The sequence below is a fragment of the Patella vulgata genome, chromosome 3, assembly GCF_932274485.2.
Source record: "Patella vulgata chromosome 3, xgPatVulg1.2, whole genome shotgun sequence".
Lineage (NCBI taxonomy): Eukaryota > Metazoa > Mollusca > Gastropoda > Patellidae > Patella > Patella vulgata.
In genome coordinates, this window is record NC_065881.2 from 57,185,400 (window position 1) to 57,329,578 (window position 144,179).

The window sequence follows — 144,179 nt, forward strand, 5'->3', positions numbered from 1 at the left end:
GTTATTTGATAATAATTCTATCATTTTGAAACCAAGTGTCGAGTATCAAAATGATATCACACGGTAGGGTCCGTGATTCTCTATCGTACCCCATGTGTAATTCACAAGCGTAGATATATAGAAAACAAGCATTTTGATGGGTCAACAACAATTTTCCTCTGAATTGCACCAGAACCCTCTTGGGAGCCCTTGCTTCAACTCACAAAGCAGCTGATAATGAAGTTCGGTAATGTAGTTCTTCTAGTAAATTTAATATGACAGATGATATCTATTTGTAGATTTTGCACTGAACGGATACTGTAGCAAAATCGAAAAAAAAAAAAAAAGACTAGCTAGTAATCATTTTTGATGAAAATACCCATGTTTGAATTACAGTCAATCTGATTAAAACACAGATCCTATTTCGTTTCGTTCTTTTTATAGTTCAAAATTTCGGTTTACTTGTCTTTACTAATCAGATTGAATTACAGCCAGAGGCCCAATGGAACCTTAATTTCACCCGTTCCAATATTATTACCAGCTAGAAGGGGTAATGATAACGAAATAAATGGACCTAAAAGGAGGTAAACGGCAATCTGTGTCTCAGAATCATTTCAATAACTCAGGAACGCAAGGTCATGGAGCTCATAAATCTATAGCGTTCGTCCTCTCGTGATCGCAATGCTTCGCACCAAATTTGAAATGAAAAAAGAAAGAAAGGAAAAAAAGAAATAGGTTTGAAATTGTCGGCTATTTGTCGCGTTAACGAGCCAATTGTTGACGGACGGACGGACGGGCATGGGTTACAAGATAAATATGCCCAACCTGAAATGTGGGCGTACAAAAATAAGAAGTGTTAAGGTCAACCTCCAAAATAATTTAAAAATTAAACGAGCCTACCTTCATGGATGTGGGAGGTCGGGTGTTCGATCCCTGCATTGGCCGAGAAAGTTCATCCAGATTTTCCGGCGTGGTTCCCCCTGTCTAGTCCTTCGGATGAGACGAAAAACCGAGGTCCCGTGTATACATTGGAATGCACGTAAAAGATCCCTTGGCAGTTGGAATTCGATATAAGAGTAGGCGATAGTGCCGCTGCCCGGGCAAAATTTCCCTCATAGCACACTGTATGGCGTATGCCCGTCTTCATTAGCCCAGGTTAGGAGCAGAACAGTAGGACGTTAAACCCCATTTCATTTCATTTCATTTCATGGATGTGATGTTTGATTGTAATTCTACGAGTCATAGTTCAATAAAACCATCAATATTATTGACCCAATATATTTACTCGATATATTGACTCAATAATATTGACGGAAATTGCCCAACACACGATTCAATATTTCCATCAATAATTTCATCATGTTCTGGTCATTTTTCAAAATGGATGCAGCGTTCACTGTTGCGCTACTCATGGCAGTTGACGAAGAAGAACCGCGAAAAAAAGCGATGGAATGAAAATACTGACGCAATTAAGACAGATTCTCCACACACGATCAATATTGTCATTCAATAAATTGACCGTCCGTCAATATATTGACGCAATGATGGTTATTGACAATATTTTACATCAATATAGCCCACATACGTTCAATATTATTGAGTCAATAATATTGACGGAATTATTGAAAGTATGGTCCCCTTAAGGAACGGAGAAATCATGTGAAAAGGCGTGGACATACAGTTTCATTCTTTAAAGCAGACGATATTTCAAAACAGGCTGACAGGAACAAGAAATAGCAGAAAAAGTGTGGGTGCCAAATCGATCAAACTGGGAGGGAACATGATTTCTCCGTTCCTTACTATGACTCGTGGAATTACAATCGAACTTCACTTCCCTGAAGGTAAGCTCGTTTAAAGATACATTATGGGAGATTAGATAAAGAGCTGGCAGTTCTCACTATAATAGTTAAAAACTAGATAATGTAAAGGGAATTTACTGAAAATTTCAGTCAAATTGATCCACTCTGAACTGAGATTTTAGCAATGTAAAGGGAATTTACTGAAAATTTCAGTCAAATTGATCCACTCTTAACTGAGATTTTGGCGATTGAATTTCGGCCTAGCCTCGATCATCATTACTAATGTCTGTACGATAAAAAAAAAACATGAATGGAAGTCGAACAGCAAATCGGAACCTAATCCAATAAGCATCGCAGGCTAGCGATACCATCGAGAGTTGATTATGGTCTGGATAAGTTAATTAATGTCTAATTAATAATTTAGAGAGAGAGAAATGGGGTTTAACGTCCTACTGTTCTGCTCCGAACTGGGCTAATGAAGACGGGCATACGCCATACAGTGTGCTATGAGGGAAATTTTGCCCGGACAGCGGCAATCACGGCCTACTCTTATATCGAATTCCAACTGTCAGGGATCTTTTACGTGCACGCCGATGTGTACACGGGACTTCGGTTTTTCGTCCCATCCGAACGATTAAACAGCTGCCCTTGTCAGGTCCTCCGTCCTGCATCACTGACAAGGGGGAACCACGCAAATTGAACATTTATGATTATTATAGAAATGCTACAAAAAAACAAATAAGCAAAGATAGAGAGCATGAATTGGCCATGTAACTATGCCTCTGAGAGTCTAAGGGTTTTTTGGGATTTTTTTAACGAGGTTTCAAACAATTGAGAACCAAACTTGCTAGGTTTTAAAAGTCTCCAAAGTAAAATTTCTGAAAGGTGGTAGATGTACTCCATCCAGCAGTATTCATAATTAAGTCAACAGGAATATCTGATATTTTCGCTTTTGAGGTTACTGCAGACCGGGTACTGTAGCTCCAAATGTAGATGTATCAATACCAGCATCGGTAAGAGTTTGTTTAATCCATCTCGATATAGTGTCTACTGAAACTGTTCTGTGAAGATGTAAATAACTATGGAATAAGTTTTCTTAACCAAGTTGTGCGTTGAATAGGGGCCTATATTCATTAAGAACTGTAACGATACACACATTTTTATCCTCCTTAAATTCTAATGGTTTCACATGATAATTAAGTCTAGTTTGTTCCATTGATTCCATAACATAGAAAACATACTGGTCACCACAAATGTCAACATAATTTAAATTCATTGATTTCAAAGATTGACACCATTGTGCACTAAGAATAGCTAATAATGTGCTAATAATTTTAAAGTTAGATTTTTAAGAGTCAGCTGTTCCCCAGGGGGCTGAGTTTGGAAAAATTGCACAACCACATTAAGATCCCAGATTTTATGGTAACGTGGTAGACTTGGTTTAACATTAAATATTCCCGTCAAGAATCTGCACACAAGCGGGTGACTCCCAAACGTTTTGCTATGACATAAAGGATTTATTGTTGACAGGGCACTACGCGTTGTATTGATTGTGCTGTAACTTTGTTTTTCATCGTAGAATGTTGCTAAAAAGATCATACCATTTGTTAAAGTTCCATTATTGGGATTAATCACTGGGGTATTGCAATATTATCCCCACTTTGCCAAGTACGTTTTGTACTCCCTGTGGTATTGCAATATTTCTCCCACTCTGCCAAGTAGGTTTTGTACTGTTTAGTTGTGCTTTTCCCCTAGGATTGCGTAATTGTTGTAGCTGTGTTTGTTAATCCTGGACTTTCATGGGAATTCCTGAGATATAGTATATCAGATGTTGCAGATGTTTGTGTTAAGGATGAGTTAGATTTAGAGTTATTGGAAATATCAGTAGTTGTCTCCCTTGACATAAAAGAATGGGAATCTGGATGGACGTTCTCATTAATCTTGGAAACCATGTTTGTGTTTTTCAGTAAGGTACAACAAGAATAACGGTATCTTGGTCTTCTTGTATCTTCTGTAGACAAGAATTACGCTGAAAGGTGGAAATGCATAGAATATAAAATCAGTGCAGAGAATAGAAAAGAGATTCACTGCACTATAGATTATGGATCACACATATATGATACATAAGGTTTAAACTGATAATTCCATCTTGACGCGAAAATATCCATATCAGGATTAACATCTAGACCTTTCATTGATTTTTGAAAAAGGTTTTGTTTATTAACATCCATTCTTTGTCCCTCGGAGATTTCTTAGATTCAAAATCTACTTTATTGCCAGTACTTAGATTATAGTCTGTCGTTAACCAAATATTATGTTTTTTCGCAAAAAGACATATTTCACGAGCTAAATAGTTACATTTATCAGAAAGGCTGGTTCCCATATGTGTGATAGAGGAAATGGCAGTAGCATTATGAATCCATAATTTAATATGACTATTCACTATTCTGGGGACAAAACTCTTCAATGCCAAATAAACAGCATACGTTTCTAGAAAATGTGAATATCCACAAAAACTGCGCCAAATCCAGATTGGGAAGCGTCTGTAAAAATTGTAAAGGCCACTGAAGGATGTCTAAGATGTATCAATATTAGCTATCCACCAGACCGGGTCATCTTTCGATTTCTGAGAAATTGCCATGGAAGAATCAAAGTTGCCATTATTATTTTCCAGATATTTGTTTTTGTCATTGTCTAAAAAAAATAAGGGGCCAATGTTTTCTTCAATATGTCATCAGTCATTCTTTCAGCAAACAGACTGTTTACCGAAGAGGCTAATTTAGATGACATTTTGGGTCCTGCATTTTCAGAACCAAGAAATTGTTTATCAATTGTATCTAGCAATGTATCTGCTCCCTTGGCCACTACAGGTACAGTACACACTTGGGATTGTCTGCTTCTATAAAATTCATCAGAATGAGAACCAGTAAGACTCAGAGAACGACCGGTATCTGAACTTGAACTGGTGTGACGAAGGACATTTCTTCTCTTTCGAGGAGGTTATCTATGAGCAGAGACTCTGGGAATTCGTTTAAGTGATTCCGTATGCGGACGTTTTCTGATTCTTCTACTTCTAGATGATCTTGAGCCCGTCTCTGTTAATTCAGAAATAAGCCGACGGTGACCGCCAGATTTTTTAGCTAATTTGCAAATAGACTGCCTGTCCCATAGTCTCAAGATGCTGCGACACAAGATTTATAGTATCTTGAACTGATAATAACACACCAGCTTGTTTAGTTTGTTTTCCAAGCGAGTCACTGGAAATAGGGGTACCCCCACTTGGTATATTATCTTTTACAAGAGCTCTTTTTTCGTCGGTGACAACATTCGACGCCATATTAAATATGGCGAAACAGGATAAGGCGTAGCAAACAACGAAAAACAGCAGGTGTGTCAAATACAAAATAGTAGAACGAAACAGTAGAACTCAAACAACGAGAGTGTCTTATCTATCAAGAAGCAATTATACCCAGAAAAAGGCACACGAAGTTTTGGAGTGACGTAACTCTAATCATGTAGAATTTAGTTATTAACACAGGGCTTGGCCAATTTATGGAAAACAACAAAAAATACAAGTTATTAAATTTCAACACACCATTGCGTCTGTCCAAATTTAACACAAGTTTGTGTTGGTAGATATCCTATTTTTGTTGAAACAACCCAGAAATTTCTGTTGTATCAACACAAAACGTTTTTGTGTGATATGATAATATCATGATGAGCTTATTGATCATAACTTGTCAATTCCAATTTAGACTAGCTGTATTCTGAGTTGATACACTGTACGGATGATAGAGACACGAGATGAATGACGAGAATGCTATGGCGATGCCCCAGAAAGTATGTACATTTTTTATACGATTTATTTGCTTAAAATTCCAGAAATAATATACATGTACGCTAGCATTAAAAATATAATTAAAAATTCCAGTTTCCGGAACATTGTGTTTAATTTCTAATAATAATGCCAATGTTTCCGATTACTGCCTTTCAATGGTCATATACTAGATTTCAATTGTCGGGTTTCAGCGACAATCGTCTTTCTGTGACCATATCCCATAAAGGGACGAAAATCGTCTTAGGGGTGACATTTATACTACGATTCGTCTTCTTTTTGCCACATAAATATATATACAAAAAAAAGATACAAACCTCAACCACACATTAAATCATAAACTATATATGTCTGCCCTTAATAGAGCGGCTTCAGGTGTATATACTACAAGGAGATGAAAATCGTATTTCTGCGAACATCAACTGGCTTTTCGGAGACGACGATCGTCTTTTTACGAGGTTCTACTAAATCATTAACGTTTTACATGTTTCAAATTATGTCACTAAGAATTCACATAAGCAAATGATCAATATGTCAACCGACTTGCAATATATTATGTGCCTTTTCCACCAAGAAATGGAATTTCGTATTACTTTTAAGCATATTTCTGCCCATTCGCACAACGCCCGGGGTAGATTTTTAATATGGAATATAAACAAAAGATTAGTGGCTGCACCAGTGTAACAATACACGTCGGTCGGATCTGTAAAACGGTGCCATCAAATCGTTTGATATATTCTCTTGCTACACATCTGATTAACCTGTGATCGTCTATATTTTTCTCTGGCGTAACATACATTTCAATTCTCTACTCTAGGACTTCACTTTAACGTTGTGAATTTACAGGAATAACTGTACAACAGTTTCGTTTCTACATTTTATGTCAAGCTCGGGATACATAAAAGTCATTCTCTCAACCCAATGAACTCGCAAGGCGAGTTACGAACGGATTCCCCTACATCATGGCTTGCCTACTGAATCCAATGCGGGACAGATATGTAAAGAATCTACATGATATCTAAAAGTACAGCCCACTTCCAGCGCTTTATATATATCCAAATTTCCGCTATTAATTAAGTGATTGGTTATTTATGCCTCATGCCGTTGAGAACCCGAACCACCTTTATATGGACATTGGTCTCGACAGAATACTCGGTCAATGTTCTTTACTAGCATTTTCTCGTAATATCATAAATAAACAGACACCAAATGTTATTATGCATTAGGATAGCATAATTCACCCAATAATATTACACCAGTCTCGAGGTCTGAATCATATGGATACGTAATTTGTAAGGTTGATACAAGATGCACGGGCAAATTGGTCAGAAATAAGCTTGATTTCTGGGTGGAAAGTGCAAGATGGTTGACATATTGACTATATGTTTATATGGACACAGCTCACCAAATATTTCTACGCCGTCTCGTTATTTTTAGTCTTTCGCGCCCTTTCCCTTTTCCTCACTTTTGCATGGCGATTTCTGTTGCAATTTTTTTATGTAGAATCGAAGAAAGGGGTTTGAAAATACATTTTCTGCCAGGTTTTGGTGAATATTCATGATTTTGAGGCGGAAGAATACAAGAGTTGAGATGTTGGTTGGTTTGAAATGTAAGGCCGAAAATTGCATGTTTACTTGTCTCTAATTCCAGCTTGTGTATCTCAAGTTTTTCATGGTGAACCTCATACATGGTTTTGGGCAAGAGTTTGCCACATGTTGCTCCATTTGTTACAGAAAGCGTTCTACCCAACGAAAATTTGGGAAAAAGTTAGAGCCGGTCTAAGAGACGAGAATTAACATTAGAGTCAATGGGGAAATCATTAATGATTTGTGGCCATTTAAACGGAGTCGCGTCTGATGTGTGGTCTCAGTCCCGCAAAACATGAATGGACATTCTTTTTTAAAACCTATGTTAACACAATTTGAGCGACGGACCTGCAGTTTGTAGTGAAATTGTCAAATATCCATATTGTGCGACATGGAAAATAGTGCTCCTACGACTAGTCGGATAGCCGTAAACGGTTAGAACTGGACGGTTAATCGGTTTGAATTCAACGGTACGGTTATTCGGAGATGTCCCCCATTACACAGAGTTGTGTCTGATTATCTTCCTCTTTATAACAAAACTTGCCCGTTGTAATTTTGTATTTGATGTTTGAAAATTTTAGAATGTAACAGTCGTCCAACGATGTCGACTGCTAAACAATGATACTATTAATAGCACTCGTCGTAGTCATACGGCAAAGTCAACGGACCTTGTTCGACTTTTGCTATTGTTAATCCAATCTAAATACTTCTCGGCATTTCTAACTATATTCTACCTTGTTTATTATTTACTTCAAAACGTAACCACCATTCAAAATATAATCATAAAGGCTAGAAAATGACATTATACTAGATTCGTTACGGCATTGAACACGTTTCATATCTCGTAATTTCTCGAATGAATTCTACTTTGGTTTTCAGTTAAATTAACCAATCATAAAAATTCTACTTGCAAGCGAGGAATTATTTCTTTATTGTCCAATCAATAGACGCCTGCTAATTTACTTTATTCTATTCTTAGTAACATTGTGTAATCGTAATATTATCGCCGTCTGTCACGTACGAAGGGAAATTGAGTATTGTTTTGTATATTATCGTTATATTGAATTAAAAAAATGTTTCAAATGAACCAAGTTAACCAGGTAAATAAATAGCTACGGCCTTAGATAGTTTAAATTTTCATTAAAGAATTGTACATGTCTGAAAAAATTCCTGAAATTTTTGCGCGTGTAATGCCTTTTATAACGCGAGTATAGCGTGCGCACGAGTAATGACTCGTAGCTCCTGACAAGCTCTGTTTTATGTTTAAAATTGATACCATACGGTTAACGGTTACTAACCGGTTAATAGCTACGGCTATTCGAATAACAAAAAGTCCTAACCGTAGGAGCACTAATGGAAAATGCTTATCAGTAATTAATTTAGAAATTTATAAAGAGAGATAATGTTATCTGTTTCACATTCAGAATAAATATAAATATGATTTTATTTATTTATCAGCCAGTATTAATATCACCTCTAACATCTTATCTGGAATATAATTAAATATACACAAAATAAAATAATACAGTACAATGATTGATTATGCGAACATTCAAATTAAATGTTAAAATGAATTTAGTTATTAAATATTTAGAGGATATTGAATTTATTATTCATAATTCCAATGAAATTTCAATATCATATCTGGTTTTTTTGAGCCACAGTATAATCAAATATACACAAATAATAAACGACAAATTATACGAACGTTCACATTGAAGCCCTGATAATATAATCACAGAAAACGAATGACAAATAGAAAACAGGAAAGGTTGACCTTGTTTGAAATCCAGATTACTATTAAAAAAATGCCATTTTGTTTTCATTTAAATACCGAGGTCACATGGTTCCCGAGCAGTAATATATTTTTCCAAATTGAGATGTGACGACACCGCCTTTTTATTGGCGTCACACGACGTAGGTATATTTTGGACATCTAGGGCGTCGATTATATGCGCTTTGCCCACCTGTAGAGGCAGGCACAATAGGAGGCAGTTCTTCACCTGGAAGTATTTTGTGCTACTGACATTATAACCTATTCGAGGTCACAAAGGTGAAGCTGCAAACAGAAAAGAAAAACCGCCGATAAGATCATTTAAATGCGAAATGGATTAAAATGGGGTTTAACACGGGAATCAAGGAACTTTCTCGACCAACACAATGATCGAATTTGAACCATCCCAATACTCACTGATTCGCACTGGCTCTATATTTAAGTCGAATGTTACATTTTACTATACGAACTACAAAAATGCATTTCTCACAGCCTCAAACGCCGCAATTCTTTCGAATGGTGCTTCGCTGTGGTTTGAGCGGCGGAGATTTTATGTGAACAAGTTCGTGCTGTGTGCTACCATCTGGTGACTCGTGTCATAAATGAGGTTAGAATATGCTTATTCGTTTCAGAACATCTGGTGGCACGTCATGCTGTTTATTGTTTCTTTATTTTGTCGTATTCAACTATCAACAGGTAGGAGAGGTGACAAAACCAATGGTACCCGAAGGAACTGTTGAAGAGTTATTAGAAAGAGTTTATGGTTTGAAAGTTGTAAAGGTGAAATCATTAAATAGCTATGACGATTGTAATTACGCTATTACTGTTGATGAGAATTACGACAACAAATATATCAAACAACTATGGCCACATGGTTATCTCTTGAAGATCGTTAATACCATGGATTCAAAACGACCAAAAATGCACGGTAAGATGTGAGAGGGTGGGAGCATTTCCATTACTCGATGTGTAAAACAAACCATTTAAAAAAAGTAGATAAAAGATGTATTATGTAAGAGCTAAATCTAACTATTGTAGTTTTCCTGACTTCAACAAATATTATATAAAGTATTATTTAAACATTTATCATTTATTCACATATTAAGACCATACTCAACTCTCTAGATTATCGAATGTCTGGGATATTAAGTGGATTAGATAATATACTAAACAGCAAAAAACAAAAAAAAAAAACAAAAAAAAAAAAAAACGTCAGTACGATGTCAAAATCAGAGAGGCACTTCAATCAAATCATTCTAAAAAAAGACTTACTAAATGGATCAAAGCAATTTTTTGTGAACAGTATGTTAACACATTAGTGATTAATTCATCACAATTCCAAGGCATTACGAGAAGGTTTAGAGTCTGTACACCGTTTATACGTCAGTATCTGGTGTGTCCACCGCGAGTGTCAATAAAAGGAGCACAGCGTCTGTACATGGAGTAGAACAGACGATTGATGAACGCCATTGGCACCTGCAACCACACTCTCAGAATAGTCTGGCGCAATCCATCGGCTGTGTTTGGTCTCGGTACGACGTTATTAAGTCTCCTCTGAATTTCATCCCAAAGATGTTCAATCGGGTTTAAGTCCGGACTAAGGGCTGGCCAGTGCATAACGTTGACACCGTGGTGTGGGTACGGGCGTTGTCATGCTGGAAAACGTTGTTTCAATGACGGGCGAAATGTGGTATGACGTGGGGTCTGAGAGCTTGATCGATGTAGCGCACTGCTGTGAAGCCTCCTCCTCTCCCTGGACCAAGATTTTGAAACACCACAGGATCCCACCCCAAACCACTATGCTTGGAACTCCACATGAGTCTCGTTCCATGACACGTCGACGCCATATTCTGGTCCTGCCATTTGCAGTTGATACGCAATACTGACTCATCTGTGAACAGAACAGTTTTCCATTGCCTGTGTCGATGGCGAGGGGTGAGGATCGGTCCACAGTAAGGTCTACGGCAATGGATGTTCTCTCTGGTGAGACGTCGGCGCACTTTATCGGTACTGATGGGTCTTCCGTGTGTTCCCACTGTCTGACGTGCTGTCTCAGATGTCTATGTGAAAGGATTCTGCACGTACTGTCGCACAACATAGCGGTCTTGTCGCCTTGTGGTAACCCTTGGTGTACCAGTTCTGGGGCGATCATCCGTGGTGTTGATGGCCTGAAAGCGTTGCTGAAGACTGTAGATGTTCCGAACATTGACTTAGAAGTGATTGGCAACGGCTTGGGCAGTGTGGCCAGCGTCGAGTCTTCCAAGCGCCTGGTTCCTCTGAGCTGTTGTAAGTTGTGACATGCTGCTGAAGTTGTAGTGTGAATGATTCAACCAGTGTGTATGGGTGTGTGCGGGTGTGTGTGTGTGTGTGTGTGTGTGTGGAGTAGAAGTTTTACGTCCGCATCCACCTAAGTGATATCGCAGGTATTGGGGTGCATTTTTATAGGGCTGGTCCCGGTGAACAGCACGTGCAGCATGAATTGCATAAAAATCACAGAGAACACATTACCATCTCAGAAGTCAGGTTGCGTTTTTGAGAACATTTCCGGGGTTCAATTCTGTGTTTGGGGAGGAGCCTTATTGCTCAGGTAAAGATGGAGATGTGGTCACAAATATACAATAAAAATATTTTGCAAGTTTTATACAATGCGTCTATTCAGAGTAACATACCAACCTAGCGTTTCTTTTGCTGCTTAGTATATTTGTTAAACGTTAAAATGGAGGTCGCTCACGGAGTCTGCCGATTGAAGGACTGAAAATAGAGACTTCTCTTATTATCGTGGCACTGCCAAACTTGACAATCGTGACTATTCGGGCTATTTCTTGTCAAAACTTCTAACATTTTATAATTTCGTTCAGAATACATTTTCATTATCTTTTTTAAAACTATTATAGCAAACAATAAGAACGGTCAAGTCTGTATTTAAATCTTACATAATGCATCTCTAATTAAAGATTAGGACATTGACGCATAAAACTTGATTTTATTTGGACGTATAATATTTCTAATAATCAGGAACGACCATATTTAAATTTTCACAATACAGAAGCTCTGAATTTGGTTATGGATTATGTGAGAAAGAGAGATGTGCCGACTCAAGAACCTATACCGGGGAAAAATGGAGAAGTTATAAGTTACCAGAAAATCTATAACAAGAAAGGGCATCATGGTAATCCATGTAATTATTTTAATATTTCCATGGTATTGTTAGTACGAAATACGACATTTATAACAAGGTATCCTAATGTATATAGCAACACGCTACTTGGAGCATTGGCCGCTGTTCTGAATTTATTATTGCGGGTCAATGAGCAACTAATTGATAATGATGGGCTTGTTTTTAGGTATAGTCGTAATAAGACTAATTCTTTTAAAATAAATATATGGGATTTAGAAATGGCTATACGCGTACACTGTCAATTGTCATTTGCTACATCAAAATTGATAACTTAATACCATTTGGACAAAAAGGAATTGGGGTTTAACGTCCCTCTTTTCTGAAACCGACTGGGATAATGAAGGTGTGCTGTGGGTGAAATTTTGCCCGGACAGCAGCGCTACGCCATACTATTATTTTAAATTCCATCTGTCCAGGAGTTCTTTCACGCGCACGCCAATGTGTACACCGGTCATCGGTTTTTGTCACATCGCCATCCAAACATCCTGCACCACTGACATGGGCAAACCACGTCGGAAAATCCTGAAGAACTTTCTCTGCCAACACCTGGGGCGAACACGAGACCTTCTGGTTAGCGAGCCAGCGTCTTACTCACTGGGTCACAGCGACTCCAATGTTTGGAACAATTTTATTATTATATTGATGGTAAATGTTTGGTTAATACCAAATTTTAGTAGTAGGGGTAAGGCTTAACGTCCGCTTGTACCTAGGTTCATATCGCCGACAGATGTTTCCCTGGAAACTTGCGCTAGGAGCCAATTGTATGAGGCTCGCCCCGTATAACAATATTTTATTTTATTTTTTTATTTTTATTTATTTTTTTTTTTTTTTGACTATTCAAGATTTTGAACAAGATACAGAACAAGCTCTTGATAGATTATTTTTTGGGCAACTTGGGTCTGATTGCGCCCCAAAGAGAATCCCAGTCGACATTCAAATTTATGAAATCTTGTGACCCACTGCAGAATGGAATATTTTAACCCCAGTAAGATTTCTCATTGGATAAGAAGAATCCCCTCAAATTTCAAATATTTGTTAATTATAAAGTTCAAAGAGTTATTTCTACATTCACGTTTTATTTGTTTGGTTTGTGAACAGAAATATAGAACGCTAAATTATTTGAAATAATACGAAACACAACTTTAATGCATAATAATCACTAGCAACTTTAATAGATATATCAATCACTCGAAGCAACTTTAATAGATATCAGTCACTCGTAGCAACTTTATTTATAGGTAACGATCACTAGCAACTTCAAAGATGCGACGTTTTAACAAGTATTTTTTTTTTAAACTCTATATAAAGCAAATAAAAACTATAGCGAGTTTTGCCACTGGTTGACGAAATAAAGGGTGGTGGACTTTGATCCCGTTTCGTCGTCAGTGTATTTCTCACCTTTGTATATTAAAGTTGTAAGTGATTGTAAGCCATAAAGTTGTGTTTTAAATTATTTCAAATAATTTTGAAATTGATTTTAGCAATGGCGATTTTGCTGCTGGTGGGCGTATTAGTAGGGTCTTCAAATATGTTTGTTTCTATTTCCAGGAGATTATATTCAACATATTGTTAGGTTATTTACATATTTACCTGGCGATGTATTGTTAAATTATCCATTTACTCACAGTCTTCTACTTAAAACTGGAAGATTCGTCGCCCAAGTGACCAACGCCCTCCAGGTATCTCTTTCGAATATTGCAAATTATTACCAAAGTTTTGTTTCGCTGGTTCTTTCTTTTTGTTTTTCAAGCCTGGATCCCGCTTGGCATTGGTAGCTCTGTTGGCTGATAAGTTAATTATTCCTAGTCATTCGGATGGGACGAAACATGACGTGTATTCATTGGCGCTCATAAAAGAGCCCTAGCCAGTTGGTAACTTCGCCACCAAATCAATGTACGATTTTTATACTGACCAAATAATCAATTTTGGTATTCACTATCCCATTGCAATTATGCCAGTGGTCACCAGCAGGTAGACGTCTCTTTTAGTGCTAAATTTTTCCTGGTAATTGTCATTGACCAAAACTGGTAAATTTCTTAGAACCCTTATTCTTAAATCCCTCGGGCAGGGGTGTGGGCTTTTTAAAAGATTTACCTAATGCGTAGGTGTGTGTTGAAGCAACGAGAGTTTTGTGTAGCCTAGGCGCATAAGAAATTTGGTGGCGAGAGTTAATTAATAGGTTAACATACTCAAATGAATTACATCTGTAAGCTTATCTGCGGATGGCCCCGCCCATATCTTTGGTTCTAAAGCATTTTGACCTATATCGTTGTAGGGATTTCAACACGACTTCTTTACAAACTATGATATCAAATGGTGTCTTGGAAACGTGCCTTTACTAAAAGATTATGTGTTCGTATTAAAACCTGTGGACCAAAAAATTGTGAATGATGTAATAGAGGCTTTTGAAAGTCAAATTAATCCAGCAAATTTCTCTAAAAGTAAGCAAATAACATATTAATGTTTTCTATTATAATAACCAAAACATTCGATAATTCAATAGGTAGTCCTGTGGTTGAAGGTGGGGGGGGGGGGGGGCATGCGAGCTGTTTATTTATGATGAGTTTAACTTATGAATTATGAATATGTTCCGACTGCTGCAAGAGTTGAAAGCTATCGAGGTCAATTTTGTGCCGTATTTGTTTAGCATCGTGTTATGGCGCTACCGTAGTACGTCGCCGTTTGTAGTAGATGATCTTCTGATGGCTGCTTGTAGAATCCTGCCCCATTCTTGGGAACCCTAGGTGGTGTTTGAGAGATCAGGGCAGAGGGCTGGCTATTCGAGCACTAACGATGTAGACAGTCCTTGAGGGTAAAAAATAAAACAAAACAAAAAACATTTTACCTCAGCTTCATGGAATGGTGTTTAACGTCTTCCTTTTCTGCACCGGCTAATGGAGACAGGCACACACCTATGGGACCTCGTTTTTTTCTTCCATACGAACGACTAGATGCCGTTCCCTGCTAGGCTTTCTCAGCCAGCATCGGGGTCGAACACTATTCTTCCTGGCTAGTGAGTCAGCTTGTTCCTCAAAGTGCCCCCGTGCTTCCCCATTGATTTGATTTAAGTTATACAAGGAGATATGAATGGGTTAAATATACACATAGTATTAAATATTTCTTATAGGATGTATTCATGGTGATATGAATGAGATAAATATATTTCTTATATTTTATAATATCATGGTGATATGAATGAGATAAATATATTTCTTATATTTTATATACATGGTTATATGAATGAGTTAAATATATGTTTTATAGGTTATAGATATGGTGATATGAATGAGTTAATATCTGTTTCATAGTTTGTGTAGAAGGTGATATGAAGTAGTTAAATATATGTTTTATAGTTTGTATACGTGGTGATATGAATGAGTTAAATATATGTTTAATAGGTTGTATACATAATGATATAAATGAGTTAAATGTATGTTTTAAAGGTCGTATACATGGGGAAATGAATGAGTTAAATATATGTTTAAAAGTTTGTATACGTGGTGATATGAATGGGTTAAATATATGTCATAGGTAACATGCATGGTGATATAGATGAATTAAATATACAATTTTATAGGTTGTATACATGGTGATATGAATGAGTCAAATATATTGGCAGCACCAGAAGATGGACAGGGTGATATGCCGATGGAGTGTAAATTAACTGGTTTGATAGATTTCCAAGATACAACTTATTCTTGTACCATCTATGATTTAGCTATTAATATGACGCACCTGATGATTTTTACCAATCTTATTAATCAGCTAGATGTACCTGGTCATATTTTAGCTGGATATTTAAGTCTTCGTCAAATTACAGAGGAAGAATTCAGCTCTTTGAAAGTTTTGTTGGCTGGACGATTGTGTCAGTCGTTGGTATATGGCGCCCATTCCTATTATTTAGATCCCACCAATGACTACGTTCTACAATCAGCGGAAAGAGGATGGCCTTTGCTTTACAAATTTTGGGCAGAACCGAAAGAAAAATTAGAAATTAGATGGAAAAGTATAATTGGAAGTTATCAGCCGAGTAAGGGTTGCTTCACAAAGTTTGGGAAGAACAAACGAAAAAGTTAGAAGTTGGATGGAAAAGCATAATTGGAATTATCAGCCTCACAAATAAACTATAGTCGAAGGACAAGTTTTAAGTAAAAACTATCTTTTGATTTAGTACTCCTATAATTAGTATATACTTTAGTTCTGCATGTATCAGCAATGGGAAGATCTCTATTTTAAACACACATAAATGACATGGTGAATTTTATAAACAGTGAAGCTGTAGTCCCCCGCTGCAATCCTAAAATAAATAGATGACACATATTAATTAATTGTACATTTATCTTTTTGAAAAGTATTGGACAATCAAACTGATTATTTATACTTAGTTATACTTAGTCTAAGCAGAAAATGTTCACGATCGAACTCAGTCATTGTTTTGAAGGACCTGGTAGTGAAACTCTACACTAAGTTTGATCACTCTCCATAAGTTAGAATTAATGTCATTTTGTCCTAAAGCGTCGACCAATGAAATTGCTTAGTTCGGCTTAGCTTTAATGTAAAATGTTAATCATTGAACACAGTCAAGACATTCACCTAATGAACATCTATGCCAATTTTAAACATTCCAATTTATGTTCCAAAGACTTGACCAATCAAATTGCTTATAGCTACTTCGTCTAAGCAGAAAGTTTTCATCATCAAACTTAGTCAGGGTATTGATATAATGAATCTGAACTCTGAGTTTCATCACTCTCACAAATTAGTACCAAAATTATCGCGTTCCAAAGTCCCAACCAATCAAATTGATTATCTGTGCATAGCCTTAGTGGAAATATGCAGGATCGAACACTGTCAAGGCATTCGCCTATTAGACACCTACACCAAGTTTGAACATTCTACCCCAAGTTCCAAAGTCTCGACTAATCAGTCTGAAGTCTCTAATTAGCCTAAGCAGAAAAATCTCACCATCGAACTTAGTCTAGGTATTGGTGAAATGAAACTACAAGTATATACAAAGTTTCATCACTCTCGCCTAATTAGATCCAAACTTATCGTGTCCCAAAGCATCAACCAATCAAATTGCTAATCCCTGCTTAGCCTAAGCAGAAAAAAGCTCATTATCGACCTTAGTCAAGGTATTGGTGTAATGAAACTCTACACCAAGTTTCGTCACTCTCGCTTACTTAGAACTAAAGTTATCGTGTGCCAAAGCATCAACCAATCAAATTGATTATCTATGATTAACCTAAGCAGAAAATGCTCATCTTTGAACTTCATCAAGGCATTCGCCTAATATACACCTACACTAAGTTTAAACACTCTAAATCAATCTGAAGGAGAGTTATTGTGTCCCAAAAAGTGGGACAGGCAGACAGACGGATGGATGGACGGACGGAGGTAGTGACACATCATTTATTTGGCTGCCGTGACGAAGGATAATGACAAAGATGGTCGCAGTGTCACATTTTGTATTTAGTTGCCGTACCATATCAGTCTTAGACGGCTTGGTTAAAAAGGATATACCGACTTTTGTGAATAATAAAGGCATGTTTGATTGTCGCGGTAGCCGCGGCTACTCGAGGAATAAGGCACCGAGACATTCCATAACCCGCAGGTCCCGGTTCCTATCCCATTTTTTACCAAGAAAATTCTTCAGAATTTTTGGGCATTAGCTTTCCCTTGCCAGTTAATATTCATATTTTATTGTCCCCTGCCTTTCGAAGAAAGCAGGGGACTTAAAATTGGTCTATCCGCCCGTCCATCCAGACCTTCCTATGTGACACTGTCTTCAAAAGATTAATGTGAGACTTTCTTGCGATTATTAGTTTCTTCTTACTAGAACTCCGATATATATTTTGACTTCACTATGAACTCCACGTCGTATAGTTCTAAATATTTGTTTATACATGAAATAATGTAATACAAAAGCCAGAAACAACTTTAATATTACAAATATATCCATAAGTCTAAACATCAGCAAAAACGCTAAATAATGTCTCCTCACAGCCGCTTGCCCGAGCCGAAAGGTGTGGGGAGCAACTCTTAGATCCCACCCCCAACCCTCACCCATTGTGTCACAATGATGCCTGGGGACATTTTACTAGATTGGTCATTTTCGAAGTTCGGCGTAATAATATGGAAACGACCTGCTTATTTTTCGTAACTAATGTGGATTGCCAAATATTTTGACGTCAATAACACTGTTTCCAGGTAACCCAATAAACCATGTTCCTGAAGCAACAACGACCGCGAGTTTTACAACATCTAGACGTTGCTAGAATAATCTGCAATTCCCGAACTTATAGCTACGTTATCTCCCTTTAACGTAGACACGTGACCAATAGCGTCTAATCAGAGGTTGTGACACAAACACATTCAAATCAAACATGGCGACCTCCACGGAAAAATCGACATTAAACGAACCTTGAACTTTGCAACTCGATTATCAAAGGCAGACATTTTAGCTGGAAAGCGCGAGACTTGGTATTGGTGATGATCGGAGAATCCGATAGGCCCTCAGCTGGGTCGGTAGCCAATCGAGATTAGTGCCGAAATATGCAGGGTATTGCGTGAAGGGCTTGATAAGATGTAGGGAGTTAAAGCGAGATCAAACCTTCTATTGAAATGCCAATCAATCAACAATATTATTTTCAATAATATAAGTCCATCCAGACCTCCTATATGCATGTAGGCAATTGTTTTAAATAATTATAATATTCTATGTGTGTATAGTATCACAATACTAACTTCAACCTTATAGGAATGCGACTTTTCCATTGATTGAAAGCTAACGCTAAAATTTGTAGTAAAATCTCAATTCTGAGCCAATGAAAATGATGAATTATTAGAATACCATTGAAAAGATCGTGGTCCTGACAATTCAGATTGAAGGGACTTTTAAACTTACATTCTTCTTAATTAGCACCCATGAATTTTATAAAAGCAAGAAACATACATATCATTATTTATCAATCACAAACAGACAGTTCTAAAAATAAGAACACATTTTTCCATGGCTTGTACAAGCCCCCCCCCCCCCCAACAGGACATAAAAGCAACAAATGACTTAAGGTAACACGAACCTGTTTGCCTTCTTTCAACAACCATATTGTGACAATTTATTTCACGCTATTCTCATCAAAATTCGAATGTTTGATTTTAAACAAGACATTCACTCAGCACTAGCTTATCCGAAAGGAATATGTGAATAAAGATCCTTTCTGCCTTCATGAAATCTGATCTCTATTGCGAGATGTATCGCTGCCTGTCTATCCTTGGGTTGGTTGTTTGAAAAGCAGAGCCAGGCACAATGATATATACCGGGGCGCGGAACAGTCAGAACTGTTATGTGTTTAAACATACTGTTACATACTATTCCATTAAAAATTATCCGTGGACAGCTTAATTGACCAAGTTGAAATTTGCAGATAAGCTACCAAGTTGAAATTTCAAATTACAAAGTTGAAATTTCCAGATATCAAGCGTAAATATCTAGATTTAACATGCTCCTATTTAGATTAAGTAAAATGTCGAGTCGACAAACAGTAAGTTTTACTCTATTGACCGGGCTTGTTTAATCGAGGCTGAATATAAGTGGTAGCGTTATCAGCAGGGCAGTTTAGGTACGACAGCTGTAACCAGAGTTTAGGTTCAATATCCCCTTTACGTATATTATTTACGACGTTGACCTTTGATTCAAACCAAACATGTAGTTGTGCTTCGTGAGAATACCATGAGTCTGTTGACCAAATTAAATTAACGAGTGAACAATTTACTCGAGCTACATTCCACGTCGGAAAGGTGTGAAAAACAAACAGAATGGAGAGCAAGGACAACGAAGGGATGACCCAGAAAGTATGTAGTGTTTTATAGATTTATGTTTGCTTTTACACGACTATGTGATCAATTGCTGCTGGAAACTATATATGGAAAGAAATAAACTTCTGTTTACCAGATGTCAAATAATTAACATTAGCCTACATATACACATCTAGAGTATAACTCATTGAATTCTGGATGAATTGTTCGGCATTTGATACGAGTTTCAATGTTTTCACTTATCTGAGGAACCACAGTGGTTCAGTGAGTAAGACGCTGGCTAGCTAACCAGAATATCTCTGGTTCGATCGCTCCCGTTGTTTCCCGTAAAAGAGCCTTGGATTTTCCGACGCGGTTTCATTTCCCCCTTGTCGGTGGTGTAGGACGGGTGTCTAGTCGTTCAGGTGGTACGAAAAACTGGGGTCCTATGTACACATTGTCATGCACGTAAAAGAACCTTTGACAGTTGTAATTCGAAATAAGTGTAGGCCGTCGCGTCGCTCTCCGGGCAAAATTTCCCCGATAGCACATACAGGTAAATAAATTACGGGTTAATATATAGTTTAATTAATGTCTTACAATAACATACACAGGCCCGTAGCCAGAGGGAGGCAAGGGGGGGGGGGGGCATTCCCGAAAAAATGTTTTGCCCCCCTGAAAAAAAATTGCCGACCATAGCTCTAAAATACCTACTGTAGACTGTGCCAGGTGTGCCCCCCCCCCCCCTAAAAACTCCACTGCCCCTCCAAAGCTAGCAAGCTGGCTACGGGCCTGAACATACACCTTCCCAGGCAGAATACAGCAATGATGAAGCAAAACCCGAAATATAAGCAGTGTCTATATAATAAAACTATGTTTCCATTATTCCCTGACATGGGTGTATTGCAAATGATGCAAAGTATATGAAGAAAAACACCAACAGCATGTCGTAGGCACCCGTCGGGTTACATAGTCTAGGGCTTCTTTTCAGGTTTAAATGCGACTGAATGAAATTCAATGATGACCTTATGTATAATTGTTGCTTGTGTTGTCGTATTTAACTCTCAATAGGTAGGAGAGGTGATAAAACCAATCGTACCTGAAGGAACTGTTGAAGAGTTATTAGAAAGAGTTTATGGTTTGAAAGTTGTAAAGGTGAAATCATTAAATAGCTATGACGATTGCAATTACGCTATTACTGTTGATGAAAATTACGACAACAAATATATCAAACAACTATGGCCACATGGTTATCTCTTGAAGATCATTAATACCATGGATTCCAAACGACCAAAGATGCATGGTAAGAATTTAGATAGGCGAAAAGGGTAGGAATGGAATTAAAACAGGTTCTACTTCATCGGTATTAACCCTATTAAAGTCTCTCCCTGGTCGTCATTTAAGGTGTGTTTAATCCCCTGCAAACTGTAATATTGAAAAATGTTGGGTCTCTAAAAGTAATATCGGCCCAACAATGATTCAATTTGGTCCAGCATTTACAAAGATATGATCGGCACCCTCTGCAGTGGCGCCTGCAATCTTCTCAAATATTTATGGGCTACTTTTCAAGCCGATTGAATTCAATCGGAGAGATTACGTATCGTTGATGTTAATCAATACGAGTATGATTTATCGTGGATTAATCGCCCTTGTTTAACTTTGTTAAACCTCGTGGACGCTCGATTGACGAAAGTTATCATACGATATGTATGAAATTTATATGCATCATTCAAATTAGTAAGGGGGTTTGATGGCCGAATGGTTAAGCACGTGCGTGCCTGTCATTGAGTGAACTGGCGTGGTTTCGAATCCCCGGTTGTACGTGACAAGGAGTAGGGTCGCCCTACTCCCAACGAATTATTGAAATAAAATCAAACCATATGTTAGTCCCGAAATGACCTAGTTTGTGTAGAGTGGACGTTAAACCCCATTTCTCTCTCTCTCTCTCTCTCTCTCTTAAATTTTTAAAATGAATTTCAGCCAATTACTTCTAAGAGTTATGGCCCTTATTTTACTTTGAACCCTATGAACGTTTGAATGACAAATGTTATCATCCGATCTGTATAAAAATTTTTATGCATTATTTAAATTAGAAAAAGTCTGTCGAATTTCAACAATTTCCGTAAATTACTTCAAGAGTTAAGCCCTTTGTTTCAGTTTGTAGAGCTTTGTGAACCCTCAAACGAATCTGATCTATAAGAAATTGCCTTGTAATGCCTTCCAATTACTGACAAAATGTGCGAAAACCCTTTTCGCCCGCTCGGAAGATTTAGCTGCTGTGGGCGTACGTTTCGTTACCTGACAACATCCCTTAACACATTATAATAGTACATGTACTTAAATAATTAACATAAAAATATATGAAAATATTGAGTTGTTATAGCTAATGACTAAGAATTGAACATAACTATTATTAAAAAAGTAAAAATATTTATGATCATAGTGTCACAGGATGGTCGGGCGTGACCGTTTTGGGGAATGAACAAGACTAAATACAAAACTAAGAATTCGGTTTATATAATACAAGATTACAATACAAGAATTCTTTTTAAGTACGCGCACTGGATAAATTATGGAGTTGCTGCCGTTAAGGTCCAGTAATCGGCAATACCATATATCGATACCATTCATCAACAATACCATACATCGACGATACCAGTTACCGCCGACAACTCATAGACGATACCATGTATAGAACCAGCGGCTGCCAGGCAGGATACGCTCACATTTTGCAAGAGATGGATAGAGAACAAGCTAAATAGTAAAAACAAACAGGATTTTTTGTACAATCTGGGGCAATAATCCAGAAAGTTATGGTCTGAAATGCGCAAATGTCAAAAGGGACTGAGATCTTTGGGATATAAAGATATGTTTTAAGTTTCATCTAAATCGGATAAAAATTGTGACCTCTAGAGGGTCCACAACCTTCGTATTACATACTTCTACACAAGAGATGGATAGAGAACAAGCTAAATACAAAAACGATTTTTTGTACAATCAGAGACCATAATCCAGAAAGTTATGGTCTAAAATATCAAAAGGGACTGAAGATATGTCTTAAGTTTCATCATAACCTTTGTATTACATACTTATACTTCATTTCGATTTTCCCGAAATTCATTCGAATTCAACCTTCATTATGGTGGAATGGTGATATATCTAAACGGTTTTTAAAATCGAAAAACAAAATTGTGACCTCAAGAGAATCCACGACCAGTCAGGGGGCCATAATCCAGGAAGTTACGTTCGGATATGTGTGATTATCAAAAGGAACCAAGATCTTTATGATAAAAACATATATTTAAAGTTTCATCCAAATCGGATCCACAACCTTGATATACCATATTTTTACAATATTTACGACCATTATGTCCGTCAGTTTTTGTCCGATTTTCACGAAATCATTAGTGTATAACTGTGATATATTCACACTTTTTTTTATAAATCGGATAAAAATTGTGCCACTTTAGTGACCACAAGCTCAAAACGCGATTTTTCGTACAATCAAGGGCCATAATTCAGGAAGTTACGATCCGATATGCGTGAATATCGACATTCGAACTCAACCATCATTAGTGTATAACTGTGAAATATTCACACGTTTTTTTTTTTTAAATCGGATAGGGACACAAGCTCAAAACGCGATTTTTCGTACAATCAACCTTGATATACCAGATGTTCACACTATTTACGTACAAGGGGCGGCCATTATGTCCGTCAGTTTTTGTCCGATTTTCACGAAATTCGAACTCAACCATCATTAGCGTATAACTGATATATTCACACGTTGTTTTTTTTTTAAATCAGATAGGGACACAAACTAAATACGCGATCAGACCCTCTGATGACGTCACAACAGGTTTAAGGACTCTACAAAGAAAAAGGACAAATTCGTTCTGTTAACATTTTATTCACTTATTGTACAATGTTGTCAAACGATTCGGACGACGCGCTTTGTCAAGCCCAGATTACTTAGTTTCTTCATCTGACCATCAAGAACTTGTCTGAAACTCAAATTCTGGATTGTGTAGTATATCCACATCAGCATCAATTTTATTCGTAATCCATAAATGTGAAACTGTTCCCATAACTAAATACGGAATTCGGTGGGTAATATTCATTATTTTATTTTGCTTACTTCCAAGACGAATCTAGACTCGAATTTTGTCTAATGGTTTGGATTGTTCGTACTTAGTTTTATTTTATTTATATCTTATATACTCATATCTTCCAGCGCACACAGGATTTTTCGCGCCACTATCGTGTTTATTATTCCGCCACACTTACCAACTGTTAAAAATGTTCACAGCCCACTGATTTTTGCGCAGGCATTGTTGGCACATTCACTGACATCTTGTCACTCGAAATTGAAAAGCGTGTATCATTTGTATCTTCCTCACAATCCGAAATATCGGAGTTTATTTTATGATCAGTAGTGGAATACCGCGCTTTATCAGTGAAATAAAAGTGTTATTCCACTGGCTAGCAGTAGTCCATGTTGTTTTTACCTAAAATGGTTGTAAAATCATAAAATAAATAGAACATTTGTCGTTTTGTCGTGAATAACATATTTTATTTCATCTCTAAGCAAGAAAACGTTTATATTTTCACTCATGCTACGCATTCGTGAAAATATAAGTTTTCTTGCTTCTCGATGAAATAAAATATGTTATTCACTCTAAAACGACAAATATCCTCTATACATTAAATCCGTGTTAAATATTTTCTGCATAAATTCTGCACTTGTCAGAATCTACGTTTTCTTTTTCATCCATATTTCATCCATACTGACTTGCGCCCATCAGTCATTGCACAAAATGAATGTCTGTTTGTGAACACGTGGTTACTAAAATGACGTCGGTGTGTAAGACAAATATTACCCTAATACCCGCGGTTGATATGTGAAATAAGCCACGGCCTCCGGCCTTGGGTTATTGCACATATCAACCCTCGGTTAGGTCATATTTATCTCGTATGCACGCGCATTGAAGGGTAGACAGTTTGGACAAGCCTGAATATATTACAGGTAAATAGTTTGGGCGACTTACGCAACAAAGTTTGGGCCACCGATAATTATGACTAAAATGAAATACGACCGTGGCAGATAAATGAAATGAAATGAAATGGAGTTTAACGTCCTACTGTTCTGCTCCTAACCTGGGCTAATGAAGACGGGCATACGCCATACAGTGTGCTATGAGGGAAATTTTGCCCGGACAGCGGCACTGCGGCCTACTCTTATATCGAATTCCAACTGCCAAGCATTCAGTCTCGCATATTCTTAATGCTTTAGTTATTTGTTTAAAGACTTTTTGAAACCTAATTTAAATTAATATAACTTGTAATGGACTACCATTAGACTTTAAGAAGAACTGAACCATGTAAAAGTATGTAAATTAACAATTGGTACCAGTCGGCTGATACACCATGGTAATGATTGAAAGTAGCATTAATATACACCGTCTATTGAGTTATAAAACGTTGTTGATGTTACAATCTGAAAATGTAAATATAGAATTAAGTTATGCAAGTATGGTACAATGGTATTTTTTTAAGGATGTCTACTAAACGTAGTAGAAATTCAGTTATGAACAGCATAAATATGTAGTGTGTAGTAAATAAAAGAGGTTTTGTCAAGGCATGTTTGAACTGTGTGCAAAATTTAATCATATTCAAAAACAAATTCTGATAACAGCTTCACTATATAACTAAATGCATACCATATCATTTCCAAGCAGATATTACAGGTAAAATATATCACCCAATTTGTCTGTGTGGTATATTTATTGTGAAAATAAATATGAATGTACATGTATAAAAATATCGCTTTTTATGTGGGTCTTAAAGATAACAGGCTTCTCAAAATACAATTGGATAATTCAGCTTCCACAATCGAGTAAATGACCCTTGAACAAAGGATATGTGCTGGTTATGAAACTTTCTCGATTTATACCATTGGCCCTATATATTTCATTTGTATACGCCCACATAGAAATGTGGTCGTATATTGCCGTCGCCCCCGTCCGTACGTCCGTCGTCAACACTTTCTTGCGAACTCTCTACAGACTACATTTATCATCTGATTGTTTTCAAACTAATTATATGTTGTTTACATCAGTGAGATGAAGAATCCTACTTAATGTCAATAATTTACGTTAATTTCTTCTGGAGTTATGGCCCTTGTTTAATTTGTTGAAAAAATTGTGAACGCTCTAACGACAAAAGTTATGATCCGATCTGCATGAAATTGATATGCGTCATTAACAAAAAGAATCTTACTGAATTTCAGCAATTTCCGATTCATTTTGTAAATTAGTAAATGGAAAAAGCCTGTGCAGAGTTAAGTTCTTGTTCCAGTTGGTAGAACCTCGTGAACCCTCAAACGACGAAAATTATAATAGTATTTGCATGAAATTATCTTTATGGAATTGTAAAATCATGAAGTATTAAAAGATGCTTGCTTTCACGTACTTTCATTGGATGAAGCAATGTTTCTTTATGTCAACCATTTGAAAATTTATATTTTTCTATGTAGAAGCTCACAATTTGGTGATGGATCATCTAAGAAATGGGGGAGTGCCTACACAAGAATCTGTACCAGATAAAAATGGAGAAGTGATGAGTTACCAGAAGATCTATAAAAGCAAAGAACAAAATAGTAATATCTTCGTATTTGTAGTTATTTTAATATCTGACTGGCTTGCAGAAAAGAATATTTATCCAGAGGTGGATACCTATGCACTGGCAACCATAAACTATTCATTCTAAACTATTTAATAATGCGAAAAGGCCCAATGAAATAATCTGTGATCTTTTCCTCGGAATGTCCTATACTGTACTCAACTGATCGATGCAACTACGCTCACAGTATAATTTATATTGTATTTAACATTCACTTTAGCCATTAACATGTTTATATCGCGACCTTTGAAAACTGTACTCGCCGAAGGATTATGAGGTACATACGCACGCCTGGTGTTTATATTGGATAGTTCTGCATTAAAAGTGTACTTAAAAAATTATCGGTGTTGAAAATAAAGTGTACTCACGTGAATACACTGCGCAATCGGCGTTTCGTACATGGATCGTCCTAATAAATACAATTCGTCAATACATAAATAATTGTCATTAAATAAAAAAAAGTGCACACTGCGTAATCGGCGTTACGCACATGGATCGTCCTAATAAATACAATTTGTCAATACATATTGTCATTAAATAAAAATAATAAGACTTAAAATTGTTCATTAAATAATAAGTTTTAAAAAATGCCCCCACCCACCCCCAAAACACATAGGCTAGATACCATCTTGGCCTCGATGTTCATCGATAGAAATTGGTTATCCTTCAGATATCAACAGTCGAAAACAAAATCTCTTGATTCAATAGACGGGAAATCAACACGATCTTAAGTGAGCTTAATCGATTTTAATTATTTTTGAACCGGTGTTTTTTTTATTGTGTATTGTTTGGAAAACGTATGAGCGTCTAATGTTTTGTTTTTGTTTTCCAGGTGATTACATTCAACATATTGTTAGATTATTAACCTATTTACCAGGAGATGTATTGTTAAATTATCCATTTACTTCCAATCTTCTATATGAAAATGGAAAATTTGTTGCGCAAATAGCCAACGCCTTTAAGGTATCACTTTCTAATACCGCTTGCTCCTAATTTTGTCAAGCTAATTTCGTTTTGGCGTTTGTAAACATTAAGTTTGCATTGGCTAGTTAATCAATTTCGATTTTAAAATGATATATTATATTCGCGAAACTTGAGCATCTCAATAATTATCCCTTAGGTAAAATGTCCTTTTTATGCACCAAAACCGAAATGTGTTCCTATGTGTTGTCATGAACTGTCTGAAGACGTTTTATAGGCTAAAGTTGTCATCCTATGGAGTAAATTTGTTCCGGACAGCGATTTTTCCGCCATCTCTTTGTCGAATCCAAACTGTCAGTGGTTATTTTACGTGCACACAATCTGATTAAAATACAAATCTATATTTCGTTTCTTTTTATAATTTCGATGGCCTACACTACATGAAGATCTGGCCAGTTGTACTGGGAGGTCCCGTCAGCGTTGACGTTTCTAGGGGTTTACCCACAGTTCCGCAGAATACGCCAAGAACTCGCCGTAACAGTCCGTTTCATTGGCTAATTCCTCTCATCAACTAGACGCCTATTATATAACAACTCTTCCAGATCCTTGTGTAGTAAAGACAAGTAAAACGATATTTTGAACTACAAAAAAAACAAACTAAATAGGATCTGTGTTTTAATCTTGATTAACGTGCACACAACGTGCCATCAGAACGACTAGACACTGTTCCAAGTCAGGTCCGCGTCCTTCACTTCTGTTCTTTAAATGCCATGCCTGTTACATCTTACCATATTAATATATTTTATTTTGCAGGGATTCCAACACGATTTCTTTAAGAATTTTGATAGCAAGTGGAATCTGGGAAATATACCGATGTTAAAAGAATATGTGTTCGTTTTAAAGCCTGAAGATCGGAAGGTTGTAAATGAAGTAATTGAAGCATTTGAAAATGAAATAAATCCAGCAAATCTCACTAAAAGTAAGAACATAGCATGTTCAACACCACCATAACAAATTATATTTAAAGGCCTGCGTACACAAATGAATATATAGTGTAGGTTACAAGTTGATATGAGTAAAGTTTATCTACATAATATCGGATTAAATTTTGTAGTTAAATTTATTTGTCATAGATTATCCACATGATGATATCGGTGTATCGAGTTGAATATATTTGATGTGGGTTACAAATATGTGCTAATTTGAATGCGTAACGATATTTCATTTCATTTGTAGGTGTTGGTGTGAATGAGTTAAATATATTGGTCATGGGTTACATACATACTGATATAAATAAGTTTAATATATTTCTTATAGGTTACATACGACGTACATAGTGTATGAAAGCGCTAAATATATTTCTTAATAGGTTTTTTTATACATAAATATAAATGAGTTAAATACATTTCTTATAGGTTATAATATGCATGGTGATATGAATGATTCTTTCAGTTTATATACATGGTGATATGAATGAGTTAGATAAAATCTTATAGTTTATATACATGGTGATATGAATGGCTTAAATATAATTTTATAGATTTATATACATAGTGATATGAATGACTTAAATGTATTTCTTATAGTTATATGTATAATGAGATGAATGAGTTAAATATAATTTTATAGGTTGTATACATGGTGATCTGAATGAGTTAAATATATTGGCAGCACCAGCAGATGGACAGGGTGATATACCGATGGAATGTAAGCGTTACAAATTTACTGGTTTGATAGATTTCCAAGATACAACTTATTCTTGTGCCATCTATGACTTAGCTATTAATGTGGCCTACCTGATGATATTTACCAATCTTATTAATCAGCTAGATGTACCTGGTCATATTTTAGCTGGATATTTAAGTCTTCAACAACTTACAGAGGAAGAATTCAGCTCTTTGAAAGTTTTGTTGGCTGGACGATTGTGTCAGTCGCTGGTATATGGCGCTCACACTTATTACTTAGATCCCACCAATGACTACGTTTTACACACAGCCAAAACAGGGTGGACTTTGCTTCACAAATTTTGGGCGGAACCGAAAGATAAATTAGAAAGTAGATGGAAAAGTATAACTGAAAGTTATCAGCTTCAAAAATAATCTTATGTCTGTTGATGGTCTTAAAGACATGTTCCTCGAGGTAAATTAGATCACGCATTCGACACCCTAAAACTTATTTTATTTAAAATTATGATGTTACTACGGCCAGGAAAATGAACCCATAGACCTGGAATGTTTATTGAGTCTGCGGTAATAGAATAATAATAATATTTCAACGAGCAATTTCAAAACAGCGCCAAGATCGGTAATAGGTCGTGTCGGCTATATGACTTTGTATCGTAAACATGTGTAAAATGGTGCAATACCAATTGTAATATGAATTCTAAAAAAAAAACCCGAATGACGTATTTGCCGCTTGTTTTTAATGTGTTTTATATATTCATTGTCTTTATTTTGTTCTCAAATTGATAGTGCCTCTTTAACTTACTTCTCTCCATTCCGAATTTATGAAAGCCCGTGTGGGATACTACATATAAATATAACTTTGTTACATACCAAACATGTTTATCTATCAAATACAACGTTATTGTAAATTCCTATAAGTATACATTTGTGCATAGAAACTGAGATGGGCTATGAACGAGCCCTCGAGGTGGTTAATGTTCTCAATAGTTTGCGTCCCTTTTGTTTGAGGGCCCTAGTGGGTCGTAAAGTTTTTTCGTTTTTGATGGAATTTGTAAGATTGTCACGCGCTATGCCCCCCCCCCCCCACCAACCAATAGTAGAAAATGTATAGCTCAAGTTTTACGAGCATGATTTTGCAATCTTTGCATTAATGGTCTGTGACAGATTGGTTTAGTTGGGATTTTTCTCTTTTTTTCGAAAACCATAATGGGCTCAGGATTATCCTAATCATATGTGGTCAACATCCAAGTTTCCTTTCAAATAAGCTAATGTCAGACATAGCTGCAGTGTGAGTGCATTTATGGTGTGTAGAATTTGCATATCTATACAACATCCGTCAATTTTGCGAAACTTGGGTGCTATAAAACAATGGTCTTGCCAGTGATTAGTAAAAAACCTGTTCAATGGTATCAAAATTCTTAATGGAATGTTTAAAAATTTAAAAGAAAGAACCATATTGAATTTCAATATTTTCGGATTGGATAACTCATCACATACTCTTGAGATTGACTGTTAAAGCCTGAGAACTCATTCAAAACAAATTTTTGATGGAATTTTTTTTCTAAAATTGGTGATATTTTTCAATTGAAACTTTAGAAGAATCTTATCGATAAATTTGTACTATTAATAATGAGTAATTCAAGGTTCTCCCAGCAAGCTGATTAAAAATTGTTCACAGCTAAAATACTTAGGGCACTGTTAAAAAAAAAACCCATCTGCCAATTCATTCCAGAAACTTGTGACCAATCAGGACACAATTTAGAAATAAAAAAAAAGTTTATGTTAAACAATACGTTTAATTTATACAAGAGATATAAACATATTTTGAACGACACACAAACATTTACATTGGTATGTGAAAATTTGGCATTCTGTGCATTATAGGTCTACATTATAAACAACTTCAGTCTACAAAAATTCCATTAAAGGAAATAGTAAGCTATCTGACATAACCCTTTATCTTTGGACAAGACAATATGAATAATAAATACTTCATAAATAAATTAATATATGGATATTATATGTATATATATATATACAAGAAATATACAATATATCACAGTTTAATAATAATAGTAGAGATTTAACATTCATAACAAAAATATAATGCAGTGGTTAAATACAAGAATGAAGATGAATATATATATATGGGTATGTATGGATGGTTTAAAACAGTATAAAAAGTAACAAAACTAACTTAAAACAACAGCTAAAAAATTCAATAATTTAAACTTATTAATTCTTGAAGAATGTCGAATACTTTATAAAATGATGTAACTATCTCTTTTATTAGCCCAAATGTATTTTTTTTTATCAACTTAAAGGAGCTAAATCTCTAAATCAATATTTAAAATTAAAAACATGAAATAGAATTCAGTATTGGTCCATTTAAATCAATATATCTTGCCTGAAAATATGAGATCCAAATATCCAATATTTAAGACACATTGAACATTTTATAACCAGTACAAAAGTCGTGTATTCTATGGTTTTGTGTGTCATTAGTAAGCAACGAAACACATTCCACAAGACAATGCAGAAGTAATTAGTATTGGTGGAATCACAAAATGACAAAAGAATATAGAATGGACTAAGTAGGCATAAACGACTGCCGTTCAATTTGGACTGTAACTTCACTAAAAATAATTGATTAGAAATTACAATAACAATGTAACAAATTGAATATAAATCATTTTATATATATTCATATTACATTAATGTGCTTTTAGTCCCATTTTCATCTATATAAGGTTATAAAGAATAGAGCCATACACCCTTTAATATAACTTATTGGGAATTTTTATAAAAAAAAACAAACAAAATTAAGGACACAAATATCTTTTATCTTAATGACACTTTGAGAAGACTTTTCAAATGCTATTGTAATGGCAATAAAATTTGGCATAAATTTTTATAACAAAATATCACAATGTGAAGATCAGCACAAACAATTATCACATTATTACTTTGGACCTGGAATACTAACTATAACTAATTTTCATCAGATGGAAAACTTCAGATGACACCATGAGTTGTTATATTTTGTAATCGTGCACATACATCTGGATCAAACTGGAAGGACTAAAACAAAAAAAAGAGCAATTATCATGTTATAATTAACAGGTTTTTATACGCCCACATTTTCATCTGGACATTGTCGTCGCCACTGTCCGTCCATCCACAATTGTTCGTGGACACTATACAGGTCACAATTTTTATCCGATTTTGACGAAACTTGAAATATAGGTTTATCTCCCCAAGATCTTGGTTCCTTTCGATATTGTCATGTATCGGACTGTAACTTCATGGATTATGGACCCTGATTGTATGATAAATAGCATTTTTAGCTTGTGGACCCTATAGAGGTCACAATTGTTATCTGATTTTGTTGAAACTTTAAATGTAAGTTTATAACCCAAAGATCTTGGTTCCTTTCGATATTCGCCCATATCGAAGACCGTAACTTCCTGAATTATGGCCCCTGATTGTTTCAATATATCACTGTTACACCCTAAGGATTGTTGAGTTAGAATTTCGTGAAAATCAGCCCAAAACTGACAGACAAAATGGCTGCCCCTTGTACTCAAATAACAAGGTTGTAGACTGTCTACAAACAAATTGTGGACGGACGGACGGACAGAGGCGACGACAATATACGTTCACATGAAAATGTGGACGTATAAAAATTGTAACCTGTAGAGTGTCCACAAACAAATTGTGGACAGACGGTCAGGGACAACGGCATAATACATCCACATGAAAATAAGGGCGTATAAAAACGAAACAAAATAGGATCTGTGTTTTAATCAGTGTGCATTTTTGCCAGGGTAGTGGCATTACATTCAACAATTTATATACATGTATATGAACTTTTGAAACTTACCCTGGAATAATACACTTTGGCTTCTTCTTCACTTTGTTGGATCCCAAGGCCAGATGAAAAGGACCTGGCTAAATAGAAACAGGCTGTAGATATGCCTTTAGAGATAAATGCAGGTAAACATTCTGTTTCTGTGGCAAGAAGTTTTATATCCTGAGATTTTAACTGTGCTACTCTGAACAAAAAAAAAATAGAAGAAGAAAATCTGTAATAGATTGACACAATATGCTTCAAAGAAAAGGTCTGGAAAAACATTAAAATGAAAATAAAATGGGGTTTAACGTCCTACTTTCTGCTCCGAGTGGGCTAATACAGACGGGCATACGGCATACAGTGTGCTATGATGAGGGAAATTTTGCCCGGGCAGCAGCACTTTGGCTTCCTCTTATATCAAATCCCAATGTATACACAGGACCTCGGTTTTCCATCCCTATCAAGCCCTCCGTCCTGTACCACTGACATGGGGAAACCATGTCGGAAAATATTAATGAACTTTCTCGGCCAATGCAGGGATAGAACGTGCGACCTCCAGGCTAGCGAGCCAGCGTCTTACACACCACAGAAAAATATTGAGGAGGTAGGTGTGTGGTGCATACAGAAAATAGATTGGTAAATTAAATAACCATGTGCAAAATGTAGTATTTTCAAACATTATTGTTAATAGGTCACAATATATTTATTACAGTAGTAAGTTTTTCAAATTAATCATACTTATTTATACTACTTATTTGTATTGTACAATAAACTTGTGTATTTACCGTAAGGCTAAAGCAGATGCTTTAGTGAAAAGTTTTCTTCTATAATAATGTGCTACAAGATTTCCCATAGCATATACATTTCCTCGATCAGAAGCTTCTTTTAAACAAATATAAGCTGAATCACTGTTATGTTTAACACCTATACCATATTCATACATTACACCTAAAGCTCCTAAATAAACAATAATATATTTAAACTATGATCATCATTTGAGGGATTTATAATCCCTTGCAAACCACCATAACGTGCACGTTGAATCTCTAACAGGATTATCAGTCCAAACCCACCCAATACACATAATTTGGTTAAATATTTGGGTATCAATCCAATCTGCTTACAACAAAGATCTTATTTTGTTTCGTTTTTTATAGTTCCAAATTTGTTTTGCTTGTCTTCATTACACTAGAATCTGGAAGAGTTGTTAAATAACCCATGTTCTGGTTTATGTGAGGGGTTAGCCAATCAAATGGTGTATTGAGTCAAGTTCTTATCGTTTTGAAAGTGGATATGTTGAAACACTGATGCTGATTGGTTAATCGAATGACTGACGTGTATGACCCCTGACGGAATCTCCTGTGGAGGGAAAGAAAAAAAAAAAAAAAAAAAAAGGTCCATACATGTATTTTAATCAGATTGGGTATCAATCCTTCTTGTTACTGTATTGAGATGGATAAATCTCACCTTGTGATTCTAAACTGCCATTACCACAAGCCTCTGAATGCCAGAAGAAAGCTTTTTTTAAATCTAAACATTCTTCCCTAGAATAAAACATGCCTAATGAACTCTGTGCTTTAACACTAGCTTTAGGATTACCATCATCAGCTGCTAATAGCCACCACCTTTAATATACAAACAACATTCTAACCTGTAGTGATAGGTGACACGCACAAGGCAGAGTAGGCATACACTTTTCAGAACACCTGATACATGAACTACTTCTCACATAAATATTACTAACAATTAATATATCTGATTGTCTGAAAATGAAACACTATATAAAGTTATGTTTATTAGGCTAATCTATTTAACTCACAAAATTTGTTGTGGAAGTATGCAAAATATAATGATTGGACGTAGGGGTCTTTAGTAGTGGGAGGAAACCGGGGGGACCCTGACAAAATCCATGAAGTAGGACAGGTGACCCTAGTCCTAGTCACATACAACGCAGGAATCGAAACCATGCCATTTGATTCAATGACAGACCTTACGATACAATGCACACACGCTAACCATTCGCCCACCCATCCCTCCTCCACAAGCCTACAATGAATTAAATAAGTAATTAAATTGTAATTGTCAACTAGGACACCTGTGGTATTTGTCACAGGCCTCATAAATTGAAAAGTGATTCCAATGTTCCCACGTCTATCTTTCATTTTACGTGAATTGATTGAAATATCTTCTAAAAATCATAACAATTTATATTGATCATTCTATCATTTGAATAACGTAAGATAAACCCACCAAAGGTAAGGTAATGTCAACGCCCTGGCCCCTGGGAGAATTCCCAAATACCACCCACTACTTGAACCTCAGAAATTACTAACAAAATGTTGAGTGTTGTATTATGGGGCAACATTCTTGGCTCCAACTAATTAGATAATTATTGTTCTGCATGATGTGCCCAGGGAGGCATAATGAAGGGAATTGAAGTTTCTACACAATCCTCCAGATTATCTGTGTATTTTGGGTCTGTAAAACAAATCTCTCTAAAAATCAATTCAAGAAAAAGACGTTTTATAGCAGTAATAAGTAGTCGATTAACATTACATAAATATTAACTGACTACCTGTACCTCAACGGTATCATGTACTGGTAGCTAGAATAAGGGTTTCTAATTCGACACAGAATTATCCAGTTTTATCTAATGTACCAAGCTAGGTTTCTCCTTTATCATGCACAACATTGCTCATCATGCTGTAAAACATACAGAAAACATACAGAAAACATACACCATACCTTTCTGCTTCTATATCTGATTGTCGATTGACACCAAACCCTTGAAAATATGCTCTACCAATATTATACTGTAAAGCAGACATTAAATGTTTAGTATAGTTAGACGGGTTCTGTGCTACTTGTAATAAACATTCTACACCTTTCACCTAAAAAAACAAAACCCAACATAAATAATGGTAAGAAAACTATAAAACATTAAACTGTATAATATTATCTAAAATTCTTACATCAGATTTTGGAATGGAATAATTAAAGACGATATGTGATTATTCAGAGCTGAAGCTAATTTATTAAATATTGAAAATCAATCATCTGCGATATTTTGAGCCCTGCCTCTAATGGCCTGATTATATGAAAATTTTATTTTGATCTAAAATGTATGATAACAAACCGTATTCTGTTCACAGCCAATACCATCATATAACATGACACCATACTGATACATAGACTGACTGTCAAAATCTTTAGACTTTTCAAAACAAGAATAAGCTTTTTCATACAGTTCCTGTAAAACAACAATAGATTCTAATTCTAAGTCATGAAAAATCATTTAACAATATGTGTTCAGTTTGCAGATAAATTGTGGTACTACACACAAGAGCAAATAAAAATTCCCAATAATGGTTAATAAAAAATTGAAATAAGGTTATACAGTATCGGTATATACTTTTTAAAAATTTCTAAACTTAAAAACAATTCGAAGCCAAGAGCTATTCAGAAGAGTACCGGTAATTGAGTAATTTCCAAACATAAAATAATTTCAAGCCATGACAAGAGCTTTTGAGGATTTGAGTAATCAACTATCTTTTAATAATTATTGTTTTTTCTCCCCACAAAATATGTAGCAACATTTAAATAAACGATCTCGAAGAACTTAAATTAAAATATATGCTTACCTGTTCTATATAGAATAATCCTAACTGGAAAAAGGCTGTTTTTTCACCATTTATTATTTTTTCATTTAAAACAGTTTCTATTCTTTCTAGTAATTCATCTTCCGTTAAGGTTTTCAATTCCGAATCACAACTTGTCTCTTGTGCAATGTCATTTAAAATTTTACTGTCTTTAGAAAAATGTACTTTTTCAGCAGTGATTTCTTTTGGAAGCTCCATAATTCTTGAAATATGGAAAAAAAACCAGCAATACTATATACCAGAAACACCGAAAACAACCGGAAAACACCAGAAAACTACCAGAAAACACCATGTTATACTGAATACCGGAAAACACTAAATACCGGAAAACACCCTCAATCGGTAACCCAGAGCCTGGGTGTTTTCCGGTATATAGTATAGTCCAAAAAAAAACCAACAAAAGAATTGTACCAGAAAAAACAAGTGTACATCCAAATTATATAATTAGTGTGTCTAAATAGTTAATACATTATCATTTTCTAAAGTCAAAGTAGGTCTCGTCGTTGAGAAATCGAAAGTAAAAGCCAATTAAGCAGATAAAGTATAGATAGACTCTTGTGGAATGACTGGTCTTCTAAACTTGGTCCAAGTGGTCTTACATCTCGGCCCACGTATTAAAACAAACACAGCTATTGTGGGATGAGTCTTGGTCCGAGTGGTCTTCTATCCGAGTGGTCTTTGGGATGAGTTGTCTGGTTACCAAAATTTGTTAACATGGCACCTTTTCTTTTTTGCCGAAATCAAACTGGCATAACAAATTAAGTCGTCATACAAATTGCAATAAGTCGGACATCCCAAACCCCTGATAATCTTTCAAGTTTGGATCATATTTCTAGCTAGATAACGCTTTAGAATCAATGTTGGTGTTGTTGTTTATTACAAATTTAGGGCGCCATCCAAAACAAAACCCCAATGAATTTCAACAAAATACTGGTTATTACTCAAACATTCCATTAAAACAGGGATCGTATTGCCTATCATTTTCCTAAAGCAACGACTGCGAGTTTTAGAAATTCTAGCCTTTGAAAAAAAAAATTTTTTAGCTGCAAAACTCACCAAAAATTAAAGAATAACAACATTGCATTATGGGAGAACAGAACATTCAGAAATCAATTTCCTGGCACTTGACGTCATTGTTGATATGAACAGAAAGTTAATAAATGGGATAGAATCTCGGGATAAGCGTAAATATGATAGTGATGAAAAAAAAAAAAAGACTGCAAAGTACTAAGTAGTGGAAGAATATAGAATTAAGGAATCAAGCGCCGTAGGTGCGAAACAATTTCAGATAGCGACATAAAGCCTATAGGCCCCTGGCCCTAGTAGTAGTATAATTTTCATTATAAAAACCGGGCTATTGTAGCCTAAAGGAAAGGAGACTTTAATTATTGGGGACAGGGCCTGAAAATTTGAGTCAATTTCCTGGCATTTTAGTTCATTGATGGGAGCAAATTCTTGTGAACATGAGGATTAAAACGGGAATGGATCTTGAGATAACCGTGTCCGTGAATATGACGGTGTTGACAATTAAGACCGCAGCTCAGGAGGGGAAGAGTGATGACAAAATCAATGGAATCGAGCGCCGTACGTAGGACTGCTGATAATTAATGACAAATTTCAAAATATTATATCAAAATAAAAGAACAAGTAAATACAGCATTTACCGAAAGAAGCTGTGGAAGTCACCAATTATAATTTACCAAAAAGAATAAAACGCCAAACACGTAAACACTCGTTTACACAGTCAGTTCATTATAAATATAAAATTAAAGTTCTTGATTTTGACAGAGTTCTTCCCCTTCGGTAAATCATGACGTTGTCAATAGCAACTAGGAATGAATTTACGATCTTTTGGGAAACATTTTGGCTAAATAATTATTTATTCGATTTGTAGTACATCTTAGATTAAATCGATTTATACACGGAATTTAATATTAATGTATTAAAGCAGAACTGTTTTTAGGGATCCAAAACAAGATGTTTTCTTCTCTACTGCTATACCGGAAACGGAAGTTGTCTACCTAAGAAATTGAGAAATTGTGTTGGCAGAAAAAAAATCGAGTAGTGAAAATGGGAATGCCATTATTTGTCACCATTTTGCACTCAAATATTTATTAAATATCAGCAATTATGATTGTTGTTTTTAATTTAAAGGACAGGTAATTAAACATGTGGTGTTTCATCTATTAGCAGAACCACATGCACTGACAGTTGTCACCTAAGTAATGTCAGTACTTGAGTTGAAAGTTGAACTTCGTCACAATTAATATGTAACAGGCATTGCCTGAGTAGAGCGAAGCTGATTATTGTCAAATATAAAACCTTCATAAAATGTTAATTCATTTAGTTTTTCAAAATTGATTTTTATTTAGATCTAAATTTTATACATTAATTTTGTTTTTAAAAAAAGAACAAAAAAGTGTGAGAATTATTTTCATTGACGTAAAAAATATGTGACGTCATTGATTAGACGCGTCATAGAAATAGTTCTATGAGGCGCGTAATCTCGCTTGGGCGAGATTTGGTGTGTAGAATTATTTTTGTTAGTTACGTGATCTCGCTTGGGCGAGATTTGGTAAGTTCACATGTGCATTGCCTGTTTTGCCCAGTGTATCCGGTTCCGGTCTGAATTTTTTTTTAATCAACAGTCTGTGGGTGACATTTTTAATTACGCTCCTGTGTTACCGGAAAAGAGCTTTGCTCAAGCACCGCGCTTTGCACGGTGCTTTAGAGCTTCGTACTACTAATTATAATACATTCATAACATTGCCCAAGTCCGGAGTTAGTAGAGTGAAGTTGATGTGGTTGTTGTTAAATATGAAACCTTTGAAAATAAGTTTCTCAAGTGATAAAAAAAATGTTAAATAATTTCATTTTTCTAATTGATTTAATTTAGATCTAAATTGTATGATTATTTTTTTAAAAAAAAAAGAAACAAAAATGTATGAGAATTATTTTCATTGACGTCAAAAATATGTGACGTCATTGATTAGACACGCCATAGAAATATTTCTATGAGACGTGGTAAGTACATGTAGTAGTAGTAGTAATATGATTCATAAAGATTAAGCATATTGTTAAAGCTGAAAACAAAATAATGTGAAAGAAAATAACATTCGTTAAGAAGGATGTGAACAAATAATAAAATCGCTAAAAATAAACAGTACCGGTAGGGGTGTGCTGCCTTACTTTATTATTATCACAGGGATGGAATGTGAAAATTCTAATGTAATGCGCAAGAGGTTGGTTATCCCGTTAAAGTGTGCAGAAATAATGTTCAATCTGATTAAAATACAGATCTGTACTTTGTTTCGTTTTTTTATACTTTCGATGGCCTACACTACATGAAGATCTGACCGACCAGTGGTACTTGGAGGTCACTTCAAGGGTCGTATGAGCAGCTTTTGACCCTATGCCATCAGACATTGATTAATCAATCAGCGTTGACATTTCTAGGGGTTTACCCACAGTTCGTGCAGAGAATGCCAAGAACTCGCCATAATAGCCCGTTTCATTGGCTAATTCCTCACATCAACTAGAACGCCTGTTTTATAACAACTCTTCCAGATCCTAGTGTTGTGAAGACAAGTAAAACAAAATATTGAACTATAAAAAACAAAACGAAATAGGATCTGAGTCAGATTGGATGATGTATTTATTTATATCTACAGTTATTTAGGCAGATCAATGTACATCATTAAAGCAAACTTACAACCCAGATTTCTAACCCAATGTTTGCATGTGTCCTACATTTACCATATACTTTTTAAATTGTTAATTTCAATTTTCTCCGTAATTGAGCAAGGAACAATTTTAAAGCTGTGTCACCTTTCCGCTTTTGTGGACTAGTTTCAGTATTATACATGATGGCTCAGTTTTTGAATTGTATTGATCAAGCTGAATCGTCCCAGTTTATCCCCCATCACATCTGGCTTTGTTTTTTATTTCAGATAAAATAATACAGACCAGTCCATGTTATTTTAAGTATTAGATTGAAAATCATTAATAAGCAAAATGAGTAACGAGGCGAGCGGTGGTATTAAAGAGAAAACACATGTTATCTTGTTGAGGAAGGGGTCAAACAGTAGAATGGCCTTAAAAGAAAAGATAGTTCAAATATATGAAGCATTTTTTCAGGTATAACAGTTGCATGGATTAATATCAACTTAGTCAGTTGATACAAGTTTTCTACTAATACTATAGTCCATGATACATATATCATGTGTATATTTCGTAGATGTACAGTATATGATAAAATTAAAGTTCTGGAAAGAGGCATTACCACTTTCAACAAAAAAAAAAAAAAATATTTTATATGATTATTGATATATGAAAAATAACCATATACCGATGCTGAAAATCCAAACACTAGCAGATTTAGAGCTAACACTTTGCACTAATAGCATTCAGTGAAGTGCTTTTATGAGATCCAAACTCATGGCATTTTTGAATGGACAACCGTATCCCAATATTGAATCGTCACACTCACATCTGTCTCAAATATCACATGCTCCAAAAACCTGCGATTTCAAATCACTACAAACTATTTATGGAATAAAAATTACTGCTTTATTAGCATTTGTAATATGTCAAGTGTGATGATTTATGAACATTCTACATATGTAAATGTTAAATACAATCATTCAAGCTTGTTAAAAATGGCTTAGAGTAAGGGATAATATGGTCATCATTGTGATTAAATAACAAACCATTTATAATCTTTGAACTGTCTACATTATTATACTTTACTTCATATATAGGGAGAAGATCCTTCCAGAGGAAATGCTAATTTCTGGGATGAACTATTTTTACTCAAGGTAAACTTTTTGTTACGGTCACATGGACAATAGAGTTCAATAGTTCTTTCAAAATCTTTTAATTTGTCATGTGTCCATGTGAGCTATAGTAGACTGGGGACCACATACATGTGCTTGCTTGAATGTTATTTATATAGATTGTGTCAACCAAGAGAGAATAGAAAAGATATTTGGTCTGCACGTTATAAAAGACATTAATTATTAAGGATGGTTATCACCAGCAAGTAAACAGTTTATGTTTGGGTGCTATAATTAGTTATCTTAGGTAAAATATTTATAGTCATATCATTTATATAGGTAAATACCCAGTTTATTGAGGCTGAGATAGAGAAGTTAAGTGGCGAAGGTTTACTCAATTTGAAGGTATGTTATTGTCATTGCTCAATATTTAAGATTTGTAGTTCTACTCTCGATAGTAAAGCTGTAAACTATGAGCAAAATTTGGTTATTACTGAATGGTTATTGAATTACCAGATGTTCCACAATCCACACATAGTTTAAAGTGTACACATTTATGAATTTACTACTGGAATGTGGTGACTCGTTTTTATCTTTCTTGGCACTTGACGTAAAATTAGGCATGCAGCTTTCAGTAATTGATTGTCTATGGGACTATACTAAGTTATTATGCTTTGATTATTATTTTAGTAGGAAGCCCTTTTATCCACTACAATCTAATAGATATCTTTTTTTCCCCTCTTGTCCTAAACTATTTATTCTCTTCTTTTGGAGCAAAGTTAACTGTTAAACCCAGTGTGAATCATGTTGTATGTAGTATTTGTCTTTTTTATTTCAGGAGAATTTCAACTTATTGTTTTATAAAGCTGTAGAAAGTTTAAATCAAGAAAATCCGATCAGAATTATTAATGCTCTACAGGTTTGTATACAGCTGATTCTTGATAATGAATGAATGAAATGGGGTCTATCATCTTCTTTTCATGCACCAACTAAGCTAATGAAGACAGATTCTTGATAAATGAAACATAATCACAGTAATGAATGCAGGCCACAAAATTTCTATGCTTTGCGTAACCATTTTCTTTGGTTATGCCAGATGACCATTGCGTAACCATTTGGTTACATAAAATGGTTACACTATTTTCATGTTTTATCCAGATTTAAATGGTGCTATTATTCATTTCCACTTGCAGTGAATGTATTTTTAAAAGAAATAACTTGACTAATTTATATTCTTTTATATTTAATATTATATTTTAAGGTTAAGTGTTTAAGACTTTAATCCCACGGTGTCCCCATTTAAACATTAGAAAAATTTGTTCCACTTCACTAAATCCCTATATTTTAATAATTGTGTTATCAATCGGCTTTTTCAAACATCAAGCGGCTGAAGCCGACTATAATCAGCCGATTAAGATCCCTGATGTATGTAAATGACTACTCAGTTAACTCGTCATGGTTTGGTTGCAGAGGTGAATTAGTTCCAAAAATGGATTTTCGTTTCTATATCATACCTGACCTTTAAAAACCAGAAATGGTAGCTACCACATTGTTTTCAGTCACTGAAGACTACATACATACTTCATATTACACTTGTCATTTGTAATCATTCTTCCAAGCACGTAGCATGAGATAGCCTCACTCATAGGTAGTGACTGATTGACAAACAGTATTTATTAACCTCGGTACTCTATAAACAAGGTCTCAAAAGGAAACAGAATAGTTTGATGTGATGAAATAATATTAAAATAGACAGGACAGTAAAATCATTTATATTAGCAGTCAAGTGATGCCATGTACTGGGTGGGGGTCAAAGTTGACGATATACATACGGGTCATTGGTACTACCGTACAGCATGGCTATAGAAATGAACACGTAGTAAATTCTTTGGAAATATAGCTGACATCTTAAATAGTCAAACTCATTTCTCATTTTGTATTTGAAAATCAAAAGGTATGCTTTCAGATATTTATGACATAACTAATCATTTAAAGAATTAGGGGTGGGGGCAATTTTAAATGAACCTGCTTGCAACTGGCAATACCTGATGTCAAAATATGTGATCTGTCAAAGTACTGGTAGTAAGATGAAGAAATGAAATGCCAAGAATGAATGAAAGGAGTTTGTTCTATAATACAAATAATTTAGACCTGTGTCACAAAGTCAACCTGTATAAAAATTGATGAATTGTGAATAAATTTGTTAATGAAATTTGTTAACGTAACCGATATTTCAATTTGCGTAACCAGGAAATCTGTCGCGTAATTTTGAAGTGGCGCGACCGCACGTAACCGATTGGTATCTTTCGTGTGAATTTTCGTGGCCTGTGAGTGTGGAAATATCATTTTAAGTTAATTAAATTGATAGTTTAACATGTAGAAATATATACTAATGTGTTGATGTGTTTTGTTCCAGACGTTGTGTGCTTTAATTCGAGGTATATTTAGAAAGAGTACTGGTAATTATGGTTTTGATATTATTAATCTCCTAATTGGTTTTGATGCAGCTGATTCAGTAATGCAGGTACATATTATTAGTACATTTTCATTCTATTTTTAAAAAGGAATTAGAATAAAAATTAGAATATAGACAACGCTAATTACTGAAAATTCAAGACCTGACCTGCTTAGGTGAAAGCATTGATCATAAAGGTTTCGATATTTGTGTATTTCAGATCATAACTTTCTGGATTATGGCCCTTAATTGTACGAAAAATCACTATTGTTTTTAGCTTGTTCTCTATCCATCTCTTGCAAAATGTGGGCATATCTTGCCTGGCAACTGCTGGTTATATTCCTGAAGTAAATAGCTAACTGTTTTCTATTGTTCATGTATTTGAGTATTGAAATACATATTGTGTTCAATTAAATATAAATGCTAAAACTAAATTAATGCTTTGTTCTCTGCTCATAATGATAACTGACTTGTGGATTTTGGACGCATGTTTAATTTAATGGATTTCTTTTCTTTTTGCTTTCAGAATTTAGTGGAGAGTATCAATCATTTTTTAACTGGAGATTTTCCATGCAGTTTGAAACAGTTTTCACTCAAGTTTCTTTTGGTTCTTATAACAGTAAGTTTTATATTATATATCAGATTTTCACAAATTATGATTTGTTTATTACCATAATTGCTCCAGGAATTGTACGTTCATTGCATGGTATGTATTTTTCAGGCGACAGATAATATCAGTCAGAATACTATGTTAGAATATATTATGAATAATAGTGTTTTCGAGTCCCTTATCCTGGTAAGTTATTGATATTGGATGTAGATATATTCTATTCTTTTCTTATTGATTGGTTGATTTGTCCTAATAGTAGTATGTTGAAAACTCAATCAAAATGCAGACATTAGAATGTAAATACAAACATAAACAATTGTTCAGTTTTTAAAGCTACTCTTGAATTAGCAGAGATGCCTTTCGATAAACAAATTTAGAAAATACAATTTAAAGGTATCTGTGAAACATTTACATAAAATATTTTTGATGTAGTCATTCAATATAAATGTCTGCTAAAAGTAATATAGAGTATTTATATAACAATATGCAATATAATTTCAGAATTTAGGAAATCAGTTGTTTCGGTTACAGTTAGGTCATGATGCTGTATCGGTTCTCACTATGTTAGTTCAATACAGAAAATATGAGGTAAGAACTAAATACAGATTATAGTGCATGGCTAATAACAGCAGTATTATATTTCTATAATAACATATATCCCCCTTTTTAATACTGAAATCAAGTGTGGGGATTTAGAAGTTATTGTTTGGTACAAATTATTCAGAATTATAATTATATTATTAAATCTTTTATTTCAGTCAGCTAATCCATATATTGTGAAGTTATCTATTTTAGATGATGAACTGGCTCTTACTGTAAGTATATATAATTGCTTTTATCTTGTATACTAATCTAAACAATTCCAGTAGTGATACACAAATGTATATTGCTTATCTGATTGGTCAATATAAAAGTGAGACAGTTTTTGACTGTTACCATAAGTCATACAATCACTGAAATAATTTCCTAATACTATAATTTACATTTGGTTATTGAATTAATTAAGTGGTAGTACCTGTTAGATAGCTAGAGTTTGTACCCCACAGAGACAGTCCTTGTTACAGTAACATGATTGTGTAGTTGTGACATTAATTTTCTTCTACTAGAAAACAATAACGTACTTTGTAAACATGGTACTGTTTTAAGGAATTTATTATTCAATCATATAATAATCTTAACAATAACTTGGGAAGATATATAGACTAGGATATCAAGGCCAGGTGCTAACATAGGATGGAATTCGGGGAGTTATGACTAAACTCACATGGAAACAGAAAGTCTGTATTTATTCAAATCTAACTATATAGATTGCACATGAGATGGTTAAGGTTTTCAAAAGTTGTTAACCCAAAATAAACAAGTTTTTTTTATAAAAGACATATCTGGGACTTTTTCAAATTTTGATAAAAATAGATGTTTATAATGATTATCACAGTATCACATGATGATGATCAATAGATATATTATTATTATTATTGTTTTATTTATCTTACAGGGTTATGCTCAAGTTGTATCACTTCTCTTATCAGATTTTAATAGGTAAATAACCACAATTTAGTTTATATTATTCAATGTTATTACTGTTGATGTTGAAAGAATAATCACAGGCTTGGACAGAGCAATCAAACTGTAATGATATGGATGACTATCTGATGTTACATATATAAATATTCTTATGTTTATATCTATAGAGATTATGAGACCTATAATATATTGTTTATATTGATAGAGTTATTAAAGATTAATGTTATATATATATTGTATATATTGATCGAGTGTATTAAAGATTAATGTTATATATTGTTTATATTGATAGAGATTATTAAAGATTAGTGTTATATATATTGTTTATATTGATAGAGATTATTAAAGATCAAATATTGTTTATATCGATAGATTATTAAAATTAATGTTATATAATATATTGTTTATAGAGATTATCAGACACAGACCAATGAACAACAAACTGGCTGGTTCTCATCATTAGCAAATATGGTTGGAAATATGTTCGTGCCCGAAGAAAAGAAAATTGAATCTGTAAAGTAAGACCATATTCCTTGTGAAATGGGGAGACTTGCCCTCCAACAACCAGTGTACACATCTTTTCAAACCTTCAATGGATAATATCTTCGATCAGAATAAAGTAATTTGAATGAAATTTTCAATATATTTATTTTGCTTTATCTATTTTTGAACTATTATAGCAAGAATGGTCAGCTCTTTATCTAAATCTTACATAATGTATCTTTAATACTTGTATATTTATTATTTCTAGAGCCAACGATTTAATTCTATTATCTCTTTATGAAGCAATACATCTTAATCGAAATTTTATAACAGCTTTAACTCATGTAAGTCTTTTTTAAAAATATATTTTCATGCGCTAACCGATAGTATTAAGATACATTATTCTGGTACGTGTTTTGTAAGAATTTCTTGCATTACTTTCATTAACTTTGGATCACATTGCATCAGTGATGGGATTTCCCCCGTATATTCTGGACATGTCCGACGCTATTTTCCAAACGTCCTAAATTTTCCGACCAGGAATATGCCGAATCGAACATCAAGACATGGTGAATAATATTAAAAATTCCAAAATGAATATAGTGTACTGAGTGTATAACTACCACCCAACCCGATTATCGTTGATAATAGGCTGGATTGATTAGGTAATCAAGTGATCGACGTATTTATCGTGTTATACCGTCTATACACCTACCTTGATTAACTACTTAATCTGGCTTGATTGGCTGACTTAATCTGTTGTCAGACAATTCATTAATCCAATCCTGAACTGAAGTCATTGCTTCTCCTTTGTCGGACTATTTATCAATCTAATAAGAGTGATTATAAACTTAATCTACGTGATTACCCCATGATTTCTCCATTGTCAGACGTTTCAGTCTCCTTGATGTCGGCCGACAACACGTAGGAATTAGTCATATATGTCACATATCCTAATAACACCTCATATCCTCATAACACCACAAATCAATATACATTGTAATTGTATCCGATAACTTGTCTGTGATATTTCTTCGGTGGAAGCCAAAGTTTATTCAGATTTAAAAAAACATTTGAATATATCACTGTTATACTTTAATGACGGTTGAGTTCGAATTTCGTGAAAATCGGACCAAAACTGCCGGACAAAATGGCCGCACCTCAAACGCAAACAGTGTAAAAATATGGTATATCAAGGTTGTGGACCCTCTAGAGCTCACGTTTTTGATCTGATTTTGATGAAACTTGAAATACATGTTTATAACCCAAAGATCTTGGTTCCTTTCGATATTTGGCATATCGGATCGTAACTTCCTGAATTATGGCCCCTGATTGTACGAAAAAAACGTGTTTTTAGCTTGTGGTCCCTCAAGAAGTCACAATTATTATCTGATTTAAAAAAAACGTTTGAATATGTCACCGTTACACTGTATTGTTGGTTGAGTTCAAATTTCATGAAAATTGGACCAAAACTGCCAGACAAAATGCTTCTCCCCCTATGCAAATAGTGTAAACATCTGGTATATCAAGGTTGTGGACCTTTTTGATCCGATTTTGATGAAACTTGAAATGCATGTTTATAACCCAAAGATCTTGGTTGCTTTCGATATTGGCACATATCAGATCGTAACTTCCTGAATTATGTCCCCTGATTGTACGAAAAATCGTGTTTTTAGCTTGTGGTCCCTCAAGAGGTCACAATTATTATCTGATTTAAAAAGACATTTGAATATGTCAACTTTACACTGTATTGTTGGTTGAGTTTGAATTGCATTAAAATCGGACCAAAACCGCAGACAAAATGGTCGCCTGTCTTCGCAAATAGTGTAAACATCAGGTATATCAAGGTTGTGGACCCTCGAGAGCTCACAATTTTGATCCAATTTTGATGAAACTTGAAATGCATGTTTATAACCCAAAGATCTTGGTTGCTGTCGATATTTGCGCATATCGGGTTGTAACTTCCTGAATTATGGCCCCTGATTGTACTAAAAATCCTGTTTTTAGCTTGTGGTCCCTCTAGAGGTCACTATTATTATATGATTTACAAAAACATTCAAATATATCACCGTTACACCGTATTTTGGTTGAGTTCGAATTTCGTGAAAATCAGACGAAAACTGCCAGACAAAATAGCCGCCCCTCTACGCAAATAGTGTAAACATCTGGTATATCAAGGTTGTGGACGCTCTAGAGGTCACAAATTTGATCCGATTTTAATGAAACTTGAAATGCATGTTTATAACCCAAAGAACTTGGTTCCTGTCGATATTCTCACATATCTGATTGTACCTTCCTGAATTATGGCCCTTGATGTTACGAAAAATCGCTTTTTGTTAAGCTTGTCTCTATCCATCTCTTGAAAAATGTGGGCGTATCCTGCCTGGCACGATAACGTGTAGCCCTTCTGGGAGAGCTATTTCATAAATAACATGACATGAATACTAGCATTATTCTTTTACATTTAACAATTGATTAGCATATTAAAACTCATTTAATTATTTTGCTACTTGAATTGAATTTAGATATTGTTGTTATTGTAGTCACATACACCATCAACAGCAACCACCCCACCATCATCACCAGTTCTATCAAAACCTCCAGCATTAGATCTACAAGGTACTTATTTATTCACATTATACTATGATAAACACAAAATTTTAGAAATATGAGACAAATACATAGGACGATACTTTCGGGAGACTATACTACATGTGTTTTAGCAAGAAAGATGATATCTAATTTAAGGTCTATTTTGAATTGTATGTTGTATAAATTTTCACTCCATTCTGACATCAGGTGTTACTGTTAAAGAAAGAGTATCAAAAAAGTTGTTGCATGTTATTTCTAAAATTTCTATTGTTGGATATTAGTTACAGAAAATGGTAATGGAGATGAAAGTAATGCTACACAACCAACTAACTTATTGGTTACATTTCTAGAATATAGTTCTATTGTTATGCAAGATACAAAAGGTAAATACTGTCAAAGAAGAAATTTTAAAACACATGCAATAGTTTTATTATACGCCCACATTTTCATGTGGATGTATTATGCTGTCGCCCCTGTCCGTCCGTCCATCTGTCCACAATTTGTTTGTGGACACTCTACAGGTCACAATTTTTTTCCAATTTTGACGAAGCTTGAAAAATAGGTCTATCTCCAAAAGATCTCGGTTTCTTTCAATATTGGCATGACCATAACTTCATTGATTATGGCCCCTGATTGTTCGAAAATTCACGTTTTTAGCTTGTGGACACTTTAAACACACCTTGGGTAATGGCAATGGAATGTAATCTTTACATTTTTTAAGTAATGACCATGTAATGAGTAATGGAAGATTTAAAAAGTAATGAGTAATAGAAATGTAATTAATTACATTCCAAAAATCATGTAATGGTCAATTACATTTCAATTACATTTTATGGCACATAATATAAATATTTCCAATATAACAAGCCTCAAATTTTATAACACCAAAGAAGATAATTAAGCATATCTGACACAAATCAAATTCATTATACAGTGGACTCTGTCACATCCGACATCGTACGGGATCGTTACAATATTTCTGATCACACAGCGTGTCGAAATACCGAGCTTTCTCCAAAACCGGAAATACTGTAACTTCGAAAACCGGAAGTATTTTTATATTGTAGCTTTGAATCACCAGAATGCTATTCCCTTTAAAAATGATAAACCTTTCTGTACTTTCAAAATTTTATTACATTAAATAATTAACAATAACAATGCATGCGTACAATATATTCATAAAATCATTTACATGTAATATCAATGCATGCGTACAATATATTTATAAATATCAAATTTTGAGTTGGTGTAAAATCGTTTCTTACTGCAGTTTAAATTATCGGCAAACTCCTGTTTAATTCATCTTTACGCTTTAATATGTCTGACACTGTAGCTCGGCCAATTGAATACTTAACGGCTAATTCCTTCTGCGCAGGTCGTGGAACTTTCTCGAAATCTGCTATAAGTTGCCGCTTTACATCTAATGTCAAATCTGTTCGGGCACGCTTTGCAGGACGTTTAGACATTTTGAATACAATAATGTATAATGATTCTTCAATCGCGGCAATTTTTATATAATGTCGCGGTATTTGACATGAGTAACTAAAATCAAATACCAAGCGCACTCTTACAAGAGATTATAAATTGTAAAATAATCAACAAAGAATTTATAACATTATCAAAGTAATCAACACAGACCGGCACTTGCGAGTTTTAATCTCACCGATAATTGATTGGTGATTGCTTGTTAATCTTTTCTGGCTTCACACCCATTGAGTTTTAATCTCACCGATAAACTGGATGCTTCACACCCACCGGTGTTGATTCAATGGAAATTATGTGACAGGACGGCTGATTGATGTCGTAATCCGGAACATACAGAATCCGGATTTACCAGCGATTTTTTTGGCTGAAGTAATAAGGAAATAAATCGGGACATGAAAATCATGTCGGATGTCACAGCAATCCGGAGTGATCAGACATCGGATGTGACAGAGTCCACTGTACTTTAATAAAAAGATTATTAATCAGTTTTAACAAATTATGATAGGAATAAGAAGGCATTATGTAAGACCCTTTTTTAGACATGTAAACTAAAGTGTGGATTTCGGAATAGATGTATATTTTATCACCCAATAATACATTCTACAGCAGATATCGCTTGTGTGACAAATTTCATAATCTACTGCGAAATCTCCTAATGAGATATCACTTTACATGAATTTGATTGGTCAGTTATAAAGGAAACTACTTAACCTCATTTCTATCTATCTATCTATCCTTTTGATAATCGTGCATATCTGAACGTAACTTCCTGCTAGAAGTCACAATTGGTATTCAATTTTAAAAAACGTTTAAATATATCACCGTTACACATCAATAAAGGATGAGTTTGAATTTCGTAAAAATCTGAACTTCTGGACAAAATTGTCGATCCTTGTACGCAAATAGTGTAAAAGTATGTAATACCAAGGTTGTGGACCCTCACAAATTTTATGCGATTTTGATGAAACTTAAAACTTTCGATATTCGCACATTTCAGACCATAACTTCCTGGATTATGGCCCCTGATTGTTCGAAAACTCGCTTCTTTTTTTAGCTTGTTCTCTATTTATCTCTTTTAAAATGTGGGCGTATCTTGCCTGGCACCTGCTGGTTAATTTCTGTACACATTTCTATTTTGTAACATAACAAAATAAAGTACAGATAATTTGCTTATTGCCTATATTTTGTAGGCTAAACCAATTTAAATTTTAGTTCTTCCGTGTCCTGAAAAATAAATTTCCCCATGAATGATGTTAAGTTTAATGTTTTCTTATGTTGAACTAAAAGCTTTTGAAAGTTTTGCAAGGATAAAAAATCAAATTGTCGGATATTTTTACCGAAAATAAAGGTACATAACTCTCATTGTTATTTAAGTAGGCAGTTTTAGACCACACACTAAAATCATGTGTCAACAAAATATTCAAATAGGTGCACCTTGTTATTTTTCATATTTAATTCCCGTGTGATATTCAAATTTATGTCAGTAATATTCCTACAAAATTATGTGTTGTCGTAATACGATAGAATGAAAGCAAGTCGAATACTGCCAACCCGTACTTTTTATCAAATTCATGCCAGTAATATTCCTCCAAATTTAACACATTTTTCGGGGTCTAGGGCGACACTTTTTTTCAGCAAAAGTTCAGCATTCGTCTTATACTCTGTTTCGACTAATATATGGATGGAGATAAAGAGCGGTTGACTTCATCTGCTAAATAATAGCGCTCGACTCTGATCGCAATTAAATAGTTACACTACAATAGAATTCGGAATATTTGTCGAAATTTCTCAGCTTGTTTATTTCTTTTTTTGAAAACGTAAACCCCATTCAAAATATTTTAATAAACCCTAGAATATGCATCAAAATAGAATCTTTTCTCAGACATTTTCCATGTGATAATTGTCACCTTTACATCTCTCGTAATTTCACTCGTTTCGCGAGATTTCTACTTTTGTTTCGGTTATTGTATTATAACCACATGTGTGTGACAGATTAACAGATGTAATAGGATATGTGACATATATGACTAGTTACTAGATGTTGTCAACTGACATCAAGGAGATTAAAATGTTTGATAATGGAGAAACCCCAAGTTAATCACATAGATTAAATTTATAATCACTCTTTTTGGATTGATACAATCCAGCCTATTATCAACGATAATTAGGTTGAGTGGTAGATACATGTATACACTCAGTACACTATTAATTTTGTAATTTTGAATATTATTCACCATGTCTTGATGTCCGATTGGGCGTATTCCTTGTCGGACAATTTAGGCCATTTGGAAAATAGGGTCGGACATGTCCGGAATATACGGGCAAAATCCCATCACTGGACCTCAGTATCATGCATCAGAAGCAATAAAATGATTAATCATGATTGAATTGATGGTAATCGATGTCTGTTAAACCTATATCTGATATAAAAAAGATGGACAGATATAGTGGCCTTTTATTTAATATAGTTAATTTTATATAGTTAATTCTATATAGTTAATTTACAATATTTCTTTTATATTATTCAAAAAAAGTAGGGGATATTTGATTTTGGGGGCATAATACTAAAATATGCAAATGACTACGAAAAAAGTCACTATAGAACCTTACAGAAGAAACATTTCCAGTTACATGTGACGCCCAAACGCACCAATAGCTACCGCATGGAATGCAGGTGATGCTTGGGATCATCATGGGGGTCCAACCCAAGATTTGCACGACTCTGACTTTGAATGTTACAGTCATTGTGGCATTGAATTCCAGGGTGGAAACATCAGTTTAATTGTTTTAGTGACCAGAAAACAAATTTTGATATGCGTCGGCTTACCCAAAATGAAAGGTTACGTGCCCTTGGCATGCTACAGATCGGCACAACACAGGCGGTTGTGGCGCGGACGATGAATGTTTCTCAGTCTGTCATAAGCAGGCTATGGTCCAGATACCGTGATACACAATCTGTACAGGACAGACCACGCTCAGGTCGACCAAGGGCGACAACTCAAGCCCAGGATCGATTTATCCGTACCTTGGCCTTGAGAAATCGTGTATCACAGCAAATCAGATCAGCGCTCGTCTTCAAACAGACACTGGTGTGAGAGTGAGTGGCCAGACGATTCGGAATCGACTGCATAGGGGTCACCTTCGTGCCCGACGTTTTCGCGTGATCCCTTGTTTGAGAGATCATCACATTCAGGCAAGACGTCGTTGGTGTAGGGATCGTCAGCACTGGGATAATCGACGCTGGAGCAATGTGATGTTTTCAGATGAGTCAAGGTTCACTGTTGAATTTTTTGGACAGACGTAGGAGGGTGTGGCGTCGTCGAAACGAGCGCTTCCAAGACGTTAACGTCATCAGACATGATCGATTTGGGGGTGGTTCTGTTATGGTGTGGGGAGGCATCACTGTTGCTGGAAGAACGGCTTTACATGTTGTTGCAGGGCGTGTTACAGGCCAGTACTACCGGGACAACATCTTGGCAGTCCATGTTGTGCCGTTCGCACGACGTCATGGCCGCCGTTTCATCTTCCAGGATGACAACGCAAGATGTCACAGGGCCAGGATCATTACAGGTTACCTCCAACAACAGAACATCACCACATTACCTTGGCCAGCACTGAGTCCCGACCTCTCCCCCATCGAGCATGTCTGGGACATGCTTGGACAGAGGTTACGTCAACGTCAACAATGTCCTGCCAATGTCCAAGAACTTGCTGCTGCGTTGCAACAGGAATGGGACAATCTGGACCAAAATGACCTTAGACGTCTCATTAGGAGTATGCCACGTCGGATCAATGCTTGTTTGGCAAACAGAGGAGGATTTACCCGTTACTGACTTGGTTGTGATGCTGTGGTAACTTTGCTGTTTGACCCCAGGTATCATTTTACCCTTATAATGGTCAGTCTGTGCCTTACTTAGTCTAACGATCATTTGGAATAAATCGATGAATGTGAACTTCATTTCATTTTGTCATTTGTTTCTTCGTCAGTTTCATTAGGTGACTTTAATAACACTTAAAAATCAAATATCCCCTACTTTTTTTGAATAGTATATATAGTTAATTTACAATATTTATTCTTTATTTTAAAAATAATTGCGATATGACAGATTGTATTAATTTCATTCTTTCTGAAATATATATTTTTTAATTTAATGCTATATAAGGTCTAAGATATTTATTGTACATTTTCTATTGTAGATACAGTACGCCATAATAATGCTAAACTGTGTTTAATAATATTAACTTGTATAGCAGAGGTAAGATCAGTTTTATTAATGTGTATTACACCAACATTACATTCATAAGGATCTTGCGAGGAAAAATGTCTTGTCAGTCAAATCTATGGCCTTGTGTATACCATTGGCAGCATGTGGAAAATCCTCTGACAGTTTGAAATTGCAAAAATGTGCAGAAAAATTAGATGATAACCCCTATTCATTTCAAACAACTGCTGGTGGACACATATTTGATGTTTATAGCCCATATGTTACTGGTAAGCTATTTTAAAGGAAAGTTATTTTAACTGATGAATTACATACAATTAATTTCAAATTGAATTTGCTATTTTAGGATCAGTATGCCAATTCCTTGATGCATGACGTCAATATGACGTTTAGAGTTCCATTACATCGCATGGTAAGTCTAACATACAATAATTTTAAGATCATCTGATAACAATGAAGATTTTTGATAATTATACAATTTATATAAATGATAACACATATTTCCTTATTTATCTTTCTGATTTTTTCATCCTCTACATAATATATTACGTTTCTAAATATTTGAAAAAACTTCTTGAAAGATTGTTTTTTTACTTCAGCAATTATATAAGGTTTTTTGTTTTACTTTAGCCAATGAGACATCGTAAAGTAAAGATAGAAAAATATCTGACATCTAGACCATTGGTGGCTTCCTTATTAGGTATATTATAACCAGTAGAAATGTATGTGTGTGTGTAGTTCATTGATTACATTGGTATTGTATAATTCCTGACGATCCATCATTTCTTGCATTTGTAGACTTTTACTTTTAATAGTTTTGGTTTAGCAGATTTTTGATGTTAATACATTTGATTTAGCTGATTTGTGTTAATCCCAATTTTTCACTGTAACCCAGGTATCGTTTAATCTTGTGTATCTAGCACTAATTTCTTTCACATTCGTTTAATATCAAATCTTTGTTTAAAAATTTGTAAAAACTGTTTAAAATCACCATAAATCATTTAATTTGTACATGTGTCCAGTTTAAAGTTGACTGATTAATTTTGATAATGAGTGTCCAATTTACAAGTATTTAATTTCCTGATCACTGTTCAAATATTAATCATTATACATCATTAATCAATTGGGTTGTTTATTTTTTAACAATGATTGAGAAATTAAACGCTTGTAAATTGGACACGCATTATCAAAATTGAATGGCCAGCTTTAAACTGGACAGAAGTACAAATTAAACGATTTATGATGATTTTAAACAGTTTTTACAAATTTTTAAACAAAGATTTGATATTAAACGAATGTGAAAGAATTTAGTGCTAGATACACAAGATTAAACGATACCGGGGTTACAGTGTTTGTTCCCAATAATAATATTCTGATTCCTCTCTTGACAGATTTAATGGTTGAATTTACAATGAGTCACATGATGAAGTTATTCCCTATGGAACTCTATTTGTAAGTAAATTTTGTTAGCAAAAAGTGACAATAGTCATTAGAACTTATATTGGGCATCAGTAGCCAATGGTAGCCAATGTCATCTCAAGTTCTTGACATACCCTTAGGCAAAGAAAAATGCTTAATGTTGTGACCTAATCTCACTGGATTTAATGACTAGCAGTTCGAATCCCAACCTGAATTTTCTTGTTTCGTTCCAATATAATAATGAGTAATTGTAAAGTTTCTTAGTCACGGATAAATACAAGGGTTTGTGTACAAATTGGTGGTGCATGTGAAATGAAGAACTGTTGCAAGCACCATCATTATCCTACATCGTACATGTCATTTAATTAACCATACAGCATTAAACATATCCTATGTACATTCGAGAATGACCAAATTGTTTTGTTGTCAAAAATACTGGATAAAGAGTTTTATTGAGATATTAAAACCTGTCAAAACTACTAAATAAAGAATTGTGTTGAGACTTTAACCCTGCCTTTAGAACCTGGTACATGTAAATATTAACTACCCCAGTTCCGTTAAGAATATTAGAGAAAACTTATATATTAATACAGGTACATCCATGAACAGACTGAAAACCTCCCTAGATATGTGAATATAGCGTTCCCTATTATAGGATCATTTACTAGTACGCATAGGTGTGACAGCTAGGCAAGTGGTGGGGCTGGTTGGGGCAGGCTAAGGATCCCTAGTTATGACCTGTCAGTATTAAAGAATTGTGTTGAGATGTTAAAACCCATTCCTTTGCTATCAATAATATTGAATAAAGAATTGTGTATATGAATTGGAATGGAAGCTTATTGACCCTATTTTCTAAAGCTGAGGACGATTTCTGGTGACCTAATTCTGGCCTCTGTTATTACTGTATATACCTAACTAAAAATGTCTGTAATTACATGTAGAACCCATTCCTATTCTGTTATTACTACTTAATAAAGAAGTGTGTAATTAATAAGCTAGTTATACTATTGTAGAAGTCCTGGTATTATACAGCGTGTATTGTGTTGTAATAATTAAACTGATTGTAATATTGTAGAAGTCCTGGTATTATACATCGTGTATTGTGTTGTAATAATTAATCTGATTATAATATTGTAGAAGTCATGGTATTATACATTGTGAATTGTGTTGTAACAATTAATCTGAGTGTAATATTGTAGAAGTCCTGGTATTATACATTGTGTTTTGTGTTATAATAATTAAACTGATTATAATATTGTAGAAGAAGTCTTGGTATTATACATCGTGTATTGTGTTATCAGAAGAAATGTCGAGTTAGATTACAATATCCCTGGAAAGAATTATGGACAGGTAGGATTCAGTACCTTATATATTCTAATCAATCTCCATAATCCAAACCTTGCACTGAGCAGTTAATGCAATTGTTAATGGTTTTTTTACTGCATATGAATGTACTTCTGTATGTACTTGCATTTATAGATGTATTCACACCAGTTACCAAACTTTGTGAAGAAAATTGGTTAATGGTATATTTTGTGATATTATTTTCTGCTTATATTTCAGCATTAATCAATCTGTTAAAGTTTGTAATGTCACATGAAACCGCACTTATTAAAAAACATGACATCTTTATTCTATCTTCTAAGGTAATTATGTACTAATTATATATAATAATGATATTATCTATATGTGTTGCTGTTTCATTTATCCAATGAAATTGTCTGGTGTAAAGTGCACTACTGGTTTTCAATATAGACATTTCTTTTCAGTTTAAACTGAATTGATAATGAAATCTAGGCTGTTATTGGTCAAAATCATTGAATTATCTCCGATCAGACGACGATTCTTTCACCTATTTATTGTAATCTTTAAGAGGCATTTAGTAACTGGATAGGGCAGTAAACTATAACACATACTTATTTATTGTACTTATAAGTAAGGAGCAAATTTGTCACAGTCTTTTACTATTAGAATTATTAAATATGTAATATTACTGTTATTTTATATTTTCAGGTAGTCAATGTATTTAACTTATTTGTAACATATGGTGATACTTTTCTGCCTAATCCTAACAGTTACGATGAATTATATTATGAAATAATTCGAATGCATCAAGTATTCGATAATCTCTACTCTATGGGTATGTACATATATTATAACATAGATAAATCTTTATTCTCTTAAAGGCAGAGTGCGAGCCAGGAATTTAGGCTTTAATTATATTTAAGACATTTTATTGTGCATCACAAAGAAAAATTAACAATTTGTGAGAAGGACTGTTTCAATAACATTTAGTAATTGAACTAGGAATATACAGGTCACAATTCTATGGAATACAATTACTGTTTATTATTGCTTATAACAGAAAGATGGAATGCAAGGTTGGGTGAGGCTTTAGTTCTGTCATCGATTCAAGTGGCTGTAGTTTCAATCTTGCATGTGTATGTGACCAGGGATTTCATCTGCATAACCTAAATTTTCTCAAAGTTCTCTGGTTTCTTCCCACTGTAAAAGGCTTGGGTACGCAAGAAAGTAATTGAAATGATATACCATAATGTTAGTTCCAAAATGATCTTTTTGGTGTTGAGTGATCATTAAACCTCTACCCCATATCTGGTATTGATGAAGGGCGTTTATTGAAGAAAAATATCTGTAGAACTGATAATCTTTATTTAAATATCGGTTCCCAGAAAAGTATTTATTGGTTGGTTATTTCCAATAAAAGTATGGCAATTTTGGTATATATGTAAAGTAGAGATATCCAATCTTACTAGAAAAATACTGGATTCCCCCGAAAAACACTCATGGAACGTATACAGGACAAAAATGTAAGGGTTCCCCTAATCAACAGCCCGGTGATTAGGAACTTCTGCACGCGTGATGTCAAAGGTCACAAGCGAACCTTGAGCGTTTGATGTACAAGTTGATAAATTTTATGAAGAGTTAGACGTACAATACTTTCTGAGATAAAAATGACGGAAAAAAATGCGGGTAGTGGATAATCCGAGAATTTAATTAGGATTCGATATTTTTAGTAAATAGTAAGCGATTAAAGACAACATCATCTTATGTATGCAATGAATTCTCCTCTGGCTCCCATGACCTGGTTTGATCGAATTTTAATAGCAGGGCATTCCTTCGCAATTACAATGTTTGAGAAGGATTTGAAGCATAATTATGACAAATTAATTAGTTTGAATATGTTTTTGGTCCATATATACCATTAAATCACCCAGTTTGTACGCGGGAACCCATCTTTAACATTTCAACCTGACAATTTTCTGAAATAAACAAACGATGTATTTGATTGTAATTTATTTCTTTGTTTTTTTAGCATTGAGATATACTACTACAGAAGGTGAATATAAAGATTCAGCTGCCAGGCTAACTAATAATCTAGTCAATGTCAGGTATATATTCTAGTAATATCTTATATCTCGTACTGGGGGCATAAAGCAGCAGGTTTGTCTGTCACAAATTTGTTTTCAGAGCATAACTAAGTTTTGTCTTTTGTTTTTTTATAGATTTTTTTCAACAAATAATTTCCTTTCTTTTCACCCAAACTAGTTGAACAAGTTCTAAAGAAATGTTTTTTTTTTTTTTCTTTACCCAAACCAGTTAGACTAGTGTAATTTACTTCCTATTATAACTGTAGTTTAGCTATAGAGTAAAATCTATTCCTCTGATTCATTTCAGAGCAATTATAAATCATTTTACACCAAAGGTTGATTCCTGGTCAGCTGCTAATAATCTTTCTTCTTTAACAGAAGATCAGGTAATTATGTTTTCCAAGTATTGTATAGGACACATGGATGTATCATATGCAGGAGCCACAGTGGCTAAGTGAGTAAGATGCTGACTCGCTAACCTGGGGGATGCAGGTTCGGTTCTGGTGTTGGCCAATAAAGTTCATCGGAATTTTCCGGTGTGGTTTCCCCTTATCAGTGATGCAGGACAGCTGTCTAGTCATTTGGATGGGGAAAAAAATGAGGTCCCTTGTCCCGTGGAATTCGATAGTGCCGCTGTCCAGGCAAATTTCCCTCATAGCACACTATGCCTTTCTTCATTAGCCCAGTCGGAGCAGAACAGTAGGACGTTAAACCCCATTTCATTTCATTTTTATATACACCCACAATAGCTTGTGGACGCTCTAGAGGTCTAGCTTATATACACAGTGTGTCATGAGACAAAGAAGCCTATTGATTTTAAGCGACTTCCGATAAATACTGCCAGAGTTATGGCCCTTGATCACTTCAAAAAATCTTGTGGACGCTCTAGAGGCCAAAGTTAATATCGGATTGACTTTAAATTTATAAAACAGTGTTTAAGGTCATGAGACGAAAAAGCCCAGTGAGTTTCAATGATTTCCGATAATTACTACCAGAGTTATGGCCCTTGATCACTTGGAAAAATCTTGTGGACGCTCTAGAGGCTAAAGTTAATATCCGATTGACTTTAGATTGATAAACAGAATTTAAGGTCTTGAGACGAACAAGTATATTGATTTTCAATGAGTTTTGATAACTTGAACAGCTAAATCCATGATATTAAAACAAACAAATTCTAATGATTTTCTGATAATTACTTAATGAGTTGTTACTCTTAATCAGATTTTAGTGTATTATAAATGTTTCATTACCGACAATAGAAAACATATGCGACAACTCTTGTTGACTGCTCGGACGACTTGGCTGCTGTGGGTGTATGTTTCATTGCCTGGCAACCTATCTTTGTACTATACGCAAAGTGAGTTTATAAAAGGTGTTTGCGAGAAAATTAAGGTTCTGTGTTTAAGACGCACCTTGCTAAACTATATCTGTGGGTATCATTTCAAACCGACTTAATACTACTTGGGTGGTGTTGTTCCCAGTGGTACTCTAGCATGCCCTGTGTTCTCTGAAAAGTATGGGTCACTGTTGACAGGTCAAAAATATGTTCCCTTGGGGTTAATCAAGTCACACTTTCAATCTTGCAAACTGAAAATGTGATGTTTCTAATGACTGAAAAAATAACATGATGGACCTGTTTAATAAGCCTGTAATAATGAAATAACAATGTGTTTATATTTTAGGTATTGGAAGTTGTTAGGAGTAATTATGATACATTAACATTAAAACTACAAGATAATTTAGATCAATTTGAAAGATATTCAGAAAAACCAAAAGAAACACCTTTTTTTACGCAATTGGTAAGTTAAATGTTCTGTATGTTCTAGTAAATAAAAAAAGCGAAGCATTAATTTTTATGACTGATTACAGATGTTTCATTTAAAATTACCTAGCGGTAGTGTGAATACCACTTTTAACATGATCTGGTGGTGAGCGAGACTCACCATGTTTAATGCTCCCCGCCCATGTTTAGCATGCAGTTTTTATGAATAAAATATTCTACTGAAAGTAGTAGAGGGTGTCTATAATAAGTTGCACCCACCTTATGTCTCCAACTAATTTTAATGGAATAGCTCTTATACATTTCTAATGTAGTTTAATAGTATATGCTTGAGTGTATTTATTAATAATAAAGATACCAGTTTGAATAAATTAGCTTATAGACTTTTCTATGCATGTTTATTTTTAAGATTGTCTATGAGTCTATTTTCTTTCTTCTTTTAGGTGCGTTCAATAAATTGTGATGTAAGAAAAAGTGTCTCAAATTTATCAGCACAGCATCATGATATGTTAATGGAACTATCTCACGTATCCTAAAAAAAACTCTTCAAAACTATCAGTCTAGTTATGTTTGATGATGTCTTTCATTATTAGTCACAACCATTCAACAAATATGAATGTGCTGCCCGACAAACATCAGATGTCTAATTCCAGGCAGTATTGTGGAGTAATTAAAATCCTGTAACTCCTTGTATTGTGTTCAGTTAAACTATTTTATTGATATAATGGTTGTCAAACGTGCAATTGATTATGTATGAGTACTGCCTGGAATCATATGCTGGCTTATCGTAGGATGAGTGGATACAAAACACTTGTGATCGTAATGAAATGATGATAGAAGTAACAGAATTATATTTATGCAAGCATCTGGATATGGTCGAAGTGATTGTTATATTTATATAAAAAAATTTATGACATTTTCAGACTACCCTGTAACAAAATATGATGGCCTACTAGAGACAAAGGTCAGCTACAGAGGGTTGAGTAGTTTGAATGTATGAGTTTCTGCTTTGTCAGATACAGAGAGAGAGTAAGAAAGGTTTAATAATGGCCAATTATAATTTGGCACAGAGAGAATGTATGTTTTATTTCTGTGTGTAAATGGTGGTATATGCATGTATTTGAAAAGCTAAATGACCAGCATCGGTTAGAAATTTAGTCATGTGTGTAGTATTTAATGAAATCTTTTTATTTGTCCGAATGCGTAATAAGAAATTTTTGTCTTGCTTGTTGATTTACGTATAATGTGAAATGGATATTACTGTATTAATATTATACTACATGTAATTTATCAGTTGTTGATAGTTGTTTTTTGTATAAATTATGGTGTGTGTATACTGTAATGGGACAATACAATATTACTACAAGAAATTAAATTAATAGTAGACTAGAATGTGTTCTGAAAGTAAAATATACATGTAGTAACCTGTAGATCAATTTATTTCTACATTTAATGCCAGAAAAGTCAAAGTAGTTAGCTACAACGTAACAAAATACCCATCAACCGATCATTCTCTACTATATATCGTCGGTGAAGTGTCAAGAGGGTGTATCTAAGAATTTTGAAAGATTAAGAAATAGAACCTTTTGCATTTTTAAAATTTCCCAATTAATATGGACATTTGTCTAAGCTGTGTATCTTTCTGCCAATTAGAACTGTTCTGAGTATCATGTGTAGGGTGGCCCACGCACCTACAGAAATACAGTCCACCGCTGATAGTTCGAGACTACCACTGAAGCGTGCACATTCGCCGTGTCGAGGCCAACTTTCTGACAGTATGATACTATAAATAGCCATGGCACGTGCAATTCTCTACAAATCTATCAACTATTACAGCCGTAAAAAAATTATTGTTGACGATTTTGAATAGCAGTGAAATTAAGCTTCTTGGTTATTACAGCAGATTTAGAAATTACGTTCGTTTCATTTTTTAAATCGCTTTATCATTAACTGTACCGTTAAGAGCGGCATCTTTTGGTTTAGTACAAATAATATCTCAGAAACACTCGGTTAGACAGGAACATGATACTAGCAGTAGTTTCATTTTACTTTTACAAGCTTCTTAAAACAATTGTTGAGCTAGCTAACGTGCTCATTTCTAAATTCAATTTCTTGTTCTAGCTTTCTGTTATGTTTCGTAAAAAAGTAGTCTTGATTATCCCGACCTGTCAATCAGCCCTAGAATGGTCGATAGACTGGTTAAGCGAGACTAATTTCAAAACAAGGGCACGTAACCTATCTTTTACTCAAAAGTGTCTGGATGTTATGGACGACACATGGAACCAGTTTTCAGTCTATTATTTATAGATGATTAATGGTCATAGCTTATTAAGTACAACATGATCGTTTATTTAGTGACTATAATTGTGTGAAACTGATTTGAGGCTTGGCATATATATAAATATTGTGGCGAAATTGTCGAGATATATGGAGATATTTATTTATGGTGGGTCACCCTATCATGTGTCCAAATGTTGTATCTTGATTTGTGGAAATTTTAAAATGCAAAAGGTTCTATTTCTTAATCTTTCAAAATTCTTGGATACACCCTCTTGACACTTCACCAACGATATATAGTAGAGAATGATCGGTTGATGAATTGTGGTTTATGGAGGAAAAGAATATTGATTGAGGCATTCTTTACCATGTTTTATGGAGGAAAGTTGAAAGATCTTACTGCTTGTAACTATGTGTCTAAAACAAGACATAGATTAGGGAGGCAACAATGACCCCACCAAAGTAGAATGCATAATTATATCAGACAGGCCACACCAATTTGATTTTCTGTTCTTCAAAGTCTTGATATATAAATAGCCACTTGAATCATGTCAATTTGGTTTCTAACTAAATCTTTTTCTCAAAAAAATAAGAAAATTTTTACAGGTGATCCTGGAGAACAGAAAATCAAGTGAAGAATTACAGTTCTGTATTTTTCTCTCATTAATTTACATGGTATTAAAAACTCAATATGTATATATTATAGGAAATGTATATTGGTATATTATTTATTGACATAAAAGGGATAATATTTAACTGACAATATTTATAACCGGTTATGGTATTGGAACCATTATAAACCTGCAATTGTAATATTACTCAATTACCGATACATTTATCCTGGTTTATAAAACAAAGTATTTGGGGGAAAATATGTTGATGCTAAAACAGGAAACCTGCATAAATTTGCATAAAATGTATTGGAACCCATTACATGTATATATTTTATATAAGCAAAATTTTCTTTTTACAATATTTTAGTGCATATAGAATTATAATTAATCTTTATCAACATGATATATCCTAAATCAGCGTGGTTATTCTGGAGCAGAATTTATGATGTAATTCTAGTTCCGTGAACATTTTACAAGACACAGTGATTAATTATAACTTTAATCATTTTAACAGATGGCACTATATGGTAGCTGATAGTGGCTATGTAAAATCTGGTCTTCAAATATATAAACACCTCAGAATTTATGAAACTGACTCTCATGATTTTTTTAAATTGTGAATTTTAAGTTATTGTTTACTTAAACATTTATATCTAAAGAAAATATTAAATGGAATTGATCTGATATGTTGCTGCTATGTGGTTAAATTATCTTTTTAAAAAATGAACTCTGCTGGTTGTTTGCAATCAATTTGTGGCATTATGTGAATGCATGACACTTTAATAAACTACTAGTTTTTGCCATGCATCTTATAACATATAACTACTAGTATTTTGTTGTTGATTATCAATAACAGGGAGATTACCTATCACTGTACCTTCCAAAAAAATGACCAAGGCCATTTTTGTTTTGGCTAAATTGTTATATATCAACGTTGGCTTGGTCTACAGATGTAAAATTTTGAATGAAGACAGATTGTAATTTTCCAAACCACATTTACACAAAAAAGGCAATCAAATTAACATCATCAGTGTTCATCCAAATTAAATTCAGTATGTTGAAATATGTTGAGTTTCATCCACCTGCTACTAAATAGACATCTGACTTAAACACATGATTGTATGTCCAAATGGTAAAATTATTGTTTAATTTGTGGTTGTATTTAGCTAGTAAACATGTACAAGGAATATGTCTATTTGTACATAATATTTCATTGATACTATATTGTATATTCTGTATGAGGGTCAGGAATTACATCAAAATTCTGAGAGTACAGGTAAATAGATCAAATAAAACAATAAAATCTAATTAATATTGAAACTATGTTTATTTTAATTTAGTCCTAGATATTCAAATTACTGGAATAATATTTACTCTTACTTGAAGACACCAGTTCATTTTTCACACAGATTATTTAATGACCAACAAATTCTAAAGTAATAATAATAAATAATAATGTATATTGATAATGCGCTTAATAATCCATCCATATACACATGCTCAAAGCGCTATATTTAAGGAGTCTCTCATCAATTAAAACACACATAAAACAATCCGTTTCTAATCTGGATAAGAGAATCTAAACAAATGAGTTTTTAGCTGTGACTTAAAAACTGAAAATTTGAGATTCTCTGTATGTCAAACATCAGGTTCAGGCATACCTGCAGTACATCTTTGATAAGTAGCTAATCTGGCCCTCATTCTATTCATAGAAGCGTGTTGGTTTATAACTGCAGTTTTTTCATTCTTTGTCACATGTTGTTGAAATTTCATCAGTTTTAGATTTTCCATCTGCAGCCTAACCCTTGAATCTCTGTTGACGAGAGTTGGGCCACTTGTTGTGGGGTTAAGATTAAAGTTACGGCGTAACAATTTGTTACGCTTGGTGGTGATTACTGTGTGCTCTAGTGGAGACTTTTCTGTCTTAGCTTCTGCAACCTTGTAAACATTCTCGCTTCTTGAATGAACTCCATTAGCTTTCATTGCTTTATCAACAGGGTCCATAATGAATATTTCAAAAGTATATATTGGTTCTGAAATAAGAATATAGATTGTGTTGGTCTAAGAATAAACTCTAGCAAAATTTCAAGTTGCACATTCATTATTTACAGAGTTATTGCCTTTAATCTCAAAACATTTTGAGTTTTAGTAGGATGTCTAAAAGCTTGTTTATTTGGTTTGACTTGAACCCCTTGGGATCTTGGCTTGTTCAACTGCTCATGGACATAAAAGACTTATTGAAATTAAGAAGTGCCTCGTTGGAAACGGAAGTTAAATAAAGCTATTTCACACACAAGAGGCATACATCACAAGTATTTGCAGAGTTATTACCCATATCACAGAAAAACAGTAATCGTTCAACGTAAATGTTTTTAAGATTTTTATTTCATAAGGATGAACCGTAATGAAAATCAGTCATTATATTACATTAGATTGAATTTGATGGTGGAAATTTATATATTTCTTCTGATCTACTAAAATGATTTCAAGTGGTCTCGATTAAAGATACCATCCCGCATAAAAACTGGGTGATTTAAAGGACAATATTGGTGTCAGTCATTATTACATATGTGATAGAACTGGTTAAATACATTCCAAATATAATTTTAACACAGAGATCCTTTTTACGGAGACTTGTAACAAGCACGTGAAGAAACGGGAAGTGGCGCCAAACATGACAAACGATCAAATTTCATTTCACTGATAATTCCGTTGAAGTTGAAAAGTTATTATATGGGACGGTGAGAGGGTATCTCACAATTCAAAAATAGAATTGGCTGTCACTAGATAAGGGACACGAGAAAAAGTAGAAAAATCCTGTGCATTCCCTCGCTTATAATCATTCTGTTCTTAATAAAAACATGGTAATGCACAGACTTTTTCTAATTTGTTCGTTATCTTTTATCTAGTGACAGCCAATTCTATTTTTGAATTGTGAGATACCCTCTCACCGTCCCATATAATAACTTTTCAACTTCAACGGAATTATCAGTGAAATGAAATTCGATCGTTTGTCTGTTACCGCTCGTTACTTCAGTATGTTATATAGAAGGACAACTCGTGTTTGTCATGTTTGGCGTCACTTCCCGTTTCTTCACGTGCTTGTTACAAGTCTCCCGTAGCAATGATCTCTGTGTTAAAATTATATTTGGGATGTATTTAATGAGCTCTATCACATATTTTATAATGACTGACACCAATATTGTCCTTTAATGCTATATTTGGACATATTCAAACTAATTAATCTATCTAAATTTTGCTTCAGATCCTTCTCAAAACATTGTCTTTGTGAGGGAATACCCCTGCTATAAAAAATCTATTAAAAAGAGGTCATGTTTGTGTCATAGGACTTGGCTGATGCACTACCTAGCAATGGGTGTGAAGTCTGAGGAGAATTCATTGCTTATACATGATGATGTTGTCTTTAATCGCTGTCCATTTATCATAAATATCAAAGCCTAATTAAATTCTTGGATTATCCACTGCCCACGTCTTTTTTATCTTGGAAACTGTTGTACGTTTCAGCTCACCATCAAGTTTATCAACATATACATCAACACTGGGAGATCAGACAATCTTTGCGTGCAACCTTTGTTGTCACTCGAGCAGACATCCCTAATCGTCAGGTTGCCAGTTATTAAAACCCTTACATTTTTCTAATAAGATTGAATGTTTGAACTTTACATATATATCAAGATTGCCATATTTTGTTGCAAATAACCACCCGATAAATTCTTTTGTGGTAAAGTATCTTTAATGAAAGTACTTAAAGATACATTATGGGAGATTTTTACAGAGAGTTGGCCATTCTTGCTATAACAGTTCAAAAGTAGATGATGAAAGAAGAATATATTGAAAATTTCAGTCAAATTACTTTATTCTGAACATAGTTATCATCGTTGTAATATTTGCCTAGAAATGGTAGTGAAATGTGCCATCACCTTGGTCGATCGTTTGATTGACAGGCGTTAACTCCACCTACATATCTCGATTATCAAGTAAAGTTTTCAATGGCATGTGGAAACGCTCTACAGCGGCCTCGCTACGTACACTCTATCATTTAGCCTCGATCTAACTGACGTATTATCATCAGGGTGCGCCATATTTCAATTTATCAATGAGTGAAATCCTATTTAAATCCGAGCTGTAGCTGAGCCATCCGTGGGTCTACAGAGTTGATTTTGTGCTTGTTGTTTAAATAAAGATCTAATTTATAATTTCTATAACATCTGACGCCTAAATTAAGACTTGCAATAATCAGATTTTGCTCTTGCATAATGCATGTTTAATATATTAATAGAACTTAAAGGAGCTAAATCGCTAATATTTGAGACCTAGAAATTCACACAAATCGATTGCAACCCATATTATAATGTAATATGAATGTATATAAACTGATTTACATTCAATCTGTTCTGTGTTTACTCTAATTTCAAATCAGTTATGTTCGGTGGAATACGCCAGAAGTCTCAATAGAATGGCAATCTCTAGCGTCGCGTTATTCCAGTCTACACCGATAGTATTTATTGTGCATGCTCTCCAGATAAGAGATTGGCGTAACCGTTTGACAAGATCACAACATCAATGTTGAGTTAAATTGACAAATAATTCGTGTTTTCAATGTTGAAGACTTTGGATGATATTGAGTTAGAGACTTAGATACTTTAAACACTCTGGTTTTATCTTGGTAAGGGGTGGGCGGCGAATGGTTAGCATATGCATGCTGCACCATAAGGTCTTTCATTGAGTCAACTGGTGTGGTTTCAATTCCCCGGTTGTACGTGAGTAGGATCGCCTGTCCAACCTCGTGCGTTTTCTCTGGGTCCTCCAGTTTCCCCCCACTGCTAAAGACCCCTACGCGCAAGCAAATTATTGAAATAAAATTGAACCATGTTAGTCCAGAAATGACCTGGTTTGTGTTGTTAAACCCCATTTCTCTCACTCTCTCTTTGTAAGGGGTTTTCTCCTGGCATACTGATTTCCACCCACAACTAAATACCATATTAGTCAGATGTGTTCATTTTAAAAATAATTGTACTATGTGATTTAGTGGATATTTAGATAAGAATACAGATCCAAAAGCCAGTCTGCAGAAAAGCCAATATAACAAAATATAAATTTATAAGTACTTACAGAGATCTAACACCTTGATTGCTCAGTCCCTGGCCTTAAAATACTTGATTGTGTGAGTATTCTTGAAGGTAATTAAAAATGTATGAAATCTGATTAGTGGACCTACATCACTTGAGCTCTGTATATTGATTGTTTTTTTTTTTATATAGAAATAGTCTTAATAATTTATACAGTTAATGTGTTACTACTGTAACTATTTTTTGTGGTATTTACTCTTCATTAATTTATGTCAGTTTTTGGTACTTCTAAATTTGCGACCTGAATCCTTATAATTACAAAGAAAGCTAGATTGAATGGGTTTAAAACTGTGGCATAGCTAATGTCTGTATGTTTTTGGGGCATATGTACAACTACAGCATATTAAAGAAGTCAAATTAATTATTTTGTAAAATGTATCAAGACACAATTAGCCAATCATTATATCCAAAAAGTTTAACTACATTACACACTTTTTTAAATATACGCCCACGTGGAAATGTGGTCGTATATTGTTGTCCACCCGTCGTCCAAAACTTATCATCTGATTATTTTGAAATTGATGTGATGTTTACTTCAGTGAGATTTAGAAGCCTATTTAATTTCAATAATTTCGGTTAATTTCTTCTGGAGTTATGGCCCTTGTTTCACCTTGTGAAAGCTGTAATGACAAAAAAAAAGATAGATTGCTAGGCAACGAAATATACGCCAATAGCAGCTAAATCGTCCGAGTGGTCGACAAGTGTTGTCGCATATTTATTCTTTTGTAGGTAATTGGGAGCATTTACAACACAGATCAGATTATTATTTTTGTCGTTTGAGACTTCACAAGTTTCTGCAAACTGAAACAAGTAACTCTGGAAGTAATTTACGGAAAATTATGAAATTTGACAGGCTTTTTCATTTTACTAATTTAAATAATGCATATAAATTTCATATAGAACGTTCAGAAGGTTCCCAAAGTAATAAACGGAAATTATTGAAATTAAATAGGCTTCTACATTTCACTAATATAAACAACACATATCAATTTTAAAACAATCGGATGGTAACTTTTTGCGTTATACCGTTCACAAGAAATTGTGGACGACAGACAGGGGGCGACAGCAATATACGCCCACATAAAAAGTTATCATCCATTCTGTATAAACGGAAATTATTGAAATTAAATAGGCTTCTACATTTCACTAATATAAACAACACATATCAATTTTAAAACAATCGGATGGTAACTTTTTGCGTTATACCGTTCACAAGAAATTGTGGACGACAGACAGGGGGCGACAGCAATATACGCCCACATAAAAAGTTATCATCCATTCTGTATGAAATTTATAAGCATCACTTTAGTGAACCGAAGAAGCCTATTGAATTTCAGCAATTTCCATTGATTACGTCTAGAGTTATGGCCCTTGTTTCACTTTGTTGCACCTGTGAATGCTTTAACGACAAAAGTTATCATCCGATCTGTATGAAATAAATATGCATCATTTTTAATCAGTGAAACAAAAACGCCTATTATTTAGATTAATTAAACTAAAAAGCTTGTTGGATTTCAGCAATATCTGTCCATAACTTCTACAGTTATGGCCCTTGTTTAACCCCGTTGAACCTTGTGAAATTTATAATATATGCATCATTTAAATTACTGAAATGAAGAAGCCGTTTAAATTTCAGCAATTTCCGTTAATGACAACAATTTCTGTAGGTTACTTCCAGAGTTAAGACCCTTGTTTCAGTTTGTAGAACCTTGTGCACCCTTAAACGACGAAAATTATAATCCGATCTGTATGAAATTGTCTTGTAAATTCCCCCCCCCCCCCATCACCTACAAAAGAATAAATATGCGTCAACCACTCAGACAATTTAGCTGCTGTGGGCGTATTTTTTGTTGCCTGGCAACTTATCTTTTCTTCTTTTTTTTTTATGCAACACGGATTATAAATGCTATTTTGAGTGCTCTTTAAACTAAGTATCACACACTCTTAATTCATGTATTTTTTTAAATACTTTTTTATTCAAAATATATATATTTTTTTTAAAATCATGTCAAGTATGGGGGTTAACAATTTAGCACTACTCTGTCCAGGCTATTTTCCATGTAAACGCCAACATATTTTGAATAGACTTTTTTCACTGGAAATGAAATGAAATGGGGTTTAACTTCCTACTATTCTGTTCTGACTGGCCTTATGAAGATGGGCATACCCATACAGTGTGCTATGAGGGAAATTTTGCCTGGGCAGCAGCAGCACTATAGCCTATTCTTATATCGATTTCCAACTGCTAAGGGATCTTTTACGTGCACACCAATGTATACACACGACCTAGGTTTTTTGTCCCATCCAAATGACTAGACAGCTGTCCTTGCCAGTTCTCCGTCCTGCGCCACTGACAAGGGAAAACCATGCCGGAAAATCACGATGAACTTTCTCGGCCAATGCAGGGATCGAACATGTGACCTCCAGGCTAGCGAGCCAGTGTCTTCCCCACTTAGCCACTGTGATTCCCACAACGAATTTGGCATCATTTCATGTTTTCAACCAATCTGATTAAAATACAGTTCTATATTCCGTTTCATTTTTTTATACTTTCGATGGCCTACACTACATGAAGATCTGACAAGTTATAGCGATAGGTCACGTCAGGGGTCAAAAGACCGACTTTTGACCCTATGACGTCAGACATTTGATTAACCAATCAACATTGATGTTACTAGTGGATTACCCACAGTTCCGTGAAAAACATACCTAAAGCTCGACGTAACAGAACGTTTCATTGGCTTATCCCTGACACCATTCAAAACACGAGTTAAATAATAACTCTTCCAGATCCAAGTGTAGTAAAGACAAGTAAAACGAAATTTTGAACTATAAAAACGAAATGAAATAGGATCTGTGTTTTAATTTTTGGAACAGACAAAAAATGCACACACACTCATATATAACTGCTGTTAATGCTTATAAAGTTATATCCAATCCACAATTCAAGGCAAAAATATGCACCATACAGTATTAATGATGTAAACTAGTAAAGACTACAGACTGGCAGTCTATAATTCTGAAATCAAAGTCCAAAATACTAAGTACATTTACACTGAGAGTAAAAACTAACCTTGGATTAAGGGGGAATTTCTTATTGTAGTTGTATTCTCACATAAAATTTGAGGACATTGGAATTAAAGTCAAGAAATATAAAAGAAATAAGTGTTCACAAGTTTATGGTATTCATATGGTAAGTCCCCATAAATAATACAAAAATAGGATATGGTTATGTTCACTGTATGATTTCTCAAATTTAACATGTCTATTAACAAAAGGTGACAGGTGACACTTTACAATAATGTATTACAGTTTTACTCCATTGCAGATAATACATGTATGTCCTGGCACTTGATAAGAATGTCTACAAGTTACTTCCCATGATAGGACAGACATCCAGAACACAAAACTTGGCCCGACAGGTAGGACAAGGTGAGATACTACCAAGCCATGTCTCTGGTTCCTGTTGATTCTGTCTACTGGCAAACCATTTACCCATACACTCTAAACACCACATAGGTCTACAATAACACTGTTGACATTCACCATTAGATAAGTCATCACATTGTTTTCTTAATTTAACATTAGAAAGTTTTATCATACATCCAATACAATTATCTACTTCCTGCAAATAAAAACAATCTATTCAATAAACCTAAAATATGACAGTAGGTCTTTAAGGTAGTACAGGCCTATGTCATTTAACTCTGCGATATCACCCTTGGCGGAAGCGGACATCAGGCCTTTGGATTGCTTTGAAATACTTCACAAAGCATAACTACAATATATTATGTTATACATGATTTAACTTAAATCCATGGCAACTTCAGCAAGGTTTTATATTGCTATAATAAATATAATTCAAATTGTATTCCTGAAGGATTTTTTTCACATCACCAGTAGTGTACCCTACATGTACATGTAGGTAATGACAGAAAGACGTTGCGGTAGTCGAGTCTTAGTAAATGTTCCAAATTTGAAAAAAATCTTGTAGATTGCAAACCAGGACTCCTATCACAAAGTCAACATATGCATAAATTCAATAGAATTAAATATTGGTACAATCAAGTCACGAATGCGTATATCACATGCAACCTCTGTGTAACCCAATGGTGAATCCAATAGGCTTTGTGAGAACTTTCATTTGTTTTGATGTAATTTCCAAGATTCAGTGTTAAATACTGTGACAATTAAGCAAGCAGGGTTGGGTGCATCACACATTCACTTTAGATCATGAGGTCTGTCACACGTAGGCACCTTTTCTTTTGGAGACTTGCTGCGTTCTATTTTTAGGCTCAAATAACCCAACCATATCAGAAAGCATGCAGTTTCACCTTAAATTGATTTTGGAATTCTTAATATATTCAATCGTTTTAACCGGTACGAATCAAGGTACGAATGAATTTGAGGTACGAAGTGAAGTACGAAACGGCTCATGTGAGGTACGAATGAACTAAGTAAGAAACAGCCAGGTTACGAAACAGCTGACATCCACATGATCTCAAACTTGTACATGACAATGAGTGGGGATGCATACCCAACCTCATAGGTTTTGTCTTGGGGCCCACTGCTAAAGACCCCTAAAAAGTGTTATTAAAATAAATTTGCACCATATGTTAGTTGCGACAATAAACCAAATTCTTCTTTCTCTTTTTGAATAATTCATGATTCTAAACCCAAAGCAATCTGACCCGATATTTCGTTTTGTTTTTTCATACTTTCGATGGCCTACACTACATGAAGATCTGACTGGTTGTACTGGAAGTTCATGTCAGGGGTCGTACAAGTGGCTTTTGACCCTATGACATCAGACATTGACTAATCAATCAGCTTGAAATCTAGTGGTTTACCCACAGTTCCGTACATCGCAGGACAAGAACTCGCCGTAACAGACTGTTTCATTGGCTAATCCCTCACTTCAACCAGAATGCCGGTAATATAACAACTCTTCCAGATCTTAGTGTAGTAAAGACAAGTAAAACGAAATTTTGAACTATTAATAACAAAAAAAAATAGGATCTGTGTTTTAATCAGATTGAACCCAAAGGGTATATTTACATAATCTTTAAAGGTTTTTCAAGGAGTCTGTATACAGAAATATATCCCGAGAACACTTCTGTAGTGCTGTGTCCTATGCAACACCTTCAACAATAGTATTACTATTAAGAGTTCTTTGAAATATAAATAACTTACCACCATATCAGATGGTAATGTATAAACAGCATTTTCTGATACTTGTTGTCTAAAGGCCTCGATAAACTTATCACTTAATGACTGTTGTATCACAATACTTCTTACATTTCTAACAGGTAAATGGAGTTTTTCTTTCAAATCACCATATTCTAAGGCATTTAATCTAAACATAAAAATATAAATTACAAAATAAAAATTATCAAATAAGAGGTACATGTAATAACTGATCAAATCAGTTTACAACACTGCATATTTGAGGCCATTGCCATAATGATAAGGGCATGTTCATAAAAATTCCTTGTTTATATCTTTTCCATGGAGTATGATTTGAAGACTTTGTTACTTGGAGAAAAAAGATAGGTTGCCAGGCAACAAAACATACGCCCACACTAGCTAAGTCGTCCGAGCGGTCGACAAGGGTTGTGGGATATTTATTCTTTTGTAGGTAATTAGGGGAATTTAATAGACAATTTCATACAGATGACATTATAATTTTCGTCGTTTGAGGTTTAACAAAGTAAAAACTAAAACAAGGGCTGTAACTCTGGCAGTAATCTACAGAAATTGTTGAAATTCAACAGGCTTTTTCGTTTGACTAATTCAAATAATGCATGTAAATTTCATACAGATCGGATGATAACTTTTGTTGTTCGAACGTTCACAAGGTTCAACAAAGTAAAACAAGGGCCATAACTCTAGAACTAATTGACGGAAATTGCTGACATTCAAATTCAATAGGCTTCTTCATTTCACTAATTTAAATGATGCATATGAATTTCATACAGATTAGGTGATAACTTTTGTCATTCAAGCGTTCACAAGATTCAACAAAGTGAAACAAGGGCCATAACTCTAGATGTAATTAACGGAAATTTGCTGAAACTCAATAGGCTTGTTCGTTTTACTAATTTAAATGATGCATATAAATTTCATATAGAACGGTTGATAACTTTTGTCGTTAAAGCGTTCACAAGGTGCAACAAAGTGAAACTCCAGAAGAAATTAACAGAAGTTATTGAAATTAAATAGGCTTCTTCATCTCACTAATGCAAACAACATATATCAATTTCAAAACAATCAGATGATAAATGTAGTCTGTAGAGTGTTCACAAGAAATTGTGGACGACAGACGGACGGACGGACCGACAGATGGACAGACAGATGGACAGACGGACAGGGGCGACGGCAATATATGACCACATTTCTATGTGGGCGTATAAAAAGCAGTCTAAAAAAAAATAAAATAAAGTATATACAGTACCTTATATAAAATGGTTTCAGATTCGGATTTATTCCTGAAACTAATATTGACAGAAATTGTGCTGTTAAATTGTTTTCATATGATATTGCATGTTCTTCTGAGTGAGATAGCGTAAGATGTATATCACTTTGTCTAGCAACATGTACATAATATGTTGATGTCTTCATAACCCATGAATCCGTAACTATTACTCTTCTACCAAAACTACCAGTAGTGAATTTATCAATACGCCGGAATTCAATGTCTATAGCAGATGCAACTGACCTCCAATTTCCATCACTGGACAGAAATCTTAATTCATTGGCTATCGGATGATAATTCCACTTATTTCTTGACCAATAAAAAGCTGTAATGCATGTTATGATAGGTACTATAACAGCAACCAATAAATATATCTGCCACAGTGTGGGTAGAGTATTAATGTAGAATAGTTTCAGCTCTGGTGCACATACTGCTAAACCAATGTAATAGCCTGCAAAATAAAATTTAACATGATGTACTCTATATTATTATAAAGATATATTTCCTAACAGTCGATGGAAAAGGAATGAAATATTGTTTAAAGTCCTACTTTTCTGCACTGACTGAGCTAATGAAGACAGGCAATCATACACTATATGCAGTGTGCTATGATGAGGGAAATTTGTCAATATTTCTTTAAAATGCATGCCAATGTGTACACATGACCTCGGTTTTCTGGACCCCGCCTCCTCGCTGCCCAAATCAATGAGTTCTAGTCTAATAATAATTAAATAATTATTACCTAGTAAAAGAAATGAATGGATGACAACGGTAACACTTGTTCGACGTATGTGATAATAAATAAAATTCAGGTCTTCACTTCCCAAAAAATTTGAAAGGAGATTCTGAATAGTTAAGCCACTGGATACAAATTCTGTTGGTGGGGCCAGAAAACAGACACAAATAAATATGTATATAAGTGAATAAAATAGTGCGTTTGAATCCATATTGATTCTTATTCACTTATGAATTATGTGGTTCATTATAAACTGATAAGCCAACAAATTAATTGGAACAACAAATACAATATTTAAGCGTGTCACTTTCAGAATCACTTCCGTCAACAATCGGTTCGATTAGGGCATCCAAGATATAATTTATTAATAAATTCTACACGCATGTTTCGGCCTATAATCAATCTAATCACACAGTCTATAAGCTAGTAATAGACTAAGAATTAGCCAACAGACTTACCAGTTTGGTCATTTATAATGCAATAAATTAAGGTGAAAATCTTATTCACCATAACATTAATTAGTATTATTAGTCTACATGGGTTTTAATTTTAATGAAGATTTCAGCGCCTGCGCAGCGGAAGGCGGTGTGTTTACCACTGGTTAACCACTCGAAAGCAGCTACAGATAAAAACAAACACAAAATTTGGGAATTGGATGAAGAAATATAACGAAACGAAATAGTAAAACATCGCCAACAACAATAATCATAACTGCAATGCAGTGCTGACGGGTTTCAGAAGTGTAGAAATACTGGATTTTTAACATTTTGCGAATACAATACATTCAAAATACATTGCAACAATATACAATACCCTTTTTTAAAATAAAGCATAATAAATTATATAGGCTATGTTTACATCGCTGTGGGTTTTATGCGCGGTTTCATGAGATCATAACTTGCATACAAGCTGTAATTTAGATTAGATTGAAAACAAAATGTAGTGGCCATATTTTTAAATGTCACCAATTGGACTTATTTAAATTATATCTTTTCCGTGATATATCTATCTTATATAATAAACATGTCACAATTCTATGTTATACAATTACTGCTTATTACTGAGCGACGTTTCGACAAGGCTTCTCTGGTCATTATCTTAAGCAACGATAAAATACGAAAATATAACAAGATAATGTACATAACAATACTTGATTAATGCTGACCAACCAGAGATACCTTTTTAATTGCACATACCTAAAGAAGCCCCTACTTAGTTAGGGATTATAAAATTTTAATGTTAGTAACAACATCCAATACGGCATGTAGACCCCTTTACATGAAATTAGCACACATTGATTACTGGATAATTTGTTGTGGGGTATTTACAATGATTTGGTCAGGTTTTAATAATCACAAACCCTGAAAGAAAATGAATTTGATTAATGATAACAGCGACCACTTTACCTGAAATGAACGCAAGTTATTAATGGATAGCTTGTTGAGTATTTACAATGATTTGATCAGATATTCATAATCACAACACCCCAAAAAAGATGAAATTTGATTGGTATTATAAACGAAAATGTCGATATGTGCATATTGATGTAACTGATTCCACTTAAATACAAAAACTCTTTCGGCTGGCCCCCGGATCCATTCACTTTGATTTGATATTTGTTTATTTGGTGCAATGTCTATTTTCTGTCGTGTCCGAAGGGTTTATCTTGTAGATTTTTGTTTTACGTATAGTGCGGTCCTCCTGCACTTACTATTAGAGTAGAGTTTTAACCCTTCGTACTGCAGAATGTTCTCGTTGTCGGGTTTTGCTCCTGTTCGCTCACTACACTTATTTTTTTTTTAGCGTTTTCTGAGATTCTATCCGGATTATCGCCCTATTGTTAAAATTGTTTGGCCTTCTAACTCATGATGTCAACTGACAGACTATCGCCATTGAGGAGACGACCACTGTCAAGATTAGTCGCATTATTTCTGTTACGTCTTTTTTTGTATTCCTGATTGTTTTCAAATTTGAGCGAAGTCTGTGTCACTACAGACTCGGGACTGTACAGCGCAGTTGACGCTTGTGGCTGGCCCCCCGGATCCATTCACTTGATTTGATATTTGTTTATTTGGTGCAATGTCTATTTTCTGTCTTGTCCGAAGGGTTTATCTTGTAGATTTTTGTTTTACGTGTAGCGCGGTCCTCCTGCACTTACTATTAGAAGAAAGACTGCACAAAACAGCCTGACTATTTAATTTAGTAAGTATTATTTACACCGGACGCTATAGAGATTTAGGAAAGCAGGATTTGAACCATTAAGTGCATTGAATTTCAATAACAGCAGTCCTGAAAAGCCAAATAATAGTCAATTATTAATTATGATATTTTAAAAAAAAAAAAAAAAAGGATTATTGAAATCCTTACAAAATTAGATTATTAGTCTTGAATAGTGGTGAGAATATTGTTAAGTATTAAATATTGATTAAATAGAATTCGTCGGGATTTTTCTGGCGGGGTTCACTCTTGTTTAGTGGTGCAGGACGTGGGGCCTGGCAAAGGACAACGTGCAGTCGTTCGGATGGTATTAAAAAAACGATGTCCCATATCCGGATTCGAAATAAAGTGGGAGCCGCGGTGGCTCAATGAGTAGTACCTTTGCACGCTAACTTCATCAAATAAGTTCATTGGGATTTTTCTGGCGGGGTTCACCCTTGTCAATGATGACGGGATCTGGCAAGGGACAATGTATAGTCTTTCGAATGTGGTAAAAAAACAAAAAAAAACAACAACTGAGGTCCCGTGCCCGTATTCGAAATGATGTGGGAGCTACGGTGGCTCAGTGAGCAGGACTTTTGCTCGATAACTTCATTAAAGTTCATCGGGATATTTCTGGTGGGGGTCACCCTTGTCATTGGTGTAGGACGGAGGGCCTAGTAACGGACAACGTCGAATGGGATAAAAAAAAAACCGAGGTTCAATGTCCGGAATCGAAATTAGGCGGGAGCTACGGTGGCTCAGTGAGTAGGACGTTTGATTCCTTACTTCATCAAAGTTTATCGGGATTTTTCTGGCGGGGTTCAACCTTGTCAGTGGTGTAGGATGGAGAGTCTGGCAACGGACAACGTATAGTCGTTCGGATGGCACAATAAACTGAGGTCCCGTGTACACATTTGCGGGGAGGGGGGGGGGGGGGTAGAGGATTAACGCGTACGCGTAAAATCGCAAGGTCTGTCATTGATTCAAGTGCCTCGGTTTCGTTTCACCACATGGTGGACGTGACGGAGTGGGTTTTCTCCGTGTTCCTCCCACTGTTAAAGATCCCTACGCGCAAGCGAATTATTAAAATAAAATTGAACCATATGTTTGTGTCGAGTGGACGTTACCCCCCCCCCCCTTTTAATTATTAACACAACATACAATATGTGTAGTAGCCTACTATGGTCTTTGCAACTATATCTTTAAATTGGATTCACACATTGTATAGAAGTCATATCTCACGGACTCAAATTAAACATACATTATGCAAGAGCTAAATCTGCCTATTGCAGGTCTTTCTTTAGGCCTGAAATGTTATCTAAATTAGACATTAATTAAAGATACATTATGGTAGATTCGATAACGAGTTGGCAGTTGTCACTATAATAGTTAAAAACTAGATAATGTAAAGGCCATTTGCTGAAAATTTCATTCAAATTGATCCACTATGAATCGAGAACTAAGCGATTGAAATTTCCGCTTAGCCTCGATCATCATTACTAAAGTCAGTACGATAACCAGCATAGTCTCGATTATCCATTTAATCGTTAAATCGTGAAGGAAAGTATGCAGTAAATCCACTAAAGATCGCAGGCTAGCGATGCCATCTAGAGTTGATTATGGTCTGGATAGGTTAATTAATGTCTAATTAATAATTTAGATAACATTTCGGGCCTAAACCATTTAAATTAACCAAAGCAGGCTGGTGCGCAATAATGTCCCCAAAAGAGGGTAACGCAAACCACCTTGCACCCCAAATTATCATATTATATTATATCAAATATGTAATTTCTTATAATGTTGTATTGTACTTACAAATGAAATTGAAATAAAGATCTACACAATCAACCGTATGAATTTACGATTAAGAATGCCATATTGAATTTAGTACTTTGCCCTATTTTAATTAATATTTTTTTTTTTTTTAATATAACCTAATTAGTTTATTATTGTTTTTCACCCGCCCATCTCCTCCCCACACCGAACCGAAGCCTTACTAGACGAAACATAACCATTATAAGACCAGATACTCTCTTTCTTCTTTCTTTCTTTTCAGGTGCTGGATTCTTTCTTCAGAGAACCAATAAACTAAAGGAACGAACAACAAAATAAAGACGAAATCAACCACCATACCGGACGACAAAACCAAATGGAAGGAAGAATGGTCCAGGCCATACACTCGCCAACAAGCCCCAAGGAAGAGTTGCACCGCTCTGCCATATATATATGCTAAACAAACAGAAGTCATTAATAAAGCAGAGACGGAACTATTGGCACATATTGAAGGACACCAAGACCAAGAACTAGTGGAACTTCTGAAAAATATATGGAACAAAGAAATGTCTACGGAGGAAAATAAATCACACGCAATATGGAAAAAGAAGAAGGAATTCTTGATAAACTTACCTACGCGTGCTGAAGAAATGGAGGACACCCATACCGAGGCGAATGTTTGTCACAACACAGAGACACCTAATTCATCCAACGCAGCTCCACCCAGAAACACCTGGCAAATGGTCAACAATAAAAAGCGAAAACTAGGGACTAAACCCAAAGAACAACCAAGGGCACGTAATAATAGATATAAAAGACCGAATGTGCCGAAGAAAGATGGGAGAAACGTGACCAATGTGTCTAGCACCAACCAAGGGAATGCCAAACAACAGCGGTCTGGGCACACTACGCAGGATCGTTTTTTTCAGAAAGGCCAATCCCAACCGCACCGACCACCCTCACAAAACCGACCTCCACAGTACAGTACAACAAGAAAACCCAGCGTCGCTCCAACAACGAGACCACAACACCCAATCGCGGGAACCAGTACACCCGAAAATAATTAATATATCATCCACAGTCATAAATGATCAAGAGATAAACCTTCTACAGAAAGGCCTGAAATTCACACCGACGCCTAGAGCCAATATACAGGAATTAGAGTGTGATATAAACGCTTTCTGTAGGAAGCTACGACTGAAGGAATTTTTCGGTGAAACAGATTTAAAAGCGCCAGAGGATATTGTGCGGAACAAAAGTCACTTCAATCCCAGGGGGGGCAAGGACGTGACGCTGGACAATTTCATTGACTATTTAACCAAGTTGCCACTTCCTATAAACCGCAACACAAAATCAAATGTGTCGAAGGAGGAACAGTGTGCTATAAAATCTTTGAAATCTAACGACACGATCGTTATTAAGGAAAGCGATAAAGGGGGTGCCATAGTTATCATGGATGCGGAATATTATCAGAGAAACGTCCTTAAAATACTTGTCGACAAACGGGTGTATACAACCCTAGATTCCAACTATGATAAAAGAACAATGGGATTAATAAACGCCTTAATCCAAGATCACAAAAACGAACTGACGTACAACGAACAGGATTATCTCCGAAAATTTGAGTACAAAACAAGTCAGTTTTATGGTCTTCCAAAAATCCATAAATCCAAGATGATCAAGGAGTCTATTAAACACCAAAATGCCGAATTCATCAGTGTTTTCCAGCCAGGTGATCTCACATTCAGACCAATAATTGCCGGCCCGTGCTGCCCTACTAATAGACTATCAAATCTTATTGATATCTTACTCAAGCCGTACGTGCCAAATGTAAAATCTGTTATTCGGGATGACATAGATTTTGTTAATAGATTGCCCCAAAATCTGAACGATGGCGACGTTTTCATAACCATGGATGTTTGTAATATGTATGGCAACATTTCCCATGACCTATGCCTTCAGGCCATAGAATATTGGTTGGATAAACATCCTGAATGCAGTCATGAGAGAATTTCAAAAAGCTTCATCCTCAAAGCTATACGAATCATCCTGACTAACAACACTTTTACATTTGGCGAAACCAATTACAAACAGATTCTTGGTATAGCGATGGGTACCAAGGCGGCACCACAATTAAGTAATTTAACAATGGGATTCCTTGAGGAAAAACTATACTCAATTGTAGAAATTGAACATGGGGTGGATTACAGATTATATTTAGAAAATCAGTTGAAACGATTCCTAGACGATATATTCTGTATTTGGAATGAACGAATTGGCAACATTGCAGATTTGCAAAAAATAATGAATGATTTAGATCTAAATATCAAATTCACAATTGAAACGAACGATCTGCAAATCGCATTCTTGGACGTTCTAGTGAAACGAAGGGGAGAACTCCTTATAACGGATATGTATTCTAAAGAAACAGATACCAAAAACTCTCTTTCATATAAATCATGCCATACCAAAAATAATATACCATTTTCTTTAGCTAGAAAAATATGCACCATTGTGATAGATGAAGACCTCCGGGTTGTCAGATTAGGTGAGCTAAAAAGAAATTTATTGAAACAGTATTACCCTCTCGAGGTAATAGAAGTTGGGATAAATAAGGCTTTGGCAATTGATATTCAAACACTGAGGGCTACTAAAGCAAAAGACAGTTCGGATAATATCATTACCTTTGTCGCTACTCATAACCCCCAACATCCCAACTTCTTTAAAACAATGTACGAGAGTAGGGCAATCCTGGCATCAAACGACAACCTCAGAATTAAATTTGATAAGGTTCAATTCATTAAATCACAAAGACAGCCACCTAATCTGAAGCGTCTCCTAACCAAAGCAAAATTCAATTCATCTATCACAAGGACCGGCTTTTATGTATCTAAATGCCCGGATCTTCGATGTAAATGTTGCGACCATATTACGCCAAATAGCAAATATAATTTTCCTAAGTTTACATTTAGTGTCAACGACAATATGAATTGTGACACAAAAAATCTCATATGTCTTGACTTGCAATGGGTGTCTAAATTTTTACATAGGGGAGACGTCCACGCATCTACGGGATCGAGTACGCAACCATCGACGGGATTGTAATATTGAAAATGGGCCCTTATTTGTAAATAGACATATTTTTAAATGTGCACAACACCTACAAGTAAAATTCAAAATTTTCCCTTTTTATAAAATGAAAGTCGATGACACCACGAAAAGGAAATTAATGGAAAACCATTTTATTAAAAAATATGTTCCTCGACTTAATAGTCAATAAGTAACAATTGGCCATTAGCTTCATTAATTTTCTTAAACCTATCCCATGATTATCTTAAACTCATTGTTCATAAATTGAACCCCATATACTACAGATTAACACATGTGTATACATGTTTCTATTAGTTAACGATATATACTATTCAAAAAAAGTAGGGGATATTTGATTTTTAAGTGTTATTAAAGTCACCTAATGAAACTGACGAAGAAACAAATGACAAAATGAAATGAAGTTCACATTCATCGATTTATTCCAAATGATCGTTAGACTAAGTAAGGCACAGACTGACCATTATAAGGGTAAAATGATACCCGGGGTCAAACAGCAAAGTTACCACAGCATCACAACCAAGTCAGTAACGGGTAAATCCTCCTCTGTTTGCCAAACAAGCATTGATCCGACGTGGCATACTCCTAATGAGACGTCTAAGTTCATTTTGGTCCAGATTGTCCCATTCCTGTTGCAACGCAGCAGCAAGTTCTTGGACATTGGCAGGACGTTGTTGACGTTGACGTAACCTCTGTCCAAGCATGTCCCAGACATGCTCGATGGGGGAGAGGTCGGGACTCAGTGCTGGCCAAGGTAATGTGGTGATGTTCTGTTGTTGGAGGTAACCTGTAACGATCCTGGCCCTGTGACATCTTGCGTTGTCATCCTGGAAGATGAATCGGCGGCCATGACGTCGTGCGAACGGCACAACATGAACTGCCAAGATGTTGTCCCGGTAGTACTGGCCTGTAACACGCCCTGCAACAACATGTAAAGCCGTTCTTCCAGCAACAGTGATGCCTCCCCACACCATAACAGAACCACCCCCAAATCGATCATGTCTGATGACGTTAACGTCTTGGAAGCGCTCGTTTCGACGACGCCACACCCTCCTACGTCTGTCCAAAAAATCAACAGTGAACCTTGACTCATCTGAAAACATCACATTGCTCCAGCGTCGATTATCCCAGTGTTGACGATCCCTACACCAACGACGTCTTGCCTGAATGTGATGATCTCTCAAACATGGGATCACGCGAGGACGTCGGGCGCGAAGGTGACCCCTATGCAGTCGATTCCGAATCGTCTGGCCACTCACTCTCACACCAGTGTCTGTTTGAAGACGAGCGCTGATCTGATTTGCTGTGATGACACGATTTCTCAAGGCCAAGGTACGGATAAATCGATCCTGGGCTTGAGTTGTCGCCCTTGGTCGACCTGAGCGTGGTCTGTCCTGTACAGATTGTGTATCACGGTATCTGGACCATAGCCTGCTTATGACAGACTGAGAAACATTCATCGTCCGCGCCACAACCGCCTGTGTTGTGCCGATCTGTAGCATGCCAAGGGCACGTAACCTTTCATTTTGGGTAAGCCGACGCATATCAAAATTTGTTTTCTGGTCACTAAAACCATTAAACTGATGTTTCCACCCTGGAATTCAATGCCACAATGACTGTAACATTCAAAGTCAGAGTCGTGCAAATCTTGGGTTGGACCCCCATGATGATCCCAAGCATCACCTGCATTCCATGCGGTAGCTATTGGTGCGTTTGGGCGTCACATGTAACTGGAAATGTTTCTTCTGTTAGGTTCTATAGTGACTTTTTTCGTAGTCATTTGCATATTTTAGTATTATACCCCCAAAATCAAATATCCCCTACTTTTTTTGAATAGTATACTATGTAACCTTAAAATACAGATGTGACGTCACCCTTTGATGTTGGCGTACCATTATTTCAAATAATCGTACGGGCAACTTGCCAATCGTACCTTGTCAAATATTAGACTCGAGTGACGTATTTCACTGTAAACGCACGTATTATTGTATTTTAAGATGTTTAATGGTCTCGAGCTGAGACATTGCGTAATATATTGTAAAAACACCCGGACCTGACGGTCCTCTTGTTACAATATATTACTTAATGTCTCGCTCTCGACCATTAAACAATACATAGACAATATGGTAACTATAGCCAATTAAAATCACAGTGTTACTATGTAAATATGTATAAATATACTATACTGTCCATCTTTATACAATGACATTATTTATGAATAGTCCCAAGACGGACGAAAAGTACTTTAAAATGTTATTAAACCAGTGCTGAAATCAGTTTGTGTCGGCATACCTTTTTTTATCTTTTCATCATTTACCGTGAAACAAAGTAGTGCAGCTTTGCGGTTGTGCAATTAATTTTGGATATATATATATATATATGTACATACTATGTCTAAATGTTCGTCCAAATTTATGTCTGTTTTGTCAAATGTCCGTATTGCGTGTCTGTCTGTTTATGCTTGTCTAAATGTTCGTCCATATTCATGTCTGTTTTGTCACAAATTCGCCTGTTTGTCAATGTCTACGGTCACTCCTTAATACTTTGCACCTATTATCTCACGTCTCGTCCTGTTATCTATTGCCTTCTGTACATATATATAAAAACCTATTATCCTTTTTCCACTAATCACATTGTAATTATTTCACTATGTATATATAACATGTAATTGTGCTATTTCACACACACGAAATTAATTAGATCACACCCAGTCTGTCAGAGCAGCCATCAAAAGCTATATACACTTTATTGAGAACAAGGAACAAGCGGCTTTAATAATAAAGTTGTATAAACGACTTAATATTAGATTAATTTTAAGTTCAGTGACACTGAAAACACTTTAAATTACATATTATAAACCATATCAAAGAGTGAAATGAGCTTGAAAAGTTATTTCCAATATTTATGTAATTTTAAGTTTAAACAAAATATGCTTTTAATTCATTTTGAATGTGCTGATTGGTGTAATTGATTATTAAATAATTATTAAAAATTTCATCCAGGCCAAACAAAATTTCGTCTATGGTGATCTTTGCCGCATATTGTTTTGTTATTTTGCTGCAATAATACGTTTAATTGAATTCTTGTCTCTATGAAACTTTCTAGCCTTCGTAATTAAAGCAGCTTAACAGTAATACGCTTATATGAGGGAAATATTTAAAGCCCCAATTAAACATGCCAATTTAAAACCCTAAACATGGAGTGACCGTGTCTATTCATTTAGGTGGTAATGACATCGCCGCGACATCGTCACCTGTAGATATATACAAGAGTGTTTTTTTCAAAGGCGCCTGATTTGGAACTGGAATTATTTAAAAGACAACGAAGGCGCGTTAATAAGTCATTAAAAGACAGATATAAAGATAAATTCGTGTGCTTTCCTGACATATTATACCCAAGGGGGGGGGGGGCAATCAATCTGGTCTGCCCTCTGTTTGCCCCCCTCTCCCAATAATTTTAGAAAATAAAAAAGTATTTGTGGTACGTTTCGGTAATCAATACTTTCCACCGTGAATAAATCCCACATCCCCACTCAGTCATAGACTGATACCCCCCACAAGGACTCGCTACTTTGGCGCTCATAAGGGGAATTCGTTGAGGTTCGCAAGTCCGTTCGTTTGACATTTTGTTCTCTGGTCGGATAAACTAGTGATCAGGCGACGGACGGTATCTGGTCAGATCTATTTATCTCAACGATCGGCGCCTGACTGAATACTGTCTGACAGCATTTCCGGCAGTCTATTTTTCAATATTTTCTGGGGTGGGGGTCCACCATACCCTCCGTAAGGACTCCATACTTTGACGCTCGTGAGTGGGCTTTTGTTTGACACTTTAACTCAACGATCAGTGCCTGAAATACTGCCAGGCTGCATTTGCCCCCTTAACCTTGGACTTTGCCCCGGCTTTGCCCCTGTAATTATTATACTGGAGTGCTGCTAATTGGTGATATTAGGTTTGTATTTTATAATATTGGGTAGTATTGGTAGTATTTGATAAGTATTTGGTAGTATTGGGTTATTATTTGCTTGATTTGGGTGATAATAGGGAGGCAAATGGAACAGCCAGACATCGGTAATCACATTTGAAGTACATTTCCCACGATGTATCTCACTATTTTTGAAAAAAGTCAAGTAATATGCTCATTTGGCACCGTTATGTTGTAGTATTGGGTAGTATGTGGTGATATTGGAGTGGTATTTGGGTGGTATTGGGTAATATTGGGTAAATCGTCCCGCCGCTCCCAGAGCAAGAGTAATACCGTAAAGATTAAATATATAGTTTTATAACATTCAACACCAAAAATATATTTATTAAGTTATGGCCATTAAAAGGTTACGTTGTTTGACTTCATTATGTACCGCCACCTCTCTGTGTCTTAGATAAATACAACCAATCTTTACATGAAAATAAAACATTTGCGACTTTCATAATATGTGAAACAATCTAGTGTGTTGAAATATCATATATAGTTTGAAGTAGACTGAACATAAGTTACACATTATCTTTCAAATCCGTTTGAACAGTAGGACGTTAAACCCCATTTCATTTCATATCCGTTTGAAGTTGACCGAGACGCATACTATCATTCGTATCCGTTTATTAATTACGGCATGTACGACTGAGTGAGGAAATTCCAGAGAATGTTATTTAATTATTCCGGATCTAATCTCCTGTAACCAGGATGTTTTTCAATGGGGGAGGGGCTTATATTTTATATAAAAAGAGCACTAACAGCTTACAACATTATTACAAGTTTCAGAAGCTGGAGTAAGAAGATTAGCAGGTGAGTAACATTAGTTGTGGATTGTATATTGCCTTTGTCTTTATATTATATACGATGAAAATTATCAATTTAGCCGTCCAAATGTTTGCATTCCGAGATTGAAGTCCTGTACGGAGGGATATTATTAATAACTTGTCTGCACACACTGATACAGACAGACGAAAAAGTACAAATGTAGAATTTGTTTTTCAGTTTTTCAAACGAAATCACCTTTAAAATGTTTTCTAACCATCCACACATTTATTTTTCAATAGACAAAAAGACACAATTTATTTTCAAGAATAAAGCGACAAAGCATTCTATTGGCATGAAAATTATTATAGATAATAAATTTGTTGTTGATTTTATTTTCTATAGATAATGTCAAATATTTTATTTCTATATTGCAGGTTAACAAAGCTAAAATAAAAATGAAGGTCTATCAAACCATGTTTGTGTCCCTTGTGGTCATTTCTGTTATCGGTGATGTGGGTCATTTTTTCCAGTCTCTCTCGGCTTCTCCAGGTAGTGAGGTAAGTTATTCTCTTTTTATAGCCCTTTTTCGATAACTCACACTTTTGCAATTTCTAAAGTTGCAATTATTACAAGGGACAATGTGTCGGGCTGTATAATTCACCAAAGGTCAATGACTATTTGTCGGAAAAGGAAAACAACGAAAAATAGTCCTGGTGTGTGTGTGACCTAACGAACCAATTATACAACGTTTAAATTTTTATCATACGTTTTATTCAAAATTTATATCTAGTAATATTAATAATGTGGTAGTGTAATCATACTTATTATAAAGCTGGCGATCATGATATCCCATACTTTTATACTTGTTAGTGCATACTGAATAATTTTCGTGCGTTTTCTTATAGTTCCTTCACGAACATAATCTATAAGTGGCATTTAGCGATTGAGGAAATGGGCTAATAAAGACGGGCATATGTCATACAGTGTGCTATGAGGGGAATTTTGCCCGGACAACTGCAATACGGCCTACTGTCAAGGGATCTTTTACGTGCACGCCAATGTGCACACAGGACCTCGGTTTTTCGTCCCATCCGAACGACTAGACAGCTGTCCTTGTCAGGCCCTCCGTCTTGCATCACTGACAAGGGGGAACCACGCCGGAAAATCTGGATGAACTTTCTCGGCCAGTGCAGGGATCGAACACCCGACCTCCAGGCTAGCAAGCCAGCGTCTTACCCACTTAGCCACCGTGACCCCCAGCGATTGGGGAACACATATTATTATTTATGGGATATCAATCACTATTTTATTAAAAGCACGATGTTTCGACAAGTATCGTTCACGTTTTCAACCTACAGTAAAAACATGATACAAGTACGGAATTCAGTGTGATTAAATTGGATACAATTTCAATAAGCCGTTACCCTAGTAAAATTCGTCTCGCACCTATTAAAAATATAACATTTAAATAAATTTTAACTTACAGTTGTCAAGGAATTCCTACAGTTTGATCTCAGGGGCTGACGCATGGGTTGGGTTAGCTGCCAGAGCTGTTGGTAGAGCTATAAAGAGTGCTGCTGGTCACAGAAAAAATAAACGTCCAAGCAACAAAGGTAAACACCAGAAAGGAGACGCTCGACGACAGAGAGATCAAAACAGGTCTGATGGACAAAAGGGCGGTAAAGGCAAAAGTAAGAAACGAGGTTGAAGAACAAATTGAACGTGAAAAACAATTTTAAAAGAAATACAGAAGTAAAGTTAACCTGCAAGAAAATAATTGGGATTCTTTTTACATGAACGCATAATTCTAATTTTGTTTACATTTTATATTTACACTATACATTGTGCACTGTATTATTTGTTACATTTTTATCATTCTTATTTTTAAATACAACGTGGTATTTCTTAAAATAAAATGTCATTGCAGATACAGGGAATTTATTGTTTTCAATGAGTTTGAGTAATACATGACTACCCTGGTGTTTATAGGCCCTGCGTGATTCTAAAACATAAATTCAAAGAAAATATTAAAACCCCGCCTGAGCAACGTGAAGCATAATTTTGAAGAACATTGCAGATAATGTGATAAAGTTATCGCAATTCCTAACTTTCGGTGTACCAAATTTCCGAAGAACTTGTTTCAGAAGTATTGTTGTCCGCCCAATATAAGAGTAGTTGGGTACTGTTGTTTTGTTTTTTTGTCTGCGGTATCACTTCGATGGAAGAGGACGTTAAATAAAGCTATTTACCACACACTGTTATTAATCACCAATTGTGATAATATTCAGCAACTTCAAAAGATACATGTATTCCAGAAATCTAGGATGTTCAGCTATATAAAGATTTCTCGACATTCAGTGGGGCGGTTCTGCGTGTGTGTGTGTGTGGGGGGGGGGGGTATCTCCTATGTTACTAACGATGAACCATCCTACTACGACAAATACCTTATTATGCGATCTGATCCCAATTCTACTACTTTCAGGTTGGCTACGCCGCTGATATTTAACCTCCAAAATGCAACAAACGCGCCTTCTTTGTGTTTTTGAGATTTCCATGTTTGGCTTGGATTGTTCGGCTAATGTTTTCATAATATTGTCCATGCCTATCTATCTGGCTTATTAAAAGTTTACATGGCTTAAAGTAACCAAAATCTATCTTTTTCTTACCAAGTCCCAATTAAAGCTTTGGAATAAAGTTCCACATTACACGTAAAAACTTTGCCTCGACTGAATCGTTACAAAGAAAATCCCCTAAGACTCATTTATTTTTAAAAGCGTGGGAAATTTAACCATTTTATTAGCACTTTTATCAGTATTTTTTTTTTCGACTCTCTTGTACAATTATATTACAAATGTTTTGTAGTTTCATGGCCTATATCGGGTGGTCCAGAACGAGTACACTATTTAAAGTGGCATAATGCAAAGGGTATATTAGCAATATCATTAACTTTCCCCGTGTGACACAATATGGACCTTTGAAAACTTCACTCCAAGTTTCAGGTCCATAGCTCAGGTCCATAGTTTAAAAAAAGAACGTCAAATTATTTTAGCCGGATTGATTAAGTCACGTCACACTCACCTCAATTTACATAAACAAATGGTCAATGCCTAAGCAACTTTTCCATCCAGAAATAGAATTTTCTATTTTTTCTAAGCTCTTTTCTATCCATTTGTCTGATTGTATCCTTCAGTTCAGTTTCCGTAAATTATTTCGTGCCCCCTACCATAAACCATTTCCGATAGACTGTTCCGGATGGCGTAACCCATCGGATTCAGGTCCTGGGGCTGTGGAGGACTTATTAAAAAATAAAGTCTGGGGTAGATTGTTTTTAATGGACATTCAATTCAGAGTCACGTAACATATTTACAAGTCATTATTTCATAATTCATAATTTCATCGGTGGGGTAGACTTCCCGCGATAGACCTAAACTAGTTCCTTTGGGAACTGTCTCTGAACGGACGATGCCGGCTGACAGTTCCTATATAGCTGCACCTCTGGTCTAAGGCTATTTTGGAATCCTTACCAATCATTTTTCACCGCGATTTTTCTTTGTTTGCCAAAGGAATCATTTTCATCCTGTTGAAACACATATGTGTTGTTAGGATAGTGTCTTACAGCGGTCAGGTCATAATCCATTAATCTATCGAGGAGGTCACCCCAAACTTTAAAAAAAAACACAAAACGGTGACCGCCAGTCATGGGATTTGAATCCGATGGATTATGCCATCTGGAACAGTCTCCCGAAGAAGGTTTATGAATGATGCATAAAACCAATTACGGAAAATGAACTGACGGATTCAGTTCAGGCTAAAGTATGAATTATGGATATGTCAAGCCGCGCTTTTCAACATTTTGCATATCATAGTATTAGTGCAATGATTTAATGCACGCACCTGTAACCTTGCCCACAAGCTCTACGGGACAGAGTTTTGAGATATCTCTTTCAGCCATCAGAACAAAAGCCATCGCATTTTGATAAAACAAGATTTCGAACTTTCTGCAACTAGTGAACAAATTTATTCCCCTGTCACCCAGATTTTTCTTTCAAACTTGCAGGAATTGTTTGACTAGTCATCAGGAGGAGGTTCCGAAAGAACCCCATCGAAACTGACAATCCTTCATTATTTGTATGATGCTTTTGCAACTATGTGCGAGAGCTTATGCCATTTTATATAAGAAAAAAAACCCAAGATTGTTCGGCTAGTTATAAAGAGGCACGCATCAAAACGCTGCACAGGTCAGATGTGGGGGTTTTTTTTATCCAACTTGTATTGCTGCTATTGTTTGACTTGTCATATGTATGTTGTTGGGTCGCCTCAGTGGCAGCTGTGTTTTTCATGTTTTCTCTACATTTTTAGTGTTTTACTCTATTGTCAATTGGATTACTTTTATGAATTTTAGCATACAACTTTAGCTTTTATTGCTGGACCACTAGACTATTTTATTTTGCCAGAAAATTAAGTTTTAGAAAGTTATTGACATTTTTCTAAATTTCTTTGTGTTATTGTGAATTCTGCTCAGACTATAAAATGACCAGGTCAATGTATTGTGATCAGTTTAGTGTACCTATTGGTGTGATTACAAATCATACTAATACTACTAAAACGGGGTATAGAGGTGGAAAGCAGTGGTCCAAAAAAAATCAAAACTGTACATGTACTTACAACAAAAACCAACACTGAACCTATAAATTGAAACGATCTCGTGAACATTCATCGGAAAGTTTTACCAACTCTATGCTTACTGAACTCTAGATCAGTTAAAAATAAAATAAACAATTTGTACGAGTACATTATTGACAATGATTTGGACATATTCATAATAACAGAAACATGGTTAAAAGATAAAGACGACTTTTTACTCAACCAACTCATCCCTGATAATTATGATTACGAATTAATGAATAAAAACTTTAGAAAGGGGGTGGTATAATCAATATCTTTAAAAAATCAATTAACTGTAAAAGAGTAGCATCACCAAAATTTACAAACTTTGAACATGTGGCAATATCTGTTAAAGTGCGGAATGAAACTCTTTTAATTATATCTATTTACCGCCCTCCGCCATCAAAGTCAAATGGGTTAACATTCGACTTGTTCATGTCAGAATATTGTAGCTTTGTAAGTGACACAGCGATTGATTCTGGTAAACTGATTATACAAGGTGACTTCAATATCCATGTTGATAACCCAGTGGGGAAAATGTTTCAAAATTTCTGCATTTATTGGAATCATTTAATCTACAGCAACACATCACTAAACCAACCCACACACAAAAACATACCTTAGATCTTGTAATTACAGGAGAAACTGACACCATCATCAAATCAACAGAAGTTGTAAACCATTTAATCTCCTACCACTTAAGCATTTTTTTGTGAGCTCGATATCAAACAAAAGAAAAATATGGACATCGAAGGTTTCCCAGCTGCTATGAGAACAAATGAGCAACTGCTGGGGGTCACCTAACAGAATAGCATGAGCGAACAGGTTGAAGCCTACGACAGAGTTTAAACAGACCTATTAAACATTCATGCCCCACGTTTAACCAAAACCATCACCATACGACCCAGTACAGAATGGTACAATCATGAAATCCGTCAATCAAAAAGATTACGTCGTAAGGCCGAGAAGAAGTGGAGAATATCAAAACTGGAAATTGATCGACAAATATACAACTCTGCTCGAACAAACTCCAATAACCTCGTCACAGCAGCGAAAAACAACACTTTCTTAGTACATTACAGAAGGACAACAAACTGAATACAAAAGGAATCTTCAAAATTAGGAATAAACTTTTGCAGTCCACTCTCTCATCCAACCTTCTGTCTGGCCAGACCACTGAACAATTAACACAGACATTTTCTGATTTCTTCGGCAAAAAGGTATCTTCTATTAGAGATGAACTAGATAATGACCAATTACCAGACTTAAACCAACCTGATGAAACATTTACTGGGCACTTACTCAATCACTTTCAACCCGTTTCTGAAGCTGAAATAAAGAAACTGATTTCTTGTTCGACATTCAAATCCTGCTCCTTGGATCCTATTCCAATCTGGCTACTCAAGATCTGTTTAGATGATTTACTACCTGATATTATTACATCGATCGTCAATACATCCCTGTCAACATCTGAGGTCTCAACATCCTTAAAGTCTGCACTAGTTAACCCACTTCTGAAAAAAACCAACACTTGACCCTAACATTTTAAAGAATTTTAAACCCGTCTCCAATATGTCATTTATTTCAAAATTGGTTGAAAAGGTTGTAGCTGAACAGTTTTGTCATCATCTAGAAGAAAATTGTCTAGGGGCTAAATTCCAGCCAGCCTATCGAAAATGTCACAGCACGGAATCCGCATTAGTACGTGTATACAATGATGTCTTCTCCTCTATTGACAACAACAGAACCATTGCCCTAGTCCTGTTGGATTTGAGCGCAGCGCTCGATACGATTGATCAGTCGGTGCTACTTTTATAAACGCCTATCTTCTAGACTCGGTGTAAATGGTGCTGCACTAGACTGGTTCCAGCCCTCTCTTACTGGTAGGAAGCAAAAAATTATCGTTAACAACATAAGATCTCAGCCAAAGCGTCTTCGCTATTTACTTCCTACACCGCACCAGTTGCCGACATAATGCGACGTCACGATCTTGACCACCACATGTACGCAGATGACATCCAACTTTATGTGGAGGTAGATGCTAACAACAAAAACCTGAAGAAACTAGAGGTGTGTATAGAGGACCTTCGTAACTGGGTGAAGTCTAACTTCCTCAAGCTCAATGATGACAAAACCGAGGCCATCTTCTTTTCAAAAACAAAACTATCTTTGCACAACTCTGTGCTGGTTGGTGATGTACGTATCGAAACTACAGACTGTGTCAGTATTCTTGGAGTGCTCTTGGATGAAAATTTATAAATGAAACATTTTTCTACCATCTGCAAGAAAGCGAACTTCCAACTTTATAGGATCGGCAGAATCAGAAACTTTTTTTTCGACACTGATACAACAAAATTGCTCATCAATGCCTTAGTAACATCTGCACTATAGACTATTCAAATTCACTTCTTTACAGTTTACCATCATTATCTCATCCACCAACTACAGTCTATTCAAAACAAAGCAGCCCGAATTATCACAAGAACCAACATTAGAGAACACATAACTCCAACCCTTGCAGATCTACACTGGCTACCTATAATTTACATACAGAATATGTTTCAAAATCAACAACCTCATCTATAACTGCCTCAACAATCCCGATTCTCCGGCCTATCTTAAAGATTTAATTCATCTATATATTCCTCAACGTTCCATCAGGTCATCAAATCAACTACATGTACAACTCAAAGCACACAAAACAAACACAACATTTGGAGAAAGAGGCTTCTGTTTCGCCTCCCCGCAAGAATTGAATAAATTGCCCCTTTCCATTATACAAATTGCCTCAAGTTTTAAGAAGAAACTCAAAACACACTATTTTAATATGGCTTTTAATCCGTGATTTAAATATGTTTACAGTGTTATTAATCATTAACCTTTTAAACTGAGTTTTACTTTTAAATTTTAAGGAGTGTTGTAAGTGATTTTAAACATTAATTTGCGCGCCACAGCAGTTTTACTGAATGTACCAGCGCTATACAAGATGGATTATTAAGCTTTGATATTACATATGAAAGCTCATTGTTTCTGTTAAGATTATAACTATTTTTTTATTGTTGTTATTTTCCCATAAATCTTATATCTCAGAATCTAACCATAGGATCTTTCTGAAACTTTGACCTACCCCCCCCCCTCCATTTCGTCTCCTATTTCTGAAATTAATACATTTCCGGATAGCCTGGCTCATGGTCGAATTTTTAGTATTTGAATATTTCAAAAATTCAAATTTCGCCTTTGACGATTTTCGTGCCGACAAAGTTGTTTACGAGTGAAAAATTCCCACTAACGGTACGGCTTGAAAATAACCGAAATCAGCCGCCTTTTCATGCTTTCGGCTCCTATTTCCGAAATTAATACATTTGTGTGGTTAGCCTCCTTCCAAGAATGGGTGGTGGCTTTGGAATTAATATATTTTAAAAACGTTTTACGAATCCAAAATCACCGAATTTTACTGATGAAAAAATTGAGCTACATAGCTGTAACTTTCGCCTTTGGCGTTTTACGTGCCGACAAAGTTGTTTACAGGACAATTTATGTCCTTAATTTTCAAAATGTACAAATTTAACCGAAATATTCGAACAGCTGAGGTCAATCTGAATCAAAAAATATGAGTTGCATGTAATCTAATTTAATTTTTCGAAATTTTCCTGCCTTTTTTTAGTTCTTTCCCGCCATTTTCATTTCATTTCCTCATCCGTTCCGTTTATAAGCGTCGTGATCCATTTTTCTGAAACTTCTGGAACGGAAAATCATTCCAATTACAGCAAAACAAGTTTCAGTTATTTCCCTTTAGTTATTTTTTAGGCCGGGTGCAATGTTTCTCACTGTATTTATATATACTTGTAACTTCGCGAGTTTTTGAACGATTTTGATAATTATTTTTTCTTGTTCTTTTTTTTCTTTTAGGATACCTGATATAATCCATGACAGGTGAAGATGAATATGAAAGCTTTCATATCTGCACAGGACAGCAGCAGCTAGTAATTATTATTATTAGTAGTAGTAACCCTGTCGAAATTCTTTACAATTCTGCATTCATTTTATGTGGAGTTATTGCTCCCTAAAAGCAAACCCTTTTAATCAGTACACAGCTTACAGATTTTTTGAGATATTGTTTTCATGTTTATTGTGCCCGTGACCAAAGAGTTTTTACATTAGGTTGCTGTGTCAAGAGAAATTTAAATCCTACAGGAATTCAGGGTCACACATTAAATTTATGAAGTTATTGTTACTGCTGTGTAAACTTAACAGACACCCTTCAATATACTGCTAGGCATATATTCCAACACCACTACATGATTTCTGAGTATGACCTGGTACAAACTACAGGAAAACGACTATTGAGTTGTAGATATTTCTGTTTATTAATCTTTATTACTGATACAAGATATATCTTAAAATATTACTGAAACGGTGGTTGTTGTTTTTTAAACAATATAATATTAAATACATATATCTACAAATCTAGAGGTTTTACTTGTATAGAATAATAAAAAATGTCTGGACTATTATTTACATCAAAATATGACAAAGTAGCAAACAAAGTTTAAATTACAAAAAATTAATAAAAATACATAATGCATTACATCTTTGTATACTTATTGAAAGTCGTTTTATTTGTTCAGATTGTGATTCTAATTATGTTAAAACATAACCAAATTTTTATGATCTTGAAGTAGGGTGGAGACATTTCGGCAATGGTTTAGTTCTATTTCTACTAAATCACTGACTGGCATGTGATGTGTTTCATTCACAACTGTATTGTATTTACCTATGGACAACAGTGAATAGAACTAGTATGCAAGAGCTAAATCTGCCCATTGCAGGTCTTTTTTTAGGCCTGAAATGTTATATAAATTATTGATTAGAAATTAATTAACTTACCAAGACCATAATCTACGATGCCATCAGATGGCTACGATATTTAGTAGATCTGAATACATTTTGTGGTTGATAACCCCAAAAAATGGATAATCCAGACTTTGTTTATTATCGTAACAGCGGTAGTAACGACAATCGAGGCTATACTATTTATCACCAATAGTTTGGCTCAGAGTGAAGTAATTTGACTGAAATTTTCAGCATATTCATTATTTATTTTCTAACTATTATAGCAAGAATTGTCTGCTCTTTATCTAATCTTACCTAATGCCGCTTTAAAAATCATTAATTTTATTCGTGATTAGTTTCCCTTGTGTCAGTGATAATCATAGGATAATATCTTCAAAAAAATGTTTGAATAAGCAAATGGTTTTAAATAACAAAAGCTAAAACCTTATAAAAATGTAATTTATTGTACTCAATATTTCTTTGACAAACTAATTATAACATAATTTAACAGAAAAAGGGAGGTGATATGCTTTAATTATCTCCTTTTTCTCAGCTTACTGAACAAATTGAGATTATATCTTTGTAAGGGCAACACACACAATAAATATTTCATTAAATGTGTGGTTTTATTACATCTGATAGAGGACAGTCAGCTTGGGAACTAAAGACAAACTTTAAATTTGCATTGCAATGTGAGGTAATAAAAAAATAATGAACAGCATACTCAGATGTAAATAGGATTCTTAAAAATAAAGAAGAAAATACAGCAAGACTGAGTGAGCTTTTGCATACTCATGATTCGCAATATGTAATGTCCAAAATGTATGAAACAAATATAATTGAAAAAGTAATATAGGAAAATAATCACTCAAAAACAATGTAAATTACAATTCATATAAAACTTAACTTAGCAATTTTAGAGATTTCAATGAATTTTTAAAATTTTCCATAAACATAGTAAAACAATAACAATTACGTCATAATTAATTACACCAAAATAACCTTTCTATTTTCTGTATTTTAAACAAATACGAACAACAACATATATAATATGACAGATATAAGTCAATAAAAAATTACATCACTAACATCAAAACAACCACGTAAAATTTACTACAACTTCCAGTATGATACACTATTGCAATAATATTAAGTTTAAATTGCTTTTTGGAATAAGATTTATTCACTGAAAATATGCATAACTAGATATATTTTGTCATTCAAGCTTATACTACATTTAAAAACAACCAATAGTTTCTATAAAATGATAAAAATTGGCAGTATTAAAATTATCTTTCTGTTCTGTTTAGCTTAGAGAGTAGAATATGCTGTAGTACTGCAAGAAAAAAACAACATTACACATAATCCATTTAAACAGCACTACATTTCAGATCAGTAAATGAAAACCTGGCTCTTTCTTCCACACCTTTATATGATAGAGCTTAATACTGTGTTTAAACTTAAAACTACTCTATACAACATAAATAACTTCATCCAATTCAAATTTTATAAGAATTTGCATAACATCCTCAACTTACAGTATTGGCAGGAATTTCCCCAATGTGTTTGGGGACACTGACATTTCCTTTTCAGACATCTACCACCATTTAAACATGGTCGCTTACATCCCTTTGATTTTTTGTTACAATGTTTACCAGAATAACCGAGCTGACATTTACATTTATTTGGTTTGATACAATGACCTTTACTTCCACATCCTGGTTTACAGATAGCTACAAAAAATATACATCAACAATTATATACATGTTTAAACATATTTCTTATTACTTTTTTTAATGAAGAAATTATTCAAATCCAAAAATCATTTACAGTGTGTAATAGTAAATCCAGGATAATTGCTCAAGAAGGTAGACATAGAAAAATGAATAAAAAAACAAAAAAAACCCCAACCAAAACAGCAACAATAAAAATCCAAATAAAAACATAGCTTCAAGAACATTTCAAATAAACCAAGTAATCCAGAAAGTGAAATAATACCTGGCCCATGCACAACACACATCACAATTTGTACCTACAAACCAAATCTGCCAGTTGTTCTGGCAGCAACTATGCTCAACCAAAATTTAGAATATTTGTTTAACATTACATTTTAAGTTCTGAAAAGTTCTCTTACTGATAAAACAACTCAAAGCATGACTTACCATTTTGACAACTTGCTCCTTTATAACCAATAGCACAATGACATCGATTATGACCAACACAAACTCCTCCATTTTTACATTCATCTCGACAATATCGTCTTCTTTCTGAAAATAAAAGAATTATCCAGCCATTTCATTTTATTTCCCCGAGAATATTATAAATATATTTCAAAAAATACCAATAATGGAAAATTATATCATATTTTATCCCTTACCAAGTTTTTTCTTGTGACTTTTCTTCTTCTTCTTACAGCAAAGTACACCTGAGACAGCACCTTCTCTATATTCACAGGCTATACTATTCCTAGGGTTAAATACATCAACTCGACCATGAGATAAACATGATTTCTGAGAATAACGTATCAAACCACACTGCCTTCCTACTCCTGCCATTCGACTATCGACACATCTGAAAAGCAAATTCAATAGAATTGACAACACATTGCTATGAAAACTTGTTTACTCTCCATAAACTGATTATCTCCCTTTAGTCTTCATAATTAGGGTTTCAAACTGCCCATCATAACAATGAATAAATATATTACATCCAGAAAGCACATACAGAGAGAGTGAGAAATGGGGTTTAACGTCCACTCGACACAAACTAGGTCATTTAGGGACTAACACATGGTTCAATTTTATTTCAATAATTCGCTTGCGTGTAGGGGTCTTTAGCAGTGGGAGGAAACCGGAGGACCCAGAGAAAACCCACGAGGTTGGACAGGCAACCCTACTCCTTGTCACGTACAAACGGGGAATCGAAACCCCGCCAGTTGACTCAAAGACAGACCGTATGATACAGCGGAGCGCGCACATGCTAACCATTCGGCCATCCAACCCCCCGAAAGCACATACAGGTAGCATCAATGCCAAATTATATCTTTTTGGTTCATCACGTGACATTCAAAATGGCCGGCTAGTTTTACCAGAGATAAACAAAGAGTAAACTTATCTCTGGGATCGAGATTGGAATCAAAGAAGAGTGTTTGAATTGGGGAAATCACCAAAGAAAAACACCCTTCAATATTCTTCTCAGATGATTGTTACATGTTGGGCTCCTAATAGTTATAAAGATTAATATCAAATAAATTTTGATAGGCCAACAAATAGAGAGAGAGAGAGAGAGAGAGCAATGGGGTTTAACGTCCACTCGACACAAACTAGGTCATTTCGGGACAAACATATGGTTTAATTTTATTTCAATAATTCGCTTGCGCGTAGGGGTCTTTAGCAGTGGGAGGAAACCGGAGCCAACAAATAGAAAACATTTAGCATTGAATTGAATGGGGAGAGAATTATCAGTCTGAACCCTTCAATAATGTAAACGTTATCTCCCTTTAAGTCTTCAGAGACACCTCAGTGTTTTGTATGTTTTTCTTTATCAAAATGAATGTTCTGATGTAAATTTTACAAATGAATTAAAAGAGAATTCAATAAATCCAGGTTACAATTATGTACTTACTTTTTACAAGCACCTTTATATGTTGCAGCATTATAAGCATAACATCCTGCCAAGTCAAACATATCTAACCATGTTAATTCCTCTAAACTATTTCTATCTTTAGGATTACATACTCTCCAACCCTTTCGACATAAACTACGTCCACGTCTCACATGACCTTTCCAAGATCCTCCACAGGCATGTATATTTTTATGTATATGTAGACCCTCTGTTGTACCATCCACACAACCCGAATCATACTCTGTAAATATTTGCATCATCAAAAAACAACAAGCTCTTCTCTTTCATTTCATTTTTTAAAATAGTACTAAAAATTGTCATTTTAGTTTTTTAAAGGTAAAAGGCAGCAAAACCATAGCTCAACACCAGTCAATGTCAACTGTCGCATTGTCTTAAAAGGTTTTCACAATTTGATAAATACAGGCATATACAAAAATAACAAATATACCTTAACTGAGTACCTGTGTAGTGATGAAGTATTAGTTTTGAAGTGAAACTATAAATATAATGGCTTGGTTCTTTCCTTGAAAATGATTCACAGTTCAAATTCAAACCAAGATATTTGTAACATATGGGCATATTGAGTGCAGCACGTATAATTAATGATAAGACTTACCTGCTACAACAACATAAGAACTGGCCATATCAATACCTTCTTCATTAATAACTTCACATGTATATAAACCACTATCTGATTTACGGGCCAGCGTAACTATTAAATCACCTAAAATACAAACATTTCCTATTAATATTACATATTGAATCAAATATATATAAGTAAAGTAATAAAATATATTCTAATAATTAATCTGCATTTTCCCTCTTGTCAGTGGTGCAGAAGAGAGAGAGAGAGAGAGAGAGAGATGGGGTTTAACATCTGCCTGACACAAACTAGGTCATTTTGGGACCAACATATGATGGTTCAATTTTATTTCAATAATTTGCTTGTGCATCGGGGTCTTTAGCAATGGGAGGTAACCGGAGGACCCAAAGAAAGCCCACGAGGTTAGACAGCTACCCTAATCCTTGTCACGTACAAGCGGGAAATCAAAACCAAGCCACTTGACTCAATGACAGACCTTATGATGGTCTAACAAGGGACAACGTAGTCGTTTGGCAGGGTTGAAAAAACAAGGCCCTGCGTAGAAATTGGCCTGCAGGTAAAATAGCCTTTGACAGGTGGAATTTGTAATAAGAGTAGGCCATAGTGTGGCTATCCTGGCAAAACTTCCATCATAGTACACTGTATGGCTTATGCTTGTCATCATTAGCCCAGTCGGTACAGAACAGAAGGATGTTAAACCCCATTCCATTTCATTATTGGGGATAAATCATAATTATTAAAAATTATTTTTTATAATTTTTTTCATATTTGTATATATATAGAATTTAAAGATACATTCCTGTGTACAAACTGGGTCATTTGATGATAAATTTGGACTAAAAACATATTCAAACTAATTTATCTATCCCAAATTTTGCTTAAATTAAATTCTTGAATTATCCACTGCCCACATCTTTTTCCACGGTTTTTATCTCAAAAACTGTTGTACGCTTAAGCTTACCATCTATTGTAACATGCTTAAGGGTGAATCTTGCGTTTTGACTGGTCGATTAGACACTGTCTATTGGACAATAACACCCCTCTAAATTAGAAAATTCACTGCGTATTAATATTATGCGTACTACTTTAATGGCGATAACCACAATGGAGACAATCAATTTTGATCTCGGTACATTAGATGAAATATTTGGAGATATGCCCGAAGATGAACTTGAAACGCCAACCCCCTTGTCAGGTAACAGCTACAAACAACAAAATATTCAAAAATATATTACAGAAACATAAATTTTGTTTCAAAAACTACTTTTAAAAAAATGAAGTGAGAATTTTATGGGGTTTTTTTGTATGTCTATACTCATACGGCTACTATAGCAACCAGACGATAGCGGGCCAAATCTAACATGAGTAGCCAGTTACCCCGCTACGTCACAACGTTTTCATTACGTCAAAATTGATTTCTTTGGTTTTTACGTCACTAAAACCGATTTGCAGTAAGACGAATTTTGAAGTTTACACAATAAAATAAGTTCTTTAAAAATTCTAAAAAATAGCATGTTACAATGTCGATAAACACCTCCTGTTTCGCATTTAGAGGGGTGTTATTGTCCAATAGACATGCCCTGAGATTTAACATAAGAACCCGCGACGCTAACGCGTCTTGGGTCCTAATGATCTCAGGACATGTCTATTGGACAATAACACCCCTCTAAATGCGAAACAGGAGGTGTTTATCTCCTAAGTGTATCAACATACACATCAAGCACTCATTAACGCTGAGAAATCAAACAATCTTCGCGTGCAACCTTTGACGTCACTTGAGCAGACATCTGGTTGCCAGTTAGGGAAACCCTTTAATTTTTGTCCTGTATGTGCTCCATGGGTGTTTTTCAGGGAATCCCGTATTTTTCTAGTAAAATTGGATGTTTATACTTTCCATACATACCAAAATTGCCATACTTTTATAGGAAATAACCACCAGATAAATACTTTTGTGGGAAAGTATCTTTAATAGATGTACAATTAATATACTACTATGTGTTCACCTGATGATAAAACTGAGATTCTAGAATTTTCCTCCGACAACTGAGTACCATCTTTATACCATTGTACCCTAGGAGGTGGCATGCCTGTAGCCTGACAGGCTAATAAAAATATCAAACCAGTATATACATGCATCTTTTCTGGTGGTTTTACCACAATACGAGGTAGTTTTACTGAAATAAAATAATAACAGCCATATAAAACTAAAACATGAATTCATCAGATTAAGAATAGAGTTTAATCATTACATAGATATTTGGATTGAATAATTCTTAAATTGTATTACATAGCTTTTCAGGTTTTCATTAAGTATCAAATACAATTTGAACTGAAAAAGCAAATGAATTATTAACTCTTATTTGAACTATATATAGCATAATCTGATTAATTCAGATGCATTAAATTTGAACAATGAATGTAGAGGATGGTTTGACTTATTATAGTACCTGGCATTTTGCAACAAAAGACACCATTGGTTAAACCTGGTTGGTGCTGACATGCTCTATGAAAGTGAGAATCAACACAACAGCTAGCATCAATTCTACCACCAGGTATACAGGATGTCTGGCCAATATTTTGATGAGCACATCCTTGACCGATACCTGCCATATCATCCTATAAGTATAAACTAAGTATCTTTAATAACAGATATTATTGTAAACAGAGAGTAATTGAGATCTTATTATTAAATATCAAAAGGAAATACCCACACAGGAATAAAACTTGGAATTTGTAAAATGCTGCAAAAACAAGGGCTTTAAACTTATTATTTATATTTGACAGATTTTGTTTTTGTTTGTTAACAGTGTATAGTATTGTTGGCTTATGTATGTCATAAGTGTATTTTCTACAAAATGTAATATAACAGTTCTATTGAGTAGTGTACAATGTTATGTTAGTGTATTATACTCTATACATTAATTTATCATTACATATAGCTGGGCTGAACATTTGCTTATAAAACATATTGATGTTTTAATGCTCGAGGAGCAGTAAAACGAAGAAGTTTACAAGAGGTTTCTTCAAGGTAACTGTAAAGACAATCCAGATCCTACTCACTCACGACAGAAGTATGGAAAAAGCAAGATTGCAAGCAGTTGTCCGCCATACATGATGTTAAAAGCTAGCTAATAACTAATCATTTAACTTAATTTAATTGTGAATTTACTATAAGCCTTCAGTAGCACTAGCCCATAGACCACAATTATATTTTGTGAGTTCTACCAGATTACTATAGGCTACTGGAAGTTAATCAGATAGTTTTGTCAAACTACTATATATTTCTAACTGTTCAAGAAAAGATTGTTCAATCCTCTGAATTGCACCTGTTTAATTATAAGCGTTGGACATGTGTTTTGTTTTGTTGTGTATGTGTTTTGTTGTTACTCTATCCAGTTACTAAATGCCATTTAAAGAACATATCCGACATCAATATGGAGATGTGGCAGTATCCTATATCAATACAGTTAATAGATTAGGAGGTAAATATGTTAAGTTCAAGCCCCCGGAAGTGTTGGTGTAGGCCTTTGATCATGTTGTTGCTATGTATGGTTTCGGTTATGTTGTTGTATTTTGTCTATATATATTTGCCTCATACCTGTTTTACTGTATAAGCTTGATAACGTTGAGAGAATACTCTACGAAACGTTGCCTTAAATACACTAGTAGCTGTTTTCCATAAGTATGTGTTTTGTTGTTAAGCGTTGGACACTTACATCTTACGAAATTACTGATAATCAATAATTCCCAAAAGATGGAATGGTACAATAAAGGCCTCTGGACAACCTAGTGAAGATCCTCATTCATATATTGATAATGTACACTATATGCCTGTGAATTCCAACAGATTTTGTTATGAATGCACAGTGTAGTGGTTAAACTTCAACAGTATATTATTTCTATTATGCACAGTAGACAAGGATAAACTGAAGTTACATCCCATGTACATGTAGGGGGTATTTTAAATGATGTATAATGTTGACAGGTTAGGTTGATTTAAATGTATTTTCTTCTGATAACAAAAAGGTTAGTAATATTAAAATAATTTATCATATCCTGAGTGGTGATAAGTTATATAGTTATACATCGTTATTGTACATGCAAATGCACCAAGACACAAAGTTAAGTTTATAGATGCCAAGATCAAGATTAGTTCCAAATGCAAATATATTTCAAATTCTTTTTTCCTGTGACTGAACAATGACCACCCAGAGTCAAGAGTTGGAGAGTCAAGTGGTCTCTCTAAAATTTCACATTTCTACAACTTGCAATTTTCCGAGGAACTCTACTTAGGGATCAAAAATTCAATGAACAATATGTGAACTATAGAATTATCCTTTACATTACAAAGTTTTGCTATTAACTGATGTTTAAAATTAACCCTTTGTATCCAAAAATCCAAGTAGCTCAACAACAATTCTATTACCACCTTTATAAAGTGGATACAATGTAATGTATTCTTAACTGTGAAACATAAACTATTCTGCCTAACTTATCTAATACTCTAAACACCTTTTTTAAGATTTTGTTATTTTATGGTGTTAAAAGATTAGTGGTGGGTCTATTGCGCCCTGTGGAGTTATCATCCCTCTATTGTAGAAGATGACTATTTTGTGTCCATGATGGATGAGAGCCTGACTACAATGCTAATAATATGTCATGACTTCTATAAAATGAACAAGGATATTTGCTACCGGTCTGCTTTAAAACACATTACAAATTGACTTGACCCCATATGGAGCGATATGATAAAGCAATGGTAAAGTAGCTGGACCCATTTTATTACCGTAAAGCAACAGGAGGTAATACCTACTTATCTGTAATCATTTAATGTAGTTTGTCATTCTAAAACCAGATCAATAATTGAAAACATAATAGTTTACTACCACGCAGATCATCATGCTGATTATTTAAAACCTTAGACATCTGAAGCTAGCCAAACAATACCACAGATTTGAAAAACATTTTCAAATATGAACACATACTTACTTAATATAAAAAATAACCACTCAATGCAAATAACATAGCAACAAAAAAAGCCCTGCAACTAACAACAAAATATCTCATAATCCTTTTCAATTAATTAATTTATTTACATGGTTTAATCGAAAGGAGGAATAATTTTGCATAAAAGAGGATGCATGACTCATCGGACAATCCTTGCAAGCATGAAAAACTGACTTGTAAAGCATTTACAAAGTTTGGTGACAGGGGCAATAACTCAGTGAATGACTCTTAAATTTGATTTATTATGATTAGATAGTTTGAATAGTTTAATAAAAATATCAATATACTCCCAAATAATATGTACATTTTAAAAAATCACTACAGTAATTAAGTTGCTCAAAGTGTGATCAAAAATCTTATACTAGTAAAATTGTCATGAAATAAATTTTTAAAACTGAAATAATTTTACATTCACAGATCAAACATTATCTGTCATTTTAACAAATCTCATAAAATTAGTTTTTTGTCAAAGAGAATTACACACATACTTATTTTCAATTAGAATTTACATAAAATATGGCAATAAAAAAGCTATTAATGTCAGTGTTACTGAGCTGGTTGTTTGAGTATTGTTAGACATTTATAGGAGTTGTCACAACAGGTCTAATTCTATACATCTCTGTATTTTCTATCATAATTAACATTAAATGCTGTAAACCTAATCCCTTAAAGATGCATTATATACAATTTAGATAAAGAGCTGGCCATTCTGGATATATTAGTTCAAAAAAAGATAATGAAAAATTAATATATTGAAAATTTTATTTCAATTACTTTATTCTGGGCGAAGTTATAGAGTGTTCGAAGGTTTGACAAGATGGAGCGTAGATTGTTCATTATCTAGCAACAGAAAGTCTTGATTATCCATTTTATCTTTAATTTTAAAATCTTGCTGGTATTCTAATCCATTTGAATCTCGACCATTTGATTGTATAGAATTAATTATAGGCTTGGCATGTTAATATATATAAGTTTAAAGCCAAATGAAAAACCGGCAATAGGCAGTTTTAGCTTTACATAGTTCATCTGTAAAAGAAGGTTTGTTTGTAATCAATTGCTGAATAGTTAAGAATTTTTTGTATTATGTATATCTTTGTCGTTGGTTTTTTAATATGGATGTTTATGTTTTTTTGTGGTTATCAAATATATTATGTTGGACCAAAAAATCAGTTCTGAATGTATCATATTACATTAAATCACAAAGTATGCCAATAGAGCATACTCATAATGATCAGTAAAAGCCATGAAAGTCATTCATCACTAAAAGACACTAATATACATCCACACAACATGGAGGAAAATATAGACAACCAGATTTCATAACATCACACCAGTAGTTTTATTGTTCTGTGAAGAGAATGATCAGTATGCACTTTTCACAAATCTTTCCATCTATTTAAATCTGGGGGGTTTTCATGTGTGAAATAGCTTTATTTAACGTGCGCTTTCACCGAGGTGATATCGCAGACAATAACACATTTATAATTTTATATATTGCCAATGGGAGTATGAATCATACAAACAAGATGTAAGTGTCTATATTTGATTGACATGTTCAAGTAACAAAAACAAATGAATTTAATCTTTAGATCAATTGTCATTTTGTGTTTGAAGGGGTCAAGTACATGTTCTCACCCTGTCATGTGAATATAGTTTAAATTAAATGCATGAAGCTCACAAATTATATTTTTAAAGCAAAAAAATGTGATTGTTCATAAGTAAACAATATCAACTTTACACTGTATGTCAAGGACTATACAATCAAACTTAAATTTCAAATTCCCACAAGCAGCTTTGTCCTCCATGTTGAAAGATAGGTTGCCAGGCAATGAAACATTCACCCACACAGCAGCTAAACTAAATCTTACGAGCAGTCAACAGAAGTTGTTGCATATTTTTACTTTTGTCAGTAATGAAACATTTATAATACACTAAAATATGATTAAAAGCAACATCTCATTAAGTAATTATCAGAAAATCATTAGAATTTGTTTGGCCCATGCTAACGTTTAGTATACAAAACATTTAATAACATGGATTTAGCTGTTGAAGTTATTGAAAATCAATACACAAGTACTTGTTCGTCTTAAGACCTTAAACTCTTTGTATCAACCTAAAGTCAATCGAAACGATATATATAGGCGTAAACATGGTGTATAAATATAAAATCAGTCAGATGATAACTATGGTCTCTAATAAAGCATCCACAAGATTTTTCAAAGTGATCAAGGGCCATAACTATCATAAATCATTGAAAATCAGTAGGATTCTCGTCTCATGACCTTAAACACTGTATAAATTTAAAGTCAATTGGACATTAACTTTAGGCTCTGAGCATCCACAAGCTTTTTCAAAGTGATCAAGGGCCATAACTCTGGCAGTAATTATCATAAATCATTGAAAATCAGTAGGATTCTCGTCTCATGACCTTAAACACTGTGTATAAATTATCCCAAGATACTAGTAATGGTGTGGGAGATATTTTTCGTTCAGGTGCCTGTAATGTTTTAAAGTCCACGGATGCTTCATTAATCTCAACCCAACAGTGTTCTGTCAAACTATCTGATATTTTGCATTTTTCACCACATCAATCTAACTGTTATATTTCTAAATGTATGTCTAATAATTGTAAAACCTGTCCTATTTTGAATAGCAATACACATTTTACTAGTTCTTTAACTAATAAAACATATTTTACACGTGGGTTTGAGAAACTAAACTGTAAAACCTCCAATATTATCTACGGTATAGAATGTACACTCTGCGGACTGATTTATGTTGGCGAAACTAAAGGACCTTTACACTTACGCATTAATGGTCATCGTCACAACATTAATAAGGGTAGTAACCAGATTCTCTATAGACATTTTAACCAACCGGACCACTCTATACTAACAATGAGAGTGTCCATATCAGAGAAAATTTACCACCATACTAACAGCCCTACTTTGAGTCAGTGGCGGCGCCAGGGGGGGCAAGGGGGGGCATTTGCCCCCCCATTAATCTGGTCTGCCCTCTGTTTGCCCCCCCCCCCCAATAATTTAGAAAATAAAAAAAAGTATTTGTGATACGTTTCGGTAATCAATACCTTCTACGGTGAATAAATCCCACATCCCCACTCAGTCATAAACTTGCATGTTGTAGAGCATTTCCGACAGTCTATTTTTCAAAATTTTCTTGGCGAGGTCCTCAATGGATTCGCTACTTTGGCGCTCACAAGGGGATTTCGTTGAGGTTCGCAAGTCCGTTCGTTTGACATTCTGTTCTCTAGTCGGATAAACTAGTGATCAGGCGACGGACGGTATTTGGTCAGATCTATTTATCTCGACGATCGGTGTCTGACAGAATACTGTAAGACAGCATTTCCGACAGTCTATTTTTCAAAATTTTCTGGGGGAGGACTCCCTTCTTTGATGTGGGCTACGTCGTGATTCGCAAGTCCGTTCGTTTGACACTTTACCTCATCGATCAGTGCCTGAAATACTGCCAGGCTGCATTTCCGGCAACCTGTTTTTCAAAATTTTCTGGGGGAGGCCCCCTACCCCTAGTTGAAGCTCGTGCCTTGGCCCCCTTAACCTCGGACTTTGCCCCAGCTTTGCCCCTCCAATCACCGACGGCTAGCGCCGCCACTGCTTTGAGTACTCCCTTTCGCAGAGACCGAGAGGAATATTGGATACGAACATTAGGTACTGCCACCCCTTATGGATGCAATGACAATGTAGCTAGTATTGGGAATTTATCAAGCCCTGCGTGTAGCGATGTTAATGTCATGATGTTATTCCCAAAGTTTCATCGTCGAAAACACAGTCATGGACATCGTTGCTACACACCACCTAAGCTCAGCACTATATCACTGGATACCCTGTTGGAAATTATCCAAGAACCATTAGGGCCACACCATATCCATACTAAATTATATTCTATTCCACTTACTATTTTGAAATTACTTAAATCTGAATGTTTGGATTCAAATTGTACTGATCCTGCATCCACTGAATACAGGGTTGTATCCATTGTCCTTGACATTGCCCACCGTCGTTTGGACATTGTGACTGAGCCTGATGTGTCGCACACCACCAACAGTTCATTTCTAAAACTGAAATTTGCTAATAAAGGCATTGATGCTATCAGGTTAAGGCAAATATTACACCATAAGCAAGTCACAGCACACATCCCTCCTTACTTCAAAACTGTTACTGTTCCTAGGATTTCTTATACTTATACTAAACCCATTGCATCCAAAATATTTAATTACAGAAACGCATTATCTGACATCAATGCAAAAGACTTATATAATAACCCTCTACCATGTTCTTGCTCTACGTCGTCCTTCCTTTACCCACCAGCTGGACATGTGGTCACTGGTGATTTGAACATAGTCCAGAATAATAAGCTACGTGAAATTTTGTCCAAAGGACCCAAATACCGGGAACCGCAACCATTTTCATGGGAACAAAATTTCAAACTTATTATGGATGCCGTAGAGGACTACGCTAGATCATCAGTCGTTTACTTAAACGAAGAATATACATGCAACGTTTGTCAGTTGACACTAGGCCTAAGTCTATTTTCAATGATGTTAGCATTGTTGAAAATCTCAATGCCTTGCATGACAAGTATGTCATTGTTTCGGCTGACAAGGCATCCAATAACATAGTGTTTATATGTAAACGACATTATTTTGACTGTCTGTTCAAAGAACTTAATTTCGGGAAACCAATCGACAGTGCTACATATAAACGATCTACTCTTAGTAAGGATGAAATTATATCCAATCACAAATCTGTACTCACTTCATTTGGTACTCCGTGTGGAGATACCTATACAGATTTGCCCTTGTTATATTGGATACCTAAACTACATAAAAATCCCTACAAGCAACGTTTTATAGCAGGTTCATCCCGTTGTTCCACAAAACCACTATCAAAAGTATTGACATCTATACTAACGGCTGTTAAAGAGGGTATTCAAAAATACTGTGACAAAATATACTCTCGTAGTGGTATAAATCAAATGTGGATATTGAAAAATTCCAAAGAATTACTTGATGTTTGCAATCTAGATCCCTTGCTTCAGTCTCATCTATTCAAACGTTTGACTTTTCTACTTTGTACACTAAAATTCCCCATAGTAAATTAAAAGCCCGGTTGAAAGACATTATTCACAGTGTCTTTTCGTCTAAATCAGGTACTGCTAGATATCAATATTTAGTTGTAAATTACAATTCTACATATTTTGTTAAGAATCACAGTGATTCCAAAAACAAATTCACGGCCATCAAGATAATTCAGATGTTGGATTTTTTAATTGATAACATCTTTGTTGAATTTGGAGGGGAAATATATCAGCAAGTGGTTGGCATCCGCATGGGCACCAACTGTGCACCTTTGCTTGCTGATCTGTTTCTCTATTCGTACGAAGCCGATTACATACAGACGCTCGTAAAAACTAATAAACGATCAGTCAGACTTTTTAATTTCACTTATCGATATATCGATGACGTTTTATCACTTAATAATCCTAAATTTAGTGATTATGTACAGTTCATATATCCTGATGAGCTCGAAATTAAAAACACCACTGACAGTGACAATTACGCTTCCTACTTGGATCTGCGTCTCGATTTTGACAATTGCCATAAACTGAGTGTTAAATTGTACGATAAACGTGATGACATTGACTTTCCGATTGTTAACTTTCCATTTATTAGTAGTAACATTCAAATATCACCAGCTTATGGAGTGTTTGTGTCTCAGCTAATTCGTTACGTGAGAGCTTGTTCCTTTTATTCTGATTTTTTAAGTAGATCGAGGCATTTGTCATCTAAGCTTCAACTACAAGGATACTTGCGCACTAAACTTATTAAAACCTTTAAAAAGTTTTATGGCCGTCATATTGGTTTGATTGGTAAATATAACGTGTCTCTCTCAGCTATTATTCTACATATATTTAATTGACACGTATTATACGTGACGTATACTATTACTATCTCCCTGATAATGTCTACTACATTGTTAACACAGTTCATCGCGTGCATTTTGCATACCGATAGTTCATTGGCCAATCACGCTATTTTACCGACATTTCGCCTAATAGTTTGGATGCAGGTGTGGCGCCAGGCAGGGTAAGCTTACTCTTCCGGACACCTGTTACCACTGTTTGTCGTGTATTTTGTACACGAGGAGCAGTTCATTTGCTGATAACACTATTTTGCTTTAATACACTATTTTGCCTATAATGTTTTTTAGGACTTTGAATTCTGTCTTATGGTTTGGATTGTTCGTACTTGGTTTTATTTTATTTAAAGTCAATCAGATATTAACTTCAGCCTCTATAGCATTCACAAGCAATTATGGACGCTGGACCGACAGATGGGGGCAACGACAATATACGACCACATTTCAAAGTGGGCATATAAAAATGAAATTATTGTATTCATTCTACAATTATTCTACTATTCATAGTCACTAAACATACCTGTCCCATATCATCTCTGCATTCTTTGCACCTGCCACCATCTTGTGCTGCATTGTAAGCATAGCACCCACTAAACGATATGGCATCATCCCAGGTTAATTGTTTTAGGAGATCAGCATCATACCATGAACAAACTCTCCACCCTGCAGCACAAACAGTGCTGCCATTCCTTATGTGACCTGTCCAATTCCCATCACAAGCTGCCAAATCACTGAAACCAGATAAAGCTGAATGCTTCCCATTAGCACAGCCTGATCCTAAAAAAATATATACGTTTTCAAATAAATACAAATGATTGTGTTGGCTTGAACACTTTGTGTACCATATTTTACCATTTGTATAAGTCATTTCGTCAGAATGTTATAATAACTGAGTAAGAAAAATCATCACAAATGTGTACCTTTTTGGTCAATGAACCAATTACTCAAAAATTTGTGATTATTATTATTATTATTATTATTAAAACAGCATATTTATAGTGCACCCTTTCATATAACATGTTCAGGGGCACTTTACAAAGTGACAATGTAATCATAAATAAACAACAAGATTATGGACTTATTAACAATTGTATACAGAGTCAGTTAAAAGCCTGATTAAATAAATGTGTTTTAAGTAAGTAATAAAATCTTAAAATCAATTCGATATTTAACAGGTAACAGGTAAATTATATAAAACAGGAGTTATGTGGTCACATTTCGTAGTTAAAGTAACAAGTCCAGCTGCAGTATTCTGTACATTTTGTAATTCATCTATATGCTTTAAAGGTAAATCATACCTGGCTGTCGATTGGGGAACCCTTACATTTTTGTCCTGTATACGCTTCGTGGGTCTTTTTCAGGGAATCCAGTATTTTTCTAGTAAGATTGGATATCTCTACTTTCCATATATATGAAAATTGCTATACTTTTATTGGAAATAACTACCAGATAAATACTTTTCTGGGAACCTATCTTTAAGTTAGAGTCTGTAATTTTTAAAAACATTAGGATCCAGTGCAGACTTTTTAATTAAAGGGGTTACATAAACTTGTTTGAAAACGTTTGGAATAGTAGAGAATGATATACAAGAATTAATAATATTGTTCATACAAACAGTTATCATCTAGATGGGCCTTTATCTGAGAAGCAATACATTTCTCCAATATTTTAGAAATAAAACTTAAGTTAGAGACAAGTCTGTAATTTTTAAAAACATTAGGTTCCAGTGTAGACTTTTTAATTAAAGGGGTAACATAAGCTAGTTTGAAAATGTTGGGAATAGTAGAGGATGATATACAAGAATTAACAAGCCAACAGTGAGGCTGATGTCCCCCGCCGAAATAGGAAAATAATTAGAGGACACATATAAATTTATCACAAATTATCTTTTACAAAGTATTGAACAATCAAACAGTATATCTTTACTTATAGTCTAAGCATACAATGTTTTTGATGGAATAATTATAGCATATTAAGGGGAAAACATGCTCTATGCCTACAGATCTAGAGTTTGGTTGTATCAACGGGTCTATTTTCCATCTTGCTGCAAGTTGTGCAAAGTTCACTGTTTTCTTTCTGTCATTAAATGTCAATTCATTATTGCATACTACATATTTAATTAATTTATAATAGTTTCTTTTTCAATTTGTTTTTTCTGCTTACCATAAGCGGAACGGACAGACAGACAAACAGACAGACGGACGAACCCATTTTAATAGTTCCCTGCTTTCTTCGAAAGGCGGGGGACAATCAAAGTAGGAGAGTTATTGTTTTCCAAAGTCTCGACCAATCAAATTGCGTATCGCTCTGCTTACCCTGAGCAGAAAATGCTCATTATCAAACTTAGTCAAGGTATTACTGTAATGAAACTATACACCAAGTTTCATCAATCTCACTTAATTAGAACTAAAGTTATCGTGTCCCAAAGCATCAACCAATCAAATTGCTTATCTCTGCTTACCCTAAGCGGAAAATGCTCATCTTCGAACTCCATCAAGACATTGACCTAATCAACACATACACCAAGTTTGAACATTCTAGCTCAATTAGGAAGAGAGTTATCGTGCCCCAAAGTATCAACCAATCAAATTGCTTATCTCTGCTTACCCTAAGCGGAAAATGCTCATCTTCAAACTCCATCAAGGCATTGACCTAATCAACACATACACCAAGTTTGAACATTCTAGCTCAATTAGGAAGAGAGTTATCGTGCCCCAAAGTATCAAGCAATCAAATTGCTTATCTCTGCTTACCCTAAGCGGAAAATGCTCATCTTCGGACTCCATCAAGGCATTGACCTAATAAACACATACACCAAGTTTGAACATTCTAGCTCAATTAAAAGTTATCGTGTCCCAAAGCATCAACCAATCAAATTGCTTATCTCTGCTTACCCTAAGCGGAAAATGCTCATCTTCGAACTCCATCAAGGCATTGACCTAATCAACACATACACCAAGTTTGAACATTCTAGCCCAATTAGGAAGAGAGTTATCGTGTCCCAAAGCATCAACCAATCAAATTGCTTATCTCTGCTTACCCTAAGCGGAAAATGCTCATCTTCGAACTCCATCAAGGCATTGACCTAATAAACACATACACCAAGTTTGAACATTCTAGCTCAATTAGGAAGAAAGTTATTGTGTCCCAAAAAGTGTGACGGACAGACAGACGGACAGACAGAAGGACAGACAGACGGACAGACAGACAGACAGACAGACAGACAGACAGACAGACAGACGGACGAACCCATTTTAATAGTCCCCTGCTTTCTTCGAAAGGCGGGGGACAATAATATTGGTAAAAACTGGAATAACTTGGTCTAGACAGTCCTGAAGAACAGGAGTCGGAACAGGATCTAATGAACAAGATTTAGGAGCAGACGATTTAATTAGCTTTAAAACAAAAGATTCACTAACCAAGTTAAAATTTTCTAATTAAACAGAATTTTCTAACTTATCAAAGTCAAGAGCGTTAAAGTCAATAGTTTTATTTAAATCATCAAAGTTCAGTGTCATAATCAAATCAGTAAATCACATTTTTTTTTGTAATTTAAAGCAATGAAGATAATTTTACTGTTAAGTTTCACGGCAAAACTGTTCTAAAAACTGTAGCCATAATGTTTAGGGTCACTTTTTGTAGATGGGTTCTTAATTAGCAAAAAATCAAAAATGTTAACTGATTCATCAGCAAGTATTGATACATTTTTTTATATTTACTGAATGAAATGAACAGAATCATCTCAGATTAACTCATAGATTCTTAATAGATTTTATCTAGCAGGCCTGCTCATCTGAACAATTTACGCTCAGACAAGCATCATAAAAAGAAGGTAATAACAAGCCCTAGTATTCAAGTAATTGGTCAGTTATTGCTCACTCTTGATTAAATCTGATCTCTATCTGTTTTAAACAAGTTAATAAAACCTTTCTGTCTGTAGTTATCTGATCAATATTCCATCAAAAGTCAGGTGAAATTGATCTTACTTATATACTTAAATGAACAGGACACATTGACTTATTTAACCTGGGCTTATCATACACATTGGGGGTCTTCCGGACTGCGGCCCGCTAATCTCTATTTAAAAAAAACTTAATTATGTCTTTAGCCAGTTATTTTCACAATTCAATGATCTTAAGAATCATTTCATGCTTCAGATATATTCTACCTTAGATCTACGATTCACTGACACAATGGAGGCAAAGTGATTTTATTGTGAGTAAAAGGCCACATCCTGAGACAAGACACACACTTAAGTACAATAATATTTATCTTTTCCTTACAGCAATTAATCATTATAACTGGCTTTTCATATTCTAAAGATATGACATCCATGTCTTTAATGATTAGACAAGCAGAACAATTTTGTCTACCTACATAACCTTACAATAACCCTGAAGAAAAATTACTAATACAGACAGAATTTTTATTTGGTTATAGTTAAATATCAAATTTTAAAAAATCTACTTATGGTTTCTGAAAAGATTCATTAACAAAAGTTTAAAAATAAATGGATCATACATGGAGCTACACATCTTCAAAAAAGATTATTTTTTGCTGAGCTGACTCATCTTCGCAGTCAGAATAGGTCGGCTTCAGGTAGCTTTGGGCATGGCATGCACATTTTATTGCTTTTGGTGGAAAAGAGTGGTTTCTTGCCTACTTAACTATTACCTCTGACCGTCAAAGTCATATTTATAAATCTCGTTTGGCAATTTGGTTAAAATGCAAATCCATATTTTGTTTCGATTTTTTGCCCTGTGGGTTTTTCAGGGAATCTAGTATACCGAATTTGCCATACTTTTATTGGAACCCTATACCTACTTTTGTAAGAATATATTTTTAAGGTTTTGAGTGGTTGATCTATTGAACATTTATAATATAATAATGGTTCCCCCTTGTCAGTGATGCAGGATGGAGGGCCTGACAAGGACAGCTGTCTATTCATTTGGATGGTACGAAAAATGAGGTCCTATGTACACATTGTTGTGCACGTAAAAGATCCCTTGGCGGTTGGAATTCAATGTAAGAGTAGGCTGTAGTGTCGCTGTATGGGCAAAATTTCCCTCATAGCACACTATGGCGTATGCCCGTCTTCATTAGCCCATTTCGGAGCAGAACAGTAGGACGTTAAACCCCATTTCATTTCATTTCATTTTATAATATAATAAAATTTTTGAAGCTTTAAATATTACATTTGGGTAATGTCATTAAAAATTCTAGAAATTTTTTTTTTTACATGCATACAAAGTTCAAAAAGGATTAGGATGATTTTTTCTTAGCCCCACTTGGCATAACATTTACTTTATATACCGGTTCAGACTAAAAGTCACAGGATACAAAATGTTTGGACGGAAAACTTAGGTTTTTGTCCTGCTCAGTCCCAAAACATGGCTGCAACAAGATCTGATACCCACATCCTATATTTCTAAATATCTACATATTTATGCTAAACTAACCAATGTTTCTAAAAAACAGAAATAAAGACAAACTTTGAAATGCAATAGTTTTAGACTGTTACAATATTATTATGTATTTTGTCTACCTGCTCTGATTTTTCCAAATATATTCAGAAAGATCAAGACTGTTACCACGGTTAATATTCCTGGCTTCCATTGGTCATTTCTACCCGACCTCACCATCATGTGGCCACCATTGTTTCATTTACTTCTAAAAAATAAACAAATGAGTAAAAACCTCTTTACGTGAATTTCAAATGAGAAATAAGTATAATTTTTCACCGGAAATTTCTAATATTGTCTTCAGGTAACCTCTGTCTAATTCACAAATAATCTGATTTCTTATCCACCCAAAATTAGCATACATGTCTAAAGAATTTTAATTCAAAGACAACAGGAATGAAAATGTCCACCATTAAATAGTTTTCTTTATAAGCAATGTTCTTAATTCAACATCAGATGTCACCCGAGTCATGAAGTGACAAAGAATGAACAGAAGTAATTAGATAAAACTTGTGTTTAAATTTGTAATACTGACTACCATTATGTTTAATTCATGACTCTATAGCACTCTAGATGAACATGATGAATAATTTTTATATACTGTTGACTAAAAACTAGTGGGTGTATATATTTTTTTTTAAAAAAAAGAAAGAATGTTATGCAAGTGTAGGTAAAGTATGTACATTGTAACACCTATGAATAGAACCTTTTTCTACCAAATACACATTTTATGTTTTAGTTTATATTTCCACTTCAATGCATGTACCTATAAAATTAGGCCATTTATGTTTTATTAATTGTTTTACAGACTTTTAATGTTAAAATTGTAATATAAAACTTACTTGTAGAACTAAAAATAGTAAGATAATCCTGATTTAAATATTTACATGTATAATTCAAGGTCATCGAAAAAAGGATAAAATGGATAATCAAGACAAAATCAAGTAGTATGACTGACTATTTTAATTCTATTTTTAAATTTTAAGATCAATTTAAGATGTAGAAGATTATATCTAAAAAGTAAAAGAAAAATTTCAATAAATATTTTTATTCTAATTCAGATGTATTTGTGGGTTTGTAAAACAATTAATAAATAGTAATCAGCCTTATGTGAGGAACAAAATTGTATACTTGGGAACTGCTTGTCATGTTCATCCATTATATATCATATTTCATATAAGTGGAATAATCTACAAACAAAAATATCACATCTATCACTTAATTGACAATAAACTCCATTAGAGAAGCAGTCTTGACAAGTTATCGCATAAAATATTTAAAACCATACTAGAGTGTAACATTCTCTCCTGTATATGATGCCTGAAGGAATTATCTTAAAAAGGTGTAAACAAAATGGCAACCTGCTGTTTTACATGAAATTCACAAGAACGGTGTAAGAAAAAATGTTTTTGCATGTGTATAAAAAATTGGCCAGTATTATATCTGATTTCCATCCTGTTAAAGAAAAGAGCTTAAAAATCCAATCATGGATTTGGGTCTGCCTCATATTCCCAGCCACTAAAAAAAGATTTTAATCAATTTAGACACTGATGGGTCAGACAGAAAGCAGCAGAAACTACCATATATCACAAAAGTATAATCATACATAATATCTAACACAAACTAGACGCCTTGTCACACAGTCTTTTTATGGTAGCAGCCATCAAACTATGTTTGTCATATCTATACAGCTCCCTCCATGCTGACTAGCAACTGACAGTTGAACTAGGTTCTAATCTTGTTTGAGAGTAAAATCATGTTTTTTCCGTCAGTTCTATCATTACCTGACATCTCATATTTGAAATATTCTTGGCTATACAGTTAAAGAATTTATGTATTTTTCAAATAACTGAAGGATTTTTATCTTGATTTAAGTCAAAATAAAATTATCAGTTTCCTAACACTAATAAATAAGGAAGGAAGAACTGCTTTAAAGGTGGATACCCCACTACAAAATTAAGAATTGATTTAATGTACCACTTTGGTAGGGTATGGAAAGGGAGAAAAAAATATTTGATGATTTTGTTGTTGTAGATGTTTTTAAGAGCAATCCTTTCTAGAATTAAAAATATTGTATAAGAGTCAAATTAAGGATGTTGTCCCTAGACTCAAACCCAAAATAAATAGATGACACATTAACTAATTGCACCTTCATCTTTTTGTAAAAAATCGAACATTCAAACAGCTTACCTATATCGAGCCTAAGCAGAAAACACTTATGATAAAACTTCTGTTAAGGTTTTGATGTAGTGAAACTATACACCAGGGATGATGTGGGGCTAAAAAAACAGATCAACCAAGAATCAAATAATCAAAAGCTTTGCCAATCCAGCTAGTCACCAAAACCAGTGCCGCTCTTATACGATTACTGATTACGAGCACAGGGCAACAGACCACCATCCACAAACGAAGACAGCGCCATCTATTCTAATTGAGATCGCAGACCGGCGCTGATAAGCTCCTGATCTCCGCCGCTGGAACCCAGGCCAGAGAAGATAGACCTCAGACCGGCGCAAACCCTCACCACCGAATATCATCTTGAATAATTTTATGGTTGAAATTGTCAGTATGACTGAAAAAAAACCTGAACCAATGGCACAATATGAGGCCTCGTATGTCGTACAGCGTCACCCCATCCCTGCTATTCACCTAGTTTCATCACTGTCCCTCAATTACAATCAAAGTTATTGTGTATATTGTCCAATCAAATTATTTATCTCTGCTTAGCCTCAATTGAAAAGTCACCTCAGGAAAATAACACCAATTTTGAACAGCCTTAATCAAGTCTTCATCAATCAAATCACTTATTGCTACTCAGACTATGCAAAAAATGTTCATCAGTGAACTAAGTCAAGACACTGATGTAATAAAACTATACCCGCACCCAACCCAATTAGAATCAAAGTTTTCATGTTCCAAAGTATCAACCAATCAAATTGTTTATCTCTGCCTAGCCTTAGTGGAAAATGTTCACCTAATAAAATCTACACCAAGTTTGAACATTATAATCAATTAGAAGAAAGGTTAATTTGTTTGAAAGTTTTGACCAATCAAATTTCAATCTATTGAAAATGCTCATCTTGGAAGGTAGGGTACTGATATAATGAAACTATATTCCAATATAGCTTATCGCTCTACTTAACCTGAGCAGAAAATGCTCATTATCTAACTTAGTCAAGGTGATGATGTAAAGAAAATGCACACCAAGTTTCATCACTCCCACTTAATTATTAGATTCAAAGTTTAGTTTCTCTCAAAAGTACTGATCAACAAAATTGTTTCTCTCTGCTTAGGCTAAGCAGAAAATGTTCATCATTGAACTCAGTCAAGGCCTAATAAACAATAAACCAAGATTTAACAGTATAGCTCAATCAGAGGCAGAGTTATTGTGTCCTAAAAATTTAAACAACACACACTGTGTCTACAAATGCACTTATATATATGGTACATTGAACACATTCGGATATAAAAGTTCTGTTGAATAATTCCCCTGTAGACCAGTGGAATTCCACTACATACAAGTGGCAATCAGGCGGCACCCACTTAATGATGTTTTCTCTCTACCATCGTGATCATAAACTGAAAGGGGGTCACAGTGGCTAAGTGGGTAAGATGCTGGCTCACTAGCCTGGAGGTCGGGTGTTCGATCCCTGCATTGACCAAAAAAGTTCATCCAGATTTTTCCGCATGGTTCCACCTTGTCAGTGATGCATGACGGAGGGCCTGACAAGGACAGTTGTCTAGTCTTTTGGATGGGATGGAAAACCGAACTCCCGTCTACACTTTGCCGTGCACGTAAAAGATCCCTTGACAGTTGGAATTCGATATAAGAGTAGGCCGTAGTGCCGCTGTCCGGGCAAAATTTCCCTCATAGCACACTGTATGGCGTATGCCCGTCTTCATTGGCCCTGTTCGGAGCAGAACAGTAGGACGTTAAACCCCATTTCATTTCATAAACTGAAAATGTTTTTGGTGCTATTTGCACTAGTTAGAAAAGGTCCTTCAGTCATTCTAAATATTCAGAATCATGCCCTGTTAAACAGTTTTGCTGAAGGACCATTTTACCATTTGATATCAATTATTGTTCTCAATTTATTTCATTTCTGAAGTACCGGTACATAAATATTACTATTTTTGTTAAGTTAAAGTATAGCACATAACTCCAGGGATATGGAAATCAGAGTTATTCTATATATTTATATCTATATCAGGAGTAGGTTACTTGTATGTTTAATTATGACACTATTTAATTTATTGGTTAAAACCAATAAATTAAATCCAATTTCATCCCTTGTATGACAGTTTTTATTTGATAACTTGTTATTACTGATAGGATGTCATATTACCATCTTGAGTCTAGACTAAAGAGATATGGCAGATTTGATAAGAGGAAAAATGAATTTTAAATAGACTTGCAACAAAGGTAAAGTATATACTGAGGCGTGAAATTTATCTACATTATAAACACTATAAACTAAGCAGTGTATTTATATAGGAGACAGTATTATTTTTTATCAATATAATTTTATATATTATAATATCAATGTATTCATTCATTGTCTGGTTTTGAACCACTCCACCTGGATTTTCTTTTCCATACTATTAAAGGGACAATGACAATAAATATATGCTGACAAAAGCCATGTAATTTTTGTAAGAATTTTATATATTCTATTCTTGGAATTGGAACTTCAATTAGAAATAAAGATATTCCATCTCTTTTTGTCTGCAATACCATTATTTAGATACACACATTATGTCATTTTTTTTTTTTTACTGGTGCATCCGTATGCTTTTGTAACATTTTGTTTTACCATAGCATTTATCAAGATTCAAGATATATTTTTATTGGGTAATAACAAATATCAAAAGCATTGTCAAAATACATTTACCGGTAAACAAAAGTATCATTGTTTAACAACTAAAATTTTGGACATGTTCTTTTAATTCAATGAGATATGAGAAAAAAGGAAGATAATTATGTTTAGATTAATCACTAGAGCATTACAGAGGACATTAATTCATTATAAAGAAAGTATACATCATGCAAACAATATGTTGTATGTGAGCAAACGAAATATGGGATGGGAAGGTTGAGGGTAGTCCATTCTCAACAAAATCTAATGGTACACTTAGATTAAAGACTAGACACATTGGCTTGATTGAATTTATACGTTAGAATTGTGGTTACCATGATATATTTGTTTAGTCTCAATACTCCTTTGAGCACATACCAATCACACATTGATGCCTTCAATAGAAAATTAAACTGATTCGTGTACAACAAAATATAAAAGGTAAATTGACATGTCCCTCTTTTTAATGACGAGCAAATGTGAAAAACTGCAATTTCAAAAGTAAATTGAGTCAATTACGACTTAATGAATACATAGAACTATTTGGTGTCAAACAACACATTAAAAGAAGGTGTAAGAAAAACTGTATCCTCCTTTACTATTTAGTTATACTTACTTATGTCTACATATAATTCACACAATATCATGTTACATGTAACACTATTTTAATATTATTAAATATTTAAATACACCACCTTAACTTTATTTTAGGAACTTCTCATTAATGGATAGATATTCCCTTTCTTGATGATAGTTTAATTTTCAATGCCACACTAAGTCATCCACAATTGAATATCATATCCTGGAGATCTTTCATACAATATAATTAAGTTTGTTCCACTATCACACCTTTTAAAACTTAATCCCAGCTGCTTAATAAAATCATCACTTCTCCTTTTTCAGCCTGCGGTATCTTAGCAGATCTCAACACAAACTGAAACTCATTCTACAATGCACAAACAATCACAGCTACAGCAGACACCCTCCCTCCTACAATCTACCAATTATAATTTGAATAGAAGTAAATTGTGATAAACAGAAAATCTTTCTGCCCTATTTCTCCCTAAAGCTACACACCATACAGACAGCTCAAATTTCACACTTTTCACTCATTCAGTCTAAAATGAACACAGACCATTCATAAAATAATAAATTCATTTCTATGCTAGACTTTGCTAGGATTCCAAGAAATTAAAATCATACCATGTTTACTTATTTCCATAATAAATTCTACATTTATCATAAAATGAGAAAAAAAACCTACAATTTAAATCGATTAGGGAGGATTGAATTTTTGATTTTATAAAAACACATTTTACCTTGTTAACTGTAACCTTTTTAGTAGCAAAGTAGGTATTAAACCCCATTTGATTTCATTTCAGACCTTTTTGAATGGTGATATAATACCTTAAATCCGACATACTTTGAAAGATACTAACTCTATGTCGAGTTTCTCATAATGTACCAAATCTTTTATTATAATCAATTTATAAATAATGAATAGATCAACATATATTAGCTGATATTCCAAGCCCATTCCACCAATATTTAAAATTTCAACATATTTTGTATATGTACATAAATATATAAATATTATAATTTGAGTGTAAATTGTATACTATAGAGATCCCGTTTTATAAATTTGAATGTTCAAGCATATCAGGTATACTGTATAATTTACTACATTTTTTGTTTGTGACTCAAAAATTTCGTTGTGATGAATTACCTTAATCTAAATAAAGGCAAATCCTCATCTAAATTCATTCTATTGTTAGTGTTATTCCACCCTAGTTAACTGTTCATACAATATCACTGATGTATCATGTTCTACAATATCCACAGGCTTTACACCTTTAGTCAAAAAACAGATTTGGTTACCTTTAATATCAGAATATTATTGTTCACTATTTTTTAAATTAATTTCTATGAAAACTTTCACTGTAAAATAAAAGAATTAATTTTTGTGCACCTGCATTTGTTGGCACTTAAAACAGATTTTCATTTTAACAGTACTCTATGTGGAAGTGCCAAAACACGTGCCCACAGCAGCTAATGTGTCAGTGCAGTCAACAAGGGTTGTTGTATATTTATTCTTATTTAGGTAATCGGAGCATTAACAATTTCATACAGATTGGATGACAACGTTAAAAAGGTTCACAAGATTCAACCATATGAAACACGGGCCACAACTCTAGAAGTTATATATGGAAATTGCTGAAATTCAATAGGCTTCTTCATTTTGGTAATCTAAATAATGGATATAAATTTCATACAGATTGGACGTTAGAGTGTTGACAAAGTTCAATAAAGTGAAACAAAGGCCATAACTCTAGAAGTCATATATGAAAATTGCTGTAATTCAATAGGATTCTTCGTTTTACTAATCTAAATAATGCATACAAATTTGACACAGATTGGACGTTGGAGCGTTCACAAGGTTTAACTAAAGTGAAACAAAGGCCATAACTCTAGAAGTCATATATGAAAATTGTTGAAATTCATTAAGCTTCTTTGTTTTACTAATTTAAATAATGCATATAAATTTCATACAGATCAGATGATAACTTTTGTCGATAGAGTGATCACAAGGTTCTGCAAAGTGAAACAAAGGTTACAAATCAAGAAGTTATTAACGGAAATTGCTGAAATGGGGGTTGTATAAAAATGATGCATGCACTGTTTTTTTTTTTAAAAAAAAACATTTAGAAAACAATGCATGGACAACAGTTATGCAGATTTTTATGAATGTTTGTCTGGAGAAATTTTTAATTTCAATTGATTTGAGCCAGAAGAAATTTTGATACATTTTGTTCTTTCTGAAAGTTATAATAAAACAGGATGTATTGTAGATTGAAGAAGCTGTGAACCAGATGGTCTACCGGTATATATGTGTGTCAGAAAATATTTATATATCTTAACATTAATGGAACAACAATTGGTTATATAGTATTACAAAATACACAGATGTAGTGACAATATGAAAATATCAGATTGTGTAGATTAAAACCTTGTAATGTAATCAACTTTTTCTAGGTACACCATATTTAAACAATATGACACTATTCACTTTCATCTTATGAATGGAATTTTAAAAAAACAAAACACATAATCCTTTGCATAAAAAAATATTCGGTTTTCTATGTTTGTAATGAAATAAGATACAACAAATAAGCAGATTTCCCAATGCACTGACTTATATTTTTATCGTCTTTGATAAAAACTATTCTGATAATTTATGCAATAAACATTACTGACCACATTACAAATCTGAATTTATAAAGCTGTGTCCATCAGAACATCTATGGAAACCACTTCACATAACAACTTTTGTATTCAACCAACTTGGCTGATGACCATTCCCAGAATTTGAATTCAACCTTCATTATGGTGGAATGGTGATATATCTAAACGATTTTTAAAATCAGATAAACAATTGTGACATCTAGAGAATCCACAAGCTAAAATGCGATTTTTCGAACAATCCCATTATTCAGAAAATTACATTTTGATATGCGCGATTATCAAAGAAACCAAGATCTTTGTGATATAAACATAAATTTAAATTTTCATCAGAATCGGATAAAAATTGTGGCCTCTAGAGGGTCCACAACCTGGATATACCATATTTTTACACTATTTGCGTACGAGGGGCGGCCATTTTGTCCGGCAGTTTTAGTCCGATGTTCACGAAATTCGAACTCAACCATCATTAGTGTGTAACGGTGATATATTCACACGTTTCTTTTAAATCGAATAAAGATTGTGACCTCTATAGGGACAAGCTAAAAACACAATTTTTCGTACAATCAAGGGCCATAGTTCTGAAAATTACGATCCGATATGCGCGAATATCGCAAGGAACCAAGATCTTTGGGTTATAAACATGCATTTCAAGTTTTATAAAAATCGGATGAAAATTGTGACCTCTAGAGTGTCCACAACCTTGATATACCAGATGTTTAAACTATTTGCGAACATGGGGCAGCCATTTTGTCCGGCAGTTTTGGTCCAATTTTCCCGAAATTCGAACTCAACCAACATTACGGTGTTACGGTGATATATTAGAAATTTTTTTTTAAATCGGATAAAAATTGTGACCTCAAGAGGGACCAAAAGCTAGAAACATGATTTTCTGTACAATCAGGGGCCATAATTCAGGAAGTTACAATCCCATATGCACAAATATCAAAAGAAACCGAGATCTTAGGGTTATAAATATGCATTTCAAGTTTCATCTATAAATCGGGTGAAAATTATGACCTCTAGAGTGTCCACAAGCTAATAAGGTGATTTTTCGTACAATCAGGGGCCATGATCCATGAAGTTATAGTCCAATACATGCCAATATCGAAAGGAACTGAGATCTTTGGGAGATAGACCTATATTTCAAGTTTCGTCAAAATCAGGTGAAGATTGTGACCTCTATAGTGTCCACAAGCTAAAAACATGATTTTTCGTACAATCAGGGGCCATAATCCATGAAGTTATGGTCTGATACATGCCAATATCGAAAGGAATCAAGATCTTTGGGAGGACAGCATAATATGTCCACATGAAAATGTGGGCGTATAAAAACAATTGGTCAAACAGTATCTATTCAAAAATAAATAAATAACACATCTTATATGGATGTATTACTTTAGCTATGACATTCTGAAATGCTTGTGTCTTCTTTTATATTGTGGCTCCTTCACCACAGTGCATATGAATACAACCAGGATTTAAATTAAGATAATTTCTCTGTTTTACTATTTACTAAAAGATATGCACCTGTGGCACATATCTCACTCATTTCATCAAAGTAGCGTCCGCTCCTAGAGTGTGGTTTTCATGGCAGGACCTTATTTTTGGGTTAATTTTTGCTTGATTTTTCTAGTTATTCCGTTTAGTTCAGATAATCAGGGATATATTTAGGAAACATGTTACCTTGATTAAACCAGTGGGCCTTACACAGATTGACAAAATCTCTCCTAACTCCTAATATCTGGCAGTATTCCTTTTAAAGTACTGATTGGTTTTTCCTTCTAAGCTAAGTACATAAATAATACAGTTTTGTTTGTTATACTCAAGTATACTTGTTTTGTACACATGTAAAGACTGTTTTGTTTGTTATACTGAAATATGCTTGTTTTGTACACATGTAAAGAATGTTTTGCAGTTGATTACTTTATCAGTTGGTGTGTACCTAATTTTCTCTGGTTGAATTACTGTAATAATTGTATGGTTCATTGAGGACCAGTAACATTATTTAATGCTCATGTTATATGTAGAACACACGCAACTAAAAAAAAAACTCAGCACAGAATAAACAGTAGTTATTAATTCAAAATAATATCATGCAAGCCGACATTGTTACTTTTTTAATAATGATTTTTTTTTTCTGTTAAAGATACATTATGTAAGATTGAGATGAGATAAAAAAAGCTGACCATTCTTGTTATAACAGCTCAAAAATAGATAATATAAAATGAAAATATTGAAAATTTCATTCAAATTACTTCATTCTGAGCCAAGTTATCACTGTTGGTAGCTTTGACAAGATGTGTGCATAGTGGTAACCAGGGCACTGGTATATCCGTTACTTAGCCTCACTTTCCCATTTTTAAATTAAATTTTTAAATGACAAACCGTTCTAATCTAGTTAAAATCTTGAGTATCTGATGCCATCAAGGGTTGATTATGGTCTTGTTTTGTTAATAAATGTCTAATTAATAGTTTATATAACATTTCAGGCCTAAAGAAAGACCTGCAATAGGTAGATTTAGCTCTTGCATAATGTATGTTTAAGAACACTTTAAATCATTCTACACACAGACAAACTATCTACTTCGAGAATAGATCTGTGCCCTCCAAAAAATAATATAGTATTTTGTAATGTGGTTCTACTCCGTTTCCTACACTCCATACACTCAAAAGACTAAATAAACCTTTTCAATGATATTAAATTGAAGCAGAATAAATATTGCTAAACAATATTGAAGTATACTTAGTGTTTTAGACTAAAATAGTCCATTTAGGAATTAAATGTCAGTCAACTAGCAGAGCTAATTGTAGACAGACAGTGTAAGTTTAGTATGCAATGTATGGTTCAAAAATAATATGGTGAGTTAAACAATTTGCAAAATGTGGTATCCTCTGCAGACGATATGAAAAACGCCAGCATAACCTGTAAGTCTTGGGTAAAAGCTTTTGTTGGGTCTATTTTATATCTGATTGAACCCAACTAATTGGGAGATTTACCAGAACTGATATTTTGTTTTCCTATTTAAATGTCAAATAATCATGAGTACATTTTAGCGTGGATTAAGGTGTGAAAAATTAGATATTGTCCAAAAAAATGCAAATGGCAATCGGAGGCTTTAACATTTTGTAGGATATATTTATTGAAATGAACTATTTCATTGTGTAATCTAGTGCTTAAACACCTAAAAACATCACACAAATTGCAAAATTTTCTGGAAAGAAGCATACTATACATAAGTAAAACTATGGTCATGGTAGGATAAACTACAGTGTTTTTGGTACTTTTCTTTCAATGTGGTTTGTATTTCAGTCATTTAGATTTAGGCTATGTAAATTGACATCAGTGATATTTGTTTTGACAAGAGACAAGTGAATTTTATCTTATGTTACATCTACATTAATATTGTAATTGTTGCCTGAAACAACATTTTATCTAAAATAAATTTTTATAGAGTTTATCTGTTGAATAAATCAATTATAACCATACCAACACAAGTTCACCTACATATATTGTATATTGTAAATATATTTTATCATTACAAGTACTACAATTATTGTAGGCTACTGTTACCATACTTACATCCAAACACTAATATTACAGAATGGCAAAAGGTATAACTAATATAATAATCTATGGTAAATAAACTTATAACACATTATATAGATTACAGAGTTATCTCATAGACTGTTATTCTATCAAGAAAAAAACACTACAACTTAATACAAAACAATTAATCCCTGTAGAACAAATATGTAATAATAAGATTGGTTACAAGTAAATGAATAAGTGAGCCTATTTTAACAATTTGCTGTGCCAAACTAATCTCCAAGGTAAATACTTGTATTATACAGTAGCTCATATGTGTGCACAAACAGTTCGACTAAACTACCTGTAAATATTCTCTTAAAGGGGCTACATGGTGAATGAAACTGTTTATGTAGTTTTGAGTACAAATAGATTTCTCTCTTTCTTCTCTCATGACTACTATAATTCATTTATTGGTTCAATGGTGGTTTAATGAAGAGAGTGTTATATAATCTAATAAGATTAACTTGCAGACATTGATAAGAGAAACTGATAATGAAGTTCTGATTGTGTTGGACCATGCAGCCTTACATCAGTAAACATCAATCTATTCATCCCATGGTAATTGAGCTTTGCAGACTTGCTCATAATCTAGAAAATAAAATTTGTCTAACAGTAATAGATTTACTAGCTGGCTACAGGGAAGACATTTAATAGAAAATTGTTATTGCTATAATCTTGTCAGACACGACTTGTAACTGATTTTACACATTTCCAATCATATTAGGTCAGAATATCATATTAATAATATCTAATCCCAAGATGAATTATTATAGTTCATACACACACTACTGCACATTTGTCCACATAAGAGCCACTGATAAACATTATATTGAAGTTCCAACAATCATATCAGACATTCAAAGTATGAGGGGACAAACTATTCCTTAATTGTTTAACTTTTAAAACCCATGAACTCTTCTAAATGTTCTAATACACAAATAAAAATAAGCATCTCATCTATATTCTTATTCAGTTTATATAATTAGACCATATAAATGGAAATAACAGTAGCTTGTTAAATTGTCAGAAAGAACAGATATCAAGTACAAATTGATGGATATAAACTTGATCTCCTACAAATTAGGGTACTCATTGTTAAAAGGGTAAAGGACCAATCTAGTTTAACACCTTTATACATAAGTCAAGTCCTAATAAATTATCAGTTTAAACACTTAGGTTATTGTGTTCTGTTTCTGAAGAAAGCTATCGGTTGTTGTAACCAACATTATAAGGTTTGTACAAGATTACCATTATATATATATACAAGAAACTGAAAATTTAGAAGAAACAATTTAAAGATGATGACAAGAGCATTGTCACTGAGTGAAAATAAAATGTCCCACCATACAAATGATGGAATTGCACATGTAGTGGCAGCTTTTGTTCTTTGTAGTACCACATTTTCAGATGTGCTACAGTTATTGATGAAAGAGAACTGAAAAAGGTAACCTTCAATGTGCATTAGTTATGGAAATCTGCTGCAATTTCATAATTGATGATAAAAAAGGAATCAATTGATGAATAGCTACACAAAATATTAATATTCTAAACACAAAAATCATAATATCAATAATAACTAAATTCCATTAGTCAACGCGAAAGGAAAGTTTTATTAAAATTCCAAATAACTGGTATTTCCACAAAAGAGAAAAATAAAAAACCCATCTCCATGGACCATCATCACTGATCAGCAAATCAGTAGCAGGTTGTGAACAATTAATGACCGATTACAGATTACAGTCCGAGAGCCAGTTGGGAATGATAGTTTGAACCAGCACATAGTTTAGATAGGCAGGAAAAGTCCCAAGAGACACAGCAGATCAACAAGACTCTGTTAAGTGTCTGGCCAAAAACGTTTTCTTTTTATTTCGCCCAATGTTACAGTTCTTTTCCCTTCAGTTCAGGCTATCTTTACCCTTTTATTTGATCATCTAGATCAACCTTACCGTGTTGAACCAGTGGTTGCCAGGCAAGATACGCCCACATTTTGTAAGAATTAGATAGAGAACACGCTAAAAATAAAAGCGATTTTTCATACAATTAGGGGCCATAATCCAAAAAGTTATGGTCTGAAGTGCACAAATATCGAAAGGGACTGAGATCTTTAGGACATAAACATATATTTTCAGTTTCATCATAATAAGATGAAAATTGTTACCTCTTAGAGTGTCCACAAGCTAAAAATGTGATTTTTCGTACAATCAGGGGCCATAATCCATGAAGTTATGGTCCGATAGATCCAAGATCTTTGGGAGATAGACCTCTATTTCAAGTTTAGTCAAAATTGGATAAAAATTGTGAACTGTAGAGTGTCCGGATGGACAAGGGCGACGGCATAATACGTCCACATGAAAATGTGGGTGTATAAAAATTGTTACATACAGTTGCTATCTGTATTTTTAAAATTTTTTTAAATACAACAATAGATATAAAATATATAATTATTGTTTTATAGTTAATTTTACCGAAACAAAACGTTGATGGGTGGGGCTACTTCTTCTGAGAGGGAGGTCTTGAAATATCAACAATTTGTACAGACTATATCATATGCATTGAAAGTGTCGTGCTGTGTCCATATGTAGTCTGTATAATAAGCTATAGGTGAAAGGAATGCTCAGATACAGATCTAAAAAACATGAGCCACTTACATATTATACCACTGTTTTTACACTACTGTGTTCCACAGTGAAATATAAGTTTAAAATCTACAATATCTTGGTGGTTTATATATTGCCCATTTTACAATGAAGTTTGGTAAATGTAGTCGGAGAGAGTGGGTCGTGGGCAGTTATTATTGTTCTTAATGTTCCATGAATTTTAAAGGAGCTAAATCACTAATATTGACACAACCTAGAAATTGACACAAATGGGTCGCAAACTCGCAACACATATAATAATGTACATTGTAATATGAATGTATATAAACTGACTTAGATTCAATCGGTTCAGTTTTTACTCCAATTTGAAATCAATTATGTTCGGCGAAATACGCCAGAAGTCTCAATCAAATGGCAATCGCTAGCGTCTGGATATTCCAGTCTACACCGATAGTATTTATAGCGAATGCTCTCCAGATAAGAATATGGTGTCACCATTCACATGACTTGTGGAATATGTCTAGCCTCGTTCTTCGAGTCCCTTGTTACAAATTTTGCCGAAATGCAAATGGTACACAATTTGTGTACCAATGGTAAAATGTTTATTTTGTCTTAAGTATTGGATATCAGAAGCCCGTTTTCCGGTAAGATCACAACATCAATGTTGATTTAAATTGACAAATAATTTGTATTTTGAATTTCGAAGACTTTAGATCATACTGAGTTAGAGACTTATAGCTACTTTAAGCAGGTGGATACTTATCAGAGCCGGGCAGTTATTACATCCAATATGGCAAAAATTACATTGTGTTTCATTATATAGCTATTTCAGAATGATTTTTGATCATGTTCATTAGACCAATACAACATAACATTGATTGCCCCTAGGGGAACATACTTCTGAATATTCTTTTACATTGTTATACATTATTAAATTGTACATTCATGCATAGAAGCAAGACAAATATTTGACTTAGAAGTCAACTAATGGTGGAAGTGTTTTATTACTCCAAGAAGCTATTTTCATCTACCAGTAGTTAAGTAAAAATCAGAAACAATCATATCTTTTAGTATCAAAATGAATTTTAAATGACATATTCATATTACATTCTATGATGAGAGGAATTAATTAAATTGGTCAGGACAGCAGAGAAATAGATGTGTCATCATGACCAACAAAAAGATTAATCACCAGCTTGGCTATACATGGTATAAATTATACTTTTTGAACAAAAATTAAGATCACACAGCTATATATGTGACCTCCACAAAATGATGTTTTAAAAAGAGTAAGTACACCCTGCCACACATATATCACTCATCACTACTTGTAGCTTACTGCCGGAGTTCTGACTTTGACAAGGATAACAGAAGCAGAAGAATACAAGGTTCAAGAAATCATCGAAAGAAAGCCACAACAAATCCCAAGGGATCCCTAAGTTTTTTTACTTGGGTACCAAACTGGGCATCAACTTCAAAATTACAAATGTTTTACTGCTTCTGGTGTGTGCCCTTGTCAGCTGTGCAGGATGCATTTGCAATTTGATGCAGAGTATGGTGAATGGAAATACCATTGTCTAAGCAAAATTTACCTCATAGCTTTCTCGGTCGGCAATTTTTCACTCTCCATAATTTTTTTGTATAGCAAACGACCTTAATTTGAATAGTACATTTTTGTTATCTTAAGCCCCACCCCACCCATGTTCCTGATGCAACGACCAGGAGTTTTACAACAGCTACATAGTTATGGCGAGATCTAGGCTTCTATTGAAGATGCACCCCACCCATAGACCCAAAAAGATCTTTATTGGCCTCATTGTATTTCATGATCTATATCCATCTTCAACCAAAAGACATACATGTATATGTACATATTATATCTGTACATGAAAAAATCCTTACATCCACATTAATATAATTTTCTGGCCTATCTTTCTTGTTTATAATCCAACAAGAATGACAAATAAATCCACAGATCTATCATATTTGCCACAAAAGAAAAAAGAATTTGTCATTGACAAATCAATGTATTTGGTAGTAAAGGTATATAAAGACAAGTCAAAGGATATAAGCAATCCTAGCATGAGCACAGATTTGTCATACTGCCAGTCAATTTGAACATCCACAGCATGTCATACATGTATATGTCATATGATTGTTACAAAAAACTGTCTACATATATGACTGACCACTGAAGTTACCGGTAATAGTTATTTGTAATATTAGCTAAACAAGCTAATGTTGCTGCTAACATTGTTTTAAAACTCATTCATTTCAAATTCATTATAATTTATTAATTAGTATATCTACTAGAAATATCTAATTATATCAATAAATAATAGCAGTGGGCATTACAGGCAAAACCATAACAACCAGCTGAACCTTGTCTACTGAGAATAAAAGCTATTTTTTCAAAAATTCATTTTACCATTAGAGGTACAGATTGATGGCATCCATATCATAAAATTTAAAGCAGGTTTAGAAGAGTGAAATAGTTTACTTTTTACATTTCAGTTTGTCTTAAGTTACTTTATGCAGGCTGGTATTCATTCAGTAAATTAAAGTCATGGGGCAGAGATCACAAAATCACTTGCCTTCTACTTATTACACCCAATTACTTTCAGACTGATTTCAATAATGTAAAAAAATAAAGCCATGAAAATATTTCTGGATGAATCTTTGTTATGTATATCATCATATCAGATTACAAAATATGAACTTCTACTTTTTTAGCAAAATACAAACAATCTATTCAAATAAATAGTTTTAAATATTATTTCCCTGTTTCGTAGATCTTATCCAAAATATCAACCCATAATCTAAAATTGAATTACTTTTCTTTTAAAAAGTGCAATATTGGCATTAATGCTGACATACATATATCTAAACTACTGACAGAATATCACCAACAAATATAACAACTTGTGAGGTTGTTAGTTAATTCAGGAACATTTTATTTCACGAGATGGATTCATCTAGAGAATATTGGCTCCAAGGAGCCATGTAATTTTAATGAACAATTATGAATGAACACCACTCAAGTAAATTCTTACCTAGTTTTGTTAGTTATTACAAGCAGTTCATGAACAGATCGGTTACTAAGGTGTACAGTGACTATTACAGTCAGAATAATACATGCATACAATCAGACAAAAATCTACAACAGATCCTACAATAAAGATCATCCTGTATAATATTTTCAACATTGAAAAAATCAACAAAACTCAATCCTTCAACAAAATCTAAAAATTTGTTTTAGAACTTCTTGTGTTTGGAATATAAATTTCCAGGGAAAGTCATTGTGTTGATAATCATACTGATACTATATGCTAATGGAAATATTTTTTAAAGGTGCCAAATTTTCATACCTGGTGCCATTAGCCATAAAATTTGTAAAGCAATGGAACCATTGTTAACATGATGTTAACAAAAATGTACATAATATATTTATGCTTTTGAAAATCTTTACTACCTATAAAATGACATTAATATTAGTTTCAAAATAATTCTTAGTTCACCAAATCTATAAAATGCTGTTTTGGTTTTTTTTTTAACTTAGAAGCTCATTTGTTATAAATGCAGAAAATTTATCTTTTACATAAACTTAAATACTGGTGTTATATGTTGATGCTAAAACTTGATCAAATTTAACAAGCATCTTATCAGTTTTATAAGTTCTGCTGAAAAAAACTCCCACCAGTCTTTACAATTATAATTTGTTTTTAGATAATAAATATGATGTGTGGCCAAATCTATATTTGCCAAAAGCTAAACAGGTATATGTGGAATTCAGTGCTACCTGCAGATTGTTTACTGTTATTTCATGTTTAGAGTTAAGTTTTCAGAGAAATTCACTTTGAGTTAGTTATAAATACATATGTATTTAAAAATATGAGCCTGTTACACTAAATTTAACCTTTTATTTAATCATCATAATTTCTTATCGAATAATATAGCCTGATAATAATCAAAAATTATTTTCAAAATGTATAATTATATTCTTTGTTTGTAATTCGAATAAGACGGCTTTCTTTTTTTTTTTTTATTGAATACAGAAAATAAGATATTCATTAATACAAACCTTAGCTATTGTAATCTTCATATGTATTATGAAGGATGTATAAACATAAATATTATCAATGTTTTCTCTCGAAGAAAGAATGCTAACTATTTTGTCACATAATATATACTACCTATAATACAAAAACATTGAAATAATTCACTTGATCTTTTACAACAGGTGTCTAAAATTTGAAATCTCAACCTGTTGATTCTGTACACACACTATATTATACTGAGACACAATGTAAATCCCCACTTTTATAAACAGATGATTGTAAATCCCATTTGCAAGATACACTTTAATCTTGCAATTCTGAATATAGGAATATAAAACGTAAGACTGATATTTTCAGTATCGCGTACACGCACCACAGAACAATTCTCTTAAAATAAAAAAAAACAGAATGGGAAAGTTGAAAATCATGATGTTATAGTTCTGTGGAATATTCAACGATCTACCAAGGTGGACACCGGAATATCAAGAACATGCTATTGTGTTAATTCAGGAGGGCATGAGTACCAGCTAGAGCCACTGGAAGCATTACTTCCAGTACATTATATAGATAAAGTCATGATAGGAATTTGAATAATATGGATATTTTAAAACAGTCTGTAATCTATCTTTTTATTCTATTATACTGTCAATTCATTCATGTAAACTTACAAATTAATGCTTTCAAAGTTCTAGACATTCTAAATTAGATTCTTAAAATTGTGTATGCCTATTTACTCAATTTATAAGAAAAAGTTGGAAATAAAAAAAGCTAACTCTTGAAAGACACGCTATGCAAAGATCAAGCCATAAGTGATTTTTATCTATCATTCTATCTATGGAATGAAAATATAATTTTAGCTGGGGTTAGGCTAACTGCAAATATATTAGCTCTAATTAATTGTGATAAATATGCAAGATAACCCACTGGACCACCAATTGGTACAGATCCAACAGTCATAGTTTATTTCTACTTGAACATGTTTTCAGTATTCTAGAAAATAAAACTAATTATCAGCTATTTTCTCTTAACATGTAGATCTGTGATGTTTATCATCATTTTTATCTATATTTATTTCCTCAAGGTACTGCTTTGATTAAATATTTTTTAAATTACTAAAGTCAGTCCGAGAATCTTCACTTGTACACAGGCTCACATGCAGTGTTTCTTGATAATAGAAAATCACCTATTAATCCATAACAATTTCAACAAACATGGGAATATGTCCATTATGTTATTGATGCGAAACGCACATAAACAATAATTATAAATTTATATTCATATATGATATTTACATTAATGAATGCATACAATGCCACCATGTACACAATTATTATCTCCTGTTCTAATAAACTTCAATTGTACAAAAATATGTATTTCTCTTGTACCCCAGTTTGACATTTTGTCAGGTATCTGATATTTGGTAGTACCATACTTGTGAGCCCTCAAAATATAGATAACAGCCAAATTATTGGAGAGCCAAAAAGGAAAGTCACTTTTAAAAAAAAGTTACTTAAGTACAATCGGAGTTCCATACTTGTGAGCCCTCAAAAAATAGATAACAGCCAAATTATTGGAGAGACAAAAAGGAAAGCAACTTTTAAAAAAAAGTTACTTAAGTTAAATTGGATATTCCTGGTAAACAATCATTCTCTTGGAGTTTTATGTTAGACCTGATTAAATCTAGCTGTAAATATAACCTTTGTGAGATTACAATCAGCCTGTTGTTGATGTCAATGAGCACCTTCTAACTGTCATTTAAGTCTGATGATAGAAGAGGTTAGTGCCTACAAGAATATGGTGGATCCAATCTATTTGATGAAGACTTGTCTTTCAGTCTTTTAACAATATACCATAAAGAGCAGACAATCTCTACTAATAACGATTATTGTAAAAGATAGGATATAGAACCCAACATCTTAAATCTTAAACAGTCTCTGTATAATCACATAAAGGAAACAAAATAGCCATGCAAGACTTGTCTCATATTATCTCAGGTGAGATAATTGTTGGCATTGACTTATAAATGGATAGCCAATAGTTATAAGTAATAACATATTATTACAACATAAGCATAACTATAATTTTTGACATTAAATGCAATCGAGGACAATTTACAGAAATAAACTCTATTTACTTTAAAGTAGCTAACGATTCATTAATTTGTGTCAATTTCTAGGTCCCAAATATTAGCGATTTAGATCCTTTAAAATAAACCATTTTTGAAAAGTGTATTGAAAATGGGATGGCATCTCACAATTTATCAACAGAATTAACCCTCTTTCAGGAAATTTGAATTAAATGTAGATTACCTAACTTTGATCTGGCTTGATGAAATACTTTAGCAGGACACCATTTATTTATCATAATAAAAATTAACCCAAATAAATCATGGAAATATTTGGTTTGAGTTAGCGCCTGTATAAATTCTATTAACTAAATTAGGTAGCCATACATCACAAGTCATGTATATCTATATAATCAGAATGTAATTAGCTATCAGGCCATAACCCGGAGCAGAAGGCAACTTATTCACAAATGGAAAAGATCATGCTTTATCTAGACCACCCTACTTGTAAGTAAAGGCTGGTGTTAATACCTATAAGAATTTAAGACATATTATGACAGTAAAATAACTCGTTAATGAATATTTAAAAGATCATAAATCTGAAAGAAATGAAACCATCTAAACAATTGGAATAGACATAGCTCAATGTGTTAGTCTGTTTTTCCGGAGAATATAACACTAATATGCTATTCTATGACCGACATTTATGTCAATCTAGTTTAAATATATAGGTGATCATTAAGATAGTTTAACTTTGTCATCTGAATGCAAAGGTGGGGCAAATAAACCAGTTTAATTAAAGGGTTTATTTCCCCAAGCTGACATATCTTGGTCATCTGAATAGCTTAAAACTCATACACAGGTCATAATTTTATGGAATAGAATTATGGTTTTATAACTGGCTGACATTACAAGTAGACTTCTCTACTCTTTATATTAAACAAACATTATATATGCAAGAGCTAATTAGCCTGCCTATTGCATGTCTTTCTTTTGGCCTTAAATGTTATATAAACTATTGATTAGACATTTATTAACATGACAAGACCACAATCAACTATCGATGCCATCTGATGAGTCCGATTTTGACTAGATTTGAATCTGATCTGGTAATGATTAACCGTAAAAATGGATAATCAAGACTTTGTTTATTATCGTAACAATGACAAACGAGTAATTTGACTGAAAATTTTAGCATATTCCCATGACATTATATATTTTTATACGCCCACATTTTCATGTGGACGTATTATGCCGTCGCCCCTGTTTGTCCATCCGTCCATCCACAATTTTTTTGTGGACACTCTTCAGGTCACAATTTTTATCCGATTTTAAAACTAAACTTGAAATATAGGTTTATCTCCCTAACACCTTGGTTCCTTTCGATATTGGCATGTATCGGACTGTAACTTCGTGAATTATGGCCCCTGATTGTACATAATATCGCATTTTTAGCTTGTGGACCCTATAGAGGTCACAATTTTTATCCGATTTTGTTGAAACTTGAAAGGTAAGTTTATAACCCACAGATCTCAGTTCCATTCAATATTCGTGCATATCGGACCATAAGTTCCTGAATTATATCCCCAGATTGTATGATAAATCACGTTTTTTGCTTGTGGACCCTATAGAGGTCATAATTTTTATCCGAATTAAAACAACTTTTGAATATATCCCCGTTACACCCTAAGGATGGTTGAGTTCGAATTTCGTACAAATCGGGCCAAAACTGACAAGACAGATTGAATTTTGTAACTTCCTGCTATGGTTCCTGATTTTTCGAAAAATCGCATTTTTAGCTTGCACAAGTTTTTTTTTCAGATTTTAAAAACCGTTTAAATATATCACCATTCCACCATAATAAAGGTTGAATCCGAATTTCGGGAAAATCGAAATGAAACTGCCTGACAAAATGGCCGCTCTTTGTACACAAATTGTGTAAAAGTATGCAATATGAAGGTTGTGGACCTTCTAGAGGTCACAATTTTTATCCGATTTTGATGAAACTTAAAACATATCTTTATATCCCAAAGATATCAGTCCCTTTTGATATTTGCGCATTTCAGACCATAACTTTCTGGATTATTGCCCCTGATTGTACAAAAAATCCCGTTTGTTTTTAGCATGTTCTCTATCCATCTCCTGCAAATTGTGGCCGTAATCTGCCTGGCAGTCGCTGGTTAACTATTATAGCGAGAACTGTTAGGTCTTTACCTAATCTTTCATAATGTTTTTTAAGCAATGACAAAACATAAAATATGTTGGTACATTATATACATGTAAAAACAATACTTATTTTATGATGACCAATCAGATATTTACAATTGCCCGCTTCAGATAGATTAGGGTATGCAATGCATCACCTTTTGTGGAAATTTGCAGTTTCATGCAGGATATAATACGCCTGTGTAATTATATATAAACTCTAACGATGGGTGTCTCCTTGCTTTAAATTACATGCATTTTTATCTAACTTAATTATATATCTAAATAATGAAAATTGTTATGATTGTTATGAAATATAGAGAATCAATTTCAACTTCTGGAAAATCTGCCCTGAAAAAGTCATCTTTAAAACAACACTTTTATGGGGTATTTAGGACGACCTATTTGTCATTCAAAACACGAAATATATTGCATCTTTCAAATGTATAAATGCAGTTTAGCTGTAACTGTTTATTATTACTTTTTTTCTTACTTTAATGTAAAAATTGTGAAGATACTGTCTTGTGAATCTTAACACAAAGTAGTTTGTTGAGTGATTTATCTTCACCCCTTTTAACTGTGAATTAAAATAATGACCTAGTAAATTACACAATTAGTTTCTGCTGTGAGGTTTGTCTTAATAAAGAGAAAATGAATTGGTCATTAACTGCGCCCAAATGATTATCTTCTGTTACATACTAGTTTTTTTACTAAAGAGATCTGATTTATGGTGAAGATCTTAAAAAAAGACCACAGTCTTTCTTAGCACCATTATAAAAAATCATTTTATGATGTAAATATATCGCAAGAATAGCTTTGATAATGTACTCAGGATGTTTAATACTCGGCTAAAGCACTGAAATCTATGAAATGAAGCCATTAATTCTTGACATCTGCTACCAATAATAAAGACAAGAAGTTTGATCAGAGAATAGAAAGATAGCAACTGGACACAACTAGAAGGGATATTGACTGTGTTGTCATTCTAAATACATCATTTTGAGACCAAAGGTTTCACTTTATTTTTCAACAAAAATTGAAAACAATACTTCAATGTAATGTGTAGCTTTCCATTTGACCTATTTTTTAAACAAATAAATTGATCATGATTGTGATATCAGTGGTCATCAAGAAAATGTTTGAAAGTGGAAATTATTAAGCAGACAGTTTTTGTCCTTATTAGAAATAGGACAACAATTAAGTTGCTTTAGAAATATTGTTTGTTATGATTAAGTTAAAGAGGCATTATCACCAAATATAATTAATTATGAACAATATAATTATGCTCCATCATGACTTTGTCTAAAAAAACCTGTGGTTACCGACATTACCGTATTAAAAATCCAAGCACTGACTTACTGAGGAAAAGGAGTATTTTGTGTAAGCATTCATTGGAAACAAGTAAAAAAGATTGGTCTCAAACATCCCTCATGTGAATGTGTCATGCCAAATCAAAAATTTGTCTTAACTTCCGTAAATATAATATATTTAACAGAATATAAACATATTTCTGCAATACGCGTCTTAACAAAACTATACTATAAATCTTGTTACAATAAGAAAAGCCAAAAATACATTTTTGAAAAGCAGAAGTAAAAATGACTGTTAGAAGTGTCAATAACATAATGCTAGTAATATTTACCTTTAGCAGACAAGCAAATACGTCTGGTAGAAAAAATCAACAATTAAAGACAAGTTGTCAGTTGTATTATAAGTTTACTAGATGACAATTAGAGACTGTAACAGGAAATAACAAAACTAAAAAACAAATAACACAGCGTGGTTCCTTCTAACACACACAGGATTAGACATATTCTTATAAAGAATGGTTCAGCTAAATTTCATCCATTTGCTTCACCAAAATGCATGTACATCTTTTGCAAATTGAAAATATTTTCAAGTCTAATTTAGGTAGATTTTTACAGTCTACTCAGATAGTAAATCTGACTCTTCTGTTGTTTGCTTAGTGCGGAACCTTTTAGTCACCCAACCACCCTCAATTGACTGAGAGAAGGCCAAAGAGACATGTACATGACTTTAAAGGTGTTAAGATGGGAGGTGTTAACTTAAATGTTACCTAGTACATTTGGTCAATCCAAGCTTTATAGTACTGGAACATTGTTAACCCTTTTACTAGTGGGAAGTGAGGTGGAATTAAATGTCAAATACTAGATTAACAACATTCTCGAGGATCAAACATGTTTTAGAAACAAATCATAATAGATGGCATACTTTCACTCTTTCTCTTGTATATTCTTCTATTTGCTTGTGAAGATTAAGTTTAGACACATTGAACCTATTACATACACTGGACTAAACAGTTTAAATACATTTGGATTCATAGTCTACTGTTATTACTGTATCATTATCAGTGATCAAAAGAGACCTTGGCAAGTACATTTATTATACCTTCGTTCTGACATATCCAAGTACTTGAGAATATAATATCTATATTCAACACATTTTTATTTGTATATTTTATTCTTTCAATACATATCAGTATATAATAATGGTGAATTAATATGCCTCCAAAGGCATGATTTTGAAAGGCTACTGAAAATAGGCATCATAAATAAGAGCATTCTTTTATCACCCACTTGCTAAAAGCTGAAGAGTCAACAACTAATTCAAAGATATGTTCCAACTTGAAGACCCAATATAAATGAAGCCAACCAACACTTACATTATATATATGTTAAATCAAATCAGGGCCAACAAAAAGTATTATGTACTTTCTAATTAATTATTATTGAAACAAATATTACAGATTATAGATACAATATTCATAGGAACAAATAGAACTGGGCGTGTCAATTATCAGAAAATTGCCAAGGTATATCATATGCATGAAATATATTACCA

At 34.2% G+C, this 144,179-nt stretch overlaps 6 protein-coding genes and 1 long non-coding RNA gene across 12 annotated transcripts in view; 4 read left to right on the forward strand and 3 right to left on the reverse strand.

Moving 5' to 3' along the window:
- Positions 1-5,544: 5,544 nt before the first annotated feature.
- LOC126815176 (hydroxylysine kinase) lies at positions 5,545-13,587 on the forward strand. The gene is made up of 4 exons (XM_050540734.2): positions 5,545-5,618; positions 9,670-9,901; positions 12,020-12,142; positions 13,511-13,587. Exons 1-4 carry the CDS (start codon positions 5,583-5,585, stop codon positions 13,585-13,587), a joined length of 468 nt encoding a protein of 155 aa, XP_050396691.1. The 5' UTR covers positions 5,545-5,582.
- A 6,156-nt stretch (positions 13,588-19,743) lies between these two features.
- LOC126814630 (hydroxylysine kinase) lies at positions 19,744-29,959 on the forward strand. 2 transcript variants are annotated; one of them, XM_050539912.2, is made up of 6 exons: positions 19,744-20,005; positions 21,020-21,251; positions 26,484-26,606; positions 27,462-27,592; positions 28,364-28,529; positions 29,180-29,959. In XM_050539912.2, exons 1-6 carry the CDS (start codon positions 19,970-19,972, stop codon positions 29,647-29,649), a joined length of 1,158 nt encoding a protein of 385 aa, XP_050395869.1. In that variant the 5' UTR covers positions 19,744-19,969; the 3' UTR covers positions 29,650-29,959. The 2 variants fall into 2 exon arrangements, with proteins under 2 accessions (XP_050395869.1, XP_050395871.1); XM_050539914.2 differs by lacking the exon at positions 21,020-21,251 and having other exon boundaries at positions 19,745-20,005.
- Positions 29,960-31,021: 1,062 nt separating this feature from the next.
- On the reverse strand, positions 31,022-38,698 carry LOC126814633 (LRP2-binding protein). Of its 2 annotated transcripts, none has more exons than XM_050539918.2 (8): positions 38,412-38,698; positions 36,730-36,949; positions 36,225-36,338; positions 35,834-35,979; positions 34,556-34,713; positions 33,874-34,045; positions 33,119-33,290; positions 31,022-32,316 (listed from the first exon to the last, which is right to left on the reverse strand). In XM_050539918.2, the coding sequence occupies exons 2-8, from the start codon at positions 36,943-36,945 to the stop codon at positions 32,251-32,253; spliced, it is 1,044 nt and encodes a 347-aa protein (XP_050395875.1). In that variant the 5' UTR covers positions 36,946-36,949; positions 38,412-38,698; the 3' UTR covers positions 31,022-32,250. The 2 variants fall into 2 exon arrangements, with proteins under 2 accessions (XP_050395875.1, XP_050395876.1); XM_050539919.2 differs by having other exon boundaries at positions 34,556-34,632; positions 38,412-38,675.
- A 58-nt stretch (positions 38,699-38,756) lies between these two features.
- LOC126814620 (armadillo-like helical domain-containing protein 3) lies at positions 38,757-66,474 on the forward strand. Its single transcript, XM_050539893.2, has 26 exons — positions 38,757-38,906; positions 40,698-40,884; positions 41,508-41,564; positions 41,862-41,927; positions 42,361-42,441; positions 43,939-44,046; positions 44,504-44,596; positions 44,699-44,773; positions 45,089-45,175; positions 45,346-45,402; positions 46,083-46,126; positions 46,522-46,629; positions 46,863-46,938; positions 49,138-49,213; positions 49,468-49,569; positions 54,869-54,927; positions 55,241-55,306; positions 55,525-55,594; positions 56,286-56,346; positions 57,575-57,663; positions 57,877-57,959; positions 58,327-58,453; positions 59,648-59,723; positions 60,010-60,088; positions 61,385-61,501; positions 61,926-66,474. The coding sequence occupies exons 2-26, from the start codon at positions 40,762-40,764 to the stop codon at positions 62,016-62,018; spliced, it is 2,073 nt and encodes a 690-aa protein (XP_050395850.1). The 5' UTR covers positions 38,757-38,906; positions 40,698-40,761; the 3' UTR covers positions 62,019-66,474.
- Positions 66,475-72,685: 6,211 nt separating this feature from the next.
- LOC126814631 (E3 ubiquitin-protein ligase TM129) lies at positions 72,686-77,079 on the reverse strand. 2 transcript variants are annotated; one of them, XM_050539916.2, is made up of 4 exons: positions 76,741-77,079; positions 75,978-76,449; positions 74,720-74,879; positions 72,686-73,148 (listed from the first exon to the last, which is right to left on the reverse strand). In XM_050539916.2, the coding sequence occupies exons 1-4, from the start codon at positions 76,943-76,945 to the stop codon at positions 72,888-72,890; spliced, it is 1,098 nt and encodes a 365-aa protein (XP_050395873.1). In that variant the 5' UTR covers positions 76,946-77,079; the 3' UTR covers positions 72,686-72,887. The 2 variants fall into 2 exon arrangements, with proteins under 2 accessions (XP_050395873.1, XP_050395872.1); XM_050539915.2 differs by having other exon boundaries at positions 74,717-74,879; positions 76,741-77,078.
- Positions 77,080-88,440: 11,361 nt separating this feature from the next.
- LOC126814642 (uncharacterized) lies at positions 88,441-90,489 on the forward strand. The gene is made up of 3 exons (XR_007677685.2): positions 88,441-88,597; positions 88,987-89,109; positions 90,039-90,489. It is a non-coding gene; the product is annotated as an uncharacterized LOC126814642 (long non-coding RNA).
- Positions 90,490-97,560: 7,071 nt separating this feature from the next.
- The window catches only part of LOC126814623 (uncharacterized), a 60,184-nt gene continuing 13,565 nt past the window's right edge, over positions 97,561-144,179 (reverse strand). For 2 of the 3 annotated variants that reach the window (XM_050539899.2, XM_050539897.2), the window contains exons 2-11: positions 118,788-118,912; positions 113,763-114,019; positions 104,726-104,894; positions 104,282-104,452; positions 102,291-102,398; positions 101,675-101,915; positions 100,428-100,621; positions 100,213-100,317; positions 99,589-99,783; positions 97,561-99,386 (exon numbers count right to left, since the gene is read on the reverse strand). In XM_050539899.2, coding sequence (XP_050395856.1) covers positions 99,340-99,386; positions 99,589-99,783; positions 100,213-100,317; positions 100,428-100,621; positions 101,675-101,915; positions 102,291-102,398; positions 104,282-104,452; positions 104,726-104,894; positions 113,763-114,019; positions 118,788-118,887 — 1,587 coding nt within the window. In that variant the 5' untranslated portion in view covers positions 118,888-118,912 and the 3' untranslated portion in view covers positions 97,561-99,339. Of the gene's footprint in view, positions 99,387-99,588; positions 99,784-100,212; positions 100,318-100,427; positions 100,622-101,674; positions 101,916-102,290; positions 102,399-104,281; positions 104,453-104,725; positions 104,895-113,762; positions 114,020-118,787; positions 118,913-124,255; positions 124,561-144,179 lie in introns of those variants that run through there. The other variant, XM_050539898.2, reaches the window with a different exon arrangement.

Excerpts from the sequence above, each read along its gene's own strand:
- LOC126814633 (XM_050539918.2), bottom strand. The coding sequence starts at position 36,945 with ATGGAGCTTCCAAAAGAAATCACTGCTGAAAAAGTACATTTTTCTAAA. Across the intron at positions 35,980-36,224 it reads TTGGCTGTGAACAGAATACG|GTGAAAGGTGTAGAATGTTT; the intron begins GTTTGTTATCAT and ends TTGTTTTTTTAG. Across the intron at positions 34,046-34,555 it reads TGGCAGTTTAGAATCACAAG|GAGCTTTAGGTGTAATGTAT; the intron begins GTGAGATTTATC and ends TTGTTTATTTAG.
- LOC126814631 (XM_050539915.2), bottom strand. The coding sequence starts at position 76,945 with ATGGATTCAAACGCACTATTTTATTCACTTATATACATATTTATTTGT. Across the intron at positions 74,880-75,977 it reads CTGAAACCATTTTATATAAG|ATTAAATGCCTTAGAATATG; the intron begins GTACTGTATATA and ends TTTTATGTTTAG. Across the intron at positions 73,149-74,716 it reads CATTACCATCTGATATGGTG|GAAGTAGATAATTGTATTGG; the intron begins GTAAGTTATTTA and ends TTTTATTTGCAG.
- LOC126814630 (XM_050539912.2), top strand. The coding sequence starts at position 19,970 with ATGGAGAGCAAGGACAACGAAGGGATGACCCAGAAA. Across the intron at positions 20,006-21,019 it reads ACGAAGGGATGACCCAGAAA|GTAGGAGAGGTGATAAAACC; the intron begins GTATGTAGTGTT and ends AACTCTCAATAG. Across the intron at positions 21,252-26,483 it reads CAAACGACCAAAGATGCATG|AAGCTCACAATTTGGTGATG; the intron begins GTAAGAATTTAG and ends TTTTCTATGTAG.
- LOC126815176 (XM_050540734.2), top strand. The coding sequence starts at position 5,583 with ATGAATGACGAGAATGCTATGGCGATGCCCCAGAAA. Across the intron at positions 5,619-9,669 it reads CTATGGCGATGCCCCAGAAA|GTAGGAGAGGTGACAAAACC; the intron begins GTATGTACATTT and ends AACTATCAACAG. Across the intron at positions 9,902-12,019 it reads AAAACGACCAAAAATGCACG|AAGCTCTGAATTTGGTTATG; the intron begins GTAAGATGTGAG and ends TTCACAATACAG.
- LOC126814620 (XM_050539893.2), top strand. The coding sequence starts at position 40,762 with ATGAGTAACGAGGCGAGCGGTGGTATTAAAGAGAAAACACATGTTATC. Across the intron at positions 59,724-60,009 it reads AATAATCTAGTCAATGTCAG|AGCAATTATAAATCATTTTA; the intron begins GTATATATTCTA and ends GATTCATTTCAG. Across the intron at positions 61,502-61,925 it reads CACCTTTTTTTACGCAATTG|GTGCGTTCAATAAATTGTGA; the intron begins GTAAGTTAAATG and ends TTCTTCTTTTAG.